The sequence below is a fragment of the Lissotriton vulgaris genome, chromosome 4_1 (assembly GCF_964263255.1).
Source record: "Lissotriton vulgaris chromosome 4_1, aLisVul1.2, whole genome shotgun sequence".
NCBI lineage: Eukaryota > Metazoa > Chordata > Amphibia > Caudata > Salamandridae > Lissotriton > Lissotriton vulgaris.
Window position 1 is genome coordinate 1,997,607,367 of NC_141691.1, and position 144,179 is coordinate 1,997,751,545.

General features: G+C 47.3%; 1 protein-coding gene and 3 pseudogenes across 1 annotated transcript; 1 reads left to right on the forward strand and 3 right to left on the reverse strand.

Annotated features, from left to right (window-relative positions):
* The first annotated feature begins 5,141 nt into the window (after positions 1-5,141).
* On the forward strand, positions 5,142-111,331 carry LOC147724819 (uncharacterized). Its single transcript, XM_086966321.1, has 2 exons — positions 5,142-5,212; positions 108,775-111,331. The coding sequence occupies exon 2, from the start codon at positions 108,848-108,850 to the stop codon at positions 110,159-110,161; it is 1,314 nt and encodes a 437-aa protein (XP_086822447.1). The 5' UTR covers positions 5,142-5,212; positions 108,775-108,847; the 3' UTR covers positions 110,162-111,331.
* LOC147724820 (uncharacterized) lies at positions 102,044-104,025 on the reverse strand (annotated as a pseudogene).
* Positions 104,196-105,686, reverse strand: LOC147724821 (uncharacterized; annotated as a pseudogene).
* Positions 111,332-138,220: 26,889 nt separating the features above from the next.
* Positions 138,221-140,475, reverse strand: LOC147724822 (uncharacterized; annotated as a pseudogene).
* Positions 140,476-144,179: the final 3,704 nt, after the last annotated feature.

Here is a 144,179-nt window from a genome sequence, read left to right on the forward strand (position 1 = left end):
CGTCATCGGACTTAACAATGATATCCCATGGCTTGCCCTGACCTGAGATCCGTGACCTGTGCTTCTTCGGCCAGCCATATGCTGCCCTTGGCTGTTTCATCAACTAGGGGCCTATCTTCCATCAGTCGGTCACATCCCTAGTGAGTAAGTGTTTGAATATTGTGTCACCCGGGAGATGGATTGACATCTCTCACGGATGATCAGTCAGTCAGTCAGTCATAGACATTTATAGAGCGCTCTACTTACCCGGAGGGTCTCAAGGCGCTAGGGGGGGGGGGAGTGCTGATACTGCTCGAACAGCCAGGTCTTGAGCTTCTTCCTGAAAGCGAGGTGGTCTTGGGTCAGGCGCAGGTCGGTCGGGAGGGAGTTCCAGGTCTTTGCGGCCAGGTAGGAGAAGGACCTTCCTTCTGTCGTCGCTCTTCGGATGCGGGGGACGGCGGCGAGGGCGTGACTGGCTGATCGGAGGTGACGTTTGGGAGCGTAGAAGTTGATGCGGTTGTTGAGGTAGCTCGGGCCTTGATCGTGCAGGGCTTTGTGTGCGTGGGTGAGGAGACGGAAGGTGATTCTCTTGTTGACCGGGAGCCAGTGCAGGTCTCTCAGGTGTCCGGAGATGTGGCTGTGTCGTGGTACGTCGAGGATGAGTCTGGCTGAGGCGTTCTGGATCCGTTGGAGTCTCTTCTGGAGCTTAGTGGTGGTTCCGGCGTAGAGGGCGTTACCGTAGTCCAGTCGGCTGGTGACTAGGGCCTGGGTGACCGTCTTCCTGGTCTCGGTGGGGATCCACCGGAAGATCTTACGTAGCATGCGCAGGATGTTGAAGCATGACGAGGAGCCGGCGTTCACTTGTTTGGTCATGGAGAGGGAGGAGTCCAGGATGAAGCCCAGGTTGCGTGCGTGTTCTGTCGGTTTGGGTGCGGTGCCCAGGGCGCGGGGCCACCAGGAGTCGTCCCAGGCGGAGGGCGAGGTTCCCAGGATGAGGACTTCCGTCTTGTCCGAGTTCAGCTTCAGGCGGTTGGTCGACATCCACTCGGCTACCTCTTTCCTCCCTTCGTGAAGGTTGGCTCTGGCGGCGGCGGGGTCGTTGGTCAGGGAGAGGATCAGCTGGGTGTCGTCGGCGTAGGAGATGATGTTCAGGTTGTGTTGGCGTGCGATGGCCGCGAGGGGGCTCATGTAGACGTTGAAGAGGGTTGGGCTCAGCGAGGATCCTTGGGGTACTCCGCAGATGACTTCGGTGGCCTCTGACTTGTACGGTGATAGGCGGACTCTGTGTCCTTCCGTCGAGGAAGGAGATGATCCATTCCAGTGCCTTCTCCTGGATTCCGACGATGTTGAGGCGCTGCGCTAGGGTGCGGTGGCATACGGTGTCGAAGGCCGCGGAGAGGTCTAGGAGGATGAGGGCCGCTGTTTCTCCGTTGTCCATCAGGGCTCGAATGTCATCGGTGGCAGCGATGAGGGCGGCCTCGGTGCTGTGGTTGGCCCGGAAGCCAGACTGTGAGGGGTCGAGGGATCCATTCGTCTCGAGGAAGGCGGCTAGCTGCTTGTTGACGGTCTTCTCGATGACTTTGGCCGGAAACAGGAGCAGCGAGATGGGGCGGTAGTTCTTGAGTTCGGTGGGGTCCGCTGTTGGTTTCTTGAGTAGAGCGCTGAGTTCGGCGTGCTTCCAGCTCTCAGGGAAGGTGGCGGTGGTGAAGGAGGTGTTGATGATGTTCCGCAGGTGGGGTGCGATGACAGCGTCGGCCTAGTTGAAGATGTGGTGAGGGCAGGGGTCGGTCGGAGATCCGGAGTGGATGGAGTTCATCATGCGGACGGTGTCTTCGGTGCTGATCGGGGTCCAGGCGCGGAGGGTGGTGGTGGGGGGCGTTGGTTCGGTCGTGACGGTCGTGGCGTTCGTCGGTTGGGTGCTGAAGCTGTTGTGTATGTCCGCGATCTTGTTGTGGAAGTAGGAGGCGAGGGAGTTGCAGAGTTCTTGCGATGGGGTGATGTCATTGTTTCCGGCGTTGGGGTTGGAGAGCTCTTTCACGATGTTGAAGAGTTCCTTGCTGTTGTGTGCGTTGTTGTCCAGCCGGTCCTTGAATGCAGTCTTCTTGGTGGCGCGGATCAGTTGGTGGTGTTTCCGGGTGGCGAGCTTGAGGGTGGTCATGTTGTCTGGTGTTGGTTCCCTTCTCCAGGCTTTCTCGAGGGCTCGGCAGTTCTTCTTAGAGCTCTTGAGTTCGTCGGTGAACCATGGGGCCTTCTTGCTGCCGGGTCTGCTGGGTGGGGTCCTCAGTGGGGCGAGTTCGTCCGCGCAGTTGCTGATCCACTTCGTGAGGTTGTCGGCGGCCTGGCTGGGGTTCGCTGAGCTGGCGGGAGGGTGCTGGCTCAGGGAAGCGGCGAGCTGGTCGGCTGTGATCTTGTTCCAGCTTCTACGGGCAACCTGTTACTGGTGGTGGTGGATCGTCTTTCTTTTGAAGGTGAAGTGTACGCAGCTGTGGTCCGTCCAGTGGAGTCCGGTGGAGCGGGTGAAGGCGATGTCTTTGCTGGATGAGAAGACGGCGTCGAGTGTGTGTCCGGCGAGGTGGGTGGGGGTGGACACCATCTGCTTGAGTCCGAGGTTGGCGAGGTTGTCGAGCAGGGTGGAGGTGTTGCGGTTGTTGTTGTTCTCCAGGTGGAAGTTGAGGTCCCCCAGGAGGATGTAGTCAGCGGAGCGGAGGGCATGCGGGCTGACGAAGTCGGCGATGTCCTCGGTAGATCAGGGTGCCTCTGAGGGTGGTCTTCGGGTCGGTGTGGATCTGGAAGTGCAAGTGTTCGGCGGTGGTCAGGATGTCGTCGGTGTTGGTCGTGATGCGGATGGTGTCCCTGTGGATGATGGCGATGCCTCCTCCCATCTGGTTGGCGGTGCGGTCCCTCCGGGTGATCTTGTAGCCCTCTGGGATAGCGATGGCGATGTCGGGCGCTGAAGAGGCGTTCATCCAGGTCTCCGTGAGGAAGGCAACGTCAGGAGCTGTGGTGTCGATGAGGTTCCAGAGTTGAACGGCGTGTCTGTGGACGGAGCGGGTGTTGAGCAGGATGCACTTGAGGATGTTGCTGCTGGTGTTCGTCTTGGCTGGTGCTGGTGCGAGGCAGGTCCGGATGCAGGTGAACTTGCAGGTGGTGCAGCAGAAGGGTCCGTGGGTGCGTCTCGGGGTGGCTCTGTAGCATCCTGGGATTCGGCCATCGTTGAGTGCGTTGAGGGAGGCGGCGTCGTAAGTACGGCGGGTGGGCTGGGATCTGCGGGGGCCAGGGGTCCTGGTGCTGGGCGCGGTCCGGTCGCGGACGGGCGCAGACGGGCTTACCTTTGGCGCGCCTTCGGCGCGCAATCGGCGCTCCCGCTGCGCGTGACCGCTGCGCGTGACCGCTGCGCGTTCCCACGGCCGCCATATATGGCGAAGTGCTAGGGAGGGCGGAGCAGCTGGGAGGCGGGAGCGGGGAGGGCACACAAAGAAAGGGGGCGTGGTCAGCGGCGAAAGCGGGGAGCGGGAGGGAGGACACCGGGACTAACACGAGAGCAGGGGACAGACCAAAAGTACACCAAGAAAACCCACAATAATACCAAACTGGCAGTGGAAAAACAATACTAATAATCACAAGAGCAGCACAGCGCTAGGCCGTAGGGGACCACGCCACTCGGTGGCAGGGGGCGTGGTCTCGCGGCGGCGTCAGCAAGGGCAGCAGGCAGGCTGGAGGGAAGCACATGCAGCAGCTGGTGGCCGTGCGGCGCGGGGGTGTCCTAACTAGGTCACACTCACCTGCGTCGCACGGCCGCCATATATGGCGAAGTGCTAGGGAGGGCGGAGCAGCTGGGAGGCGGGAGCGGGGAGGGCACACAAAGAAAGGGGGCGTGGTCAGCGGCGAAGGCGGGAAGCGGGGAGCGGGGAGGGAGGACACCGGGGGTAACACGAGAGCAGGGGACAGGCCAAAAGTACACCAAGAAAACCCACAATACATGATGCTCTCCACTCCTACGAGCTTTGTCTCAGCTCCACATTAGGATGGTTACTATCTATTTTCCAGCTTTTTTCGTGTCTTTGACTTTGTATTTTCCCTAGCTGGACACTCTGGTCTCTCTGTTTTACAGCTTCACGCAGTAATAAATGCATTTTTAGCACTTGCTTCTTTCTTGTGTTGGCCAGTACCTGTCTACATTAATATTGTACCTAGTCTGCCCCTTTATTTAGTTAGCCCCGATTGGGACTCCATTTCCCATGCTTCGCGCTTTTCAAATGGCGCCTGATACGCATGACGCGAGGCAGTCCCTCGCTGGGACTCTATTTCCCATGCTCCGCGAGTTTCCTGCCGCGCTTGCCACGCATGACGCCAGGCTGAATCCCATTGGACTTCATTTCCCATGTTGCCGCCCATCCCCACGTGACACGGAATGCCGTCAAATATGGCAAACTTCCAGATGTCCTGTTTCCCTTCCGGAAGGACAGACGCCGGAATAACCCGACACCTGAATACAGGTATGGCCTTTTGGTGTGCGGAGCCTGTATTTGCTTCCTAGTTCAGCGCACTTGTTCCGCTCCTAGCCCTCCTTCTAGCTTTTTTTCCCGCTGAGGACGGAGCAGACTTTAACGATTGCTGTCATTCGGCGGGGCCATACGCGCCAAGCTTACCGTCCACTTATATTGCAGTATGCAAGATCATTGCGGTGTATTGTCCATAGTGTTTTGCATCTGCACGCCACTTGCTGATTATACGGCGCTTTCGCCTCACACTCCCTGCTCATGACAGGTGAGGCTTTCTACCGCTTCGAGCCTCGAGCTGTCCAGCTTCCCCACGCATGGTAGTGCATTAGTGTTAAGATCTGACAGTCGGAGATAGCTAATCCAGTCCTGTCTGGCCGCCTTCATAACCAGGGATAAGTCTTGGTGGGATTTTGTCATGAGGCTGATAACGGAGGTTTACAGCTTCTTGGGTGTTTGATATGTTCTTTCAAACTACATACCTAATTATTAGGCATACTCGAGTCAGCACATAATACAAAAAACACAGATAACTGCTGATTCTCTTTTGTCAAAGACTGTACATGTCAGTCTCTTCCCATAACTTGCTCAAGTGCATGTCTTTTCTGTGTGTTCCTTGTTTATCTCTACTTTCCTACTGACCACCCCCTTTCTCCTTTCTAGGTGGGGATAGCGTTTGTACCTTTGGCAAAATTAGCACTGGACAGATGCGGTAACTTTTGAGACGACATTTAGTAAGTGCCGCTCTGCTATTGCCTCGAACACAGTTGCAATAGTTGCTACACTTGACACTACTTGTGTTCAAATTGATTTTACTTGGCATGTGACACCCCATTAATATTGATACTAGTTTTATTTGTCTCTTCTCTTCCCATTGCAGGTTGTAGCGGAGTTCTTCACTGAACACACTAATGTGTGGTTCAGTATATTTGTTGTTATTGTTTTTATACTTTTTGCAGTAGCTGTTATTACCCTGTGGATCCTGACGAAGGCCAAGACACTGTCATAGGTCGCAGATGGCCGAAACATGTTGATCCTCCGGATGCACCTGTTTTTAATTTCGATAGCTGCATCATTCAGCCTATTGTTGTTTTCAATCCTGTCATTGGATAGCTAAAATAAAGTTTTCATCAGCTATCTCTATAGGCAGTTTTAACTCATATTCACCAGCACTGCACTTTACACTCATCCACACACCACACTCACATAGGGTTTTTAGGACAACCCATCTGCTCAAATTAAAAAACATCTCTGAGCTCCTCCCTCGTAGAGAGGGGGTTGTAGCCCGCGTTAGGACTAAGTTCCTAACACGAGGAGGCACCCCTATGATGAAGCATGACACCTTTGGTGTGTGAGGGGAGTCGTCCTTAAAAGGGATACCTTTCCCTGTCAGGTCGATTCTTTTTTGGTGTCAATTTCTTTGAGTGTCGTACCCTTGTACCATCACAAATCTGGACCCGCGGGCTCTTGTGTGTTTTAAAAAGTGAGAGGGGAACCTCGGGCGCATGGCTTACCTGGTGGGCATCACGTGAGTGAACATCTAGAAGGCCGCGGTGGTAGAACAACAGTCCATTGATCCCGGGCCCTTCTGTTTTTTAAATTATTATTTTTATGCGGGGCGCAGAGGGCTTGTGAAATGCTAAAATGAAAGGAAACACTCTATATACATTTCCAACAAAAAAACTATCAAAAGCTAAAATTCAATAGATTTCAGAATTACATCATATTAAAAAAAAACATTTACAATGCAATCAGTCTCGCATTTACACAAGTTTGAGCTATTGCCATTGTAAATGACAATTACTTTAATTTATGTTTTGGTTTTTAAAATGTAAATAAAAGGACTTGTCATGTGCGAGACTTTGCATTGCTCTTCTCCTCCTAAAGCTATGCTTTAAAGTACTACACAGCTAACAATTACAATTCTAACAACATAAAGCCATAACATATCCCATACATATACTCAATAAGACATAGCTAAAATACAATACCATTAACAAAGCAAATAGCTTTAACTTAAACAAAGGTGAGACCTATTGCATTTCCAATGCTTGTTATATCTGGTGCCTCCTATGAAGTTATCCAAAGTTTCTAGAGGTTTCTTTTTGTGCAAAGGCAGGGCACAGCCTTTTCAATTGCAAGCAGGGCTGTGCCCAGCTCCGCTCGTCCCTATTGGCACATTGAGGCATACCAAATCCCTCTATTGTGTGACTGGGAGGAATTCACACAGTCTGTCTGTTACACCCAGTCATGTGACCCAGTGGAAGCTGCAAGCATCAATTGGATAAGGTTAGGAAAAGGCCAACTTTCTAATAGACGCAAAAACAACAGTTGATGGACAGAATGCAGAACAATGTCATACATTCACCCTAGTACAGAGATCTGGGCCTAAATCCATAGTTTTTTGCTCACCACACCACCCCAGTTCAGACATGGCCATATGCAAATCAGCCTTGACCCTGTGCCTCATGGGAACAGTCCAGTCCGAACTGCCAAGCCATGTCTTACCTGGGCCGGATTCAAGCATCCTTTTGTACCGCTTTGTTCGCCATAAGTTGGCAGGGTATGCTCAGACGTGAGTCCCTTGCTCACTTTGCCACTGGATTCAAGCAAGCCGGGCTGAAGACGGCTGAAATGCCAGAAACCGGTCCTCGGAAGCTTGTTTCCGGTCCAGGGAAGGCATTGCTTGGCAGTTCGGGATGGACTGTTCCCATGAGGCACAGGGTCAGACTGATTTGCATATGGCCATGTCTGAACTGGGGTGGCAGAGTGGGCTAAAGAACGGTGATGGATTAAACCCAGATCTGTTGACTGGGTGTGAGTGTTTGATTGGTACAGAGGCTCCGTCCATCACCACCCCCTTTTGTACAACTTTCTAATAGAGGCATTTTCGAAATTGTAATTTTAAATCCAACTTTGCCATTAAAGAGGATTTCTTAAAAAAAAATCTTTTTATTATATTCATTATATTCAAGGCACAAATCACTCAGATAGTATACATATACATTGCGTTCCAGCGTTAAACATTCCTATAACATTTTGCTTATTGGTAATTATCACAGTACTGTAATTGACAATACCCCTTGTAGTGTAGTTCCTATTTTCCCAATAGGCTCTGCGCATTGGAATAACATAAACAGCAGTGTAGACGTAGGACTGAGGTCATCTAGGTCTCTACTGACTATGTTAAACTTAATTTAGGTTTGCGCCAGCTAGCTCAGAGGTCACTGGAAACTTTCTTGAATGAATAGGGAGGGACAAGCTCCCCTGGCTCAGACAAGAAGGGATTCAGTTTCCGACAACTGCATAAACATGACAACTTTGCTCCCTCAGAATAAGAGTATATCTCTAGAGTCGTATGAAAACAATAGACAGCTATTTCACTCAGTCAGCAGTGCATACTTAGTTTCACCAGAATGCAGAGAAATAGAGAAACGGGCGTTTTCAATAAAAGGTGTTATTTATTGAGCAGTCTGCTTTATCATGCAAGAGAAATGAATTGCCACAATTGCAATACTTAAAGTAAAGTAAAGTGCATACAGTAAAAGTAGTATTATCAAATAATACTGTAAAAGCATTGATATGGTTTCTTAGCCATATGATACTTTAAAATGGATAAAATATATATATACATAAATACATTGACTAACGTACTCAACTGGTGCTTCTAACTAAGCCTACCCCGGTGTACCTGACCTAAGCCTAATACGTGGGATGGGATGAGTAAGTAGCAGTTTTAAGTTAAGTTGGTTAAGATAATTTTGCCAAGAATCTGCATCAAGAATTCTCTTAAGGGTTTAGTCAGCTCCGTACCTTGGTAATAGAATGTGGGAGGTCTGGTATCTCTTTCCTCAGGACCCGATATCCCAGCAACCCGCAAGGGTAGGCTGGAAACACCGGAGCTGGATTTTCTCGGCTGGAGAAAAAGACAGCGTCTCTCTCAGTGCGTTAAACAGGAGGGGCAGCTTTCGTGGGCACTCACATCAGCCGGGCTCTCGGGCAAGTAGATGGCCTCTCTGCTCCAAACCACTGTGTGTTTGCTTCAGGCAACTGTTGGTATTTTATACCTGGAAGGTGCCGAGTTTGACGTAAGGTTGGACATAAGACGTCACTAAGAACTAACAGTTCTTTCTGGACTTCAGGAGTTCTTGTTCAAATCAAAACAAAAGCAGGGGAGTTTTCCCGGGCTGCTGGAGGCTTGGTTTGTTTAAAGAACGCGTTGTGCTTTCTAGGAGTCGATGGGAGTAGCCATGCTGTGCTTTGGATTGCATGGGCTATTACTGAATATGAATCTGATTCTTACGCCTTCATCAGGATATTATTGATTATAACCTCACAAGGTCATAAATTGGGCATATAGAATTAGGGTCCTAGATATGAACACGACACCCACTCCACGGATTGATGTCCATCATTACTAAAAACTAAGCAATAGTAAACATTCAATGATGCGTGTGTTTTTTCCGACCCACCCCAAAATACATATTTCGCATTTGAAATGGTATAAGGTAAATACACGAAAAATGAGTGTTTGTACTATACGCTTTTCAAGCAGTGTCATCATTCAGATAAATGCATATATATATCAGCTGAATGAATAGCGAAAATTACACATGAAATGGCTCTAAAAACAGAAAAGAAGGTCGAGACCATTTCATCACATATTTATACAAATTGCTGTATATGGGCTAGAGGCTGAGGTAAAATATTGTCTCTAGTATCCTAAAATAGAAGCTCTGTTCTCTAAGAATAGTTCTACTTTAAGCAGAGTACCATGTGCCAAAAAAAAGGTAAATATTTTGAAAAATGGGCAAAAATAATTTCGCTTTCAGGGGAAAATGAGTTCCAAATATTTTCTGTAGCTTTGTTTATCAAAAAACTGAAGGCCGAATTCAGAGTTCAGGGAACTCTGTGTGCTCATTGTTTTTATTAAGAGTTATTCTCGTTGATTGGAGAGAACATTATTTCAGACAGACCCGCAAAAAATTGGTCTACCACATCAGGTGAAAGTTCGACCAAGTTCGAAAATACTGCAACTGTGCAGTTCTCTGCGTGATTGCTATCATCGATGGTTGGATCAGCAATGCTCACAGAAGGCTGTACCTGTTCGGTGCTGCTTTCCGCTCGTACCTCACCGCCACCTACTCGTAGTCTCAACGAATGCTGTCATCAGAATCGGTAGCTGCTGGGGACAACACGATGCATGAGTCTTTACCGGACCTAGCAAAGTATCGATTTCCATTGGTACTGCTGATTGTAGTGTAAGACAGACGTCCAACACGCATTCTTCTCCGCATAGCAGACATCGAAGCACAGGTATGATGCAATCTTGCCAGATCGGTCTGAATGAAAGAAACCAGGTTGTACTTAGATCTCTTAGCCGGGCCAATCCGAGGACCTTAGTGATACGGTCTTGGTATCGTTTTGCTAGGATCATTTCTTCCATCGTTGCTAGAGTCTTGCCTGTGGATTGGCTTGCCATATCGGGGCAGAAGGAGCAAAAATAAAACTCCTTCCACGAGTCCTAAGATTAAGTGTAGGCCGCCGAAGACCAAATGGACAAAATTCGGGAAGATACCCAGAACTGTTTCAAAGGGTGCTAACAGTCCCGAAAAAATTGTCTTAAATACATCTGCGATGCAACTGGTATCAGACATGTTTAAGATTTGGCTTAACACTTCTACGAAATGTACGGGGCAATTTGTTGATAAAAGGGTATGTATCTCTGCTGCTGTCCTTGCAACTTGCAGATCATATGTTTCTTTTGATGACGTTAAAGGCACAGTTGTTTGTAAAAGAATAGACTTCATTCTGCTTAAAGCATCAATTCGAATAGAAGAGATATTCAACCGAGGCCATAACACAGCCCCCATATCTGGATTGCTGTGTGGATACAATACTTGCATACAGCAAATGGCCCTGGAAGTTACAGTTGTCAGACACTTATTAAAATGTAACTACCGTTAGAAAGGGGTCTAAAAAATTGCTCTATCTGTTTTGCAGGCGTGCCATGCAGGTGACATGAAAGATTGTTTGAAGACCCTTCACAGGCTCCATGCAAATTAATTCCTTGACACAGAAGTGTACCGCTTAGTGATTTTTTACAATTTTTGCCACTAAGAACTACCTCCTTGTTTCCTTCACTATAACATCTGTGTGTATAAGGTAAATGCCAGGTTGATTTGATGTATTCTTTACCCAACCTTTCATACTGGCCTGCTGGTATATACTCTTGACAGTACTTAAACTGGAAAGTTGTTATCGGAATTGTAATCGTTCCATGTATTATCCATTCGATGATAGGTCTCTCTGACTTTGTCAATGGTAATCTCTCGAGTTTTTCAATGCTCAGAATCGTATAGTCTGCTCTTTTTTGTGCCAAACTGATTTGTTTATCAGTAAGGTTAAAAATACCGAACAATGACGTTGTGTTGATTAAACGCCATGGTACGTAGCCTGAACGCAGATTTTGCAACGTCCATCCAAGCTGTACAATAGAACGTAATTGAGACTGACCATGTTGTAACATTATTAAGTCCTGTTCTATTATATCAAAGGCAGATGATACAATGCTGTCCAGTGAATATATAACCCATTGTCCACAACAGGAAGTGATTTTTCCTAATTTATACGATCAATTTCTCGTATTTTTTCTGCTGTCTCAATTTGCATTACTTTCCATGCTTCGTTGTATGCAGCGTATATACCGGCCGCTATAAAACGTTTTTGACGCTGTTTGCGTGGTCCCATTATGAAATCACGCAAGTCAGCACTGTCTTTAAGTAGAGTCAAGTGTTGCTTCATTTCAGCCAGTGTGGATTTCTGTAGCCACTCAAGGCATAGTTTCCCTACACTGTATGTTGTAACTATCCCTGGATGTTGTCTCTGGGAATATCTAGGGTCTGGTCTGGTCATTTTGAACCCCTGTGTTTTGTTCAGGAATCTATCTTGACAGTTATTCCTGTCTGTTGGCCAGATCAACCACTTTTTCCAATCAGTATGTGTTCTGTTTTGGTGTAAAATATTAGAAACGTCTATCTCCACATCAGTAGAGCTGTCACTATCAGGTATGGGTTTCGGAATAGACGGTGTATTCAAGTCTTTTATCTTAGCTAGGCCAAGACAAGTAGTTTGTTGAATTGTGTCATTCAAGAATATCATTTGTTCTGGGATCATGCAGGCCCTAAACAGTGCTTCTGGGCCTTGTACTTGCCAATCTTTGGAACCCCAGATTGTTTTTGTTTCAATGGTGTTTTTCCAAAATTCGAAACCTTTATTTTATTATTATTATTTTTATTTATTTAAGCTTTTATCGCGCACAGCTACCCACAATGGGTTTCCCGGCGCCAGGGATAGACTGAAGAAGAAAGGAGGGTGCATCACCTGACTTGAGGCCACAACCAACTATTGGCAACGCTTAGTGAAAAGTAGAGTCTTCAGAGCCCTACGGAAGCGAAGTAGGTTGGTCTCTGATTTTAGTGCCAGTGGGAGGGAGTTCCAATATTTAGGGCCCAAAATAGAGAAGGAGCGGCCTCCCATTTTTGTCAGCTTCCATCTTGGCACTGTGAAATTGCCAGTGTCCGATGACCTTAGTGAGCGCAAGGGTCTGTAGGGTTTTACCAGCCCTTGAATATAGGCTGGAGCGCTGCCCTGCTTGGCCTTGAACATGTAACAGAGTGCCTTGAATGTAACACGTTCAGGGACGCTCAGCCAGTGAAGATCACGCAAGGCGGCAGCGGCTGAAGTGCGTCTAGGAACGTTCTTTAGCAGGCGCGCAGGCGCATTTTGCACAACCTGAAGCACATGTATGGTGGCTTTATCTGCGCCCAGGTAGAGAATGTTGCCATAGTCCAGGCGTGATGTTACAAGTGCCTGGACTACGGTTCTGCGGGAGGAGAGGGGGAGCATCCACAGAATCTTATAAAGCCACCGCAGCGTTGAGAAGCAAATGGCTGCAACCTTAGTGGCCTGTTGCCTCATAGTTAGCCTGTCGTCAATAATGACGCCCAGGTTACTAACTGCAGTGGATGGTGTTGGCGCATTTCCCAGTTCGATGGGCCAATGGCGGGGACCCCAGAGATGTTTGTTCCGACCTAGAATGACCACCTCGGTCTTCTCCCCATTCAGCTTGAGACAGTTTCTCCGCATCCAGTCGGCCACAAGAATGAGGCCAGACTTGAGTGCGGAGATATTGTTCTCGTCTCTCCCTGATAGGGAGAAGACAATCTGGGTGTCATCTGCGTAGGAGAACAGGGTTAGCCCAGCCTGTTCAACTATGGTCGCCAAGGGTTTAACATAAATATTAAATAATAAAGGGCTAAGGATTGAACCTTGGGGAACGCCGCGGGTAGATGGACAGATGGTGGAAGCTGCTTTAGAAGAAAACACTTGAAAGGTTCGGTCGTTAAGGAACGACACCACCCAGGGCAGGGCCTGGCCTGCCACACCTAGAGATTTCAGAGAGTCAATGAGGATGGAATGCGACACGGTGTCGAAGGCTGCGCTCAAATCCAGCAGGATGAGCGCCATGGTGTTTCCCTGATCGACACCGTGCCTAAGACTCTCTGTTACTCCCAGGAGGGCTGTCTCAGTTGAGTGCCTAGGCCGAAAGCCCGACTGAGAAGGATGGAGAAAAGCAGTGTTTTCGACTAGTTTAGAAAGCTGGGAATTTATATGTCTCTCCAGTATCTCCGAAAAGATAGGCAACAAAGATATAGGGCGAAAATTGGCGGAGTTGGAAGGATCTGCACCCGATTTTTTCAGTAGAGGTACAACCATGGCGTGTTTCCAAGGTTGGGAAACCTAATGTAGACATTTTGTCATAAAATTTTTCTGAATAAATCAATTTAGTATTTGTCAACATTGTTTTCATTCCTGTTCTATTCATTTTAAAATAAAACGTTCTTGGATCACTGTTATTAAACCCTGAGAAGTATTGGAATTTCTCAAAAAATGTTTTCGAACTGCCTTTTGGTGGAGTTGGACAGTGTTCCCACTGGTTAAAAGATAAAACATTTCTAGGCTGAGCAGTTTTATGCAAATAGTGATCACCATACTGGTTGTAGCAGTATAGATCTTCATAATTGGATGAACCCTGATAGTAATCATGTTCTGTAAATTTGGCTGACATTCATAAATCTGACATCATATTATTAATGTTTTCAAAGTCCCAGTCATCAGAGAAGGTACTAGGTGTCACAAAATCACTTAATGAAATCTTGAGCTGGTGAGGATACTTCAAGAGCTCGACCGGGCCAAAAATGTCATAATCAGTTCTGTCCCATGCTACCCCACCGGGTATTGGAATGGATGTGATGTTCACTGATGACAGTTCTCTTTTCTCGATGTGAGAGGATGTGTGTGGCTTTAGGACCAAGTTGATGTTCTGACTTGCTGTGTCCATTGTACTATATTTCCCTTAAATGAATTTTCCCAAACATAGAGCCATGATGAGCCAAAGCAGGAGGAAAAGTACACCTAACACAATCCAAAATTCAATCCATGGTGAAATTAGATATGTCCCTTTCAGTTGGTGAAAAAGTTCAATTACTTTGTTTTAAAAACTTTTTGTTGGAGGCGTTTCTTCATGCTCGCTTGGATCTTCAGAGAAATTTGTCGAAATTGATGAAGTAGCCTTATGCAGTTCTGTCAATTGTTGGAATTGTTTCCCGATTTTCATTTGTTTTTGCATTTTTATTTGTTTCATTTGCATATTCCGAGGCTACGTCGTTGTAGACAGGTGTTTCTTGACGAACTGGTGATGTTTGTGTTTCAAGAGGCACAAGTTCCATGGCTTTGTTGCATAGTCCTTTTTTATGCACTCTAGGTTTATCAAATGTGATTAGTCTCTCAGTTTGAACCTCTTGGATAGTTGCAAATTTTGGTATTCTGCTATTTCTTGGGAGTCCACTGGGCCTACTACTTATTATCGGCCACGTGATTGGGGTTTTACCAGGTCGATGGATACAACTCGGTTCTCCTTTTTACCAGCAAGTGGCGGTAGTACTACTGATCTTGTTCCGTTGATAGCTAAGGCAGGCACTGCTTTTCTGTACGAAGGCCCAAATTCCTTCTTTACCGCGATCTTTTCTCTTACCAGATCCCCAATCTTTGGAATCCAGACAGGTCTTGCTGGGACAGGTGGTTTTTCTTCAGTGGCCGTCGACTGTTGTTTCAACTTTATGTTACTCAGGTTTTTTCTTTTTTCATTTAAATCCTATAAAACAGTCAAACGATCTTTGATATCAAAGGTTTTTTCTTCTACCACTGAAGTGTGACTATCAAGGTCCTGAATATGCATTCTAGTTCCGAACAATAGTTTGTATGGAGTGAGACCTTTTAGAGAGTTTCTTGGCAGATTGTTAAGACTACGTTGGACACTTGTTAAATGTTTGACCCTCCCATCACCCGAACTTAATACCCTCGCCGTTATAGATTGCTTTATGTCCTGGTTTTTTCTTTCCACAACCGCATTTCCCTCAGGATGGAAGGGAGAAGAGTACCGCAATGCGATGCCCATACTGTTCATGGCCTCTTTGTAAGCTCGAGAGCTAAACGCAGGACCATGATCAGAATGTAGCATGCCAATTGCGTATGTGCCGATAAAGACTCGCAAATCTTTTATAACAGTTCTGGCGTCAGCTGAGTGCAGTGGTCTACATTTTTAAGTGAATTCAGTCTTAATTAATATGGGGACACATTTCTCCGACTGGATTTCTGCGTTATAGATAGCCTGATGCTATCTAATAGTGGTATCTGGGCTACAGGCTGGACCGGTACACAACTGCAATCTCTGTTGCAGTCCTTGCAATTTTTTGCAAAATAATAGATATCTACGCTCATTCCCGGCCACCAGTGCTCCGATTGTAGTTCCATCAGAGATTTCAGGATCTCTTGGTGCCTCAGACCCAACCCCATATGTGCTTCTTGTAGTAAGAAGATTCTCTGGTTCGTGTTTGGAATTACCCTATCCCCCACTCCAGGGATTCGAGCAAACGGAACGGAGTTTGCATCAATTATGTATTTATTACTGAGTGGATAGTTGAGAGGTAATGCTGCATAATCGCCTTTTAATGAGGCTTTTACCGCTAGCATGGTTTCCCCATCCATGTGTTTTTCTGAACGCTTTTCAGTGGCTACGGAAGCCGGTTGAACCGCTTCCGCTGTGGCTGTGTTAGCCAATGAATTCCCTGCAACGTGAACGCCATCACATCGATGACTCAATGCGTGTATCACGTGAGTCTTTCGGAGTTCTTTCTGCAAAAGAACTACCTGTTCCCAAAGCCTTTTATGCTTTATTGTAGCACCTGTGTCATCTTTGTAACCGTTTTTGATCCATTTCTGCATGTCACTGTTTTAGGATTTGACGCAGAAATACGAATCGCACACTCTAAGTGTGGGGAATTCGCGATCAGCATTTTCAAGCGCCATCTTTAAAGTTCTTATTTCAGCTCGCTGAGCTGAACATTTCCTGAGTGATTCCGTTTCGGTAATCCTTGGTTGGAATTTACCAGAGCGCCAGCGACCTTTAACAATCGCGCACGCTGCATCATAGGATTTATTTTCTACATCATAGTGTTGTGCGAATCTGTCCATATAGATTACGCAGGTATATTTTTTTGGAGGCAGAATTTCAGCTGGCAGAGGATATTCGCGTTCATACACTAGATCATCTAGTTTTTTCAGTTTTGGGTCAAAATAGTATTTCACGTCTTCTGTAGCAAAATAATTTTCCCATCTCTGTCCATTTTGGATCTAATACCCCTTTAACCAGGTTACGAGGACTTGTTAACGCCTCAAGGGCTGATTCTGCTGAAAAAACAGATATTCTTCTGCCTTGGGCTAGGGCTCTTTCTTTAGCTACAGCAGTTCTAACCGCAGTTCGAATTTTTTCTGTGGAGCTGAACTTCATTTCAGCTTGAGTGTACAAATGTGATTTGTAAGCTATAAATACAGTTTCTCCCTCATTAGAGGTCAGGTATGTGAATCCGCATCTTCCTGGGATGACTCGGATTACAAGATTGCTTGTGTTTTCACGGGTTTGCAATTTTGTTTTAGTTAACATGTCTGTTTGTAGTGATCTCAAAATTTCTGTGTGTTTCTGAGTCCAATTGGTTTGTTTGAAATCTGGTCTTATTTATTCATAGAAAGGTTTAACCCTCTCAGCATAATTTAGAATGTATGTTCTTCCGAAATTCAGGAAACCTAGTAGTGATTGTAAATTCTTCAGCGTTTTTGGTGCTTGAAGCACAGCACATTTCTCTAAGAAATTGTCTGCCAGGATTTTGCCTTCACTTGATAATTCATATCCTAAAAATATGACAGTTAGATGGGCAATTCGTGATTTTTTAAAGTTGAATTTGTAACCCTCTGAAGTGAGTCCAAGTATTATGGTTTTCACTCTTTTTAAGTGAGTCTCCAGGTCATCATCTGTGAGATAGTTGTCATCGACATATGATAATGCTTCATCATCATATATTTGTAGTAACTCTGTTACCCTTGCTGAGAATAATCCTGGGCTGTTCTTGAATCCCTGTGGGAGTCGGCAAAATTGTTTTTGCGATCCAAATATTGAGAAAGCGGTCAAATACCTGCTTTCAGGTGCAATGTTTTGACAGAAGAATCCATTAGAGATGTCTAATGTCGTTTTATATTTTTTGCGCACAATGTTATTCATTAGTGCTGCACTATGTGAGTTTTGTACTGCAAATGTTTTACAACAGGAGTTAAGGTGTCTGTGTCCAAGACTAGACTATATGAATTGTCTGGCTTGGAGACAGGAAACAAAGGATTGTTCATTTGAGAGGTGCATGTTTCGATCACCCCTTGGTATTCAAGTTGATCTAAGATACTGCCTTTGTGCTGTGGGCCGATTTTTTAACTGGATCTTGTGGTGAGGTGAGTCCTCATCCCATCCTACATGATTTTTGTACAAAGCAGGAGCGTGGGCTACTGCCCATTTTCTTGCCAATGTGTATTTTTTATGAATCTGGATGTGATTTGAGAAGGCAGGCATAATCATTTCTCCGCCATGAGGGCACTCCTTGACAAACTCTGGTGGCCAGTCTTTCTCAGCTAACAGAATGTCATAGCCTTTTGAAAGTTTTTCCCAAAAGAGACCTTTTATTTTCCTAGTTTTATCTCCCTCTACACGTAATGTCATTTCATATAGTTTATGGGGCACACTAACTCGTGTGTCTGCAGTTTCCACCTGAATGTACTCATTCATGTCCACTGTCTCCGGAAGATTCATCAGGATCTTGCGAGCTATGCTCACTTCTGCTGCGCTGTCTAGCATTGTCTGTTCCCACTCTCCGTTTTTCAGCTGTGTCCTCAGAATTCTCGGCATGTTTAATCTTAATACTTGCTACCTTATTTCTGGGATATTTAATTTTTTTATTCTGATGAGCAGGTTCCTTGTCTTTGGACTTGACGTGCTCTTCTCTGTGTTCTGACCGTCCTCTTCTTTCCGATTTCTGTGAGGAAGATCGAGAAAGATTCAGTGAGAAGGATCGAGAGGGACGTGTATCAACATCTTGATATCTGTCTGGTTTTCTTATTTTATCCCTATCTCTAAGGTTGTATCTTTTTTCAGAGGGTTCCCTTTGGGGAGACTTGTCTTCTCGGCCTGGAGATCTCTCTCTACGCTGAGGAGGCCTTCCTCTGGACCGGAAACGTTTTTCCCTGGGAATGGAACTCTTTTTTGGAGTTTTTAAATTATTTTTAATTAAAAAAAATTTCAGGATTTTCAGTTAGTTGGGGTTTTACCGGTTTCCCACCCAAACTATCTCTTCCTAGCTCTTCATAGGATTTTTCTATGATTCTGGCGAGTTCAAATAGTTGTTCTGCTATATCTGTTTCCTTCAATTTCTGGCGGATCGTTATATCATCTCTTGCCACTTGAACTAATTCTCTATATGCCTTTGTTACTTCTTTTAGTTTAACTAGGAGTTGTTCACTTGACATTATTTCGTAGTCTGGGTGTGTTGCAAAGTTGCATAGGACCAGCCCCGTTTCTTCTGGTCTACCTAGTGGACCGAGCCTGGTGATGTGATCATTATGTTTTAGGGCGCCTTTAAACCAGAGCAGGTACTCTTGGTATTTTAGTGGAATTTCACTCTCCTCGAAAGGAGTGTATTCATCCGGAGGTTCCTCTATTTTGTAATAGTGGAAGTCTTTTGTCGTAGCGTGTGCTGCTGAAAATGTATCCATGAATAGAATACCTCTGTCTGCCGATATTCATGTGCCTCTATCATGAATATGACTGTACCACCTCGTGCTGTCAGTCCATTTTCTATAAGTTTTGAGTTGTAGTTCTTCTTACATTGACCGGAATGATTATAGCATCCGGGTCGGTTTCATGGAGACTTGTGTCTTCCTCTAAAAGTCGAGCGGCTATTCTTGCTCGCTCCCTTTCTTCGTCACTTTCTGCCATTTAACTGACTGAAAGTTTTCTGTTGCAGATCGAGTTTCAAGGAAACAAAGATTAGGTGCACAATATTTTGGAACACTGCATCCTTCAACGTTGATCAAACCAAAAACTAATACATAGGATTCTCATCCTACTAAGTTCCGGTGGATATTAACCTTTCACCCACTCCAGACGTCTATTGGAGTTTTTACGGGGAAATGGTTCTGTGTGAAAAAGCACGACTGAGATACTCTAGTGTCTTGCGTTAGATTATCGCCTTACCAAACGTTGGGCGCCATGTAGTGTAGTTCCTATTTTCCCAATAGGCTCTGCGCATTGGAATTACATAAACTGCAGTGTAGACGTAGGACTGAGGTCATCTAGGTCTCTACTGACTATGTTAAACTTAATTTAGGTTTGCGCCAGCTAGCTCAGAGGTCACTGGAAACTTTCTTGAATGAATAGGGAGGGACAAGATCCCCTGGCTCAGACAAGAAGGGATTCAGTTTCCGACAACCGCATAAACATGACAACTTTGCTCCCTCAGAATAAGAGTATATCTCTAGAGTTGTGTGAAAACAATAGACAGCTATTTCACTCAGTCAGCAGTGCATACTTAGTTTCACCAGAATGCAGAGAAATAGAGAGACGGGCGTTTTCAAAAAAAAGTTTTTATTTATTGAGCAGTCTTCTTTCTCATGCAAGAGAAATGAATTGCCACAATTGCAATACTTAAAGTAAAGTAAAGTGTGTACAGTAAAAGTAGTATTATGAAATAATACTGTAAAAGCATTGATATGGTTTCTTAGCCATTTGATACTTTAAAATGGATAAAATATATACATACATAAATACATTGACTAACTTAAGTACTCAACTGGTGCTTCTAACTAAGCCTACCCCGGTGTACCTGACCTAAGCCTAATACGTGAGATGGGATGAGTAAGTAGCAGTTTTAAGTTAAGTTGGTTAAGATAATTTTGCCAAGAATCTGCATCAAGAATTCTCTTAAGGGTTTAGTCAGCTCCGTACCGTGGTAATAGAATGTGGGAGGTCTGGTATCTCTTTCCTCAGGACTCGATATCCCAGCAACCCGCAAGGGTAGGCTGGAAACACCAGAGCTGGATTTTCTCGGCTGGAGAAAAAGACAGCGTTTCTCTCAGTGCGTCAAACAGGAGGGGCGGCTTCCGTGGGCACTCGCATCATCTGGGCTCTCGGGCAAGTAGATGGCCGCTCTGTTCCAAACCACCGTGTGTTTGCTTAAGGCAACTGTTGGTATTTTATACCTGGAAGGTGCAGAGTTTGACGTAAGGTTGGACATAAGACGTCACTAAGAACTAACAGTTCTTTCTGGACTTCAGGAGTTCTTGTTCAAATCAAAACAAAAGCAGGGGAGGTTTCCCGGGCTGCTGGAGCGCGTTGTGCTTTCTAGGAGTCGATGGGAGTAGCCGTGCTGTGCTTTGGATTGCATGGGCTATTACTGAATATGAATCTGATTCTTATGCCTTTATCAGGATATTATTGATTATAACCTCACAAGGGCATAAATCGGGAATATAGAATTAGGGTCCTAGATATGAACACAACACCCTTATTTTAATCCAGTTTCTCCTCCCATTTTCTTCATCAGTGCCCTCTTCCGCCTGCACCCTTGGTGGCTCACAGATGTATCCCCTGAATTTATTGCAGGCCCCCCAAATCCTGTTCCACTTCCGAGGACAACCGCAACGGATGAACACTGTCCTCTCGGCCACCATAGCTGTGTCCATGTCTTTGCACCATGCGACGTGTGTCGGTGATTCTACTGAGTCCCATTTTTGTGCGATATTGCGTTTTGCAACCATTATCCCCAGCGTGGCCCAATCCTGTGTTGGACAAGTAAGGTCATTCAGTTCCCAAACATTTAGTAAACATCTCTTGGGTTCTGGCACTAATGATACTTCCTCTGCTTGCGATATTGTTCTCATCACCTTTACCCAATACTCCATGATCTTCGGGCATTGCCACATGGTATGTGTTAGAAATGGGATCTCTGGTTGGCTAAGGCTTGCGCCAAAACCAGGCAGAGACCACCTCTCTACGTCAGGGCAAGGGAGTTACACGCCAAGATAACCCCTGCTCACCCCCTTGGTAACGTGACACGAGCAGTAAGGCTGATCCCGGAGGCTTTGTAAGTTAAGCATTTGCGCACGCACCCAGCAACAACACCCAAGGCCCACCACAAAGGAAACTCCACACAAGGTTATATATAAAAATAGCCTTTGTATTATACCAAACACATTAGATAATAAACGCACACTTTACAATGTGCCACTGGCAAGGGCAGAATTTACAGGTGATTATATACACGGGACAGGGCCACATGGACCACTGTCAGGAATAAGCACTTTTAGAACTAGCACTTGGTAGAATTAGCACTTTGTAGGAATAACACTTAGAACATAGCACATATAATAACTGTAGCACCAAATAGCAAATGTAGCACACAACCAGTAATCACTGGTAAAAGGTAAGTACCACCTACGCAATCCTAAACACCTTAGGCAAATATCACGCAGGGAACCATGAACTCACTAGCATCACTCTACTAGGGCAAACAACCTCCTAAGCATATAAAATACTTATAGAGGGATAGGCATAAAGGTATTGCATAAATCACATTAGGCAGGTAATCACATTGGCGCCTAAAAGTACACAGAACTGACCCTAGGCCTACCTGGCCTCTCAGGGGCTTACAGGCCCAGTGTCTAGAATGTCTGGGCTGGCTGCGCAGGCAGCCAAAGAAGATGCGCAAGGGGCCTAAACGTAGCAGCTGCCCACTAAGTGCTGGGCAGCTGGGGATCTCCTCTGCACTGGGGGAGCAGCCTGCTGTCAACCGGGGGTGCTCTACCCTTGGAAATGCCCCAATGCACGTGGAGCCTCGTGGGCTCTAAACAACACAATGCCCCCGTCGTTGGAGCCTCGTGGGCTCTGAAGAAATATTCGGCCAAATGTGGGAGCCTCTTGGGCTCTAGCCAACAATGGGCCCGCAAATCAACGTTGGAGCCACGGGGCTCGGAGTCGCCAGCAAATGCGCCAAATGCTGTGAAATGCCCCCGCACCGGTGGAGCCTCTCAGGCTCTAGACACCGCACCGGCAGGAGGGGATGGGCGGGCACCGGCAATGTGCCCCGATGCCCCTCTCCGCAACACTGAATACTGGGGCACCACTCACCGGCTGCTCAGGGGCGCTCCTCGTCTTGGCTCTCCTGTCGGGGCTGCTCCGGGACTCCTCCGTCCTCGAACACTTGTAGCGCGGGGCTCTCCTTCAACACCGGACCCCCGCCTACACTTTCAGCCGCTCTCCTCTCGCTGCTGGGCCCCACGGCAGTCAGGGGCTCTCCCACGCTCCCCACAGCACTCTGGGGCTCTCCCTCGCTACCGGGAGCCCGGGGGGAAGAGCTTGCTACCTCTTTCCGGTGCAGGAGCATGGGGTAGGCTCCCATCTGGTTCCTGCTGGGGCAGCAGCCAATGACAGCGCGGGTCGCCCGGCGAGCCTCCCGCAGCCTTAAGCAATGGCAGCGCGGCTCCCCAGGTGACATCAGCTGCTGCTTCCTCGGCTTGCTCTCGGCCCCGGCAACCTCAAACTCAGTGAAAATGAGGGGCTCGGCTCCCTCAAGAGGCACACAGCTGCGGGGTAGGCACCCGCGCCGAAAAGGAAGGCAAGGGGGGGATCCCCACGCCGGCTAATCCCTCGAGGCAAGGGCTTGCAGCTCCGGGCTGCAGAGGAAATCAACAGCGCTCCTGGACAAGAGGAACAAAGCGCCCCAAAGAAATAAAAGTAAAGCGCTCCCTGGCGCTAGGGGAAACAAAATCACCAGTCCATGCAAAGTCCTTAGGAAGGCAGGGGAGGGGCAAAGGCTGGGCCCAGGGGCCAGCTCACAGGGCCCTCCAGGCAGGGAGGCAGTCCCCAGTGGCGGTCCTCCTGGCGCCCAGCAGCAGCAGCAGGCCCCCCTCAAGCTAGGATCAGCAAGAACATTTTTCAATGGGTCACAGCCCCTTTTTATACAGTTACATTCTTTGTCTGGGTCTGCAGGGTGGGGGGAAAACCAGACACAGCTGGTTCTGGAGCACTCTGTTGTGCCCAGCCCCTCTTCCCATTCACTGGCCAGACTAGGGACATCAGACTCACCACAGGGGGCGGAGCCAGCATTGTGTAGGAAAAGCCCAGCCTTATTCAGGTGCACTCCTCCCACCCATCTGGCTGTCAATCTCCCTATTCACACCGGGGCAGACCCATCTGACTCCTGGAGCCAAGCTCAACAGCCAGCTCCAGCCAATCACAAGCCAGACAGTCGCTGCACCTTTATTACACAGACATGCCAAATTCTAGAAGTGACACTTCCACTCCAGACACATTAACGCCACACACATCCTCGCGTAGCATTCAATCTCACGAGTCTGCACATACCAAACTCGAGACCGCACTCCCCACGCATCAGGAACTAGTATGGACACATACATTCCCCATGCATTCCTATGGGAGGGCAGGCCAACCTCAGCACACGCACGCACTTTACACTGGGACACAGTGGTAAAGTGTGCAGAAGCCAAAAATCACTAGCACCAGGTCACATTTAAAAGCAAAAAGTTTAGGGGTGAACCTGCCAGAAGGGCCAAGTCCAACAGTATGATAAAATGTACCCTCCTCCCCACACCGACTTAGGCAATGCGGGTGTGATTTTGTACCTATCCTGTAAAGGGTGAGCCTAGTGTAGTAGGTTCGATGTAATATTTTGAGCTGCACCAACCTGAGTTTTGAAGGTATTCCCACCTCCCGTGGGGAAGCGAGTGCCTCCTGCCAGTCAGTGTTGTAAAGATCCCCCACATCACGGGGCCACTTCTACCTGAGTGCCACCGTAGGATCAGGTAAGTTGTTAACTAATTGCGGTAGGTGAGAGAGGTAGCCTGTTTATGCATGCAGTCTCTCAGTAGTCTATCTTCTAGGGGTGTGGCCTCCGGGACCTCGGTACCAGGTGCTAAGGCAGCTTGCAGTGCGTGTTTTACCTGCATATGTCGAAAGATTTCGGAGGGTGCCAGTTCATACTGTTGTTTGAATGTAATTACTTCCCCTTTGCTCCACATGTCGGCCACCGAGAATATGTCGATTGCGTCCTATTGAGCGGACCCCTTACAATTCCTAAGTCTTCCCAATCGCTGTGTATCACAAAGAGGGGTAAGTTGGGTTATAGCCCAGCCTAATTTAGTGCGTGCTGTGTGCCATATGGTGACTGTATGTTTTGTGTCCCCTAGTGATGAGGGAGCTTGCTTTTTGTTATAAAAGGGCAGACAGCATACCTTCTGCTCCTAATCCGAATCTGTCTGCTTTGAGTGCAGGGTCCGTTTGTGGGGCATGTATCCATTGATTAATGACTTTCAACTGAGCTGCCCAATAGTATAATTGTATGTTTGGGAATGATACTCCTTCGTCATACCACCCTTTAACCAACTTGTCCTGCATTATGGGTGCTGGTTTGTTCCCCCACTGCAGACTAGAAACCTGAGCTGCTATCGTTTTGAAGAAGCTTGGTGGCACTGGGAAAGGTGTCTTTTCCAGTGTGTACAGGAATCGAGGGAGCGCTATCATTTTAAAAAGCGCTGCCTTTCCCAGCAGTGGTACAAAAGGGAGTGGTGATGGACGGAGCATCTAAATCAATCAAACACTCAAACCCAGTCGAAAGATCTGGGTTTAATCCATCACCATTCTTTAGCCCACTCTGCCACCCCAGTTCAGACATGGCTATATGCAAATCAGTCTGACCCTGTGCCTCATGGGAACAGTTCAGCCCGAACTGCCAAGCCATGTCTTCCCTGGACCGGAAACAAGCTTCCGAGGACCGGTTTCTGGCATTCCTGCCGTCTTCAGCCCGGCTTGCTTGAATCCAGTGGCAAAGTGAGCAAGGGACTCACGTCTGAGCATACCCTGCCACACTTATGGCGGCCAAAAGCGGTACAAAAGGGGGTGGTGATGGACGGAACATCTGAATCAATCAAACACTCAAACCCAGTCAAAAGATTTGGGTTTAATCCATCACCATTCTTTAGCTCACTCAGCCACCCCAGTTCAGACATGGCTATATGCAAATCAGTCGGACCCTGTGCCTCATGGGAACAGTCCAGCCTGAACTGCCAAGCCATGTCTTCCCTGGACCGGAAACAAGCTTCTGAGGACCGGTTTCTGGCATTCCAGCCGTCTTCAGCCCGGCTTGCTTGAATCCAGTGGCAAAGTGAGCAAGGGACTCACGTCTGAGCATACCCTGCCACACTTATGGCGGCCAAAAGCAGTACAAAAGGGGGTGGTGATGGACGGAGTATCTGAATCAATCAAACACTCAAACCTAGTCAAAAGATCTGGGTTTAATCCATCACCATTCTTTAGCCCACTCTGCCACCCCAGTTCAGACATGGATATATGCAAATCAGTCTGACCCTGTGCCTCATGGGAACAGTCCAGCCCGAATTGCCCAGCAGTGTCAGTGGTAATGCGCCCCAATGTACCGCATCCCTTTTTAAACGTTCCAATGGAGGCATGAGATTTCTTTTAAGATTTTATCTGGGTTAGCTGTTATATATATATACCTAGATATTGAAATGCGTCTTCCATGATCAGCAGTGGACAATCTGTTGGGAGTTGAGGTGGTGGGCCATGAAGTACAAACAAGATCGATTTGGACCAGTTTATCATGGAACCAGATGCCCGACCAAACAGTTCACATGTATTCAAGAGTACCAGTATGGAGCGCCTAGTGGAGGCCATATATAATAATACAGTTTTAAAGAAACAAGGGAACCCTTTAGGTAATCAAGGTACTGGGGTCTAGTATATAGCAAGCAACAATGGTCCTTAATATAAACAATTTAAGAAAAAGATGCAATTATATACAACAATCTGTACTATAGGTAAGCATGTGTCCAGCCGGACACTGATTTAATCAATGTTTAAGGTTTAAGACAAAATATAAGGCGAACAGTTACAAAGTGGGATACAGTCCTGTATCCAGTATATAAAACATAAATGACAAAACAAGAGAAAGGTTTTGCAGGCAATTCAAGAAAGGAGGCGCTAGTAATAGAATAAAGAGTTCAACTTGCTGGCCTCATGTAGTTTTACATATTTCAATGACAATTTATGCGTTACTACATTAACAGTCGACGGCGTTTCGATCCTATGTACAATAAAGGATCATCATCAGGACTCAATTAGATTGCCTGATTATGCAAAGCCTGTGGAAAGGGAAGCAAGGGGAAAAAGGGACAGGTTTTAGCCCTTTGGCAAACACAGTATTGCACTGCTGCTATCCATGCCATACTTAACGTGAAACCAGCAATTCGTGCGTGAATTTTGTACGTGTCACGCATTCCGTGAACCAGTTTGTGATTTGTGACTTAGGGAGTAAGTGGAAGTGCTGGTGAGGCGTGGGGCCGTGGATTTAGAACGGTTAATTTAGGCTGGGGTCGGGTGGAACAATCGGGGGATCGCACCTCCTGGGGGCTCAGCTCATGGGATCGGCAGAGATGCGGGGTGATGGGTCCAATGCAAGGAGTATTGGATGCCTGTGGGAGATGCAGTAGGATTTAGTCAGAGGGCATGATCGGTATCGTGAGTTAATTGTTGATCAGGGGGGAATATAGCCTGTTACCTGTTGAAGAGTCAATGTGCTCAGACATTAGGAAGGCGCATTAGTTGTACGTGGCATCAGCGGTTGCAAGCGGCAATCAGGGTGGGTTGCGGTATAAAAAGCTGCAACCAAGTGAAGTACAGCCTATGGAGGGAGTAATGGGGGGAAAAATACGGGGTTAAGGTGCCTGTTTATGGGAGGGGCGGGCGGGGGGCCAAAGGAAGGAGCCTTACCGGGAATTTGAATTCTGTTGCGATGAGCAAATTGCTCAGAAATAATTTGGATCCCCTCTAGTGCGGGAATTCCGGTGAAGGTAGGCGATAACAACCAGTATTTCGGCAGGTAGCCTGATTCTGGAAAATTCAATAAAGGCTAAATGAGGTAGCTAGCACGGACGATTCCAACGTTCGGACAACAATTAGATTATCTAGGGGAGCCTAAGCGAAGCCTTACCTTAATGTCCTAGATGGGAAATCCTGGCGTCCTTCCGGCTCAATGGCGCTGTGAGGGAACCAAGTGGGAGTAAACCCGGTATTATTAATCTCGCACCAGGATAGGCGCCATCTTGTGAGTGGCCGAGGTAGAGTTTACACGTGGTGTGTAAGGCAGGTGCAGCGGCCATCTTAGTGGTGGCAAGGGACCTTGGGCTTCAGAAGCCGTAATGTCGGCGGGCAATAGGAACGGTTAGCTCTAGCAATCTCGGGACAGTGAATGAATACAAGAGAGAGCCTGCGTGTATTAAGGAAACAATCCAGACATAATTAACCTTATAATCATTCCAGTACCTTAGAAACAATGGGTCCTGAGTTTCAGCAGATACAACGGGGCAGGCAATTGGCGGCTATATTGGGACGGTGAATAAGGTGCGACTGAATCCGAGTCGGGAAGGGGATGATTAAGGGCCCAGCACCATAGGACGTTTGTTTGTAAGGAACAATTAAAGACATATATTTACAAAGAACCAATCATTATGTACAAAAATTATGTACATATATTTACAAAAAACAATCATTATGTACAAAAAACATCAAAAAAACGGAATAGGAACAAGGTTCGAAAGTGGGCACCCATATTTCATACAACAGTGACATTGTTTATATTTTTCAGAGCAGGGAGGTCCAATCTTCATTTCGGTTGAGACCGTTCTTAATACTGTCCAATAATATGAACATTTTAAGTTCCTCTTTGTTGAGTAGCAACAACATGTCGCCTCCGCTGGGAGGTAACTTCAAAGCTTTCAGAACTGTCCATTTAAAATCATTTTCCGAATGGCCTTTTTGTTGGTAGTGGTCAACCAGAGGAGCATTGGGTGTTTTGCAGCGTACCCGGCTCCGGTGTTGTCCAATCCTGGTCTTTATTTTTTGCTTGGTCTGGCCAACATAAATACATGGACATAAGCATTGGATCAGATAAATAACATCGCTGGTATTACAATTGCTGAAAGACTGAGAGGTAATCTTTACATTGTTAAATATGAAGGATTTACCTTCCATTGTGTAATCGCAGACATTACATGAGCCACATTTAGCATGTCCCTCAAGGGTTGTCTGATTCCAATGTGCGTCTAATGTTAGGCGCTGTGGGGGGCTTGGGAGTGCTGCCCTCACCAGGTGATTCTTGAGATTGGAGCTTTTTCGAAATGCAAAAATGTGACGTTCAATTTTAAGGTTTCCAGCATTAAGTAAGGGCCAGTGTTTCAGAATGGACTTTCTCAAAGAGTTCGATACTGGAGAGAATGTTGTTACGCAAGCAGTCTTGGTACCAGGGTATTTTTGTTTGAGGCTGAGAAGGACCTCCCTTGGGCAGTACCAAGCTCTTTTGGCTGTCCTACGGACTATCTTATTAGGATACCCTCTGTCTTTGAGTTTATTGGATAGTACAGAAGCTTCCCTAAAGTAGTCCTCTTTGGCAAAACAATTCCTCCTAACTCTCAAGAATTGAGAGTATGGTAGTGAATCCCTTAAAGCTCTTGGGTGGTTGCTGGAGTAACTAAGGAGAATCTTGCGTTCAGTGGGCTTGTGATAGAGTTTGGTATGCAGGCAGCCGTCAAGGTGATAGATAGTTAAGTCAAGGAAGGAACTGGAGGAACGATCGACTGTGCTGGTAAATGTAAAACCTTAACAGTTGTTATTGAGCCAGTGAATAAATTGCTGGAGAATGTTATTGTCTTGATCCCAAATGAGAAAAATGTCATCTATATACCGTCTCCAAATGGAGACGGCAGATGAAAATGGGTTGGTAGTGGAGAGTATGGTATGCTTCTCGATGTCGTCCATAAACAATATGGTCAAATTTGGAGCAAAAATAGCGCCCATGGACGTGCCCTTTGTTGCTGGTAGAATTGTTGGTCAAACATAAAAAAGTTTCTAGTAAGACACAATTCGAGGAGTTGCAAGATAAAAAGTGTGGGTACTCTGTGGGGTCTGGGTCTAGAGTCTAAAGTGCTTTGTATCACTAGCATGGCCTCAACCTGAGGAATATTCGTGTACAATAATTCGACGTCAAGAGTACGCAACCTTTGATTACCTTCAGAAAACGGGAGTTCTTCAATGAGGTTGACCATCGCCATGCTATCTCTCACATAGCATTGGGTAATGGGAAAAAAATCTTTAATGAAGAAATTAACAAAGTATCCTAAGGGTTCCAAAATGGAGCCACAACCAGATACTATGAGTCTTCCAGGGGGATTAGTAACACTTTTGTGGACCTTAGGGAGGGTATATATGATAGGTGTTCTGGCAGATTTAACATTTAGAAAGGAGAATTCCTTTTGGCTAATGAAACCAGATTCCATATATTTTGTCTTAAACCTTAAACATTGATTAAATCAGTGTCCGGCTGGACACGTGCTTACCTATAGTACAGATTGTTGGATATAATTGCATCTTTTTCTTAAATTGTTTATATTAAGGACCATTGTTGCTTGCTATATATATAATAATACGTCATCCGCTTATAGTGAGATGCGGTCTTCACACCCTTCCGCTCATCTAATTCCTCGGATCATTGGTACCCACCTAATCCATGCTGACAGCGGCTCCAGTACAAGGGCAAAGAGCAACGGTGACAGGGTAGCCTTGGCGTGTGCCACGTGTTATTGGAAAGTCTTTGGAAATGTGACCATTGGCCGTAACATGTGCCATCGGTTTAGTATATAGCAGACGTATCCATGCGTAGAATTTAGGGCCAAAGCCCAAGTGATTAGGCACAGTGAATAGGAAGGGCCATTCAACCATATCGAACGCCATTCGAGCGTCCAAGGAAAGTATGACCGCTGGTTCCTGAATATATGGGATACGGGCCATCACAACGTGCAGGCGTCTCAGGTTCAGAGCCGTGTTCCTGCCCAGCATGAAACCGGACTGGTCCGGATGTATCAGGGTCACAGGGTGTGGCGTTAGCCTGATCGCGAGTAGTTTCGCAAGGATTTTAGCCTCTGCATTGATTAAAGATATTGGGCGATGCGAGGTGCATTCTTCAGGGGGCTTTCCAGGTTTTGGGATCGCCACTATGGTGGCTAATCGTTGATCTGGTGGGAGTTCACCTGTCTGCAGACTATCGCAATACATATGTAACAGGTGTGAGTTCAATGGGTATACCATTAGGTCCCACTGCCTTCCCAGATTGCAGTGAACCGATCGCCACCTGTAGCTCTTCGACCGTAAGATCGGCCTCAAGCGTAAGGGCTGCCTCCGGTGTGAGTTTGGGCATAGCAATATCTTTTATGTAAGTCAGCGCTTCTTCCATAGTCATAGTTTATAGTGACGTGTAAACCTGCTGAAAGTGTTGTGCTAGTGTATGCACTATTGTCTGCGGGTCAGTCGTCACCAGATCGTCCCTCGCCCAGATTCGTGCTATCCATTTTTTCCCTTGCTCCCTTTTATCGAGCAGCGCCAGGAGTTTTCCTGCCTTGTAGCCGGTTTCGTATATCTTATGCTGGTTGGCCATCAGTCGCAAGTTAGTCGCTTCCCTAAGATATTCCCTGTGCTGTTGTTGTTTAAGATGCAAAAACTGGGATGTAGTCGGTTGGGTTATCGGTGTGTTGGCCATCAGTGTTATGTAGTTCTAAATTTATAGCATTTAGTTCCTGCTGCTTTTCCCGCTTATGACCTACAATAGAAGCAATGGACTGCCCTCTGAGAACAGTTTTGTAGGCCTCCCACAGGGTAGTCGGGGAGCAGGTCGACAGGACATTTACTTGAAAATAGTGTTGTGTTGCAGTGGTGATACCCTTCTTGATCTTGGGGACCTGCAGGTAACCAGGGCGTATGGGATAGACACGCTGCCGCACCTTGTGGTGATATGTGAATGTTAAAAGCACTGGGGAATGGTCAGAGATGCCTCTCTGGACCTAATCTCAATATTTTCAACATTTCTCAAACTATCTGCTGATGCGAGAAAGTAATCTATTCTAGACAGACTACTGGGAACCCCAGATTGGAAAGTGAATTGTCCTGCTGTGGGGTGGGAACACCTCCATATGTCAGTGAGCCCTAACGTGTCTATAAAGCTCCCAAGGCGAGAGACGCCAGTTGCGTGTACCCTCGCGGGGTATCGGTCTAGGGTCCCATCTATAGTCGCATTAAAGTCTCCTCCAATCAGCAGTTCCCATTCCGGAAGATCAAGTGAAAAGTCACTGAGTGCTTGGAGCGTTACAGCATGAAGGGCTGGGGAATGTAGACTGATACTATATTGATAGATCGCCCCTCCCATTGACCAGCAATGGCCGCAAAGCAGCCGCAGTCGTCTGTCTTTGTTTTATGTATTATCAGCGGTGACTGTTTTCTGACTAAGATACCTACATCCCTTGAGCCAGAAGAGAACTCCGAATGTGCAATCATTTTAAACCCCCAACTGTCTAACGCCTTACAAGTGGCACCAGTGAGATGCGTCTCTTGTAGCAGTATCACCGTCTGGGAGCAGCGTTTTAAACATTGTAAAACTAAACCTCTCTTTATTTTGACCCCCAGGCCATGCACATTCCACGTAATCAAGGACAGGGGAGCTACTTGGGACATGGGAAACACCCTCGGATCAGGGTCTGGTGGGTCCCGGCTTGTCATAACTGGCATGATGTACAAGTAGTGCTACGGAATCATGTGTGCAATGTACTTGTCGACCACTGTCTGAGAATGTTTCATATATGAGTGCCTTACTTGAAACTATAATAAGGAAAAAACATAACCATAATAACAATCCCACTCCATCGACCCCCCACCCTGCCTCCCTGCTAGACGGAATCGAAACTACCCGCCACCCCAACTTTGCAGAGTGCTCAATACCCAATCCCAAGAACAGTACTTACGTGTAGGGGGTGAGAAGTCCACGGGATGCCGTAGTCTATCCCCACCCCAAAGGCAATCTTTCAACAAAGTTCTGCTGCATCTTTTCGGTAATTCTGCTGCTGAGGCCTTTCTTTCACCCCCAAGCAGGGGGATGGGGGGGTGTAATCAGGTTCGCCAATTCCCTTTTGTCACAAAGTCCTCTCCAAATGCATGCTCAAGCCGTGTAATCTTCACTTGGTTTTGGTGAGTCCCAATTGTGCATTATCACTTGTCATCATTCCTCGGCCTCTGACCATTGCGTACTGTCTTCCTCCTGTTCTTTTCTGCGATCCCTGGAGTCATCTTCCTCCCTCCGCTGCTGGTTGCATCTCTCCAACCGTCTGGACCCCTCGACTCGTCGCCATACTTCGAGCCAGTCGTGGGCTTCCTCCGGTGTGTCAAAAAACCATGGTTTTCCATCCGCTACTACCCGCAGCTTCTCCGGAAATAGAATGGAACAAGGTAGCTCCCTTCGTCTAAGTAATTTCTTTATCTCAAGGTAGCTCCTGCGACGTTTAGTAACTGCCGTTGTGTAATCTGGGAAAAAGGAAACCACAGAGTTGTGAATGCGCTGCGGCGGAGCCACTCTTGCTGTTCGCAGTATAGCATCCCTATTGCGGAAGTAAAAAATGCGGGCCAGTACTGGTCTGGGGCGCCCCAGGCTTGGGCCTTCCCCCCGGCACCCTGTGTGCTATATCCACGGAGATAAAGGTTGAGAGTCCTCTGGGCTGAAGTCTAGTCTTTATGAAATCCTCAATATAAAGGTCCATGGCTGGACTCCCTTCTCTTTCGGGAATGCCAGTGATTCTGACTTATTGCGGCAGGAGCGCCCTTCCTGGTCATCCAGGTTTGCCGCCATGAGTCTATTATCTGCTTCCAAGTGGCTGACCTTTTTGAGCAGTGTGGCAGAGTCTTTAGACAGGGATTTAGTCACTTGCTTCACCTCCGTGACCCTGGCGGTCATCTTTTGAAAGTAGGCCCTCAGAAAAGAGACATCGGTGGAAATGGAACCCACCGTCGATTGTACATTGGTGAGAGCAGTCATGATGTCTTCCAGCGTCACTATACTCACTCCTTCCCCATCCGGGCCTTGTCCGTTACGTCTTTGTGTTCCGGCAGAGCAGGAAATTCTCTTGCATATGCGTATTTATCTAGCTTTACCTGAGAGGTTCTGCGTGGACCTCTGCCCCCCATCCTTGGCCGATTAATATAGCGTTGGCCGGTAGTCGCCGCCGCCTGCCACGGAACCTCACTCGACGAGCTGCCTCTCTGTTTTTCCGCCGCACCAGAAACGTGTGGGCAGTGGGGCACTGGTCCAAGAATGTCCGCACAACAAAGGTGAACTCATTGATCAGGGGCACACTGGCAGCCTGTGTGTTTTCTGCTTGGTTCACAGGGTCTTCGATCAGTTGATCAGTGTTCATGTACAGCGTCGGCCCGGGGGGTGCCGCCCAAGGAAGCACTATCGTTACTTGCGCCGGGAGCCGAGTATTTACGGTTTCCCTGGAGCAACAGTCATGCCCTCCTTCGCCTGTGCGTCATTGCCCAGTGTTTTTGGTTCACTTCCCAGGCTCCCTACTGAAAGCGCAGCGTTAAAATTCTCTGCGGCCACGAAGTGGAGACAATATGCATTTCAAACTCCTGGCTTCTTGTCGCCTCAGGCGGGCCTCGGTACCAATTGAGGCCCCGGCTTCGCCCGGGTGTCCAGGCCACTTTCTCCATTAGGGCGTACAGAGTAGTTTTAACTTTCTTTTATGGGGCTTTTCTGTGCTTATATATTTGCTCTTGGCCCGAGATCCGGCCACGTACGTCTCGAGGCGGCCACCAGTGCCTTCGGGTCTCGGCTAAAGAGGATTTCTAATTGCAATTTTATTGATCAAACATGAAATATTTTTCTGCCTTTCAATTCAAATATCAGCACATACTAAATGTAATAAGACAACCCAATATTATCCCATGGGACAGGTAGGCCTCACAGTAGTGAAAAATGGATTCATAGGTTTTCACTACTAGGACATGTAGAACTTAAAAGTATATGTACAACCTGTTAATTACCTTGCCCTATTGGGTACCTAGAGTTTACCTAAGGGGTGAAATATATGCAATAAAAGGAGAGTTTAAGGTTTGGCAAGGGGGCTATATTTCCAAGTCGAATTGCCATTTTAAACCTGCATTCAGGCTGCAATGGCAAACCTTGAGTATGTTTTAAGGGCCTACCTAAGTGGGTGGCACAATATGTGCTGCAGGCCCTCTAGTAGCATTTAATCTATGAACCCTGGGTATATTGTAGACCTCTCTACAAGAGACTGATAAGTATACTAAATATGCCAGTCAGGTGTACACCAATTTAACCATGTTTTGAGGAGTGAGCACAAGCACTATAGCACTGGTTAGTAGCGGTAAAATGCACAGAGTCCTAAGGCCAACTAAAAACTAATTTCAGCAGCAAAATGGAGGTAAGTAGTTAAATGATTGGGGGAAGACCACCCTAAAGCTGACAAGTCTAACAGATTGGATATACATTTGTCTGGAAAGCAAGGCTATTTACTGGCTAGAGAGAACTATACCAGTGCAGGGAAGATGAAAAGGGACATATTCCAAAGGTTGTTACTTCCTGTTATCAAGAAGGCTGGAACAATGCATTATTACACTAGCAGATTACATGGTATGGGAAGAGCTACTCTAAAAATGTAGGATACCTATTGGTAAGTGTATTATAGTTAACTTTAAAGTGAGAGATGGGACCACTGGGGTGGTACCATCAGTTACATCATTCCCCTTCCACAAAATTAAAATAATACATTGACACCTCATTTGGGCAATCCCATTGAAAATTGACTTTGCAGAGCTCACACTACAATTTCATGGCTGTAAAGATATGTGACACACAGTTGAAGGTGAATAATAAAGTGATACTGACTTGAAGACGTGCAATGTAAAATGACCCAAGATGAAAATGTAAAGTACAGACCGATGCTTAATGACTGGAAGTGAACTCAGAAGCAAAAGTATTAATCGTGTGGGCTTTGTGTGTTGAGGCGAAGGTGATTGATGTTCTTGCCGCCTCCCATTGACTCACTGCTTCTAAAAAGAATGTGATTTTAATACTGCTCTGTGCACATTTATCTTAGTACTGCTGACTGCAAGGGAAAGTTGATTACGAACTTCCTCGCATTTTTTTAGATTGTTTGCCCAGCCTCTGCATTTTATCGTATACTGCTATGTTTTGCACACTGTACCCTGAGGGCTAAACGCGATCCCCGGTCCGTCACGGTTCCTTAGTGCCGGTTGTACGGAGGGACGCGACTCCTCCCACCTATTTCTTCACTTCCGGGTGGACGGGGTAAAAGCAGATGGGGGCCCGGCCGTGCAGCGGACACGCGCAGCGGGCGCGCCAAAGGCACGCCCGTCTGTGCCCGTCCGCGACCCGAACGTGGCCAGCGCCAGCCATGCTGCCAGTGGGTTGAGGGGAGGGGAGAGGAGGATCTGTTGGACTGGCGCAGAGTTGACAGCCTGCAATACTGCTAATCATTGCACATTTCATCAGATAGATCTGGTAAATATGAACCTGCCACCCAACTGCTCGCTATGCGGACAGGGTTTAGATGCATCAATTGATAAAGTAACTCCAACTGATCAATCTTTTGACATACTAAAAGGAATTCAAGCCTGTCACCCAGACCCTGGCAAGCCGTTTAGGGCTGGTCTTGTGAATTGTCGATCTCTCCCGAGACATGCCGACGACATCTGGCTGACCCTGATGGAATCATCTTGGGACGCCATGTTCCTAACTGAAACCTGGTTAAACGCAGATACCATGGCATCTATCACCCTAGCCATTCCATCTGGCCTTAAAATGTGCTTTGCAAACAGGGAGGGAGGAAAAAGGAGGGGGGGGCGGATTGGCTATTATTTTTAAAAAATCATGGAATCTGACTGCCTCGTGCTCCCTCGACCTCCCAGGTATTGAAGGGCTCCATTTTTGTTTTCAGATAAATGCTAGGGTAGCATTAGCAGGTCTGCTTATTTACAGACCTCCGGACTGCGCAGCAAACACCACCTATGATCTCTGCAACTATATTGTGCAAAAATCATTAGCCCACACAAATTTCATGGCACTCGGGGATTTCAATTTCCATGTTGATAACCCCAACAGCCTTCAAGCTACCCAATTTAGCTCACTTCTAGCAGCAGCTAACTTAGTACAATTTATCTCAGGCCCCACACACAGGGCGGCCATACCCTAGACTTAGTTTTCTCTAATTTCCAGGCTTCAGTAGAGACTCCCCAACGCCTGCTCTGGTCAGACCACTACCTGATTTCTTTTAAAATAAATATGAGCAATCCAGGCCAGGCTAAAGGAAAACGACCCACCATAAAGAGGAAGTGGAAAAACTTTACAGCTGAAACCCTGGGTCCCATTTTGGATTCAGACCCGCCTACACTTACCTCTGATCCAAACAGGGATGCTGTGGCAATGCATTACTGGATTGCTACGGCGGTAGAGGCCGTTGCACCTGCAAAACTTTCACTATCACGTAGACAGTCGCCATCGGCCCCGTGGTTCTCAGAAACACTTAAAGCAGTAAAAAGCAGATGCAAGAGATTAGAACGTCAATGGATACTAAATTACAGTGATGCGGACAAGGCATGCTACAGAAAGGCCTTGAATATGCTACACAAATTTCATTGCGTCCAGTATTCAGAAAGCGGACCACTCGGGCAAAGAAGTCTTTAAGGTAGTCCAATCCTTCTTTAAGCCAAGAGCTATCGAGACGGAGGTGTCTTCAACTCCAGCTATGTGTGAAGACATCTCCAACTTTTTTGACAATACAATTCAAAAGGTATATGACACTTTCTCTGCCCCGACTGCGACAGAGAGGTCATATTCTACTCTAGCTAGTGTGCCCCATCCATCGTTCTTATCTTTTGCTTCAATTTTGCATCAGGAGGCGCTAGCAGAGATTGGAAAATGCAAATCAGGGGCCCCTGACGATCCCTGCCGCCCAAAACTCTGGAAGATGTTTTCACATTCCCTAGTCACTACACTCACTCAAGTCTAGAACTCATCCCTCACGTCCGGAATTTTCCCCGACTGCTGGAAGCATGCTACGCTGCTTCCCTTGAAAAAAAAAAACCTCCGGAGCATCTGGGTATTTCAGCAATCTTAGGCCTATTTCATTACTTCCTCCGCCCAGGAAAATGCTGGAGAAACTGATCCAGCGCCAACTGAACAATTTCATTGAAGGAAATAATGTACTACATGAAAGTCAGTCAGGCTTTCGGTCGGGCTTCAGCACCGAGACGGCCCTCATAGAGGTAGCTGAGTCGGTCAGATGGTTATTAGATTCAGGAGCATCAGCAATGCTGGTGCTCCTGGATCTATCTGCGGCTTTCTACACGGTCGATCATGCTAGGCTGATCGAGAGACTGGAGTGTATCGGCCTGGGTGGGGAGGTGCTGGCCTGGCTCCAATCCTACCTGAGTGCCCGTTCTCAGAAAGTCGCCCTTCACCCTTTTTCATCCTCACCTAAACCTATACGATGTGGTGTTCCCCAGGGGTCAGCCCTAAGCCCCTTACTTTTTAATGTGTATCTGGCCCCTCTCTTCACCTTAATCGCCAACTGGGGCGTCAAAGCATTTTCATACGCTGACGATACTCAGTTGGTGCTCCCTTACCAAGATCAGATGGAGGAGGCCTTTAGCAATTTCAAGGGATGTCTCTGTGATGTCGCCATCTGGATGAACACGAACAAACTAAAATTAAATGCAGGGAAAACGGAGGTGATCTTTTTTGGGAAAGGCCCTGTGCCCTCACCAGATCTTTGGTGGCCTACTGAAATGGGGACTCCTCCTTCTCCTAGTTCGAGTGCAAAAAATCTAGGGGTGAGGTGGGATGACAATCTCTCTTTCTCCGCCCACATTCAACAAGTAGCGGCTGGTTGCATTAATAAACGTAGAAATTTACGAAAATTTCTGGACTTACTACCCGAAGACTGCCGCAAACATGTAGTCAATGCCACAGTAACTTCTAGGCTGGACTATGCCAATGGCCTTTACTTGGGCTTACCGAAGTAGGCTATCCAGCGATTGCAACTGGTGCAAAATGCGGCGGCAAGGCTGATCAAACACATACAGTTCAAACAACATATCTCGCCACATCTGCGGGCGCTGCACTGGCTACCAGTGGCAAGTAGAATTGAGTTTTGCAGGGCAAGTGCCCACACTATCTCAAACTAAGGCTCCCCCGCTACAAACAGGCACTCCCCCTGCGCTCAAATGCGCAAAATTCGCTCCTAGTTCCACGTGTCTCTAGAGCTTGGCTTGGAGGCAGGACGTTCTCAGCGGCTACAGCCAAATTGTGGAATGCCCTACAACTCGAACTGCGAAATGCGTGCTCAGAATTGTGTTTCAGGAAACTGTTAAAAACATGGCTTTTTAATCACTAAACATCTTTTTTAACACTTGTTACACCCCCCCCCCCCCCCCCCCCCCCCCACCATCTCCCCCTTGCTCACTAAGAGCCGGGACACCTCAGTGTGAGGTAGCTGTTGCGCTATATACACTTCAGTATTATTATTATTAAGCAGTGGTCCGGGGACCCCTGAGCGTCCGTAGCACCTACTTAGGGTGTCCCCGACTGCTGACAAAATAAATAATATTAACAGATTTATGAAGAGTATACAAGTAAAGAAGCAAAATGTAAAACTGAAATTTTTTTAATGTTCTGTTAAATAATAATCACAACCCTAGTAAGGTTGAACCCTCGAAGTCACTAAATTAACGTGAGCTCAACCTCCTGGTAGCTGTGTCAAAGATTAGGCTTAGTTTAGGGAAATGTGTAAAGTATTTATGCAGTACCAAAACAGCAATAAAGTCAAAAGGCTAAATTATAAAAATCCCAAATAAAATTAGAAAAATAGAATAAATGTTAATAAGCAAAATAACACCAAAATGACAAAAATGTAATAAGGAGAACCGGACATTTGGTTAAAAAAACATTTTAAAGTAAAAAAAAAAAGATTCTCAAAACCGACATAGTGCCAAAGATAGTCCATGGTTGCGGTAGACCGGGAGCTAGAAGTAATTAAAGGCGTACAGCGATAGAGCGCATGTCGTATACACCAACTAGGTTCGTCCTGGTCAAAGATTTTACCTTCTGACATAGCCTTTTAAGTCACAGTCAATCACAGGAGTACAGTTCTAAGGCCTCCAGGACCTCAGGTGAGGCACTTAGAAACTCGCAGGGTGTCAGTGGGTGTCAGAGGTAGAGTGCCTATGGCACTCTACCTCTCTGACCAATAAAGTAAAGGTTCCTACACACCCTGATCTTCCTAGTAGTTCCTGTTTGCCTTAGTGAAAACAGGCCCAAAAAGTCATGTCCATCTAGTTTGAAGTCTGCACTGTACCCGCAACAAACCTAAAGAAAGAAGTCTGGCAGAACAAAAGCAGGGCCCTTCAGCAACCAGGCAGGGGACATGCAAATATTGTCTTGACATCCTGTTCTCTCCCTTTCAAGTGTGCCCCAAGTGTTACCTGTGACACAACAGACCTGTCAAGAAGGATTTGTCACTGTGCTGTCAAAAAGAGGGCTACAACCCCCACCCTCCTGTAATCAACCAAGAAGCTCGGGATCGGGGAAGGACAGAACAGAACACGAAAACAGAAGTCTTCACCTATGGGTGCTCTAAATATATGTTTATTGTCTTACAATAAAGAGGAAAGGTGGAAGGAAACCAAAGTAACTCCGCTACTTCGCGGTTGGTCCACAGTCTGAGGTATAATAAGACAAAAACAATGCATATAGTTAACGATACCCATTAGCAACCAGCTCCACACTATGTTATGGTCCAACCGTCCTCCGCATGAATACCGGTCCCGGTATTCCCCAACGGAGGGCACTGTGCTGAGTAACGGCCGAAAATGCAGTTCGAATGCTGTTGCTAATGTGGCACGTATGAGATTGCGCTCGGCAGTGGGGGTGCGCCCGGGAATGCCCAGCCGGGCACTCGACCGTGCTGATGGTACTGTGATCTAAGGGAGCAGCCGCTCGACCTCTGTGTCCCCCATGCTACCGTAGAACGCCAAGGAGCTCGAGAATGCCCAGCCAGGCACTCGACCGTGTGAAGGGGCTGATGATCAAGGGAGCAGCCGCACAACGTTTGTGTCCCCCACGCTACTACTGGCTAAGAGGCGGAGACGCGGCAAACACCTCCGTGGTGTTCGTCTCCGCTGCCAGCAGTGAGGGCAAACGCGACAAGCAGAGACGCGGCAAACACCTCCGTGGTGTGCGTCTCTGCTGAGAAACTCTCAAGGGGGAGGTGAAGAGAACCGCCGCTTCTCTCACCTCCGTACTGCCGATGATGCCAAAAACAGGCCGGCGTCCGATTCCAACAGGCTTGGGTCCAAAGGTAACTGGAACAAGGAGGCCGGCAAGGATCAAAATATCCGACGCCTTCCCTCGGTCGTTATCTCGTTATATGGGCGGTTCTTGCCTACGCACTATACGCGCTAGGCATGCTGGTGCCTGTAGTCTGTGTGTGCCGGTTGCGGTCTCCAGCGATAGAAGTGCGGTGGGGGGGGGTTCTTGACACCTCCATATTCTACTGAGCTCAGAGGTGTTGTCTCTGTCCACTTAGGTCAGCCTATTGTTTGCTCATGGGAGGCATTTCAAACCTTTTTTCACATCTATTCAAGGTTATTCACTGAATTGGAGGTGGCAGAGGCTTATGCTGATTAGCATTGTGACAGTTCAGAGAGGTAAAAAGTAACTTTCTAAAAGTGACTTTTCCTCAATATTTATTAAAACCCAACTTCACATTTGAATTGGATTTGAAAATTAAAATATTTGTTTCATTTTTTTTTCTAGCTGGCCGTTTTCCAGAGTTAAGGCTCGCCACAGTGAAAATAGATACTGTAGGGTAATGGTAACATTAATTTTCTACACAACCCACTTTTAAATACTATGCACCCTTCTGTGTTAACTACAAGATTTAAAAAAGGATGACTTACTAATATTCAAAAGGTAGGTTTTTACCTTTCAAATGGTTTTGCCAGGTCGAACTGTAGGATTAAAGCGATTCAAAAGGGGATGATGGAGGGAGCGTTTGAGCAAATCAAACAGTCAACCCCAGTCAACTGATCTGGGTTTAATCCATCACCATTCTTTAGCTCACTCAACCACCCCAGTTTAGACATGGCCATATGCAAATCAGTCTGACCCTGTGCCTCATGGAAACAGTCCAGCCCGAACTGCCAAGCCATGTCTTCCCTGGATCGGAAACAAGCATCCTGGGACCGGTTTCGGATTCATAATCCTCATCAGCCAGGCTATCTTGAATCCAGTGGCCAAGTGAGCAAGGGACTCACGTCTGAGCATACCCTGCCAACGTAGGGCGAACAAAGCGATACAAAAGGGGATGATGGACGGAGCGTTCGAGCAAATCAAACACTCACCCCCAGTCAACTGATCTGGGTTTAATCCATCACCAATCTTTAGCTCACTCAGCCACCCCAGTTCAGACATGGCCATATGCAAATCAGTCTGACCCTGTGCCTCATGGGAACAGTCCAGCCCGAACTGCCAAGCCATGTCTTCCCTGGACCGGAAACAAGCATCCTGGGACCGGTTTTGGATTCATAATCCTCATCAGTCAGGCTATCTTGAATCCAGTGGCCAAGTGAGCAAGGGACTCACGTCTGAGCATACCCTGCCAACGTAAGGCGAACAAAGCAATACAAAAGGGGATGATGGACGGAGCGTTTGAGCAAATCAAACACTCACCCCCAGTGAACTGATCTGGGTTTAATCCATCACCATTCTTTAGCTCACTCAGCCACCCCAGTTCAGACATAGCCACATGCAAATCAGTCTGACCCTGTGCCTCATGGGAACAGTCCAGCCCGAACTGCCAAGCCATGTCTTCCCTGGACCGGAAACAAGCATCCGGGGACCGGTTTCGGATTCATAATCCTCATCAGCCAGGCTATCTTGAATCCAGTGGCCAAGTGAGCAAGGGACTCACGTCTGAGCATACCCTGCCAACTTAGGGCGAATAAAGTGATACAAAAGGGGATGATGGACGGAACGTTTGAGCAAATCAACCACTCACCCCCAGTCAACTGATCTGGGTTTAATCCATCACCATTCTTTAGCTCATTCAGCCACCCCAGTTCAGACATGGCCATATGCAAATCAGTCTGACCCTGTGCCTCATGGGAACTGTAGGATTACCATGGCAGCAGTCAGGCTATGCAGGGTTAGTCTGAAGCTAGGTTTGCCTTGCCACTGTAGTGGAAAGCATGATAGGTGCGGCATTGTACTAATAACATTTAACTTACCTGCCCACTTTTCACTTTTTACACAATATACTAGGGACTTGCAAGTTAAATGTGCCAATTAGTAATTACCCAATTTAATAATGCTTAAAAGGCATATTTCCTAAAACTTCTCTTTCGGCAGACTCAAAAGAAGTCTATTGCCACAACAATGCTTACCTTGTCCCAACCATAGTGTTCAGAGGTGTTTTACCTCATATCAGTGATTTGCAATTAGAATCTTCAAAATATCTTTTTTTTTTGTTCAAATAAAGCACACAAGCTGTTAGCCTGTCATCTCTTTTGAATTTCATTCTGGTACCACGGATCTTGATTTTTTAAAAATCTGGCAAAATTCAACCGTTTTGGAACAAATTCCATGGAAAGGAATCTCAAAATCATAATCAGAGGGGAACTTTTGAGAGTTTATTCCAAGTAATTGATGAATAAATTAACGATTACAAGCACCATGATACAACCTTGTCTTTCTCTTTGAATGTGTTGTTTATTAGATCTTCCACCATTGTATCTCATCATTGTGGCAGTTGTGTCAAAATAGTACATTCTTTCAGCTTGAAACCTTACCTGAAAAATTACAAGCTGAAATCAGGCTCGTCATGCACATGCAGGAGGCTCAGTATTTAGAGGACATGGCCCACCTTTCTTGAAGAGTTTGAGATTCATTTACAGAAAACAACCAGACAAAAGTTTAGGCAAGCTATATTCCATGAATATACAAGGCATGTCTATTATCTATACTACTATTATCTAGAGAGAACTGTGTCCTTTGAGGCAGGTAAATTCAAAAAGTACACCACCAATCCAAACACTCAATACATCTTTGAAAACGTCAGGGCAAGCAGATGGACATAGGCTATATAAGAAAAAAATATATATGTTAGAAGGGAAAAGTAATTTTTAAGGAAAAGTAGTCCCTTCGAAGTAGCGCCAGCTAACGACGTGCGTGCTGACATCACGGGTCGGCGGCCAGGAGCGCGGAAGCCGGAAGCAACACCCTGCGAGGGCCGGAGCGCGGAAGTGACACCCTGCGAGGAGCGGACAGGAGCGCCGAAGCAACACTCTGCAAGGTTCGGAGCGCGGAAGACACACCCTGCGGGGAGCACCCAGGAGAAAGAAAGCGACATCCTGCGAGGTCCGGAGCACGTAGGAGCGGCCAGGAGCGCGGGGAGGACCGTCGACATCAACATGCCCAGGGGAGCGCAAAGTAAACGCGGACAGGAGCTTGGGCAGAAGCGGCCAGGAGCAAGAAAACGGGAGCAAGGAAACAACACTCTGCGCACGTGATGCTGGTGAGTACGCTGTGCTGTGAGTACACTCTGCTGTGAGTACGCTCTGCTGTGACTACCCTATGCTGCTCCCGCTGCTGGCCACTCTGCTGAGTGTCTCCTGCTGCGGTGCTGCCCCCAGCCCCCTTCTGCCCCGGACAACGTCGGGACGGGCTGCTAGTGACATATATAGTACAGTCATCCCCTAAAAAATGAGAAGTACATATTTAGTCTTCTCTGGAAGATCCTGAATGGACTTGGGCTTGTAGGATCACTGACATAATATCGACTACAAACTGCTACAGAAAATTATTTAATACAATTAACATAATTATCAATTAAGCAATTAATAAAAAAGAATTACCAATAAAACATTTATTAACAATTAATTCAAAATGAATATCAATAAATAAATACAAATATTTAATTAATTACAATTAAATTACTTCCCACCCTATTCCCCTATAAACCCACAACCCGCTACAGAACTAAAATACAAAATTAAATTAAAAATAATTAGTAATTTCCAAAAATGTATATTTAATTTAATATAAATAAATTACTTCCCACCCTATTCCCCTATAAACCCACAACCCGCTACAGAATTAAATTCCGCAAAAATTAAAGAACATAAAATTCATTACTTAAATTAATTACAAAAAATAATATACACGGGGCGTGGCTACCGGCCGAGGGAAATGGCCGCTTAGTCCAGGAGCTCCGAGGCCGTTGCAGCCCCAGTGTTGCAATCCGTTCATTAATCCGATTTATAGGAGTCCATTGAAAGACTCCCCCAGCATCGGAACCCAAGCGGCACATATCGGAAGCACTCCGATTCAAATCCGCCACCGTTATCAGTATTTATCACAGCTCGACTGCCTGCGGCCTAACGGGACCTTCGGGACCAGGAGCTTGCGTGATTGAGGATTCCGGCGGCGGAACTTTGGAGGCGCGGACCCCAACACCACAACGCGCCTGGGGCATACAAACGGTGATTCCACCCTCATCGCCCCCTCTTGTTGTGCCCGCCCCGGTCCTGGCAGTGGAGGCTTCGCGGCCTGAATTGGACCCCCCTGTGCGGTCGCTGACCTGACCGGCTCCAGTCTCCGGCTTCGGTGCACATCTGTCGACTCCAGGACAGCTAGATCCTGGTGGGTGACGGCGGCTCTTCGGAGTCTCCGGTGCTCTCGCTGATCCCTCCCCATACTGCGAGCAGCTGCGGACCGGCCCCTCAGGGACGCGTTCTTGAGACGCTGGACTGCACTGACCCTATATCCTGTGATGCACCGGTTCCACAGGTGGGATCTATAGCGTCTGCTTTCTCGCTGCTGTACAGGCCATGGGACGCACCCTGGGTTCTGATGGGCCCCGGGTTGGATTGGTGAGGACCCTGCACTGCGGGGTGCGCCTATTGCATGTGGTAGAAATGTCCGGACACACTTTTCCTCCGGGAAGGTGGGGCAGTCTGCTGGCCTGGAGTGTAGCGGCCTGCAGGTTCCTTGGTGTGGCGCCGGCTGCAAACGGGGTAATCACTCAGACATCTGACTGGTCTCGACTCCCCCCCCCTGCGCCCCCCTACTGCTCTGTGACTCTTGCCATTGCGGTCCTCTTGGCACCGAATCCAATACTTGGAGAGCCACAATTTAAATTGTGAGACACCTTCCTTTGCGTCTGCGTCGCTCCCAACAACCTCGATAACCTGGCGGGCAGAGGGCCTAGAAACCAGGCTTTACAGGCTAAGTTGGACAAATACGCCTACGAAAAAGGGTCACACACGACGCCACCTCATGGCAAAACGCAGGAGGGCGATGGAGGGAAGAAGGTCACTCTTGATGATATCATGAAGGCCCTAGTGAATGTACAGGCGACTGTTGGAACAATCTCCACGGACGTCACCCTGCTTAGGGAGGACCTCCACAAAATGGTGGATAGGGTGAAAGAAGTGGAGGTAGTGACAAAATCCTTGGTTCAGGACACGTCGGAACTCCAAATATCAATGGCCCGCATGGAAACGGAGAACAAGATGCTGGCCGAAAAGCTGGACGACCAAGAAGGACGCCACTCGGCGCAACAACATAAGGATTATAGGTATTCCGGAGACAGAGGGGACCCAGGCAATGGATCTGTATGTGGAGGAACTGATAAAAACCAGGCTACAGCCTAAGGGACTTTCGCATTTCTTTTCGGTAGAGCGCGCTCATCGAGTACCTGGAGGAAGGCCAAAGCCGGGGGCCCCACCGAGACTGGTCCTAGCCCGTCTTTTTAATTTTAGGGATAGAGATGCAATTTTGCAGGCGGCGAGAATTTCCCCTCCTATCCGGATGTTGAACTCAGTCATATCCTTCTTCCCGGTATACACAGCGGCTGTTTCGAGGAGCGCCGCAACTTCTTCGAAATCAAGAAATTACTCCGGGTTAAGGAGTTACAGTACTCCATGCTCTTCCCGGCGAGGCTACGGGTAGTGGCTGAAGGGCAGACTTGGTTCTTTGACTCACCAGAAGCGGCTCACGACTGGTTGGAGGGATGGCGCCCAGTGCCCAGAGCGGGCCGAAGACCGAGATCTCATCGCCGCAAGGAGGGGGAAAATATCCCAGAAGTGCTGGATTCTGGTAGCCAGGAGACCCACTGCGAATTGCCCCTTGAGCAGGAATGACATCAGCAGTGTTGTGGACAATTCTTTTTGACTGAGGCGGCAACTTGAACTTTTTTTATTTAAGCTGACTTGTGGTCTTGGACTAGGGCGATCCCGCGGGACTCCGAAAGACTGTGGCCTCGTAGGATCTTTCCCCTGACACGCAAGTATTGCAGCTATGGGAAGGAAGAAGCACTCTGCTGAGTTGGGATGGCGGGCAGTTGTAGGTTCGCTAAGCAGGGAGGCAGGGAGGGGGGGTGGGGCTTGGGTTGGGAAGGTAACTGATAAGCTTATTTCTGTTGATTCTATTGCATATGTGGTTTTCTTTGTTGGTTTTGTTGAACGCAAGCTGGACAGGACAGTAATTTGGCATGCTACCTTATTCTTTCGAGACAGATGTAATCCTAGATGTTTGACACCCCTCACCTTTGCTAATGGCTGACACTGCTTCGCAGGAGCTCCAGGTGTGAAATCTGACGAAATTGATGTACATAGACAGCATTCATTTCCCTTCTTCTCCCACTCCTCTCCCTGTGGGCACCATGGATACTGTAAATTATTGACCGTATCACCCTGCCAGTAAGAACCCGTACCCCTATGCATATGTACAGCCATTTTGGGCACCTTGGCCTTTCTACCCATTGGAATCCCCAGCTTCTCTCCTGCGCGTACCTTGCACCCCCTCTCTCATGTATAGACCGTGAAACCCTTTCCCTTTGCGCGATCCTGATATGAAAGGTAACCCTCCTGCTTGACCCAGGCCTTCCCCATTTCCCTCTCGAAGAAGCATCCTTCGCCTCAGCTGACATATCCCCCCCCCCCAGTTGTATCTGACTGCCCCTGTTCTCTCATGTACAGGTCATAAGGTCTCTCTCTCTCTCTCTTTGCGCGACTCTGGCCCTGCACGCACCCTGACCCCCTCCTTCTCCTCATATGAGCAAGTCATAAACCCTCTTCTTCCGCAAAGCTCTGTCCTTGAGAGTCACGGCCGCGCCTGACCAGCACCTCCTTCCCTTCTATGAATGCCCCTCTATTGACAAACCCTCCCTCCACGCTCGATTGTCCCCGCAGGCATGAATACCACTCCTTTGATGACCCCTTCCCCCGAGTTCGGCTGACCACACATGTCCGAGGCCATCGCCTAAGCCAGGAGATACCATTTACTGCCCTTATTGTATGCCTAGCCACCCCACCCCCTGGGCCATGATCAGGCGCACACATCCTACGAAACACTCAGCTGCATGATTGCCCTCCCCTCTTATCAGCAGGTCAAGGGTCCCCATTGTGAACGTATGAGGAGTAGGATCATCACGAGGATTATAGGGATGTCTTTCTTTGCGTCATACTGTCTTGATTGTGCCATCAAATGTTTTGCAAGGTATAAAAGCAAGAGTCTCAAGCTCACTTGTTAGAGCACCTCCCGAAAGACACTGTGTTTCGTGTCCGAAATGACTGGCTCTCCTCATGAGAAATAAACTCTGTTCTTGATTCCTGCTTCCAGCGCCCGTCTCTTTATTTTGGTAATTATTCGGAATGGGAACTAAGAGGCGGTTTGCGCCAGCAGCCTGGGCATCGATGGTAATGCGGGCTCATTTTCTACAATTGGCGTCCCAACGCGGGGTCCATCAGTGACATAGGGTTCGGTAAGAGAGATCCAGACGAAGAAGTGAACGTCTAAAATGATCGGAGTATACCTGCCTTGAGAGGGCCCTAGCCCGGCTGCCGATCGACAGAACTTCACCAATTCTAAAAGGACCTCTCTTGAGCGACCTATTGTCCTGACTGGAATCCCACAGGAATGCTACATGGAGTAAGAGAAAAATCAGGCGCTGGAGGAGGAAGACGAAGAACTGTCCGTATGGTCCGGTCCGGGTAAGATTAAGTAGGGTGTTTTTACGCCTGATTGGTAGGGTGGCTCTATCCACCTGATTGATTGATTGTTTGTATTGAAAGTCGGTATTTGTATACTGATATTGTTGGTATTGGTTCATTTAGCTTTGAAGGCTACTTGACATATTGGTTCTCTTTTGAGAACGAGACATTCTCTGTTTGCAAACAGCGGCGAATAGGAACGTCGTCCCTCTTTGCAGATAGAGAAGGGTAGGTAATGCAGACTTTTTGTCCCCCGTTGTAATTCGTCATGCCTACTTTTCTCCCCACTGAATTGTTTGAAGTCGATTAATAATCGATTGTTGTTCTTTGAGATCTTCCCTGTCCACAAACAGAGACGAATAGGAATATTCTGTTCCCTTTGTGGATAGCGAAGGGCAGGTAATGCAGACATTTGTCCCCGTTGTAATCCGTCATGCCTGTTTTTCTCCCCATTGGTTGGTTGGTTGCCTGGACGTTGTTGTCCCAGGAATTGTTTCGTTTGAGGTATTTTCTATTTGCAAACAACGAGAAATAGAAATATTCTGTTTAGTCTTTGCAAGTAGAAAAGGGTAGGTTATGCCCCTTTGTGAATTCGCCAGTCCTACCCACTCCCCACTGGTTGGTTATTGTGGGGTAGCTCGCATGGTCCGCCCAGGAGACTACCCTTATGGAGGACATATGCTCTCTACTCATGGGCCATTTAGTAGAAATAGACCGACTGGTCCGTCCAGGAGGCTACCCTAGTAAGTGGAAGTACATCGCTCGGTCTGTCCAGGATGATACCCTAATGAAGGAATATATGTTCCCCTTTTGATCGATAATCTCGTTCCACCCCGGACCATTTATTGGAGGGGACTCGTCTGGTCCGTCCAGATGTACCCCCCCCCCCTAGTGAAAAGGACACATAAAATTATGAAGTGATCACCGTTCCCTACTAACAGAAAGCTTTAGCTCGAAACACGCTAAGGAAGAGAAAGAAAAATAAAAAGAAATCAGGCTAAGTCAGTAACCCCCTGATGAGCTTTTGACTTCACCAAAAATAAGAAACATTAGAAATAGTTCGTAATAAGAAATGAAAAATGGCGAAAAGATTTGATAGCAGAACATAGCCGCGAGGTAGCTAGGCTTCACTGCCTGTTCCTGCTCCCAACATGTCTGCCTCATTGCCCGCCCCGCCCAAATAACGGTCACATGAAATAGAAACAACTCAATAGGTACCTACCCCCATTCCGGAAGCTCCCGAAGTGCAACAGGTCCGCGGTTACGCCCATCCGGAAGGCGAGGCCTCAAGGCACGAGGGACTCGCCTGGCCACGGTCAGGAGGAGATGATGTTGGGCAGGCGGTCCAAAGGATGACAAGGACCTCTCCATCTTTTCTCTTCTGCCGCCCGGCAGGCCGCGGGGAGAGAGGGGGCTGTCTTGCCTCGGCCACCGACCACCCCTCTCTCTCACCCGATCCGGCTTTTTGTCGAAGGCCGAAGCCAAGGCGAGAACGGCGGCAAATCAAGTAGTCCCGCCACATGCCAAATTCGCCGCATGCCGTCGCCTGCATAGGTACAGGCAGTCCTGCCACATTTCAAGCTCCCTGGGGAGTTGGAGGCAGTCCCGCCACATTTCAAGCTCCCTGGGGAGTTGGAGGTAGTCCTGCCACATGTCAAAAAGGGAGGGGGGGGGCTGTCTTGCCTCAGCCGCCGACCACCCCCCCCCCCCATCATCAATGGCTGGCACGGCCAATGTCGAGACGACGGAGCCAAGGAACGGCGCGGGGTCGCTGGAAGGGGGAGGTGGCGCGAACGACCCTCCCCCACCTCCCTCCAGGTGGAGGCTTCCAGCGACACCCCAACACTCTTTGCTTAAAGAGGGTCAACATCAAAAAGCGGTCTCCTGCCCAGGACGGGCACTCGCTCCATATCGCCTCTCCTCGACCTTGAAGATTCTATAAGAGCCGGGGGGCCCCCGACCCCCTGCATGGGTGCCCCCGCCCCCTTCGCTGGGAACCACGACATCGGTGCTACTCCTGCCGGCACCAGACTCGGATCGGAAATGGCTAAAATGCCGCCACGGCGCAGGCTTGTTCAGTTCCGGAGGAACACCAAAATGACCCGGTAGGAAAATTGTTGCCGCCCTTCCCATTCTTTGACTCGTGGTCCATATTGTTAGACTGTTAACCACATTGCACGAAACTTTCTGAACTGCCAATGGAAAGTTCTGGGCCAACCATGCGAGACTAGAGACACTCTGACTGTGCTGGAACTTGCCTGACCACACCCAAAATGGCGCCGACACAAAATGAGACGTTTTTAATGAACTTTGTTGCACCCTGATTGCGCAAGCTTTTTACCCCGAGATATATATATATAACGTTTTGGATAATGAAAGTAGATATGAAGGATATTGAGTATGTGCTTGGACAATGAATTGACTTAGGGTGGGTACCGATTATGAGTTGGAAAATGAATTGGTGTAATTTAAGGTAATGAATGAACATTGGATAATGTATTTATGAAATTATTAAAGATGAATTACTGACATGCATCATGCTTGCTCTGTAGGGGAGTCTAATACGATTTTATTGCACTGCCGCACTTTATGCAATGAACTGCCACCAGCTTCGTTCTTCCCATGTACAGTTCCAATCTGCTCCGTGGCTGGTCCACTGGGTTGTAGGCCTGTATTTATGCGTCAACACTTTTTATTAAAAGTATTTTAAAAAACGAAAGCATAGTTGTAGCGGTTGCATTAATGAGTTTTGAATGTATTTCTACTGTGAGCGACGAGAAAGTATGATGAAGGTTAAAGGTTAAAAATGACCCGATATCTAGCAACCACACTATGTTTCGCAGGCAGCCGGAAAAGTGCTTTAGAAGCCCTAAAACGACACCACAGAAATGCCACCTGACCGCCACCCTCGTACCCGATCAAAAGGGGTTACGACCAAGTAGCTCATGTTACACAGATCGTCAAGGATTATCTGTCTGACCTTTCTGGTCCATCTGGGCTTAAACGCCGTGATGGTAGGGAAGTGCACTACGTGGAGATAGGTCGAGTATGTGGTAGGTAAAACATTTCCGGATTACTGCATGCTGATGAGGTTTGAATATTGCCCCCCCCACCCCTTCTTTCTCCTCCCTTCTGCAGGTCACGTCGGAACTCTGGCTGATGTATGGATGGACGACGACCGAACCGCCGATGAGAAGGGGAAGAAGGGAATATGAGCATGGTCCTTATGACAAATAAAAGTTTTTAAAAAAGACGTAGACTTAAACATGACTGTTCCTCCTTAGAACATAGCAACGGGAGGATGGACTGACATAGAGACTGGACAAGTACTGAATGACAAAAAAAATTTTTTGACTAGAAACGACGCGTTAAATAATGTGACTGGACGGTTTGACTAGGTAGGGAAAGGACAAAGAAAAATATACGGGTAAGGGTTGCCACGGCACCACCCGCCTAGGAAGTTAGAAATGTTGCCGATGTTCAAAATGCACTGCCCCCTTTCTCACACTCTTACAGATATAGCCAAGCTGTCCGACTGTTTTCCCGATCAATATTTGCCGTTGCCTCAGCCTGGAGAACTTCCCACCACAGGAGAAAACAGAAAAATGGTTTAAGATCCAACCATGGGTAACTAGCGCAACCAGGTTAATTTCTGATCAACCAACCGAGGTGTGAGTATTGGTAATTGGGAACGCTCGCAGGCATGACAAGCGAGAAGGGAAAGGGGGGAAGGGCAGAAAGAGCTAAGCACGTAGATAAATAGGATAGTAAAGATATGTAGAAAATATAAAAACAGATCTTGTAGACTAACAATTGTTTCCCGTCTTGTCGTGAATGTCTTGTATATGCGTCACATATGTGCCGTCTTCCCTGTCTGAGTTTGTGTGTGTGTAACGTACGAATTTATGTCTCCCCTCTGTCTGTATCTACAGGTCACCTGACCTTTGCCGTTCTGTGTTGTGAGCGCACTAAATGACCTATTTTCGTACACGTCTCTCTCTCTCTCTCTCCACTCCTTTTTATCTCTCTCTCTCTCTCTCTCTCTCTCTCCTTACATGTCATACGTGTACCGAATGGCTCGTTTAGATTGCGGACGACTCTCACTCTCTATGAGAGTCTCCCTATTTTTCCCTCCCTCTTTTTGGTAAAATTGTGCCCCACCGGCACCAGTCTGATTTGATACATATTGAACACAAAGGTGTTCAGCGAAATTGACCAAAACTAAAATAACTATATCTCGCCATGTTACTGCCTCTCCTTTCTGCAAAATGAATGAACTTGAATTGGCTGAGAAGGAAAGGACAGGTAAGACGACTAAAGTCCCCCAAATCTGGCCATTTATAGGGGAACTGTATGTCAATGGCATCCTATGTCTGTTCTTCAGAGACGAGCGTCAACGTCTAGATTGACACCCAATACCCAGATTGCCCCACCCCTTTGCACCCAAGCGCAAGCGCCCGAAGCATCCCCGCCCCATTTTTGATAGAACCACTTCTGCTGTCCCGGGTATAAACATAATGACCATGAGTAGCTGTTGACCCTTGAGGAAATCTTGTTTTGCCCGACTCTCGACGATAACACCCCCGCCCTGTCTGAAAATGTTAGCCAGTCCTGAGGGGAAATGCTATGTAATATTGAATATGATGTAACGCACAGTTGATGGAAATGTCATTTATCCTCACGTGAGTTATAAATAAGACAATGAATGAACCTGCCATAAATTCAGTAGGAAAGTCTGACACATGCACTGCTTGGTAATTGACCTCTGACTATGACCGATGAGCATAAAATCTCAAATGCGTAAAATTGGGGGAGGAATTCATATGCGTAGATGTCTTCTTCTGCCATCTCTCTAAAACATTGTCTTGTACCTATTCAAAGATTCATGATCACCGGAGGAGATGGGTCAGATGTGAATGTTCAACCTGACTGCAGATCTTGGGACACGTATGACATCGACTAAAGGTGGAGCTGCAGAGCAACAAGGCACGGGATGAGACCGCAATTTCAACGTGGAAAATGAAAAATGACGGGCCGCCTTGAAGCCCTCCGACTGCTAACCCACGTGTGCCTGGAGTCTCCGGGCCCGATTCACAGAATGAACTTACTACTTTTGGCATTCACAGAATGCACTTACTACTTTTGGTATTCACAGAATGAACTTACTCATTTCGGTATTCACAGAAGTTAGGACTACTAACTTTAGGACTCCTAAATGCCTTCTGGGAATACCGAAAGTCTTAAAATTAGGATTTTTCTCAATTTAGTAGTAGTAAAGTTAGGACTACTAACTTTAAGACGCCTAAATGCCTTCTGTGAATACCGAAAGTCTTAAAATTAGGATTTTTCTCAATTTAGTAGTAGTAAAGTTAGGACTACTAACTTTAGGACGCCTAAATGCCTTCTGTGAATACCGAAAGTCTTAAAATTAGGATTTTTCTCAATTTAGTAGTAGTAAAGTTAGGACTACTAACTTTAGGACGCCTAAATGCCTTCTGTGAATGCTGAAAGTCTTAAAATTAGGATTTTTCTCAATTTAGTAGTAGTAAAGTTAGGACTACTAACTTTAGGACGCCTAAATGCCTTCTGTGAATACCGAAAGTCTTAAAATTAGGATTTTTCTCAATTTAGTAGTAGTAAAGTTAGGACTACTAACTTTAGGACGCCTAAATGCCTTCTGTGAATGCCGAAAGTCTTAAAATTACGATTTTTCTCAATTTAGTAGTAGTAAAGTTAGGAGTCCTAACTTTACTACTACTAAATTGAGAAAAATCCTAATTTTAAGACTTTCGATATTCACAGAAGGCATTTAGGAGTCCTAAAGTTAGGAGTCCTAACTTTACTACTACTAAATTGAGAAAAATCATAATTTTAAGACTTTCGGTATTCACAGAAGGCATTTAGGCGTCCTAAAGTTAGTAGTCCTAACTTTACTACTACTAAATTGAGAAAAATCCTAATTTTAAGACTTTCGGTATTCACAGAAGGCATTTAGGCGTCCTAAAGTTAGTAGTCCTAACTTTACTACTACTAAATTGAGATAAATCCTAATTTTAAGACTTTCGGTATTCACAGAAGGCATTTAGGAGTCCTAAAGTTAGTAGTCCTAACTTCTGTGAATACCGAAATGAGTAAGTTCATTCTGTGAATACCAAAAGTAGTAAGTGCATTCTGTGAATGCCAAAAGTAGTAAGTTCATTCTGTGAATCGGGCCCTACGTCTGCCTTCTTTGGGCCCGATTGATAGGCCTGCCTGCTTGTTATCTTTTGCTCCCTTGGTCCCTTTTGTGTGTCCCAGGAACTCTGGCCCAACTCCGCTCACTCTCTCTCCTATCGACTATTTGAACAACATTCACCCACCTTCCCACGTGACTTTTTGCCAAAGGAAAGAGCTGCAATTATATGGGAAGAGGGTGTTGCCACAGAACAATAGGTGCCGAGCATAAGGCGCCGCCAAACGGACTGTTTAGGGAACAGGACTGAGGTCTAACAGTGGAGGACTGACCGCACCCTGCAACACGTAAGGATAGAACCGAGCTGGACCTATAGCTCCACCGCCGGTGCTCAACAGCGCCAACGAAAGTACCCGGATTAGAGCCTACCAGTGATGGCTCGTTGATAAAAGGACACTGTGACGAAGAGATCTTATGTATTGAACTGAATTCCGCTCCCAACTACCTGGTCAAAAACTGTTCATTGGTCACAATTTTTAAGTCAGAAAGATTTATGCTATGTAGTGCTTTTAATTGCCAGGAACACAACGAAAAAGTAATTTCCTATGTACTGCATTCTCCCCATCACCTTAACTGTCTATGATTGTACGCCACATGTTAGTATCGACAAAGTGCTAATTCGTCAACGATGCTTGTCTACCTGTAATACCATCAGCTGCAAAAATGATTGCTGTCATGTAAAAAGGGGCGACTGTGAAATCTGACGAAATTGATGTACATAGACAGCATTCATTTCCCTTCTTCTCCCACTCCTCTCCCTGTGGGCACCATGGATACTGTAAATTATTGACCGTATCACCCTGCCAGTAAGAACCCGTACCCCTATGCATATGTACAGCCATTTTGGGCACCTTGGCCTTTCTACCCATTGGAATCCCCAGCTTCTCTCCTGCGCGTACCTTGCACCCCCTCTCTCATGTATAGACCGTGAAACCCTTTCCCTTTGCGCGATCCTGATATGAAAGGTAACCCTCCTGCTTGACCCAGGCCTTCCCCATTTCCCTCTCGAAGAAGCATCCTTCGCCTCAGCTGACATAGCCCCCCCCCCAGTTGTATCTGACTGCCCCTGTTCTCTCATGTACAGGTCATAAGGTCTCTCTCTCTCTCTCTTTGCGCGACTCTGGCCCTGCACGCACCCTGACCCCCTCCTTCTCCTCATATGAGCAAGTCATAAACCCTCTTCTTCCGCAAAGCTCTGTCCTTGAGAGTCACGGCCGCGCCTGACCAGCACCTCCTTCCCTTCTATGAATGCCCCTCTATTGACAAACCCTCCCTCCACGCTCGATTGTCCCCGCAGGCATGAATACCACTCCTTTGATGACCCCTTCCCCCGAGTTCGGCTGACCACACATGTCCGAGGCCATCGCCTAAACCAGGAGATACCATTTACTGCCCTTATTGTATGCCTAGCCACCCCACCCCCTGGGCCATGATCAGGCGCACACATCCTACGAAACACTCAGCTGCATGATTGCCCTCCCCTCTTATCAGCAGGTCAAGGGTCCCCATTGTGAACGTATGTGGAGTAGGATCATCACGAGGATTATAGGGATGTCTTTCTTTGCGTCATACTGTCTTGATTGTGCCATCAAATGTTTTGCAAGGTATAAAAGCAAGAGTCTCAAGCTCACTTGTTAGAGCACCTCCCGAAAGACACTGTGTTTCGTGTCCGAAATGACTGGCTCTCCTCATGAGAAATAAACTCTGTTCTTGATTCCTGCTTCCAGCGCCCGTCTCTTTATTTTGGTAATTATTCGGAATGGGAACTAAGAGGCGGTTTGCGCCAGCAGCCTGGGCATCGATGGTAATGCGGGCTCATTTTCTACACAGGCTCCACCGTCAACCTTCACTCTACTTACATGGAACGTCAGAGGGCAGGGGGACAAGGTGAAGAGAGGCCTGATATTGCAATATCTGAAACGGTGTGGCCCAGCAGTGGTTTTTCTGCAGGAGACACATCTGGTAGGATTCGCAGTTCGGGCTATAGATCGATGGGGATATAAGATGATAGCTCATGCAGAGTTCTCCTCTGGCTCCAGGGGCACGGGGATACTTATTAGGAAAAACTTTCCACTAGTGGTGCAGCAGACACGAGTCGATGATCAGGGCCGATTTGCAGCCCTGACCTGTCAATGGGACGGGCGGTTATTTAATCTTGTTTCTGTTTACATATCACCTGCGCTCCACACACAAGCCCATGTAGCCCTTACTGCATTCCTGTTGAAACTACCGGTAGCGACGTTAATGATAGGGGCCGACTTCAATGATATAATTGACGGTACGCAGGACAGACTACCTGTTTGATTGGACACACAGGGTGGGCCCCGGATGCTTGGTCTGGTGGACGCCGTGGGACTCACAGATAGCTGGAGATTTACACACCCGACTGAGAAACGCTACACTTATTACTCCGAAGTACACAACTGCCTCTCACGCATTGACTATTTTCTGGTATCCGCAGATGCTATACAGGGAGTAGAGGAGGTCACTGTACGTCCTAGGGGCATATCAGACCACTCCCCAATAATGTTGAAGTATACCCACCACCAACCTGTAGGAGACGCATGTTCCCGGTTTATGCAGGCTTCCTCCAGGTGGCACCTATCATGTTGACACTTACGCGTACCACTAACCGATTCTTCCAAGAAAATCAGGGTTCGGTGGACTCACCCAGTGTACTCAGGGAGGCATATAAAGTGGTCCTTAGGGGACAGGCAATGGCTTCCATCGCAGGTCACAAAAGGGAGCGGCGGGCGGCCTTGGACAGACTTGAGATTGAACTGTCAGCGGCCATTGCAGAACAAGAGACCCGCCCTTCGCTAGGAGCCGCTCGCGCGGTGCGTCTTAAACAAACTGAAGTTCTGACCCTCCAGAAAGAAGTGGCGCACACTCAGATCCAAGCCACTCGACACAGGGTATACGAACTGGGAGACAAGGTGGGGAAAATGCTGGCCTGGCTAGATAGAAAAGAAAGAGCAAATAAAGTCATAGCACAACTGGAATTGACGGGGGCTCAATGGTCTCTCACCCTGCTGATATAGTCGACGCTTTGGCTGATCACTTTGAACAAATCTACGCTCCCCGGGCATCCTATACGACTGCGGAGGCATATGACTATATTAAGGATCTCACAATACCTAAACTCTCCCCAGAAGCAGCACTTCTCTTGGAAGCGGACATTACCATTGACGAGATTTCCCTCATAAACGCGGAGCCTAAGATACTGGCCAAAATGCTGGCTTTGCGACTGACTCCGCATCTTGTGTACCTGGTCCACCCGGACCAGTCGGGATTTATGCCACATCGGAGCACGGCCCTTAACCTCCGTCGGCTCCCCGCGGTCCTGGCGCAAGCGCCACAAATCCGGGAACCTGCAGTTATCCTCTCATTGGACGCTACTATGGCGTTCGATACAGTAGAATGGCCTTACTTGTTCGCAGTACTCCAGCACATGGGGTTCGGCCCCAAATTTTGTGCCTAGATCCGTCTGTTATTTACTAAACCCCTGGTGCATGTCGCCGCCAACGGGCAAATTTCTCGAGACTTCCCTCTTGGCCGAGGTACGAGGCAGGGATGCCCATTGTCTTCATTGCTGTTTGCACTGATCTTGGAGCCACTCGTGATCTGGATCAGGTGGGAGCCCTCTATTAGAGGACTCCGCTGGACCGAGGTATGGGAGGACCGCATATCCCTATACGTGGATGATATCCTTTTATATCTCACCTCCCCCAAAACATCTATTCTCGAATTGCTCAACGTCTGTGAGAAGTTCGGTAGAGTGTCTGGCTACAGGATAAACTGGACTAAGTCCATCCTCTATGTTCTCGTGGCCCCCCCGCCTGTCTTGCCCCTGAGCTGCCCCCTGAAGACCGTAACATCGGCATTCAAATACCTGGGTATTCTCATTACGCCAAACCCCGACAAATTTTACGATTTAAATCTCCGCCCCCTACTGGAAAGGTTTAAACGCGACGGTAAAGTATGGCAGACTCTCCCTCTCACACTATTGGGTAAGGCGGCGCTGTACAAAATAATGGCGCTTCCGCGCTTCTTGTATGTGCTGGAAAACACCCCATCATTGGTCCCTGCAGCATATTTTAAAGCATAGCCGCAACGGTATCTCATCTGTTGTGGGGCGGGAAGCTACCCCGAATCGCGCAAGATAAATTAACTAGAAGCTGGTATGATGGGGGATAGCGCTTCCAAATGTCGAATTATACTACTGGGCGGCACACCTTAAGCTGATTAATTTCTGGCTACACGCCCTACAAACCGAACCGGCATACCTCGCTGATAGACACTCTCTGGAGGGCAAGGGACTCCTCTATAATCTCTACTGCCGCCGCCCCCCCCAGACTTGATAGGTCCTACACAGCACTCAGTGCAGTTGTGGTACAAGGCCAACAGACGACTTAACTGCTCGGGAACAATCACCCAAATGACACCATTGTGGGACTCCTACCAATTGGGCTTTCTTCAAAATAGTAAGGGGTTCCGAGCTTGGAACGCCATTGATATATCGGTGTTGGGGGATCTTTGGAAGAAAGGTAAAGTGGTTGACTTCGCCCACCTGCAGACACAGTACGAGATGTCGCAAACGGAGCAGTTTAGATACTTCCAAATCAAGCACGCACTACAGTCCACTATACCTGCAGGCACCGTCCTACAGGAGTCCTCTCCTCTTGAGGATAGACTCCTGACGGAACACATGCAGGAAAAGGCTACCTCCTTCACTTATTGGAAACTTATTAATAACCTCCCAGACGTGACGTCCACATTGCAACAAAACTGGTCTGCAGAGGTGGGCCCCTTTGAAGACTCTGAATGGCGGGAGGCCCTCTCCTCACCACGGGAAACTGCTATTCCCTCCAGGTTGAAGTTAATCCAATTTAAAATACTGCATCGTACATATTACACTAGGTCGACCTTATTCAAAATTGGGAGGGCTTCGCATCAATTCTGCCTACGTAACTGTGGGGAGGAGGGCACATTTTTCAACACCATTTGGGACTGTAGATATATGACATTGTACTGGACGGCAATGATGCGAACGATTTCCCAGGCACTAGACGTTTCCTTGCTGCCAGAACCACGTCGCTGCCTGTTGAATGTGTGGGAGCCCAATGACCTTAACCACCGGCAACAAGATTGGGTGACGCTGGGCATGTTGATAGCAAAGCGCAACATCGCTATGCTGTGGGGGTCGGCTGTTGCACCGACACTCAGTAAGTGGTGTAAAGACATGGATGAGGCGATGGTGGCGGAGAAAGCGGTATATGTTCACCGTGGTTGCCCAGGGAAATCGGATAAAATCTGGGGGGCCTAGAACAAGTTTCGGGGCAACATTTGTGCACCACTACGTGTTGTTGAGGTTGAGGAAGACTTAGATTAACAAAATTTGGTCATGATGAGGGTATGGGGTATTGTCATGTTAAGGTATCATGTTTCATGTTTATTGCTTAATGTACACAGCAAATGCGATGTGCCAGAGAAGGCGAGATTATGTGATTTAAAGGAATCTGTGCAAACTCTCCAAGTTGCTTTGTTGATATAAAAATAAAATAATAATAATAATATACACTTTTCACACATATACTAACATACAAAACACTTAAAACATTTTTGACTTTCTATATTTAAAAAATCGATATTACATTACTTACCTTCAATTCGATATTTTTCACCACTATATTCTGTCCATTCTGTATTTTGTCCATTCTATATTTTGACTTCGATATTTTGGTACTTCGATATTTTGAATTCGATATTTTGTCTAGTTACCGGGCTTGTAGTATCAGCAGGTCTTTCTTACAGCATTCGTTTTTGATTTGGTACACTACAAGAATATCCAAGGTTCGTATTTTTCCCATCCTCGTCAGATAAGTAGAACAACTCTTTGTACCTTTCTCAAATGTGCTAATACCCCATTGTATTTTATGCCTAAGTTGTTAAGCTCCTTTTCATTGCAACTTGCTGCTGAGGGTTTAAACCAGTGGTCCCCAAACTTTTTTCAGCGGGGGCCACATCAACGTTCCTTTCTGTGATGGGGGGCCGGGGTCAGTCTTATAACAGGAAATGATATGGACCAAAGTGACAACCAGTATTATTGTGGAAATTATAATGACATTTATTTTGCAGCTGCCCTTCGCTGGGCCTTGGCGCCACCTATTGGTTTGCAAAAAAAGTAATAGAAAGTCTTATGGTGTTTATTTGAAGTACCAACCAATACTCCTTTTATTTTATAGATATAGATTAGATTCGAAAATAAAAACACAAGCTGATGATAATTTGTTTGCCACACAGTGAAATAACATTAATACAGAATAATTGTAATAAACAGGCTGACTTTAGGGTGGTCCTGGAAGCATGCAGGCCCTTCAGGAGGAGGGCAGGATAACTCCCTTTGGCGACGACACATGTCCACTGGTTTTCTTGTGTTCTATTGAATAATAAAACAAGAATGAATACGTTGAATATTGAACATTAAGACTTTTTGAAACTTTTAAAGCTAACATTTGATTGACACCTTCTTAACGTGTGCCCGGGACTTACATTGCATTGACATTGTGTAGGGTTTGACCGTACATAAATTTAGGGTTTTTAGGTAATTATCCCCTTGCCTGGTAGCACAGAACACTCAGAATCAGTTAGATAATAATGTAATCATTGAGGTAAGGTCCTGCCTTTCCCCATCACTGTTCGTGTTTACCCCAGGTAGCTGTTCTGGCTTAAGTGGTGTACGGGAATAATAACCTTCCCCTATTGTGTTTCTTCTAACACATTGGGGAAACAGTTCCTGCACATGTGAGATGTACTTAACCACCCCTGGGATTTTGTTTGTGAGTATTATCATTTAATCTCACATGTCCTTACTTAATAGAAAATGTTTCTGCATATATTCAAGGCATGTGTGCTCTAGATACTCATGCTTTGCATACTCGTGCCATTTAGGGCTGGGACAGGATGGTGAATGTCTTTATATGCATATTTTTTATCATTGAATAATTGCGGATGCTTCGTATTGTCAACACTATATTATTCATGACAAAGGGGTGTTGTTCATATTTTCTTCGGGAAATAGGTTCTGAAGGTCCTGTTAGGTAACCAGTAGGACGTCTCTTTTTATGTTTCTTATTGTCAGAAGCAGCAGAGAGTATGTATCTTCTAGCAGGCATTTGACCCTTTAGGTCCTCCAGTCTTCTTTTACCTTTTTTGGGGTGTAAAGGGGTTATGTTTGTCTTCTGACAGAGGACTCTTAAAGCTTAAAGACGACTCTTGAAACCTTTTGAACTCTTTCCCTTCAAGGACTGATTCTCTCTGGCCTGTACAGTTGCTTTTATTTGTATGCTTCATGACAGAAGTCATAGGTTTCATTAAGAGCCAGCTCTTGTTTTTCAATCCTACGTGCTCTTGGTCAGTCTTTAGTTGACTGCCTAGTTCTCCTTGGGAACTTTTGTGGGATTAGTTTGCAGACCCTCCTCCATTGGGTATAGCTATGGTATTTAATTCAAAGGTAAGGAATCTGCGGCTAGATGTCTCTATCAGATCTAAAAATTACTTACCTTCTGTAACGCTATATCTGGTATAGCCTCAGATTCCTTAACACCATGACCATCCTCCCACTCTGCGAATGACCTCTGAGGTAAGGGTTATACCCCTTCAGTGATTCTTTTTTGTTCAAATCTTTTTATTAAGGTTTCTCATATCACGCCCCCTGAGGGGGGTAAGGCAGAAAGTGATTACACATTATTACACACATATGAGGGTTACATAGCAATGAATATGTATGTATGTATGTATAGGCGTTCTTGTATGTCGCTATCACTGTCACCCAACGGGCATCCTGGCGCTTAGACTGTCATGACATAGAAGTACATCTAGCGGTCTTCTTGTGACAAGTAGCCATAACCTCGCCTGACTTTGCTGCAATTAATGGGTCCGTCAGCGTGTAAAGTGGAGGTTTGAGTGTATTGTGCTAGGGCCCTCGCCTCCGTTTTCGTGAGATTGCGTGTCAGTAGAGGCGTATGTGAGTGTCGTCCCCGTGTGTGTCGTCATAATCCTGTAATCCCGTGATAGATACTGGTGAGGGAAATGTGCGCCGGTCTCGGAACCACCGGCCTGTAATATGAAGAAAAACATGGAACCGTGGGGGAAAGATTTCCTAGTGAAGCATGTGGTGCTCGACGTGTGAGGCACGCTAGTCGGGGTCAGCGGGCGCAGTGCATGGAGGGTGTAAAAACCGTCAGTTAAATGGTGAGTCGGTGGAAGGGGGGGCCTGCCGGTTGGGGGGGGTGCCCCCGGGGCGAGAGGGGGGGCATTCGCCGGGGTCAGCGCATCCTATCTGCGAGAGAGGTCTACAGTCTAGCCGCTCCGTTTTGTACGTAGGGGGGCTCAGGTGCCTGGTAATTGAGTGGGGTGTTGCGGGGAGGCCTGGGTGTGAGGGGGAGATGGATCTGGTATGACTTCTGGGGTCGTTTCGTGCTTAAATTGGATGAGCAACTGTGCCCATTCTAGAGAGATGGGGTTCTTTCGCATTCCCTTTACTTCCTCGTCTCGCAAAAGCTCCTCCTCTGGCGCCCCCCCATTTGTTCACTGCTCCTATCCAGGCTGCTTCTGGGGGCCCGAGGGGGCCCTCCAGTGCATGGCAATGGCTCTTTTTGCCAGTAGAAGGGCAAAGGAGGCGAACTTCCACTGCAGTTTCTCCGATTTCTGTCTGTTGTATGTTCCCAACGCGCAAACTTCCCAGGATTCTATATGTGGTAGGTTGACTAACGTGCGAAGGGTCTGGTGTATCGTTGTCCAGTATTGGCATAGGGAGGGGCAATCCCAGAATGTGTGTTTAAAGTGTGCTACAGGTAGGTTACAACGTGGGCAAAGAAATGGTGTGTCCGGGTAGTATCGTTGAAGTTTATCTGGCGTGAGGTAGGCCCGGTGGAGAATGTTGAATTGTACATTCTTAAATCTCGCATTTCTGGATACTTTTTTGGTATATTCCAGGGCGTGTTTCCATTCTGCGTCGTGAAACACCCTGCCAACGTCATCTTCCCAAGTCTGTCGTAGGGTGTCTAGGGAGACGTTTGTCAGTTCCTGGTGGCTTTAAAGTGCCACGTTACTAGATGTCTGCCTGATCCCATACGAAGTATTGTATGGAGCACTGGGTGTGCGGGTGGTTCCCCGTCTCTCAGGTCCCAGAACGGTCGAGTGTTCTCTTGGAGCTGTCTATGCGTAAGGAATTGGCCTTGTGGGAGGTCATATCATTCGACCATCTGTTCATAGGTGCACAGTTGTCCATCCTGGATCAACTCCACTATCTCCGTTACATCATGATCGGTCCAGGTTTGTAAACTCCTGGTGGTGAAGTGGTGTTCCCCTCGAGGGAGACCTACCAACGGTAATAGTGGGGAATAGAGCAGCTTATCCTTGGAAAGTCGGTGAATGCGCATCATATACTTGCGTGCTATGGATACCTGGAGCGGGTGGGTGCGGGACGGTTTGGTGTCCGGTAGGAGCATACGTCTGATGACCGGAAGAGGTATTTTACCGGTGTCTGTTGTAGTTTCCACTACATGGCGTTCCGCCGTCCAGTGGGACAGCCACTGAAGTTGCGCCGCCAGGAAATATGATTCGAAGGACGGGGCACCTAGGCCGCCCTCTGTGGTGGGCAACTGCTACCCCATATGAGCGTTGTGAGCAAGGTGTCCAGTTCCCAGAAAAAGGATCTGGGTGGGATCCCCAGGAGATTGGTAAAATGATAAAGTAGTCTCGGTACCATTATCATTTTCGCTAGGGTCACCCGGCCGATGGGTGCTAGGGGCAGAGTTTTCCAGAAGGACACCGCCGACCGTAAGCCAGCCAGCACTTTGCGGTGGTTGCCTTCGTACAAGTCTGCGGGGGATTGATACAGTCGCACTCCCAGATATCGGGGGCTGCTCCGTTCCAATGGAGCAATTGCGTGCCTAGCGTTTCCGTATGTGGCGCCAGATGGGGTTGAGCGGGTAGACGGTCGACTTCTCCCAGTTGACCTTGAGTCCTGAGATAGCTTCAAAGGCTTGCAGGGTGTCCCATATTGGGGTGAGATCCTCTGTCACGTAGCGGAAGTAGATCAACAGGTCGTCTGTGCATAAGGAGACACAGGGAGTTGTCTCCGCTAGCTTCACCCTCCCTACGTAGCCGTATGGCCAATGGTTCAACCGCTAGCGCGAACAGAAGGGGAGAGAGCGGGCACCCCTGCCTGGTGCCTCTTTCGATTGGGAAGGGATCAGAAATTAGTTTACCGATTCTCACCCTAGAGGTGAGTCCCTTGTACAGGAGCCGCATGTATGGTAGTAGGGTCTGGCCATAATTTAGGGACTGGAGGACCGCGAACAGATGTGACCACAACAGAGTGTCAAACGCCTTTTCTAGGTCGAATATCAGGCATGCTGCTCGGGGGCACCTGTCGCGTACACTGTCCTGGATGTGGAAGAGCCTCCTTAAATTGTGTGAGGTGTTGCGCCTGGGTACGAATCCGCACTGGTCGGGGTGGATTAATGTGGGTATGAGTGGACTGTAAAGGTCGGCTAATATTTTTCCCAGGATTTTACAATCCGCGTTGAGGAGTGTGATGGGTCTGTATGAGGAAGGGTGTATGGGGTTTTAAAAACTTCACCATAATGGATTCCCGGAACGATGCGGGTAGGATCCCTGTTCACAGGACCTCCTCATATATGAGTGCAAGATGGGGCACTAACTGGGCTTTGAATTTGCTATAATATTCTAGCGGGAGCCCATCCATTCCCAGTGATTTCTTTCGAGCGAGGGACCCTATGGCATGTTTAATCTCTGATGCTGTGATTTTGCTGTCTAAGTCTCTTTGGTCTTCTGAGGATATGGCGGGAAGTCTGTTTATGCCTAGGAATTGTTGTAGCGCGTCGTGTGGCGCTGGCTCTGGGTTGCGGTATATTCCTGTGTAGCATGTGCGAAATGTGCTTAGGATACCAGATTGAGAGTAGGGGAGCCGGCCTGTTTCGTCTATCAGCTCCGTGATGGGTTGCGAACTTGTGTCCTGTTTGGCCATCCATGCTCGGAGGGCGCCCGCCCTGTTGCCCTCCCTGTGTATGCGGTTTGCGTATTTACGGAAGTTATATTTCCGTAGGTCCTGGAGCGTTTCCGCGTAGGTCAGTTTCGCCGCTCCTATTCGTTTTGGGGAGACCCCGCCTTGGTTCGAGTCTCGGGATAATCCTGCCAGTGCCATCTCCGCGTCGCCTAATGCCCTTTCTAATGTTCTCCTCACCCCCACTATCTGTTGGATGCAGTGTCCGCGCGGTGACCTTAGACGCGTCCCATTCTAAGCCTCTAGTGGAAGCAGAGCCCGCGTTGCATTGGAAATGTGCACCGATGAAGTCCCCGTGTGTGTGGCAAAAGGCCTGATCGGTGAGGCACTCCTGGGGGAGTCGCCATGTGGGGACCGGGGGGGGGGGTGGGGCGGCCGCCAGCGCAAGGTCACCACACGTTGGTCGTGGTCAGACACTGTGTGTCCGAGGTAGTCGGTGTGTTGTGTGTTGTGTTGTATTGTTGGGTGGATTGTAGAGGAGCATAGGAATCTGTATAGGCGCACCCTAAGGTTGTGTGGGATAGAGTGGAAGGAGTATAATCTGGTCGTTGGGTGCCGCGATCTCCAGGCGTCTATTAGTGCCCAGCGCCCTACCCAATTACAGAAACTCTCAGTTTGTTTGTGCGCCGGGGAACTCCGTGGAGGGGGTGTGATCTGTTGAGGAGTAAGTCTAACACACAGTTGTAGTCCCCTCCTAATAGCCAAGGAATCGCAGTATAGCGGGCCAGGATTCCAGTCAGCTCACCCAAATATCGGTCCTGCTCTGTGCTCGGGGCATAGATGCTACCAAGCAGTATCGGCTGACCTTCTAATAGGCCACTAATAAAGGCATATCGACCGCCACTGTCTACCAGTCGGGTGTGTTCTTTGAATTGCACTCCAGGTCTGATCCACACCAACGCGCCTCTTGCGAAGGCAGAGTATTTCGTGGCACATATGAATCCCCGCCATTTTCGGTGAAGGCGGCCTACCTCTTGGTTTGTCAGGTGGGTCTCCTGTAGGAGGGCCACTTGCGCCTGTTGTCGTTTAATGTAGGCGTATATGGAATATCGTTTAGTGGCTGTGTGCATCCCCCTGACATATAATGTTATGACTTTAAGATCCGAGTGTGGTGTCGTGGGTGTCATGATACGGTTGCGTCATGTGAAGAGCTTGTGGGCCCCCCCCCGCTTCCATCCCCACCCCCGATCCTCCCCCGGTCCCCCTGCCTCTCGCCGACCCAAAGATTCTTGCTTCTTTGTCCGCTGGTTGCATTGTCACTAGGAAAGTAATAACATTCAGGGGGAATAAGTTGCAACTTCGGGAAACATTCCCAACTAGGGGGACCTATCGCGCGGGGCAATACGTCCAAACCGTAGAACATGTAAGTTCGTTAGTCCATTGCTGAGGGGTGGTGGCTAGGTTTCCTCTCCGGCGCCGCCGGCTCCACTATCAAAATGTGAGTGACTATGAAAGTGGCTCCACAGGTGTCTTGAGCGCTGCCAGGCATGTCCGGGGTAGTGCGATGTCGACCCGGTTGTGCCCTGGGTCCAGCCGTCAGACCCAACCTTACTTGTACTGTCCTGGGCCGCTCGGGCCTGAGGGGGCGGAGCAGCGCGGGCCGAGCCACTGTGGCGGGTGACCTCCGCATATTTGTCCTTTGTTACATAAGCAAGTCTGATGTCTGGGGTGTCACCCTCAGGGGTGTTTGAAACAACGTCATCACGGGGCAGTACAAAGCCGTCCCCTGGCATGGAGAGGTACTGCTGAAAAAGTTCCGGATCCAGACTGGCACTTGGAGAGAATTTAAAGTTAAGGAATCTGCGGCCAGACTGTGTCTCTACCAGATATAGCGTTACTCAATGTAAGTAACTTTTACAGTAAAATTCTTGAAAATCTATGTCCATTGTTTCTCTGTAAGTTCTTTGCATAACAGTGCATCTCATTCATCGCAATAGGTGTGATTTGACTCAAGTACAGCTCAATAATTAATTTGTATATAATGGAGCTATTTCCCTTTGTACATGGAGTTCTACATACAAACCCCTCCATAGGGGATGAATCTCTAGTGCCCGCTTCTTTATTAGGAGGTTGTAAAACCCAATGTCAAATTGGTGTATAATGGAATCCATCCTTCGACCCAACTTCAAAATCTTGTTTACAATCGTTGAAGGATTTAATATGGCCCTTGCAAATATATCACTCATCATGCGGCAATCGCCATCTCTACATGTACCAAAGGGGCCTGGTTGTAGTGCTGGGTTGAATGCAGGGTTATAATATAGAGAGTGTAAGGAGAGGGACCCCAGATGTTTATTTGCCCCATACTGTCAGTGTAGTTATTTTGGATGTGCTGAGGTAAAAATTGGGGGGTCTGTCTACTCGAGGTTTCCACACCAGATCCCACATTGAGGGATCTGCAATAGCTCTGTCCATATGTAGCCTGAGTTTTTCAGGCTCAAGTGAGCTTCTGTCTGCTAAGATTCTCAACTGTGCTGCCCTATATTAAGTTTGCATACCTCAGAGGGCTAGGCCTCCTCTCGCTCTCTGGAACGAGAGAGAAATCTGTAAGCTACCATGGGTCTCCTATCCCAGGATATATTTTTAAATCACTCTTAAAACTAGCAAAAAAGGTCAGGGGTACCAGTATTGGTAGGGTGTCGAACAAATAAAGCAGATGAGACAAAATATTTATCTTTATTTTATTTACTCTACCTATTCAGGAAATCAGCATGTCCACCTATTGTCGGAAATCCCCTTGTATATCTAGTAGGAATGTTATTAGAGGTTGACCTTATCCTAAGAGGTCTGAAACCATAGATGTTAGCTTTACTCCTAGGTACATAATCCATGTAGGTGCCCAGCAGAAGTTGGACTGCTCTTAAATTTCATTGATCATGCATTGTGGAAGAGTTAAGAATCTCTGATTAATGTAATTTTTATTTTTTTTATTTTTGGAAACCTTTATTGTGCAACAAAAGCTTACAGGTACGGGCCCACAACCATGCAGGCCGGCCGCGAAATCAAGTAATAGCACATAAGGCAAAATCAAAACAGCTCAGCAGTCCCTGAGACGAGGGCAGCAATTATACGATGCATTACATACTGGAGAAGGTGGGACCACTAAGTACAGGATAAGTGAGGTTAATTTTAAAGTTATAGGTAGGAAGGATCAGACGCAGTCACTTCATCGAGAACACATGGCGGGCAATGATCCCAGCGAGTCAGCAACAAACCAGGCAATAATTAGAGGAGCATCAGAAGAACTTGAGGATAAGGGCAAACAGTACAATACACACTGGTCAGTACCCGCCGCAGGTACGTGAAACATCTTGACTGACAGTAGTGGAGAGACCAACAGCCGTAACAATAAGCAACGCTACACCTAACCACCAAACTGACCCAAAGAAAAAAGGAAAAAGAGAGAAGAGTTAAGAGAGAAAGGAGAAAAATAAGGCCCATAGAACCAAGACGAAACAAAAGACCCACCCCCAAACCCCCCACCCAGCACGCATGCAGAGGCTACGGCCTACCCCCCCCCCCAGCAGTGTGCCTGTCGCCCAAAACCCAGTCCCGAAATATAGACTTAGAGTAGAGAAAAGGGAAAGGAAAAAGAAAGAAAGAGAAGGGAGAAAAAGAAACTAAAAACTAATGGGAGAGGAGACATGTAATCAAAACGATCTACTCCCACCACCCACCTCTGCACAATTTAAACCCACGAGAAGAGGAAGTCGCTACAAAGTCAAATACAGGAACTTGATGAGGAAGCGATCGAAAGTACGCCATTTATCCATGCACGAAGTAGTAGTCCGCCGATGTAAAGTGTCTCAACCCTGTCCCTGTCTGTCCAGGGCCAGAGACGCGGAGTGCACATTGAACCAGAAGCGGACGGGCCAGGAGAGAAAAGCAAGAACTCCAGGCCACAACACACGGCACCAGTCATGATGGCCTCGGATTGGGCCAGCAAGAAGAAGCAACAGCACCAGCAGGTTCCACGAGCAGCGCCCCGTCGACCAAGAAGGGGCACACGCTCCACTAGTACGAACATCAGGTCCCGGCTCAGCAGGGCAAGGCGAGCAATCACCGGGAATCACGGCAAAGCAGGCCCGGACGGACCCCGGTCGGAGTCCCTCTGTCATTTCCACTCCTTGGAAGCGCTCTTGACAAAGTAGAGCAACGGGCACCCAGACCTCCAGACAAGCGACGGCCGTAATCTCATCAACCTCCGGGAAGGTCCGTGCAGCACAGTCCAGCGGTTGGTCCGCACACGCGGGGAGCGGCTCAGCGAGCACGTCAAGAAAAACATCGTCCGGCCTGGCGGTGTTCAACATCATGGACTCACGCCAGGAACTCAAGGCAGCGAGGACGTCGCCGATCGTAGGATCACCCCTACAGTATTCAGCAAACGTGCCGTGCGACAGGCCAGTGTTCCCGTCGTCGACGGGTCTAGGATATAGGTCGCTGGCCGCCATCTTGTCAGCACGGCGGGGCCGCTGTACACTCCAGCCCCGATCCGGTTGCCAGCGGGTTCCAGCGAGAGCCAGCCGGGGACAGTCAACCGCACCAGCGATGCGGAGAGGCGGGCCACCAAGGCGTTGGAGGTAGTCGGCGCCTCTGGCCCATGGGCGCCGACCACCGAGTCCGGGCGGAGGGTTTCAAAATGGCCGGCTGAGAGACAAAGGGGAGACGCGTCTCCCATGCAGTCAACCCCCGTCCGTGGGATGCGGCACCCCGCCACCAGGTCCCACCAGGCCCCGGGACCATCCAGCCGGGCCCGGTCAGTCGTCACCGGTCCATCCGCACAGTGGCCTCTTCGGTCGACACCACTCCTCCACCAGGGGCCGGCGCAGGAACTTCGTTCCAGTCGGGGAGCCGCAGGCAAGTCCGGGCCCCTCCGGAGCAGATGGTAAGAATCAGCAATCTATCATGTTTCCATATAGCCACGAATACGTCTTCTCGGGGCAGGATACGGCACAGGATTAATAAAACAGGCTAGAAGGTCGACGGAGCCGAGCTACAACGCGGCCATCACGGTCGCGAGCTAGGCTCCTCCCCTGATTAATGTGTATTAATTTTAAAACCAGCCACTTTGTCAAAAAAAGCATAGATGTTTCTGTATTCTAGAAAGGGATATAGTTGGTTCGGTTAGTGTCAGGAGACATAATCAGTGAAGCACATACTTTTCAGTTCTTCCCGGCCAAAGTGCAAGCCCTGGATATCAACATCATTTTTTAGCTGAATGACTAAACGTTCAATATTAAGGTCAAACAAAAGAGATGATAATGGGCAGCCCTGGCATGTCTCCCTCTCCAATTGAAAAGGTCTGGGCATCCCCCTGCTCAGAATCACTTGAAATCTGGGTACTGGTACCCCACTATGGCCATCAATAAAAACGGGCTATCCCTTCAATCATTTTCCTTTGAAGTACCAGAGATAATAATAGAATGGTTTCTCTGTATCGAACGTCAGCATGAATGCCGGGATCTATTTCTTCTTCTTTGCTTTTATGATAAGTTGTATGACTTCACTAATATTATGGTATGCCTGCCGATTTCTTATGAGAAATCATTGGTCTGGGTCCCGCCCTCCCAGGGTATTTAAGGGCGTTACCCTCAATCCCCAGTATCTGCATGATGTTTTCCCTCTGAGGCGGAAGCCGGAGGTTTGCTTTGCTCACTCGTACTTTGTGGCACTAAAACGACTGAAACGATTGAATTGCTAATCTGTTTATTTTAGAATTTGTAAAATATTTTAATCAGGTGCTCTTTTACTTCTCCGCCCCCCACCTCAAGGCGAGATTAATTCGCTGAGGCCTTTTCACGTTCTCTTCCCACAGCGCCGCTGTACTCAGGCACTGGGAAGCTATCAGCATCACTTTGGGCGCCATCTTTAATTGGGAAGGCTGGCCGCTTTGCTCTGCGCCCCTCCCACCCTCCTCCCACCCCGCCCAACTATGTATATCAACAACCGATTCGCCCGTCCGCGCAGCGGGCGGGCGCAGCGGGCGCGACGGCGGCGCGCCAAAGGCAAGCCCGTCTGCGCCCGTCCGCGCCTGGCCCGGGCCTAGGGCCACCCCCCCTGGTTCTTTCCCTCTGCCCCCACGTATTCACTACTCTGCCGCCCAGCTCCAGCATCTTCGCCCAACGACTAGTCAGTCATGTCTCATATCCCACCCAAACTCCTTGTTCACAAGCCAAGTTACTCACTGCCCAGGTTGTCACGCCATGATACCGTCTGCCCGCAAATTACCCCCTGGTGGTAAGCACTACTCTACGGAAACCCACACCATTGCGCTCGCGAACGTTCGCTCGCTTGGCACACACAGCCAAGACATTCATGAGCTGATCCAGGATCATAAAATAGATCTCCTGTTCATGACAGAAACATGGATGGGCCAAGCGTCCGACCCAGATCTAGTCATAGCCGTTCCTGCGGGGTTTACCACCCACAGACTGGATAGGCAAACTAAGAAAAAAGGTGGTGGTATTGCCATCATTGCTCGTGACACTTACACTGTAAGGTTCACGATGATTCCACAGACTTCCTGTGAAGCCTTAGAATTTGCTATCAAACTGTCCCCTTCTTATACCTTTAAAGGGATTCTCCTTTATCGACCTCCGGGGCCCAGGAATGATTTCTTTGGGGCTCTTAGGTCCTTCCTGGAAACATCTGCGCTTGACAACTCCTTCACCATTCTAGGTGATTTTAATTTTCATTTTGACGCTCCTGACAACCCTGATACCGCTACGCTCTTAGCTGACATGTCCACCTTCGGCCTTCTTCCCCTGGTTCACTCCCCTACGCACGAAGGAGGTCACACGTTAGATGGCATTTTTTCAAATGCCACGGGCCTCCAAGTCACAGAAATACTCCCCTTAACTTGGTCTGATCACCATCTCATCCTGGTATCGCTTCAAGTACATGACCCTTTGGCCGACAAACCCAACCCCAAGCCCCGCCAACCCTATCTAGCATGGGATGATATAGATGAATGCAGGCTGGAAACCTTGCTCAAAGACACCTCCCCCACTCTATCTCCCGACCCTAACACCGCTACTTCCCAATTCCACAACTGGGTTAGCTCGGCAGCCAAAGACTTGGTCCAAGTCAAACAACGGTCACGCAACAGATCTACCCCGTCGGCCCCGTGGTACACGGAGGAATTACTCACACAAAAGCAACAGTGTTGAAACAGAGAGAGACACTGGCGGAAGGATTACACTCCCGAAGCCAAATCCCTGTACAAAGAGTCAGTAGCAAAATACAAAAATCTTATTTTTGAGGCAAAAAAAAGGTATTACTGCAACAAAATAGAAACTGCACAAAACTCGAACAAACCTCTATATGAGCCCACCAAACAATTAGCAGGTCTCTCTGTCGATCTCACACCTCCCCCGTCCCAAGCTCTCTGTGATGCTCTGTCCAAGTTTTTCTTCAGCAAAGTTGACAATATTTATCAGGTCTTCGCCAATAACGCAACCCCTTCCCACAGGCCTTCAACTCACCTTGACGGACCAATCTTTCCTCAGTTCAGAGAGGTGACCTGTCCTCAGGTGCTAAACATCGTTTCCTCCATTAAATCTGGCTCGGCTCTAGACCCCTGTCCCTTGAAGGTCCTGCGGCCAATCATGGATGCAGTTCTTCGGCCATGACTAATATCTGCAATTCCATGTTTAGCCCAGGTACTTACCCTGAGACACTAAAGAAAACCCTTATAAAACCGCTCCTCAAAAAATCTACCCTTGATAAGGAAGAACTTAAAAGTTACCGCCCGATCGCCAGTCTCCCACTACTAGCGAAAATAGTGGAAAAAATCATGAATGCCCAACTCTCTCTCTTTATCGAGGACAATAAATGTCTGGACGAATCGCAGTTTGGCTTCCGCCGTTTCCATGGAACTGAGACCGCCTTGGTCAAAGCGGCGGATGACATCAGATCCATTCGGGATGCAGGAGGCACAGCAGTCCTGATATTATTGGATCTATCGGCGGCCTTCGATACGGTCGACCATACCACCTTGGTCGACCATACCACCTTGGTCGACCGTGTCGAGAGCATAGGCTTCCGAGGCAACGCAAAAAATCTTCTTGCCTCCTTCCTGGCTAATAGGACCCAGGTCGTCACTGTAGGACCTTTTGAATCCTCCCCCCTGTCACTGCCATGTGGAGTTCCCCAAGGCTCATCCCTCAGTCCGACACTATTCAACATTTATGTGTCGGACCTTGCCAAAGTCATCAGGGCACATGGGATGAGCCTCACGTCCTACGCAGATGACACCCAATTGGTCCTCGCCGTCAAGAATGACGGGCCTCAGAAAGCCAACTTGTTCAACCAGGGCATGCTGGCAATTGGGAACTGGATGGCACACAACTGCCTGAAATTAAACTCCGATAAATCGGAAGTTGTAATTTTTGGCAATCTTTCCCCGGAGTGGTCCCCCCTTTGGTGGCCTTCACCAATGGGCCAGCCTCCAGACCCGGTTAACAAGGTGAGGAACCTGGGAGTCCTGTTCGACAATCGTCTGAACGTCTTACCACATGCTAACCAGATCTCCTCCTCTGCCTTTCATAAATTAAGGCTCATTAAGAAAATTCTGCCCTTTCTACCTGAAAATGCCGCCAAAACATTGGTGAGCTCCCTAGTACTCTCCACCCTAGACTACTGTAACGCTCTGTTTCTAGGTGCCCAGGAGAGAGTCTTATCAAAAATGCAGGCTATTCAGAACGCGGCAGCCAGACTCCTAGGGTGAATCCCCAAATACCAACCGGTGTCACCCACCATAAGACAACTTCACTGGCTACCGGTGAAGAAGAGGATTAAGTTCAAGTCCCTGTGCTTGGTATACAAGGCTTTACACAATGCTGGACCAGTGTTCTTCACTCAGAACCTAACCCCCTACTGCCCTTCCAGATCACTGCGCTCCTCCAGTTCCCTGGAACTGGTGGTCCCCCGAACCAAATCTGTCAACTGGGGTGACAGAAGATTTCTCGTAGCCGCACCGAAACTGTGGAACACACTGCCTCACTCAATCAAGACCAGTACTTCCCTCTGGTCTTTCCGCAAAAACCTCAAAACCTGGCTTTTTAATCAATGAGCTTCAGCTCCCCTTGCTGGCTAAACATTGCAGTTATTTAGCGCCGAGATGCCCGCGGGCCTTCGTTCGCGCTTTACAAATGCTGTTATAAATAAATAAATAAATAAATAAAATGAGTGTTAGAAGGACCATCTCCAATCTCAGGGCTAGAATTTTTGTGTAAATTTTAGTGTCAACATTCAGGAGGGCTATTAGCTTGTAAGAGGAGCACTGCTTTGGGCCTTTCTCTTTTTCATGGATTAGTGTAATAATGGCCTCAGCCATTTTGGGGGGTTACACTTGCTTTAGTCACGAATGATTTATGCAAGTGTGTTAAAGTAGGTGTTAGTTTATCCGAGAAAGCTTTATAAAAACTTCCGGAGAATCCGCCGGACCTGGGGTTTTATTAACCTTTAGGGTTTTACTGTTGCTTTGAACTCATCTTCTGAAATCAGGGCTTCAAGTTCTAAGGCTAGGGGGCTAGGGAGTCAGGCCGGGGTGAGTCGTTATATAGGTGTCATGCAATGACTCTAGAGAGTGCTCTGCCTTGGATAGTGAAGCATAATAGTCCTGGAAGACTTCCAGTTTCTCCTCCCCTTTAGTTAATTTATCTCTATTCTTTAGATAAGTTTCTTTCATTAAGCCCTGTTCTTGCTTGATGCAAAATTAGTTCCTATGAATCAGTCCTAGAGTATGTCTGATGGACATGAAATTAAAATGTGAAATCCCTCTGTGTGTCATGTCGTTCTTTCCAAACATCGCACAGCCCAAGGTTTCGTAGCTTAGCTTTAAGTATTTTGGAGAACCCCCCCTGGTGTGTAATTAGCCCTGTTGTATCTAAGGCAGGTTCCATACCATGTTAAAGTCTCTCATTAGAAGGATATCCCCTTCTTCTAATTTGCCTAGTACCCAGCACAAGCAGCTAACCTGTCCAGTATTTGTGGTGTATAGCTTAGCTATTGTAAGTTTTTTCCCCACCAATAGAACCCACAACAAAAATAGACCTCCTCTACTTGTCACACAAGTGTCTTCAACCTTAAAAAGTAGATGTCTATGGAGGAGAATTACCACCCCATTATGTTGTGAGTATGCCGAAGCATATAGTGCATATAGCACTTGAGGCTATAGTTTGTGTTTTAATCGGTTTTCCTGATTTTTTTCAAATGGGTTTCCTGAAGTCTATTTATGTTGTACCTCCCTCCTGTTGCCAACTTTTTATGCATTTGTGGAGCTAAGTCCCCTAACTTTATTTGTTTTATAAACAAACTTTATTGAATTTTCTCTGCCAAAGACATGCTCGAAGAGCAATTTTATGCATGTAAAACAGGACATGATATAGCATACATGTGAAAAATAACATTTTTGTACATTAATAACGGGAACTGGAAAGAAGAAGAAAAATAAAACCAAAGAAAGAAAAGAACAGGCTGCAGTAGTGATGGAGAAGAGGTAGAATCTTGAAAGTATGATCATGTCTAGTCCCCTAACTTTCAATGTGAGTACTTGTACCATTCCATTCCACCTTGCATGATGTTGTGTATTTAACATGAGCATGTGCAGGTTTTAGTGTCGGCATTAAATCAGCCCCTGTCAATTTACCATCTCCATCTGGCATCTCAACTTGTTTGTCCCAGACATAGTTATGGGACAAACTTGTTGGTGTCTAGCCAATGAGGCTGGAGCTAAATCCTGGAAAAAGGCACAGTCTTGGTCCTTAAATCTGATGTTCTCACATTTTTGCACCAACTTCAAGACCTTCTCTTTAGTTGGGAAATTCTGAAATTTCACCTCTATATCTTGAGGGCGGTTAGTGTCGGCTGGAGGTCTGAGACCCACTATGTTCCCTCTATTCAATAAAATATCTTCTGGTTCAGCTCCCAGCAAGAAAGCCGATAATCCCTCCACAAGAGATTCCACATTTGAGCCCTTTGTTTGTTCTTTGAGCATCTTCTACGAATATTTTCAAGCCTAGCATGGTTTTCACGGTCTTCTAGCTTGTGTGTAATCTCATCATTTTGAGTAGACCTAGCAGGTCAAAGGCCTTTCAGCGAATCAATTTGGCTTCTTGCAGAGATTTCCCTTTCAAGTTTTAATATGTGTAATAGATCAGTGTTCGTGATGGCCATATTGGTATTCGCTTGGACCACAGGTGGTGTGATAATGCGGCAAATAACTTTGTGACATTGCTTTGTGCTTGCTACCTGGGGGCATGGGTTTGCTTTATGGAATCCCCTTTGGCTTAGGGTCGCAATCTTCCTGCGTCATGTTACATGCCTCCAGAACCAACTATAAGAGACTTCTTCCATGCTCTCGATGTTCCGTCTCATCTCCCTAGAGGGAGTTCGGAAATCTTAGTTCCTTTTGTTCATCGATATTCTTGGTTCGCCTGTGCTGGTCTCCCAAACTGCTGTCAGGACATATGTTTTACTTCTTTTGTCAATTTCTGTTAAAATTGTAATTTCTTTCCAAACAGCGCCTTAGGCGGGCAGAAGTACTAGTGATCTCTTCATTCAAGGTAATGGCGTCTCAATGTTAGTTCGGTCCTCAGAGATTCCGGGATCACTCATATGCTGCCCTGGGTTTTCTGTAGCAGTTGCTCATCTCGGTCCATGTACACGCCACTAGCAACTTTTGATAGTTCTCCCTAGAGAATATTCCTGCAGTGATCTCTGAACCACTCAACCCCCCACCCCCCAAGGAGAAACCACGCGCAACTCAGTTGCAAACTCTACTGGCTCTCGGTGACTGGGGCCCATGGACAACCTCATACATCCACTCGTTTCCGACACTACTGGTCCTGTAGTCCTCACAAAAGCACAAACATAGGGAACCTTGGTTGGCATCAACGCCAAAGGAATGGGGCAAGAAATACGAGATCTCTCAAATACTCCCAAGCCAAAAAGTGTGGCTACTTTCCCCTTAACTCACTCCTGGAATCTGTCAACAAGCTATAAGTCTTGCTTTTGGCCGACAGTCTCCATCTCCTTTGTCAGTCTCATAAACACAGACAGACTTAAAAATTTGAAGTCAGCGAAAAAAGATGGGAACATCTTCCCAGCACCTCTCTACTCTCTTTCTGCTGCTCATGTTTGTAAACATAGTGTCAAGCTTACCCCGTTCATGTATCTATTGTTCATGTCAATTTACAGAGAATCTGGCTGAGACTTCCTTTCTTTAATTTCCTCTTGCATAGCCATGATGTTTACTGTGTAATCTCTCTGGATGGCATGGCTTGAGTTTATTCCTCTAGAACACCTTCCTGTATTCTTTTGTGGCCTCTCTGTCCACAAATTTGTTGACATTAGAAACCTACTACACTACCTTGTGTGGCCCACATCACTTATCACTTATCACTCTTGTACAAATGGGCTTCAGCATCAACACCTCCTGACGGCCTGGTACCAATCTACACCCCTTTCTGATTATACCACTCTTTCAGCAACTCTTTGCTAGTCTGAAGTTTTTTCTTTATTTGACATATGTATTGTCCGGAGGGCAATCATGTAATTCACAATATGCTCCTGAAGTGATTCAGAAGTTCTTTCCCACTCTTTGAACAAAGTGAAAGGGCAATAAACTATGTGCACAAACATAAGTTCAAAAGAAACAGTAACCAACTCCTGTCTGTGCAATCTCCATGTAAGCACACAAGAAACATAGCAGGAGAAGATTCTGCTTCCTCCTGAAGTTCTCTGGTAGAGTTCCCATCATGCTTTAAATGGTCTTGTCAAACCGCTCCACTAATCCATTGGCTTGTGGACTGTATGCCTCTGAGAAATGGTAAGCCACACTAGCTAGCTTCTGCATCTCTCTCAAATAAAAATAAATAATATTGGTTCCTCCGTCTGAAATCCAACTGTAGAAAATATTGAAAGGAGAACCTAGTCATTATGTTTACACTTGCACTCCTCAGATGCACCTCCTGGATACCTGGTGGCATGATTTACCGTAACCAAATGGACCAACAGTATCTATTCCCACTTGTTCAAATGGAACACCTTTAACGGGCAGAGGCATTAATGTTGCCTTGATCTTACGTCTTAACATACCACTCGGTTGGCAAGTGGGACTGTATCCTTAGAACCTCATTGTGTGTCTGAATATCCCAGTCCAGTAGAACAGAGGGTGCAACCTATTCTGGGTCTTGCTAATGGCACTTTGTAGACCGAAGACAACAGAAAGTTTGTGCGCACTAGTGGGACCACTTGTCTCTTGCTAGCTCCTGGCTTAGGAATAAGAGGTCCACTATAAAGCAGTTAATTCTCACAGCTAACATAATGCTTTTTCACCAACCCATCGCTAAGCTCTTCATGGTTTTCCTTCTGAAGACCCACAAGCGTAGGGCACTCAAATTGCTCTGCCAAATTCCTGGAATAAGTACTCCAGTAGCTAAGCTAACATCCCCTGAAACTGTCAGTGAACCAAACTCCAACATCTGGTCCGCATGGTGTATCTTATCCTTCTCTATGTCTGGAGTAGACAAATCTGGATTGGTCCCACTCTCCTACTGAGGTTTCAGCCTGTGCTCTGGTTAACACAGCTGAAGGGGTCCAAGCCATGTAGGCTTCAGGTCTTGTACAAAACCAAGGGCAACCGAAAAATTGCCTTTGCGTTATTCAGCACCATGCAGCTCCCCCACTTCCACCTCAAACATTCTGACTTGCCATTGATCTCTACCTCAACTTTGGCAATGGGTTATTCCATGTCATCTCCACTAGCTACCAAGCCTGTTCCTGGGTGACCAGGGAGAATCTCCTTGGGATTGAGATATTTCCTCTCAACCATAGTCCTATACGCTTCTGTATCTGTTGGGCCAGGAACTATCCTCATGTTAATACTAACTTCTAACACAAACCCAATCCCTCCCGGTTCTTTGCCGAGAAGGTGGTACCTGACTGTAGAGCCGTGCGGAGTGCCCCAGCAAAACTCTCCACTCATTTCTCATGAATTGTTGTAATTGGATTCTAGTTAATGACCTCTCTTTTCTAGCACCTTTCTAGTGGGCTTGAAAACCTAAACAACAGTACCTGCAGCCCTTTGTTTTTCATTCGGGCTGTGTACATCTTTCCCTTTAGTGGTACCCCCTTAGGAACTAAGCTGGAAGTAAAGAGACCGCTAATGGGAAAGAGGGGAAGGAACTGGCAAGTGGATCGAGAACTTTAGTAGTCTTACCAAATCTGAAATAAGTCTTAAAAAAGGGTCCCTAGGTAAATCTTTGAGGACATTACAGAGCTCCAAAGTGTGTAAACGTCCTACTGGTCTCCAAGCAGCAGCAATAAGGCCTATGGATAGGGCCCCTAAAAATTACACCATCCCTCAGAGCCATTTTTCAGGTTGTTGAGAAGGATATAATGCCAGAAATGAGGGAATTGGTGGAAAACTCCAGCCTACCTATACTCTGAGCAAAGTTAGGCGGGTCACATGCATACTTCTCGGGTGAAGTGGGGGAATGTGAGAAGGCCATTGAGTATATCGAGAGGGTCCAGAAGGCAGATAAAACAGGTACAGAGACAAATCAGGAGCGTGGATCAGATCAGCCTCATGAATAAGTTTTATATTTTAGCCACTATCAGCGAGAATGATAAAAATTATGTAATAAATAGATCTGGAGATGGGCAAGGAATAAAGGATGCCTCGAATGTTCACACTTAAGAAGAACCTGACCCAGCCTCTGACCCTTATTTCCCATAAGAAGTCATCTTTATCTACTATGCTATCCACTAATCTACCATCTCTTGAAGGAGTACGCACAATGCCAACAAAAGTAATGGCAGAAGTAAGGAGCAGGTTTAAATTTTTCGAGGGAAACTAAAAAGAGATTCATGAGTCATGTTCCTTATTGTAGAAAACAATTGATGAGATTGGGAGCAGAAACACTATATTGGGAAATGTACTGCAGCAAACAAAAAAGAAATTGAAAAGCAATATAAAAGAAACCTCACCGTTAAAGTGACAAGACAAATGTATATTGATAATTTTGAAAGGTTGGAGAACCACTCCTGGAGGAATAATCTGAGACTCATTGAGGTCTCGGAGGTATTAGAAGGAAATAACATTAAAAATGTTGTTATAAACCTCCTGAGGGAGAATATATCAAAGGATATTCTACAATTGATTTACAGCATGAGAATCCACAGGTTTACAGTGATTCCTTTAAGTTCAATCCTAGTAGGCAAAAGCCTAGAAAGAGTTTAGGAAAGGCACTGGGGGTTGGGTAAAAAGATGCAACGACTACAACGGTTAGGTGATAAGGTCCAGACACGGTTCACTGTACTATGGGTAATGTTGAAAAACAAGATGTTTTACCCCAGACCCATAGAAGATGTTAAGGCTGTCATTGTAGACTTAAAATACCATACATCAAAGGGGGTCCAATGCGTAAACATGCACATGCATGTAGTTATGAAAGAGGGCATTCTATATTACACAGTCATGGACCTTTAACTTCCTAATGCCAATTTTTAAACAACAGTATTCCAGTTGAAGGATCAATTGCTTGGGGTGTCTCAATGCACTACATCAGTGCTATTCATTGTAGGAACATGCAGTGGGCACAAGGGTGGGGCAGTGGTAGAGGAGTTAAAAAAAATCATAGTTCTCTTTCACAACAACATAGATCCAGCCCACGTTTCATACGTCTGTAGGAGAAAGTAGATGGAGCTGAATTGGTAACATGGAATGTGAACTGTCTGCGATTGACGGTGAGGCAAAATCAAGCTTTAGAATAGCAAAATAAGTCAATGGCCTAAGTAATTTTATTACAAGAGACTCACATAAGTAAACCAGAATGTTTGTTTTTCGAAAGGAAAAGATGGATCAAGTAGTGTGTAACCAGATCAAACTGGGTGTAACAAAGGGGTGGCTATCATTGTGAGACAGATTCCTGAGCTTGAAGTAGTGCAAGCTGATAGAATCCCTAGGTTGTTGGGTCATTGACTAGATAAACTATAATTAGGATTTGTTTGTTACAGCTAGTTACTGTGGTCCAGATATAAAAGACTATGGTTTGCTTCACATATTAGTGACACACCTTGTATGCTTCTCTCGGTTAATAATTATAGAGGGAGTCCCTAGATATATCTACATGGAGGTGAACCACTAATACCCCAAAAACTCAGATATGTGCACAATATCATGCATACTCTGGCAGTTTGGATACTTGGATGGAATGTGCAGGAACACAGAGAGAGTTCACAGTCCAGTCAAAAAAGTATGGTCACTTTTCAAAGTTAGATTTTATTGTAGTAGATACTCTTTTGGATAAAAATGTGACAGTAATGCATCAACCATTCCATATATCTGCTCATGCAGGTTTTGAGCTCAAGCTGAAGACTCATTCACATCTCACTAAGAGATGGACTATGAATTGTAAGTTGTTTAATTGAAAAGATCCTGATTAATGCCAAAGAGTAATTTGATTTTAAACTTAGTACAGTGGGTCTTGATGTAGTTTGAATGCTTATAAAGCAGTGTTGAGAGGGGTCATAACAAATGTCTCAAGTCGCAAGCCTAAGTTTGAGTGGGCAAACAAACAGCATTTTGAGGCAAAGATCCAGAAAATCCAAAGTCAAGTTCAGATATGTACAGATTCGTTAATCAAGACCCTTTGAATATAGATCTAGCAAGGGCACATCAGGATTTCAGGATTATGCTTGAAAATTATATTTGTAAAATTTGGGAGACTTGTAACACTAGCCACTATGAGTTTGGAGAGAAAATAGGAGCCATGTTGACCTGGAAGGCTAGAACAGATACTATTAGAAATCATATCAGGGAAGTAATGAACCTCCTGACAAAACAGGTAGTGTATAACCCATTAGAATGAGAGAAAATATTTTGAAACTACCACAAAACAGGTATAGGGAATATCTTATTACACACTTAATAATAACACAAGAATAGCTTAATAAAATTTCATTTATTTGGGTAACTCAAGAGCAATTAGATGAACTATATCTCCCAGTTTAGGAGAAGGAGAGAGCATCGGGTTATAGTAAACAAAAAAAGAGGTAAAGCTGCAGGTATACATGGGATTCAGGAAAGTGTATAAAGCTTTGACAGCGACAATACCTTTGGTTCTAAGGAGGATGTTTAACTTCATCTTTGTAGACCGGAAAAAAGTACTACATTCTTGGAACAAAGTCATAATAGTTCTTATCATGAACCCAAATAAAGACCCTAAGCGGTGTGAATCTTACAGACCCACCTTGTTGCTTAACAGTGATTATACGATCTTTACTGGCATTCTTGCTAGGAGATTTAAGCAGAGTTGCAGGACTGTTAATCCATGAAGATCTGTTGGCTTTTATTCCTGGTAGGCATATTCATGACACAAACATTGCTAGGATCTATTAATTTAACAGAACAGACCCAGGCCCTACTTGCCATTATCACACTAGAGGCATTTGATAGTGTAAATTGGGAATTATTATGGGCAGCTCTCAATCAATTTGGTATAAAGGGAGGCTTCACCAGTGCAATATAGATGCTACAGAAGAGCCATTTAACTAGGATTCTAGTAAAATGGCAAATTATCCTCAAATTTTCGAATAGAAAGGGGATCCCAGTATTAGTGCTGTTCTGTATTAATTGGATATTCCATTATTCTCCACTCTTATTCCTTTGTCTTTTCCCTTCCCCAGCACCCTCTTCTCTCATTGTCTTGGTATGTCCTCACTACAAATGCAAGGTTATGAGAGTTTGATTGGTGCCAGTTAGGGTTTTTGTTAAGATGACTACCTTTTGTACAGTAGCGGAATAAAGTCTCTGGTACCTTTCAACTTTTGGTGCAAGTTTTCTTCCTTCTAACAGTGGCGATGGAGACCGAGATCCTTCATCACCATTTCACTGCACTCGGACGCAAATTGGAGTTGTGCTCCCTACTGAAAGGTTGGAAAAGATGGGTGCAGATGATCCTGCCGCCAGCTCACTCTTGGTGGTGATTGCCCGTGTAATGTAATGTAATGTAAGGTTTTTTTTGTAAAGGGCGACTATCACTCCAAGGAGCATCTTGGCGCTGAGAAAAAACCAGACGGATGGAGGAGCTGGTTCACTTGCTCATCGTGGTGTACCCAACAAATCAGATTAGGCTTTTACACTGCGTATCGGGCAGGCTGTAGATCTAGGTCTTTAGTAGTTTCCTAAACACTGATTCAGAGCTGGTTTGACGAAAATTGCAAGGGGAGTTTATTCCAAGCATTCCAAGTGGAGAAGTGTGGCTCAGGGGTTAGAGGCGGCAGACCCGGAAGCTGAGATCGGCCCTGGACCACGGTTCAATTCCCCGCCCTGACGGGGGTTGGGCTCAATAATTCCACGGACTCGATAATTCTCGCTCCGGTGCCTACTCGACTCACGGGTTCACACTCTGCGACTCTGGGCAATAGCTTGCTTAATCTCCACAACGGCCCCTCGTGGCGGGATGCCTGGCTTTCACCTTGTGGATACCCTGCCGGGGTATCTCACAGGGGAATACCAGGACGGGTTCCCTAAGCAAGCGCATAGATGCCTGCGATGTGGGCGATTTGCGCTATATAAATACATGTACATTTACATTTACATTTGACCCTAGAACTGCCAGAGCTTTCCCTCCCCTGGTGGTCAGTCTAAAGGAAGAAATGGTCAGCAGGTTTGCGTTTGAGTTTGCGATGGGAAGTATCGTTTAAAACTCTTTTGAAGATATTTAGGCCCTTGTGAATGAAAAGCTCTAACTGTGATCAATAGGACTTTAAACAGTACTCGCTTGTGGATCAGCAGCCAGAGGAGGGCATCCATCGCTGCAGTGGCTGATGATTTCCTTGGCCATCTCAGCACCATTCTGGCCGCTGCATGCTGGACCATCTGCAGCTTGTGCGTGACCGCTTTGATGGTACCTGCATATAGACTGTTGCAGTAATCTAGCCGAGATGTTATGAGGGCCACTAGTACCATACGCCTGGCTGGGAGTGGTAAAAAATCGAAGAATTTCCTCAGCCCTTTGATAATGCTAAAACAAGAACCCGCCACGGCCAGGGCCTTGGCGGACAGGGCAACATCGAACTTGACTCCTAGGTTCCTGACTGCATTTATTGTATTAGGGGGCACGGTAGCGACTTTAGGCCACCACTGCTTGGGGCTGAAAAGATTATATGGGCCAAAAGGCAGGATTTCAGCTTTCCCTGAGTTACACCTCAGGTGATTATTGCTCATCCATTTAAAAGTGGCTAAGAGGCAGTTTTTTAAATTTTCTTCCGCTTCTGTTGAATCCTCATCCAGCACCAGGATGAGCTGCGTATCATCCGCATAAGAGATGGTGTTAATCCTAAAGGATGATATCAGTTCAATCAGGGGGGTCATATATACGTTAAACAGTGTCGGGTTCAGACAGGATCAGGACAGGACAGACTGTGGAGGGCGGTTCCCCATCTATGCTCCGACAGGGATGCGGGAGGCCAGTGCCAATATAGTATGCCTGTCCCCCCATCAGAAACCTGGGAAGGTTAGTCATCTCTGATGGCGTCTCATGCAGCTGATTCATGGCATTCCTAGCCTCGGTTTGAACACAATACCATCTTGAAAGGCATACAACCCTATGAAAATAAACTTCATTAACTTTCTTCCTCATATCACCCGGTAACCTCACTTAGTTAATGTGGGCATTCTTAGAGTTCATAATAGGGGTCCTCACTAGTCATACCTACAATTCCTAGTGGATAACTTGTGAAGAAATGTTTCCTTGCTGGTATCAATACTATTAAGTGTGCCAGTAGATTAGGGATTCTCAGAGTACAGCCCGAAGGCTGCATGCGGCCAATCTGACCTTTATATGTGGCCCCCTGATCAACAGTTGCACTAGGCTCCTGTTCACTCGACTCAGCGAGGACATTAAAAAAATGTTAAATCGACAGGCAAGCCTTCACTTAAAGGTTAATTGAATATAAGTAAAGAAAGTAACTAGGTTGTCCTGCACCATTAAACTGTAGGAACAACTTAATTTTCAAAACCATCTTGCAGCAAAGTGTCTAAATATGATTAGATTCAAAAAGTGTATTTCATTAACCTGTAGAACCATTCCACCTTAGTACATCAGAATAAATCAGTGCATTGAGAAGTATTTCTTTAAAGTTGGAGTTTTAAAATATGAATTTAGAAACAGTCATTATTCCCCTTACGCTGACAACAATGCCAATAGTGAACTAAGAGGCAAGTCAGTTGTTATGCACACTCCTAGGGTGCCCTAGGTACCTATTACACATGAACAACATTATAGTTTATTAAATCAAACCCAAGAGAAGGTTTTGTGCAGCGCACATCATGATGTAATGTATTTTTAGGTCCTTTTATATGTGATAATGGGGAAGAAGGATGGAAAATGAAATAAATAATTTGCCTAGGATAACACAATTTGGTAAAATGGTGAAGCTGGGAATAATTCTAAGTTTTCTTGTTTCACATTGTGCAATTCAGCCACTAGATGTATAAGCTTTGTTTCCCTTATACCCACCTTACCACCCCCTCCCCCACCGGACCACCACCCTGCTGGCATCAATGTGACCCTAGGTCACATCGCAGAACAAACTTTGTGGCCCATGGGAAAACGTTTGTGAGTACCCATGAACTAGAGCCACTTCAAAAAAAATCTACAAACAAAAGGTGAGCTACCAATACCCTGGAAACCGTGGATTATTAAATATCTTGTGGAAAATGATGGGAATGAAATGCCTGTAGATGGAAGAAAGTTTATTTTACTAAATTCCCTTGCTTCAGAGGGACAAGACATTTTCAGTTCACTCACTAAAATAGAAGCTCCAGAGGGGGAAGATTAGTATGATGAATTTGAGTGAGCAATGTTAAGGCTAGAGGAGAGGTTTAAAACACTACCTGGTCAACATTAGAGAGATATCATTTCCACACCAAAAGGTAGAGGGAGGGTGAAACATTCTGTGAGTTTCTAATGACTTTTAGAAGCCTTTCAAACACATGTCTTTTGAGGAATAATACTAACAAGATGATCCGTGGCCAACTCATGGTGAATACAGGTAACAAAAGAAAACAAGAAAGAGTTATGGAAGCTCCCACACTGGATGAGGTTAGGCTGTCACATCACCAAGGCAATAGAACAGTCCATGAGTTGGGTCAAAGAGGTAAATGAGACTCGTACAAGTAAGAAAGAAAACTAATTGTGTTATTTGACTAGTAGACAAAGTAAAACAGAAGTCATAAAGAGCCAGCGTACTGAAAAATAAAAACTAATGTTACATATGCAGAGATGCTTCACACTTGGCTTACTCAAAAAATTGCCCCACGGTATACAGGGAATGTATTGTATGCAAAAGAAAGGGCCATTTTGCAGGGTGTGGCGGGACACTAAGAAGCACATCAAATCTAGAGTGTCCAACTTAACAGCGGAACCTTCAGTTGTTGCAGAAAGGAGAAGCAATTAAGAGGATGATGAATAAGAACATGATTCTAATGGAACAAGTGGAAGAGAAAAACAATATGGAAGAAGTAGTGCATCTTCCTTTTTTTCTTTACAGGTGTGCAGTAAAAACCTATAGGGCATTGCCCATTCCATGTCATCTATGCACTATAATCTCTAAATCATATTTTGATACAAAATTGGGATCATGTATGAAACATTTGTTGCCATCTGATATTCAAGCTGTAACATTTGATGGTCGCAAAAGTGATTTATTGGACATTTTTTTGCCGATACAATCTTCAAGGGAATATCTGCGACAATCAAATATATGTGGCCCACAAGAAAACCAATGTGTTTGGGGGAACTACAGAAATGTTTTAAGATAACTTTGAAACCAGCTGCTTATGATCTGGTGTTAGCTGTATTTGAATTTTGAATTTTAAAATATTTATAGAGCGCTCTTATACCAGAATCGGTTTCATGGCGCTAGATGGCGGAGGACCAGTGGGTGCGGAGGAAAGGGCTATACAGCTACAGATCTGGAGAACAAGAAGGTCTTAAGATGTTTGCGAAATTCCAGATAGGAAGATGACGACCTAAGAGTAAATGGGAGTGAGTTCCAGAAGGAAGGAGCCAGCACTGCAAATCTGGCCCCACCGGACTTCTGTTTTCTAAAACGAGGGACTGACAGAAAGGCCAAATGAGTGGAGCGGAGTTCTCGGGGAGGAAGGTAGGGGGAAATGGCTTCACACAGGAAAGCGGGAGCGGTCCCTGATCTGGCCTGGTAGGTGATACATCCAAGCTTAAAAAGGGCCCTCTCCCTCACTGGGAGCCAATGGAGAGACTGCAACAGAGGGGTCGTATGGTTGAACCTGGGGAGTCCGTAGATCAGGCGAGCCGCCTGATTCTGAATCTGTTGGAGCCGGCGGAGCAGATAAGCCGGCGCACCATTGTAGATGACGTTCCCATAGTCAAGGCGCGAAAGCACCATGGCCATGAGGATGAGCTTGAGTGCAGCAGTTGAGAAGAAGCGGGCGACCCTTCGGATGATCCGCAGGGAAAAGAAACAAGCAGATACAACTGCATTGATCTGCGTATGAAGGGTAAGCATGGGATTGATGAAAATACCCAAGGTTTTAACCTTGGAAACAGGAAGAGGAGAAGGGCCAAGGGCGGAGGGCCAGAAGGAAGGGGACCAGGGACTGCAACCACCCCCCGTCAGGACCAATTCGGTCTTGTCCGGGTTCAGTTTGAGGTGGTTGCAGTTCATCCACCCTTGGATAAAAAGCATAACCTTCTGGAAATTAGAAGCCGAGGAAGGAGAAGAGGAAAGGTTGAAAACAAGTTGGAGGTCGTCGGCGTAATTAAACACTGAGACCTCCATCTGCTGTAAAGCAAAAATGAGGGGTGAAATGTATAAATTGAAAAGCAAGGGGGACAGGGAAGAGCCTTGGGGAACTCCACAAGTCACCCTCCTGAGAGGAGCGGTGAAGTTGGCAAGATGGACAGCCTGTTCCCTGTCCGTCAAAAAAGAACGGAGCCAAGCGTAGGCCGAGCCCCCAATGCCCGCCGCTTCGACACGGGTCAACAAGATGTCATGATCCACCGTGTCGAACGCGGCGGACAGGTCTAACAGGACTAGAGCCTGTGGCCGGCCAATATCAATACCCTCTCTTAATTGATCCATCACCGACACGACTACCTTCTCGGTAGAGTGCAGCGGGCGAAAGCCCGCTTGGCGGGCGGCCAGGCAGCCTGTGGATTCCACAAAGGAGCTCAGGGACCTGGTGATATGAGCCTCTGAGACCTTTGCGAGGTAAGGGAGGAGAGAGATCGGGCGGTAATTGGCGGGCGCAGAGGGATCGATGCCAGGCTTTTTCAAAATAGGGATGATGACTGCTGATTTGTGGGCAAGAGGGACAATGCCAGAGTTAAGGGAGTGATTGATGAAAGTAAGAGGTGGAGAATAGCAGTTAGAAAAGAGCTCTTTAAGGACAAAAGCAGGACCAATGTCCCGAGGGGAGCCTGATTTGATCCGGGCTAGAAGAGGAAGCAGAGAGTCTCGGGTGAGGGGAGGAAACTGAGTGAAGGAGGGGGGAGGGGGGGGGGGGGGGAACAACAGAAGGTACCGTGGGTGGGGGAGGAATGTTGGCCCTAATGAGGGCAATCTTCTCAAAGAAAAAAGAGTTAAGGGAGTTACAGAGAGTGTGGGACGGGGGGATTTTAGAGACCGCCCTGTCAGAGGCCGCCAACTCATGAATAGCTGTCAATTCAGTAAACTTACAGATCAAATCCTGGATGCCTTTCCCAAGGTTTTCTGTGATGAAATGAGTAAACAGAGATTTGAACACAAAATAAAACTGAAGAGTGGTGCCGAACCTTTCAGGCAAAGGATGAGGGGAGTCCTATTCATTTTCAGTAAGGACTTACAGAAACTCCTAAATCATCTAAAGCGGATTACATTACGATGAAACAGGATCCTCAGCTTGGATTTCAGCAGTAGTGCTGCTGAAAAAGAGTACTGGCGATCTGAGGCTTTGTGTGGACATGAAGGCCCATAATAGCAGTATTCTAGTGGATAAAGTACCTTTACCAATGATGAATGACTTGCTATCCTAGCTTGAAGGGGCAAATGCCTTTTACCCACTTGATTCACAAAGTGCATGTCACCAAATATAATTGTTTTTGTCTTTTAGACCACTAACAGCGTTCATTTGCACCTTTTGGGGTGACCATCCTCAATTTTCCAGAGGATAATTTTACGTTTATAGACATGGAAAATCAGATCAGGTGCTTCCAGGACGGAATATTGGTATTTACAATGGCTAAAAGTAATCATTTTAAGGTAGTAACAAAAGTGTGCAGCAGATTGCCTACAAGGAGATTGGCTCTATGTGCAGAAAAATGCAGATTATTTGCCTCCCAGTTGAATTATTTGGGACTCAAAATATCAGCCAGAGCTGTAGAGCCAAATGACAACTTGGTGGATGCTATAAAGAAAGCACAGCACCTAATTATAGATCAACTTTAGTTACTCATTAGACTGGGAATATAATGGTAAATTTGTATAAGATTTTGCTTCTGTGATGGAACCGTTAGAGATGCTTCTGCACTAGGATGTTGATTTTATCTGGGGTCAGGAATAGCAATAAGCTTTTGATTTCATCAATTCACAAATAATTCATGGTCCTGCTTCTCAGCCCTTTTCATATGGTAAATTGTACATAATCACAGAGAATGCAAGTGCCTATGGTCTAGGAGCGGTATTATCTCAAAGAGCAGGAAGTTCTAATTGGATTGTGGCATATGCTTCCAAAACCTTGAGTGAAGGCAGACACGGGTACTCTGTCTGTGAATGAGATCTCCCTACCTGTGTGTGGACAACAAACCATTTCAGACAATTTTGTGTGGGGAAGTAAATTTACACTACACACTGATCATAGGCCTCTAGTACATATATTGTGCCCTGGTGTTGGGGGGAACTCTACTGCCTGCATTGTAAGATTATGCAGGAGTACAATTTTGAAATTGTTTTCATTCCTGGACATAGGAACCAGACTGCTGCCTGCTTGTCTCGGTTGCGATGTGGGGGAGAAAGATGTTTTTGATAGTGATGAGGTTCCATGTGTGAGTGATAGTTGCACAATGCATGAAATAAAACTGGATTAGGACTTATTGATGTTTGAAAATCCTAAAGACATTAACATTAATTTGGTAAAGAAATATCTGCAGGAAAGATAGCCACACAGCAAGTATCTTAAAGGCACTCTGCACTCGTTTTCCAAGGTTCCAAATACAGTGTTGAAGGAGATTTTATTTTCTGAAATGATAAATGTGCGCCGTCGGCAGGCGTTCATTAACTTTTACTCAAAGCGTGTCACACTGATCACATGGGCCTGGCTGCACTTGAGAGTTTATTGCATAGTTGTTACTGGTGATCAGGCATGGATGCTAGGCATAGGGCATAGTTAATCAGTGCCAGATATGTGCTGTTGCTGATACAAATTGTAAAACTCAAACTCCACCTATGCAAAATGTTCAGTGCCCCACGTTTGCGGTGCAAAAAGTTGGATTGGTTATTGCAGGCCCTTTAAAAATGTTCAGTTCTGGTTGATTACCATGCCAGATAACCAGCAGTTTTGTTTTTCAGAGAGAGAGTGACTACGTCTTTTGTGCTGGAATTTCTGATGTAAATTTTCAGTAGAGAGGGATTTTCATACGTTCTGGTCATAGATAATGGGGTTCAATTTATGTCATCCGAAATGACGGTATCAAACATTTGGGTCAGCAATGTACGATCCCCGGTGCAATGTCCCAGTGAAGTGAAGCACATTACCCTGTACTTTAAGGAGAGTATCAATTTGTCCAAGGTTGGAGGGATCCCTTTCATCATAGCAGAGCTTAAACGGCTATCGACCTACCGAATCACTCCAAATTCTGTCTGTGGAGTGTCCTATAAGCTATAAGTCACATAGGGGTGACTGTTTACAGTTGTTACACCGTGTAGAAATGGAGCTAGTTTCTCCTTTTATCATGTCAATAATTAATTGTTTTTATGTATGTATTTGTGTCACTATTATGGTTTTGTAATTACAAACCGAATAAAGTTTATTGACTAATACATAGCAACCATAGCTTCATTGCCCTGGCACCAAAGTAATTAATTTTGTAATATGTCTCCATAACGGCAAATGATTATTAAAATATCAGCTTTCATTATATTTTGCAAATTCAATAATTTTTCTCAAAACGTCGACTTGAGAGTTCTGAAAATAAACCCTTTTATCTTAAATACTTGCTTTTAAATTTTGGTAAACAAATATGAATTAAACCAAGAAAAAGCTTCTAATTAAGTAAGCTGAGCTGCAGACAGGAGAGTTACTTGCTGGTATCTGAAGAGATATCTCTAGCTCACAAGCTACTCGTAGAGGCCTATTGTACGCAGCAGCTATAAATCTGTTGCTCATAGGGTCAAGAAGTATCCGAGGTCCAGGATGCCATCCAGGATGTTTTTATTTGATGATTAGTGCTCTGTTACAATCTTGAAGGCAGGGTGCCTGGTTTTACATGAGAGCGTGCCCCTGCATGAGCTGAGCACCCCTGCAGCCTTCGGAGACCATTCTTCGGGGTTGTCGGTGACGCAGACCAACATATAGGAAGAGGAGGATGATATGCTCGCTTAAAATGCTATCTCGAAAGTGACTGCAATAAACAATGGCGTGTTTGGTATCAAACACCTTGGAATCATATATCCACACCGGTAAACGGTGTGGGAGGTATGATTCCACTCCTTAGAAGCAATCTTTGTGGGTCCCTGGTCTTCCCAGTACCAGCCTTCTTGACCAGACAGCACAAAATGGATGCTGCCAAGCCTGATACGGTGAAAAGCTGTCGGGACACTGGACAGCAGTGACGACTTAACATGGTCCCTGGATTCTTAACCCGCTTACTTCGGGATTGATCTGAACATACAATCTATGATTGATGGTAATTAGATCTGTCACCACGCCTACCTTAATGAAATGGTTTTAACAAAGACAAGTATCTCATATAAAATGGACGGAATCAATTATATCAATTAAATAACGAACTATTGACAAGCCTTGAGGAAGCCCTTGCGGGGCGAAACGCGCGTCGGCTGCTGTGTGTATTTGGAATAAAAATTGATGACGACTTTTCAACGTGGATTTGGATAATTTTGTGGAGTTTCCTGTGTCATATAGCACACATAACATTGGACACAACAAAGGTGAACCATTGTGTATTTATAACGAATGAACTGTCTGAGGAACGTTTTCAGTGACTGTGCTTTGGTGTGCTACAGTGCTTGTGAGGTGGACGAGAGACACATGTCTCCCCTCCTGCTGCTGAGCCAAGCTCGAGCAGAGGAAGGCAGCACAATAGGCATCCTGTCACAGGGAGGTGTGACCACCTCCCAGACAGGATTTAGTGTATTGGAGCTGGGAGGGTGCAATTCCAAAGTGCCTGAAAGTCTGCACGAGGGGCACATTTGGTGTCCCTGTGCATAGTTTAATTCTGGGAGCCGTTGGCTCCTGCTCTGGCACGAAACTGGACAAGTGACATGGGTGTAACACCCCCCTGTCCTGACCCTCCCCTGGGAGTGTCCCCTCAATCTGTCCAATCTGGGTAAAAAAAGGGCTTACCTGGCTGTAGGACCCTTGGTTCGACGTTGACAAGATTCTGAACAAGAAACCACTGACCTTCGATCGTCTGGACACCCTGGACTTCACTGGACTACGACTGGGCCCAACTTCGTCACCCTCTCAGTCCAAAGCATTGTCTGTGCCCGTGCACCATACAGGCTCTGTGCAGGACCCGTGGAGCATCAGGGACAACTGAAGTATCTCCCTACGTTTGCAGGCACAGTAAAGCAACTGACCGGTCTGCTGATCCTGAGCTCCTGCAGACTCCGAAGGCTCCAGCACCACAGCAGGTGGGTTCCTACCTTCCTTGAGGTCGAGCTGCCCTCTCACCAAGTTTGAGGCCAGTATCCCTTGTGGGGAGTGCATTACCCGAACCCCTGTGCACCGCTTACTTTTGAAATTGCATATACTTGTTGATGTTCTCCAACTTCGTGCATTGGGCTGTCGATAGCCCTCACCCCTGCGCACATTTTGTACAAAGGGCTTCTGCCTCCTCGCACTCTGTGCCCTGCAAGCTGTTGCTCTGTGAAAGTGCTAGAGGTCCCCTCATGAATCCTGTGCCTTCGGCCTGTGGTTCTATTTGAGGGACAACACTGCTTTTCTTGGGCTCACCTGGTTGCTCCAGGCCTGCCCTGACTCCCCTTACTGTGGAGAGTCCTGTGGCCCCTGCTGGGCTAGACTGTAACCTTTTTTGACCTTCTTCGTGGGTTGCCGCTGCCAAGGCTTGCTGGTGCTCCCGACGGACATCGACCCCTCAGCACTCAACATCCTTCGTGGGACATCTAGTATCCGGCTCCTGGTTCTACATGACCTCTTCTGGTCCCCTCCGCTGAAAAGTCATGGTCTCCTTCTTCGCACCTGAAGCACCAGACATCGGTGGGCATTTGTCCCTGGTCAATACTAAGTGATCCAGACTTCGTCCCCTCTGCTTTCATCTTCCTTCCAACAAGAATCCACCTGCGGATTCACCGGACACTTTTCTTCTTTCCAGCAGCGGCATTTCTTTGAAGACTCCCATTCATTGAGAATGACAGCCGTTTCTGACGCCACTTCAGACCTGTGCACCTGGCTTCCCTGGGATAGATAACTCTTGTACTTCGGTATCCACGGGTGGGGTGGCCTTCCAACTTTCTATGTTCCAAAGGGTTTCCTCATAATCCTCTGGGAAGAGTCCTTAAACTTGGAAACTGCAATCACGACTCTCCCATTGAATTGCACGTAGCACGCAGTTGTGTTCTCAAACTGCACCCGTCCTCTGTGGGTCCCTACTTACTCACCTTAGGTGGTTCCTTGGGGTCCCAGCGACTCTACATCGTCTAGTCGTGGTTCTTATACCAGTATTTTAGTATATGGTTTGGTCTCCCCCTGGAGCCCTCTGTGTATTAGTGCTACTTACTATTGATTCTGTGCTAAACTATTGTGAGCTTTGTGTTTATGTGCGTGTAGCAGATACTGTGAGGTGTCTGTGGTGTGTTATAATAATAAATATGTATTCTTTTAACTACTGTGTGGTTCTCCTTTCATTTAACCAATACAATAAGGTTGCATTCTGGTAAAACAAGCTGCTTCACATTCCTTCAAGACTAAGCCTGAAGGCTGCTCTCCACTATACCACTTGGATAGCTTTCCTAGGTTATCTTTGACCTCTTAAATCACCATACATCATAAGGGTTGTTTGGACTGGTGCAATGTGCCCACTTTAATTAGTGGACATCATATACCAGGCCAACTTCTCACCTGGACGTTTCACTATTAAGATTATATTATTACATGGAGCTCTTTGGAGAAGGTTAGTGTGATTACAAAAATATTTGAAGAGGTTTGAGGATACAAGGTTAATAGCAGAAATCTATGAAATTAAATATGCTGTCTATAGCAGATGCCTATATCCACCAGGAACATCTAACCCCAATGTATCACTGTAGCTCAAGGAATCGGCGACATTCCAATGAAGATTTTGGAGAGAGTGGCAAAAGGTCAGAAAATGCATTATAATTGGAAGAACAATAGCAATTTGCTGGAAAGTGAACATGGTTAAAATGACAATCCTCACTAAATTAACCTATATTATTAATTGCCTACCCCTAAGCTTCGATAAAAGGGTAAACGACACATTACAAAGCAAAACATTTTTTTCATCTAGAGCTCTAAAGCTGTGAGGTTATCCTGGAAGAAGCTAAGAAAGAAACTTACTAAGTGGGGGATTAGCACTTCTGGATCAGCAGGTATATTGCTGGGCATTCCACCTTGAGATCTTTAGGCCCCTAATTAAATCTCCAGGGAATACAAAACTGGGGATATTATTGCAAGAAATGTTAAAGGGTTTATGGCAATCTAACTTCTTATACAAATTTGGTGCACCGATGTTTAAAAAAAACAAAAAAAATTAAGGATCTTATACAGCTGCATCTGTGTGGTATTAGATCCAGAAGATATCCAGTATTCCATATTAGTTACATGCGGCACTGATATGAGCCTCCCCTCAAAGACCGGGGTGAATGATAGATCATTTGAGACTCTCCCTTGAGAAAGGAGAGGTTGTAAGATGGAAACAACTGGTAGATCAGAAGGTACTTTCATGGGGCATACTACACGACAAAAAAGGGGGCCTTAACTAAATTTGATTACTTGCAATTAACATCATGGCGCTCCCTGCAAAAGTGGACTGAATGCTCTAGATCGGGCTTTGAGGAGGTTTTACAAAAGGCACCTCCAAGGAAGAAAGATTTGACATCCTTTTATGGGGATCAACTAGAGGGAGAATACAACAAAATACCAGCGCCATATATGATCTGGGAGGAAGAATTACCTATGACCGCTACTGAGAATATCTGACAAGTATCTTTATACTCACTTTATAAAACAGTTACAAAATTAACACCACACAAGGAACAATTTTTTCACCATTCCTAGAACCCACTGGAACTCAAAAACTCAAAAAAGATTACAAAGATGAAGTGACAAGTAGAAGTCAGATGTATGATTTGTAATCAGCCACAAGTTGATGACCTCTACGTGTTCTTTTGTTGTCCTATACTTGTTGAATATTGGAACAGCATAGGTAATATTAAAACAGCATAGGTAAGATCATGTCAGAAGTCTTCTGCCAAGATATCTAGGTAAACCCAACCTGAATTCTTTTTGGTACCATCAAGGAAAATGAGTATACACAACTGAGTAAGGCGGACGCAAGGTCTTGTTGCCAGAGTGGAGATTTGTAAAAACTGCATATTACCATTCCCCTTTCACTCTGCAGGTTTGGTTAACCAAGCTCTGTTATTATTCAGATATAGATAAGAAATGTAAAAGCAATCGAACGTTGAATATTTGGACAAAACTTAATCAGTGGAGAAAGCTGGTCCTATGACTATACCAGAAAGCAGTCTTAGACCATATTCTAGCTTTTCGCTATTGAGCTTAACCTCTGGTGACCAAAATAAAATATAATGTAAAAATCAATATTAATAAGGGCAAGGCAAGAGAACATTTTTTATGAGGCTCCTTTTGAATGGTGAATACGAAGAAAAAAATATATAACACAGACCCCATATTTGGGTGAGTCAGCTTCAAGGTATCTGGTTTCCCTATCCCAAACATTTATAACCACTAGGTTTTGTGCGACAGGGCCCTCTGTGGTTACCACAATTCCAAAAACTCACTATCATGGGTGCAACCTTTTTAGTTCGGAAGAACGTCAGTGAACTCCCTTGTGTTATTCCTGACTTGGACCACAATTCCCTTTCTGCTTGTTGTCCCCCTTGGAAATTTGGGAATTGCCCTGGCCCTTGTGCTTGGATTTGGAACCAGTCTGTTAAGAGAGTTTGTCTCTCCTCTGCCCTGCTGCTCCAACTCTTTCTTCAGCCTCTCAGCTAACTACTTGTCGGCCATCACTGCTCATTTTTCTGGACCCTTCCCCGTCAAATCTGACAGGTATTGCCTAAGAGAGGTAGAACACTTCTCCTTGAGTCTCTCTGTCACCACCAATTGGTAAAGGGTATGAAAATTCTTGGCCTCCATCCCTCTCGTTCAACTCATTCCTATAACACAACACACGACAAATCCAAGTCTGAAATGGACCACCATCTGTTCTCTTGCTTCCTTTAAACCCCTGAAGGTATTGCGCTGGCTGGAGCCTAACCCATCTGATTATATATTCCTTCATTCACTCATAGTTCATTTGCTTAGATTCGGGCATTCTTCCAATGACTGCTGTACCTTCTGTAAGCAAGTGATTTATTAAGCTGGCTGCCTCAAACACATTATTTGAAGTGTGAGCTCTACAAGCAAGCTCAAAAGCCAATCAGTATATCTTATTCCTCCACTTACATGCACATACGGACTTCTAGAACCTTGTCAGGTACTACAATAAAGTGGGAAGTAGAAACGCTTGGCCCCGATGTAGATGTGTTTGTTGCCGTCCTGAGCTTCTCTTTTTCTAAAGCTATCCAGTTTCTCTTAATGGCACTAATGTAACTCATAAGGACATACCTGCCCTTGTTTCCTTGAGCCCTCCATCCTGTTTTCAAAAGCATCCCTCAACTGGTCTGAGGACGGGGAGTTAAAAGAATTCCAGATCTAGGCGTAAGGGCCAGGGCGATTCCCAAGTTTCCAAGGTGTGCCACAAGGAGAAAGGGAATACAAAATCCACCAAGACTAGCCTTGCGTTTATCATTTTGCTGTGCAGGTTATAAGATGTATAAGCTGCATTTTTTGCTCTGCTGTTAAAAGTTGAAACTGGCTTTTGCAGTATATCACTCCACTTACTGCTAGTTTTCAGTTCCTGTTTGGGTGGACAAGAGACAAGCAGGGACTCCTGTTGTCTTATGGTCCACCCTCCTGTGGATTTGTGAATTGGGACAAGTACACCCCTTTCAACTCTTGGCTCTCAGTGGTAGCAAAGGTGAGTAGTCCTAGCCTTCTCAGAGAGGTAGAGACGGGTGCTTGAGGTCAGAACTCAACAGTTACCCAAGCAGCACAATGTCTGATTGTTCAACCCTGTGCTTTCAGTAATATCACTGTTGCAATATCTATCAACTACAGTTCAGTGTACAGGCACTGGGGCTATTGTGCCTTGGTATGACACTCACCCTTTTCCAGCCATTGAGTGACCCTCCTTCTTTGAGATAGACATGTCTCCCCTGTGGGGTAGAGTATCTCAGAAGGCACAAATAATGCCTTAGGTGCAGATTACCCCATCTAGATGGAGAAGCTTTCAGTTCAGTAAAGTTTGACTCTTACAGTTGGTAAAGTCTCTTGAGGCCAGTGGTGGACCGACAAAGCATGCAGTGTCTTTATCTCCCTCTTCTGGGAAATGGCATGCAATTCACGGAGCAGCAGCCTCTTTCAGTCATGGGGAGATTGTAGTGTATGACGGTAGCCAACTCCATTGCCTGATCCCTCTAGCAGGAAGTACGGGTTACAAAGTTGGAGTTGCCCCTCGGATCTGAGCAGATCATGATTGACTTCTTGCCCACTTCTGGGCACTACCAGCAGTAGTTGATGTGAGTGGGTCATGCCATCCTGAGGTCGCACCGGCATGGTGACCCACAGTGGTGAACCTTGCTTGTCGCTATGGCATTGGCTTCCGTGGGTTTGGTTAATTTGCTTAGAGCTGCATGGAGAGCTGTGGGTTCTCCTCTGTTGGTCACAGTAGGCACACTTTTCTTCATCACGGTAGCGAGGACAGCCCTGGGCATACTGCTTTGGTTGGAGAGGTGTTAGCAGGCAGATCTGTGGTTCAAACCAGAACTAGCATAAAGGAGCGTCCGATGCCAACCAATACTTGGGGTCCGCAGATAACACTCCTCTGTCAGACCCCACCACCACAAGGGTCTTGCTGCTCCTAGCTTATCCTGGGCAAGTGCACCATCTGTAGGGTTGGTAGGCTTCTTCCCTCACTTGATAGACAAGTTGGCTTTTGCGCACTTTCATTTCATATTGGCTACTTCTTCGATCAAGGCAAGACTTCAGGTAATATCCCCTTACTCCTGAGATGGTGGCTTTCAGTGAGTCAACAGCTCTGGTTGCACAACGGTCCTGTTAGTACGATGTACAGCACTCACTTCTTCAGGGACCTAGAACTTAGGACTGGACCAATGAGAACATCCATAGCTCTCACATCTATGCAGTAAAACCAGACAAGCTGTGGATTCAGAACCAGTTCAGGGTGGTTTTCCTTTCAAATGTCCTTTCCAGGCTGCTTTTTGGACACAGCCTTTGTGTAGAGTAGTGCTCCTCAGCGCAGGGTTGTCTCATGCCTGTAGCACCCACAACGGAGGCATAAAGAGGTGTGAGCTTTCCCTGGCTGTCATCAACCACACTGCTGAGTTATCAGGGGGGAGCCAAAATGCAGGCCTCACCTAGGGTCTTCCTTTCACCTTGAACTACGGAGGCTGCAGTTCCATCCTTCACTCCAATCATTTCCCATATGGCATTGCTGCAGGAAGATATTAGCAGTGCCTCTTCACGAAAGACCTAATTGAATTACTGAACAAGCCTTGCCTTCTCTTTCCCCATTTCAGTGTCTAGGTCTCCTTCCTCTAGCTTCAGGAATGTCAGTACTACATTGGCTTGGAAGGCAATCTCACCTCCATCTTGTGTACAAGGCCAAGCCAGAAGCATCCAAAATGGAGCCCGCAGGCCTCCATTACTCTATCTCACTCATGCACACAAATCTTTCATAGAGGCCTTAGAATGTTAGTGTTAGGATTTTGCTTACTGCATAGAGGCTGAACTGTACACAAGTTGGCCGGTAGGCCTCAATCCAGTGACACAGATAAAGCGGTCTGATCAACTGTGAATTCATAAAAGATGATATGCTGCCACCATCGCTTTACATGCAAAACCATAACAGGGAAACTTCCTCAATGCCCGGCAAGGCTTACATGAGGAAGTTCCTCATGTGATGTGCGGAGCTTACACCACGGCCGGAGACCGACCTGCCAGGCCGCGCAGCGGCGGGTAGGTCTCCGGCTGTGGTGCGAGCTACGCACATCACATGAGGAAGTTCCTCATGTAAGATTTGCCGGGCGTTGATGATGTTTTTTAATAAATCGAATAGGGTAGATCCTGCATTATCAGGTAGATCCAGCACTACCAGGTATTCTACACAATTGGTAGTTAGGGTAGCTAGTAGTGTGATTTTTTTGACCACATCATTACCCTAGGTGAGTTTTTTAGGTCCTGACGAATCGCCCCTAGATTTAGGATTAGGCGAGAAACATGTTGACCTCTCACATGAAAGCGCGCCCCAACTGAGACAGAAGTCCCAGCCTTGCGCCTTTTGTTTTGTTTTTACTCAGGGTAGGAGACACACTTATTAAAATCGTCATAGCTGGTACTTCCAACCCTGCTTTAATTCACCCATTTAACACATTACTGACATCTTCACTTACAAGGCCCCTCATCCCTACGGCACCAAACAGCTATTGGAAAAAAGACCTCCGCCAAAGTGCCCCGCATCGGGTGCTCGTCGGGTATTGCAGCACCGACCCGACGGGGAGCAGCGTCATGATGAAGCATGACACCCATCTGGGTGTGTGAGGGCCCTAAATTCCAATAAAACAGATTCCTACTTCTGATTCATTCATGGTCGAGCACTTCTAGATCCCTTTAACTCACTCAGTTTTTAAACTATTAGGAACACCAATTTACTTGTTTTTCTCATGATTCTGGGCGCATATGCTGGACATTGCCAAAAGCCCTTCGTCCCTCTTTTGTATATCTGTATTGTAACAAAGCAAAGGAAAGCATCACAGACATATATTGAAGGGATGTCTCACACATTCATTCGTTGGAATAACTGCTCACAGAAGTATGTCACCAACAGGAATCTGATATAAGGAGAGTAAAAAAATCAGAGTGGTTTTATGTTATAACCCCGAACACTTGCACGTAACTGGAGCCATCTAATCTGAATATAATAAAATGCTCTCTGATAGTGAGTCAGCGACCACCAAGTACAGAGGAATGGTCTTCCAAGAAGCCAGTAGCTAAGGTCACATGTATGTGCATTATCTAAAACATTGAGGGCCTGAATGAAAAATCTCCTAGCTAACGTACAGGAAAGTTTCAATTCTATTAAGGAGGCGGAGGCGAAGATTAGGCTGACACTTTCTCGTTTATTCTACTCCAGCAGCCATTAAAAGGTATCTCAACATTATTAAACAAAACCACATTTCCCATGAGTATCGGGAAAATGGAAACAGAAAATGTCCCGTTCGCTGACCAATCCCAGGCCAGGGTTCCCGATATCTTCCTCTCCTGGTGCTCTATCCTCCTCTTTCTTCCTGCGACACTGCCACAATCCTTCGTCCGTTATTCTTGCTTGCCCGCTTCTGAACCTAAGGTACAAGCAGACTAAGTAAGGCACCGGGAAGAGAACTTCTCACCACATAAGTCACATCATTGTGAAAGTCAGTTAACGTAAGAAAACATAGCATCAAAGAGCAAGTCAATTTACACAGCATTTATGTGAAGCCGAATCATAAAGATTTTACTTACCGACCCAACGTAGCAATTCTGGGAGGGTTCGAATGAAGACAGGGTGGGCTAATCCTCGCCTCCGCCTCCTTAATAGAATTGAAACTTTCCTGTACGTTAGCTAGGAAATTTTTCATTCTATGTCAGGAGCGGAGGCTTCTGATTAGGCTAGTTCAAAGCTTGTCTACCACCAAGGAGGCCAGCGACACGACTGGCTTAAAGTAAAATCTTTTGAAGGTGGAGTCGGAAGACCAGTCTGCTGCTTTCAGAATGTCTTCCAGGCGAGCCCCCAGGGAAAAAGCCTTAGACGCCATTGCCCCCTCACTGAATGGGCTCCAAACTGGGAAATATCTATGCCGGCTTCTTGCATAACCCAGCGCACCCATCGCGCGATAGTAGGTGATGAAACCGCCCCGTGTGGTTTAGTAAGAGCAATGAAGAGCTGTTTGACACCCTGTGGGCGTATATCAATCGTTGCCACTTCATAGGCCTTTAGCGCCCTCACCACACATAACTTTGGGACATCTGGGAATGCAGGATACGAGATAGATCGAGAATCACTCTTGCTAGAAATATGGAAGGTTACTCCATCCGAGGACAAAATGCGACCTGTAAGGTCCAAGGCTCTCACATCCGAGACCCTGCGACACTAAATCAGACATAGCAACATTGCCAACTTAGCCGAAATCTGCTTTCTCGACAGGTACTTATTGGACGGCCAACTCCGAAATAGGTTAAGAACTTTATTGACATCCCACAAAACTGTGTAGCGAGGTTCCGGAGGAACGGATAACCTAATCCCCCGCAGCAATTTGCAAACCAGAGGATGTTCCCTAATCGGGTGATTGTCCAGCGAGACATGACCTGCTGAGATGGCCGATCTAAAGGTATTGATTGACCTGTATGCCAGGGGTTCCTTCGCTAGGGAGGCTAAGAAGTTAAGGATGTGGACAATGTCCGCCCCCATTGGATCAATCTGTAATCGCAGACACCAACCACTCCACCTAGACCATGCGGATCGATATCTCTTGTTGGTGCTATCTGCCCAGGATTTGGCCAACAATGCGGCAGCGTCCTCCGAAAGTCCCGGGACTTGCCAGCGTTGCCTGTAACTCGCCAAGCCATCAAGCACATGCTGCCTGTAGAGAGGAGGTGGTGAGGATCCCCTTGGGGATTCTTGAGGAGATCTGGAACGCGGGGTAGAGGGATTGGAAAATCCCAGGAAAGTTCCATCAGAGCTGCAAACCAGGCTTGCGATTTCCAGATCGGGGTGATCACCACCAAATCCGCCTGCTGTCTCCTCATCTGGGTTGACACTCTCATGATCATTGCAAAGGGGGGAAACGCATAACCCCTCTCTTTGCTCCAGTCCTGCAGAAACGCATCTGTCGCTGCTGCCTCCGGATCCGGACGCCAACAGAAGTAGCGTTCCAGCTGGGTGTCTAGTCGTGAGGCAAAAAGGTCCACTGAAAACGGACCCCACCTGTCCCTGACCGCCTCGAACACGTCTGGGCGAAGTTGCCACAGGCTGGTGTCCCTCCAGTGACGAGACCACCAATCCGCCACTCGGTTGTCAGAGCCGGGAAGGTGTTCCGCCAACAGGGAGATCTCGTAGGACAGGCAGTACTCCTATAGGGTCCGGGCCAGGTCGACAAAGCCCTGGACCTGGTACGTCCCAGATGATTGATGTAGCGCACTGCCGCCACATTGTCCATCTTCAAGAGGACACAGCACTAAATCTTGTCTTTCGTCCAACACCTCACCGCAAAAGAACCTGCCATCTACTCCAGGCAGTTGATATGAAGGCCTTTTTCTGCAGACGACCAGACTCCGCCTGTAGAAACATCGCCGCAGCGAGCTCCCCATCCCAAGCCGCTGGCATCGGATTCTATCACCTAATCCGGTTTTGAACCGAAGATGGCCCGCCCGTTCCAAGCGTCCATGTGTTCGATCCACCATTGAATCTCCGTCCTCGCTTCTTCGGTGAGGGGAACGACCTGGGAGTAGGTTAGACCCTTGCGGAGGTGCAGGGCCTTGAGGCGTTGAAGGGCCCGGTAATGAAGGGGCCCCGGAAAGATCACCTGAATGGAAGACGATAAGAGACCGACCACCCCGGCTAGGTGTCGTAACTGGATCGTCGGACGCGCCAGAGTACGTCTCAACACGTGCCTGATCTTGGACAATTTCCGCGAAGGCAGGGACAAGGTGGCTTCCACTGAGTCTATCAGAAAACCCAGGAACTGCATTCATCGTGCCGGGATGAGATCCGACTTGACCTGGTTGACTATGAACCCCAAAGACTCCAAAAGGCTGACCGCTCTTTGAAGGCGAGCCAACAACATTCGGGGACACTGATTCAGGAGGAGCATATCGTCCAGATATTATAAGACGAATGCCCTCCGTGCGCAGCCGCTCCACTACCGGTTTGAGCACCTTGGTAAAGCACCACGGAGCGGACGATAGTCCAAAAGGGAGGGAGACAAACTCGTAAATCCGCTGACCTCACTGAAACTGAAGAAAACGCCTGTGGGGAGCGAAGATGGGAATCGTGAGGTAGGCGTCTTTCAGGTCCAAACGGACCATCCAGTCCCCCTCCTGAAGGAGATCTCTCAGAAGATGGATCCCTTCCATCTTGAAATGGCGGTAAATGAGCCAGCCGTTGAACTCCTTGAGATTTATCACTGGACGATAGCCCCCGTCCTGTTTCTCTACAAGAAAAAGGTTGCTGATGAAACCCCTCGGGTGCAACTCCGTTTGTACAATGGCTCCTTTCTGAAGAAGGTCCGCGACCTCCTTGTCTATCAGACAAACTTGGTCCGGCGTAAAGCCGATGGGCCTGGGACGAACGGACTGTTTGGGGAGTCCTGAGTATTCTATGTGAAACCCTCCGACGGTCTGTAAGACCCAAGCGTCTGAGGTAATTGAAGACCATGCCTGAAGAAAAAATCTGAGTCTGCCCCCCACTTTCAGACCCCTCACATTCTGGAGTCTCACCTCTGTGATTGTTGTAGCCGCCGTCACCTCTTCCTCTTCCACCACGGTTGCGGGGGTAGCCTCTGGTTTGGTAGAAGTTTCCGAACTTGTCGGGATCTTGGTATTGGCCCCTGTGGGAATCACCTTGTTTGTAGGAGCCTCTATTATAGGGTCTGCCAGACGAGCGGGCCCTTCCCCGGCTGGCTTCCCCAAAAACACGAGGGGTGAAGATCCGTTTCACAGACGTCTGTGCCTTGTCGAGGGAGTTAAATGTATTTACGAATTTACCCAGTTCCTTGACGAACGGGTCTCCGAAGAGGTTCCCCTCCGCCATTGGACCTGCCTCAGATGTAGCCAGTTCCCCCAACTTCGGGTCTATTTTGATGAGGATAGATCTTCTCCTTTCTGTAGAAATGGCCACATTCGCATTCCCCAGAAAAATGATCGCTCTTTGCGCCCAACCGGAAAGGGTCTCCGGGGAAATCAGGGATCCCGAGGCTTTGGCGTCCTCAGCCATGTCTAAAATTTTTGCCAACGGCCCCGCCGTGTCCAAGAGTTTATCTGGGCAGGCCCTCCAAGATCGGTCTATGCCCTTTCACAAATTTGGTGAGGAAAGTGGACATCTTGGGGTCAATTTCCGGGGTAACCGTAACTTTACCCTCCAAGGAGGGGTGCGGGCACTCAGCCCGAAGACAGCTACGCACTTCCTGGTCCAGGGGCTTAAGCAGCCTGGCCGCCATGTAAGCTGCCACCTTGGGAGCGGGAACCCAGTGTGAAGAGCGTGGGTGGAGCAGCTCGTCCAGGTTGAGCATGTCCGAACTGGGGTCGGAACTCGACGATTGGGTGGGTTGGGAGGGGGGCCACGAATGGTCTGGATCCCCATCTCCATCCGAGGTTTGGGGAGACTTGTCCGGGTCGATTGTGGCCGCATCATCTTGATCTCCCCCCAAATCTGCAGTCGGAACCTCCTTTGAGGTCGAAGGGGCATCAGTGGTCTTAGCTTCTAGAAAGGCCTTTTTTAAACACGAAAATGCGTCAGAGTCCACCCCCGCGTCCGAAGAACGCTTCCTCTTGGGGTCTGTGGTATTCGGCGATACTTGGCTCGAAGGAATAGGGTCCTTTTGCCCCGAAAGGTCTGGTCCTTGCCCAAGGGGTTGGCACTGTGCTTGCAGTTGGTCAATTTTCTTTTCTAGGGGTGCCACCACCCGTGTCACTGCTTTCAACAGGGAGGAGTCCATAACCTGGCAGAAGTGGTCATCCACAGGTAAATATATGACCTGCTGCTCTTTCTCCTCCTCATAATATTCGTCATATTCCATTATGCCTCTGTGCAACAGCAAGGCGTCTAGCTACTTAGGGGTTAATTATGGGACAAGGCCCAGAGATATGTGTCTTCCCACCGCAGCGGGGTCAGGTCAATGTGAGACTGGGACCAAGCAGCCTCTGTTATGAGGCACGAAGAAAGCCTGCCTGGGCCGGTTCCAAACTACACCAAATACCGTACCCGCAGCGCGGGTGTTCAGGCTCCAGTCAGCGGCTCTGAGTATTGTATTTATAGCCTTGGCGCTGCCAATTATACCAAAACAATCCCGCCGGTCTTCCCCGTGGTGCGCGAGACCATTGAGCCACTTCTCCGACGCAATCTACGAAGCGCACTCAACGACTCGCGCCAGACGGGGGGTTAAGCTCCTCAGAGCGGTATCACCGTAAGCGCGGTCCCCTAGCGGCGGGAGGCCGCCCGCCCACAGAGCCCAAAGAAAACACTACCGCGTGAGGGACGGATACCGCCCCCGCGGCAAACACACGCAGTCACTTCAAACAAGACCGTAATGCGATAGACTGCGCATTCTAACCAATAACATAACGCTACAAAATTCTGTCAGAACATATAGAAAACAAAGGCACTCATCTGTCTGCTGCTGGAGCACCGAAGAAAGAGGAGGATAGAGCGCCAGGAGAGGAAGATATCGGGAACCCAGGCCTGGGATCGGTCAGCGAACGGGACATTTTCTGTTTTCATTTTCCCTGATACTCATGGGAAATGTGGTTTTGTTTAATAATGTTGAGATACCTTTTAATGACTGCTGGAGTAGAATAAACGAGAAAGTGTCAGCCTAATCAGAAGCCTCGGCTCCTGACATAGAATAGTAAATATGTTAGATAATGAGAGAAAAGTAATAGTGGATCCTCATCGGATAGTTCATTTTTTGGCAGTTGAACCAAAATGTTTACTCCACACAGTGGCTGTCAAACAGTTCCTTTTTTGCATATATACACATTCTTTTTTTTAGTTGAAGCATTTTTATTAGTTAAAAATGAAAAAGGTGCTAAAATTCAGATATACATGCGATGCAAGCAAAATACAAGCAACACAAGATACACATGTAAATACAATTGATTACATAGAGCAAATTGGTACAGCAGAGTCACAGAAGTTAGACAGATGAGTGAGGACTCAGCAGAGGGATGCGTCCGCAATATTATGAATCAGAACAAATGTGATCAAGAGCACGAAAATAGCTGTACTACAAGTAAGACTAGGTATGGTGTAGAGCAGTACCAGGTAAATTGACAATATTTGTGTCGCTTATGGTACATAGAAAAAACCAGGTGGGAGGGGGGGGTTGAGGAATAGGTTGGGAGGTCTGTCACATGACTCCAGCATGATCCCTAAGAGCCAATAGTGAAATGGTCAGTTTGCCTTGAGAGCTTAGTTCCATGTAATTATCAAGGGATGCCAAACCCTACTAGAGATTAGTGGTACAGAATGTTTCCCTTAGAATGACGCATGAGCCCCACGGAGATATCAAACCCAAGCCCAGCAGGTGTGGTACAATAGATTTTGAAAGGACTTCCTTTCTGTAAGTATGACTTCAACTGCAACTGTTAAGAGCTAGTCACAGATAAAGAAATGCTGGTTAAACATAACAATGTTTCCTTACCGGGTCCAGTTTGCAAAATATATGCAAATATCTTAGCAGGTCCGTTATCCATAACCAGTTTAATTGTATTAGGTGCAGAAACAGTGTCAATGGACAATTGTGAAGTGACAAGATACGATTGTTCTCCCACCTAATTGAAAGTGTGAGGAAGTGTCCCAAACCGATTGTAGTTTTAGCGCTGTATGCCCAAAAAGCATTTAATAGAGCATCAATGGGTTTCCTCTGCACTATTAGCTTTACAAAAATGCTCATTCACTTGAAAATAACTGTATATGGCACCTTTAGCTGTGGAGGCATTAAGTAATATCAGCATCCATGTATTTGTACTTTTATAAGGTAAACGACGGTTGTGCCTTTTATAATACTTTCTTAATAACTTGTTATAATAGTTCAGAGACTTACAATTATGGAATAGCAAAAAAAATGTACATATATTCTTTTACGCCTCATGCATTTACTCTCAAATCCCAAGGTGTTCGTTCAAAGACTACTGAAAATAATATTGTCTTGTATTTCTGGATATGTTGTAAACAACACCAAATTGGAGATAAGGACCAGAAATTATCATAGTTTTCAGACAAAGCTGAAAGTCTGAAACTGCAAAATGTTCTATAACAATATTATGGGTTCTTGTCTCCATGCTTAAATAAATACATATATAAGGATGTATTTGCTCTTCATACTTTCAAATTCTGGATGGGATAATTGTGAGTGTTAATATTGTAGTGCAATTTAATTTGTAAGTATGTGTGAAGAAACAACACCATTACCCTTTCCGTGTTCTTCAGGATAAAATATTTGTTGTGAAAGGCAGAGCAAGGTCTTGTGAAGAAATAGCAGAACAGTTTGTCAAATTTGCAGCAGGATGCCCGTTAGACTAAGCGGATCTCCTGAACAAAAATGAGTGTATTATGTTCTTGAATTATGTTGGACAAATCTCAGATGGACTCTGAAGATTACTTGGACCATGCACACTTTGTAGGTCTCTCAATGTTGTATTTAAAATTAGAATTAGCTGAATCAAAGGATGGTTCAAGTAATTTCCAAGACCCTTCTGTGTGGGCTCTTTTCATATTTCTGCTGAAGTTTCCTTTGAACTTAGGCTTTTCCACAGTTGCAATTAAGCAATTTCTGTGAATTGCAAGTTATATATGAACAGCCCTTATATCCTGTTGGAGGAATATGATTAGATAGATATATTCTGTAATTTTATCTGGAAAATGTGAAGGATGAGTATTTATTTTTTCATAGTTTCATGTGACCTGATTGAGGTATCCGTAACTTTTATCAGTTGCCAGAGTGACTCACACATTACATTTTATTGGCTTATTTTCTTTTACATTTCATAAGCATGTTTTATTAACTACCAGTTTTAATTGTATCCTTATAATATTCATTTTTTTATAGCGTTTATATTTTGAAATACAAACTGTTGTTCAATAAATTAAATGTTATTTTCTTACAGATGTGTGACCATTTGAAATTATAAAATCAAGTACAGTGAGAGCAGATTAATTAATTCAAATAAATTGAAAGAAATGGCCGAAAATAATCCTGAGTTGAAGGAGGGTTCTGATGAGATATTCCCTGTGGAAAGTACGTCTACAGCTGAGGATGCATGTGGAGTTGATCTGATGGAAGCCCAGAAAGAAATGGCTTTAGCAACCATCCCAATATTAAGTGAGAAGGAGAAGTACCATGTTTTCATCAGCTTTAGTAGCCTGGATACTTCTTGGGTCATTGACCTGGTTGGGAAACTGGAGTCCGCCGGTCTTAAAGTGTGTTACCACGGTCGGGACTTTGTCCCAGGGAAATTAATCACTGAGAATATGGTGGAGTCTATTGAGTGTAGCCAAAAAACACTGATGGTCTTGAGCCCTGACTTTGTACGGAGTGGCTGGTGCTTGTTTGAAGCCAATCTTTCTCTCCTCAAGGACTGCATGGAACGAAAGCCCATTGTTCCTGTCATGCTGAAACCCTGCCCCATTCCTCTTCACCTGAACCACCTGACCTATATTGAGGCCAACGACTCCCAATTTTTCAGGAAACTGCTACAGGTACTGTGCACATCGAATCATCAGCTGAGACACTCCACCATGGTCCCTTACCAACCCAGTGCCCTGTATAATGGAAAGACCCTGCTAACGTTAAGTGCTATAAAAGAAGATATCCCAAACTGGCAAACAGGGACTTTCAGCACTGCCCCTATTCCTGATCCGTTGAGAATGCTCATAGAAGACCCAATGATTTACCAAGCAGCAATTCAGGCAATCAATACCACTCCTGTCATAGGGTCGTGCATTCAAAACATATTCTGCAGGGTTTTTCTCTGTGTGTTATTGGTAATTTTAGCTCTCCTTTTTACTTTCTTATATATACCTTTTAATGTCTTGAAGCCCTTTTCTGACATGCATTTATTTATCCCAACAATGCCTTTCTTGTTAATTGGTTGTATACTTTTACCTGTTACATGTGTAAGTGTTTGTTGTTGGGGAAAAAGGACTGAGAAGCGTAAGCATCTTGAGATGGCTCAAAGAACTGGACATGCCAACGATCTCCTGATGGGTACCATGGTTTTGATAGGCTGTGAATCTCGGGTGAAGCTTTATTTTGTCTACATCTGCCTTGAAGAATGCAAACAGACCTTTAGGGATACCTTCAGAAATGGACTTACATCAGCCGATGAGATGTTCAGACGAGCCATTGTATACTTCTCCTCAAATTATGCCGTCTGTGTGGCCAAAAAACATTTTCCATTTTGTGAGGAGGTGCCAATACCGGGGCACCTAGACTATGGCATGTGCTTCTGTCAATATGTGTCACTGAGACTAAAGCAGGGGTTCTGGCATTAGATGGCAGGCAGGGGCAACAGTGGGAAATGTGTGAAGCACCCTCTGCCCTTTCACAAGCTATTCTGTGAGGTCAAAGAATTAAGGGCATTTTGGCTATGGCAAGGCACACTTGTTCAATAGTGGACACATAAGTAGAGTTCTAACCGTTGGAGCTGAATGATTGGATCAGGCCAGTGTTATGGTTATTCTTTATTTGATATGTCAAGCAGTGTATTGAGCCAGTTGACTGATGGAGACAGAAGGCAGACTTAAGGAGCTAATTGACTGGAACCTGTGTTCTCTCTAGGGTATGGAATGTGGTAGCCGTTTTGACTGTAGGCAGTTCAAGCATTTTAGCCACATGCAAAACATGAGTAACCACAATCTAATAATATTATTTAATTCACTTGACAACATTATAGGATCATCAGCGATAAGTTATAATTCTGTATCACTCTTTTCCCTTACCTCTCAAATTTGTATGAGCTTAGAAATTAGCCCAATGCTAATTGTATGCATATTTTTTTAACTATTTTTGTAATTGTCCTCTACGTTAACCTCGGCATTCATCTTCAACATTGAGCAGTGCTGAATTTAGGTCATAAACACATGACATGATGTAGTGGGGAGTAGAGTGCTGGCAAAGGATGTAATTACATATGTGAGAATGATTCAAAACAAACTACTCCACAGTTTACAGTTTTGTTATGAAAGGCACACTGTAAAAATGCATCAGGTTTCCAAAGCACATGAAATAGAATGACCCTTTAATGAAAAACCTAATTGGCTATGCAGAAAGGGAGGGTTGTTTTGACTATAATCCTCAACTACTACATTTGAGAAGAGAGCTATCAACTGCTCAAAGGAAGTGGTCTCAAATTGGCAATGGTGCCCTTGCCCATGCTCAACGCCAACGCTCCTATCACCCTCTACAACGATGGTATTATCCTAATCCAAGCCCCCAATATCAACCTAGTTAAGATAGGCAATATCTTCCCTTTACTCAAAAACATGGCCTCAGCGAAACCCAGTGACCTCTACACACTCCCTACCACTACTCTGGTTCTATCCAGCCCTCCCCCACCACAGTGGGGCTGGCCTCACTCTATTTAAATTATGCTTCGCCTTCAATTGACCGTAGAGAGGCTTTGTCCCCTGGTGTCTTGTCCCAACCATCTAGAACCCCAACCCAGAAGGCGAGGTTCGCTCTGCATACAGCTCTAAAATTCGACTCCAACTGTTCCTGTGGTTTTCTGAGCAATGTTTTTTTATTAAAAAAAACCCTTTGTATACTGAAATGCTCTCTCATTTTTTTGAGAGTACTTATGGTGACGGTATTGTTCATACATTTTAGGTCCCCTGGATAAGTTGACTGTACCGCTTGTAAGAGGTCCTGAGGAAGGTGGCCTTGAGCCGCCGAAATGCGCGGGTTCTCATCCTTGAGACCGATTAGTTGGCATGACTATCCGCCCAATTAATTTCAGTTCTTCTTTTTCCAGACGTTATGGCTGTGAATCGAGTATGTGTATGATAGTGGGAGTTTGAGAGTCTGTGAGTGATTGAGTGTTTGTTTCCAGGGGTTTGTTTATTTATGTAAGGTATTTTGTGTTATTTTTTCTGTATTTTTCACTTTTGTGAATAATGTATGCCTTTATAAATTTGTATTTGTGATGCAATGTCTTTTATAAAATTAAAGTATAAAGAAAAGTATCAATAAATTGAAAATTATAATAAAATAAACTTCTTGGTTTTGAAGAAAATTTACAAAAAAAATATTGTGTATCTGTCACCTTTTTTAAAATTTAAGGAGGGAATATATACCAGTGTTAAAAGATTATGGCCTTGTTGGAACATTCCCTTTCAGCACATAGAGAACTTCCAACTCTTAGACCAGCATCAATCTGGCTTTCGGAAGGGGGATAGCACTGAATCGGCTCTTATTCACGTCTTGGATGACATCTTAAAAATGCTCAACCAAAATGAATCCTGCCTCTTATACCTCCTTGACCTTTCCTCCGCTGTCAACAGGGCCAATCACAATAATATAATATCCATTCTGAAGAACAGGATGGGCTTCTCCGGTCAGGTGCTACAATGGTTCTCGTCTTTCCTCCACCACAGATCACAACGAGTCAAGGTAAACCACACTCTCTCCCAGCCCTCTCCAGTACTCATGGGGGTCCCTCATGGATCCGCCCTATCTCCTATACTATTCAACCTGTTCTTGGAACCTTTAGCTAATGCACTAAATTCCGCAAACTTTCTCTTCCACATGTATGCAGAGGATACACAATTATATTTGAAACTCTCTTCCCCGGACAACATCATCTCACTCAACTCTTTCCTAACGTCTACTCAAAACTGGTTAACCGAGAACCACCTGCTCAACACCTCCATAACTGAATTCCTTCTCATCTCTCCTCCGAACCACACCCCCAAGCCACACCTTTGATTGAATCACCTTACTGCCTTCAACTGCTCTTCCCTCATTATAGACTCAGACAAATCTCTTGGAATCACCCTGGACAAGCATCTGAACATGAAGACTCATATCAGCAATGTGTGTAAGGGAGCTAATCACTTGATAAGGACACTCTGAAATATAAAGCCCTTCCTTCCACAATCTGATTTCAAGCAGGTGGTCCAAGCGCTTGTGTTGCAGAGATTTGATTATGGCAGCGCTACGCTCTGTGGAATCCCCAAATATACATTGCCTCCTCTAAGGGATTCTCGGAATGCTGCGACTAGGCTGATTACAGGTACCAAAAGAAACGCACACATATCCCCAGTCCTAAAATCTCTTTAATGGTTGCCTTACGAAGCTCGAATTCAGCTAAACATAGCTTGTCTGGTATACAAAGCCCTACATTTTAAAAACCCCCAGTTACCTAGCACAATAACTTGAACTATCGGGGGGTGGTAAACCCTCAAGGGGTGTAAACTCTTTCCTCCTGAAACCACAAATCTGTAGCAAAAGGAAAACCTGCCAACGAGCCTTCTCGGGTGCTGCCCCAAAGATCTGGAACTCTCTTCCACCGGAAGTACGCAGAATCTCCTCCACGGCTGCTTTCAAACTGGAAGCCAAAAGATTCCTAATGAACAAGTTCTTACCTTAAATGGGTTATGATCATCCACTTGAAGTCTCTGATCCTACAACCATTAGACCTTCATTTGATGCCATTCTTCTTTACCTCATCGTTTTCCCCCTTCTTAGCCCAATATGTATTAGTTGTTGTATTATTTCTCCTTTGACCCCTTTGTACTGTAATTATTCATGTTTATTATGCTTTTTTGATGTCAATATTGCATTTAGTATCTTCCTTCCATCCTTTTGTAAAGCGCTCTGATATCCTTCGGGATCTTGTTCACGCTATATAAAACTTTATAAATATATAAATAAAGTGGAACCAGAATGTTGTTGTCAGAATGTTTTCTATCATAACTGTGACATCCTAAATATCATGTACAGATATATTGCCCTATTGTAGTAAATAATAAAAATGTATACTCAGCGCAATAGGGTTCCTGGAAACCTTTTTAAGTAGCAATATATTTGTGTCAGAGGATATTTCTGACATGCAGCCTTGCACTGAGACATGAAAGATAGCTCAATCTTTGCTTTCTCCTGGCAACAAGCAACACATCTGTTGAACTAATAAGAGGATAAGAGGTCACTCATTTTGCCATTTTACATTTTTATTGCATGTGCATTCCCTAAATCATGTTAGTTGAATAGAGATTGTAGGAAATCAGCATTTTCTGTTTGGTTATCCTGATTTTTTACCTTTTGCTGGACCCTATAGTTCTTGTTAGCTTTGAAATCTGTGCACTTTACCTCTGCTAATCAGTAGTAAAGTGTCATATTCCTTATTGTTATAGTTAACTTACCTATATGTCCCTAGTATATGGTACAAAGTATACACGGGGCCTGAAAGTACTCACTAGTGGACCGCAGCACCAAGTGTGCCATCCACTACTGTGGCAGTGCAACAGCAGCTTCAGGCTACCATTTTTACCTATATGTAGCGTTGTTAAAATTGCAATTCGACCTGTCAAAAAATAACCTTTTGACAGGTCAAAACCTCCCTGAGAAATATATTTTAATATACTTTGAGTGGGAGAGGTTCTCAGGTCCCTTGAGGGTGGTTGAGAGCCCTTCCATGCCTGTAGATTGTCTGCTAGGTAACAACCTGGAGCAGTTTTTATGGAAGGATGTTGAACTCAGGTCTCACTTGGAGATGCTTGGGTTACCAGAGTGGGCATGCATGTCCCCTCAGTCAATGGCGGCCAGAGAGGGTGATCAAGAGGACTTGGAGCCTAAAACAGTGGCCCAAGTCCCTGCCAAGAGAAAGGGCCAGGGGCATGGGAAACCAGCCCCGAAGTTCCCACGGACCAGGAGGAGGCGGACCTTGAGGGGGATGCCCCGGTGCCTACAGGGGAGAAGGTAGCTGAACTGGGGGATATCTCTGAGCTGACCCGTTGGCAGTAAGAAGGGGGTCCCACCAGGGAGGAATTCTGCAAGGAGCAGAAGGAGTGCCCTTCTCTGGAGGGTCTGCGGCGGCAGGCTGCATACCAGGCAGCTGGTGATTAGTCCGGATCACATTGGATCTACTGGGAGAATGATCTCCTGTACAGTGAGCCTAAGGTCACTGAGCCTGGATCAGCCTGTGTGCTGGTGGTACCCCGGTGCTTCAGGACCTTCATATTGGGTCTGGCTCATGACGTGCCTTTGGCAGGACATTTGGGGCAGGACAAGACCTCTGACAGGCTTGTCACCCACTTCTTCTGGCCCCAAATGTGAAGGCAGTCAGATGTACATTGCAGGTCTTGCCAAACTTGCCAGGCAAGTAGTAAGATTGGGAGGAAGGTCAAAGCTCCTCCAACCTTTTCTAGTGGTTGCAACGCCCTTTGAAAGGGTAGGGATGGACATTGTGGGGCCACTGGATCCCAAGACAGCCATGGGCAACAGGTACATCCTGGTCTTGGTGCACCATGCCACCCGGTACCTGGAGGCAATCCCTCTCAGGATTACAACGGCACCAGTGGTAGGCCGGGCATTAATGGGGATCTTTTCCCGAGTGGATTTCCTTAGAGAGGTGGTTTTTGACAGGGGGACCAATTTCATATCCAAGTATATGACATCCCTGTGGAAGGAGTGTGGTGTAACCTACAAGTTCACCACCCCTTACCACCCACAAGGTAATGGTCTGGTGGAGAGATTCAATCAGACACTGATGGGAATAATTAAGGGTCTAACAGAACCCATGAGGCGTAAGTGGTACGTCCTCTTGCTGTGCCTTCTCTTTGCATACTGGGAGGTACCACAGAAGTCTCGGGTTCAGTCCCTTTGAGCTTCTGTATGGTCACCCTGTGAGAGGACCCCTGAGTTTGGTGAAGGAAGGATGGGAGGCAACTCCCAGGAAAGCTCCCCAGGGAGTGTTTAGTTACATAAGGCCTTCAGAAACCAAACTGCCCGCTTCAGGAAACTCGCGCAGGCGAACATAGAAGCAAGCCAGGAAGAAATGAAGAAGTGGTAAGACCAGAATGCCACTCTGGTCGAAATTCAACATGGGCAAAAAGTGTGGGTCATGGCCCCAGTGGAACCTTGTGCCTTGCAGGACAAGTGGACTGGGCCATTTGAGGTGGTGGAGTGCAAAAGTGATGCCACCTACCTGGTGGATTTGCAGGCTCCAAGTAATCCTTTGAGGGTCCTCCACGTGAACCGCCTCAAGCCCCACTTCGAGAGGTCCGAAGTGAGCATGCTCTTGGCGACAAATGATGGGGTGGAAGAAGAGGGTGAAAATCTCCCTGACCTCCTGTCTACCAAGGAGCGCAATGAGTCAGTGGAAGGTGTGATCCTCTCCCCTACACTGACTCCAGATCAGCAGAGCGACTGTCATCAGTTGTTGGGACAGTTTGCCCCACTGTTCTCCCTGACCCCATCCCCAGAGCTGATGAGCTCATTGATCGGTTGGGAGCAGCCAAGTTCCTCAGCATGTTTGATTTGACGTCTTGGTACTGGCAGATTGCCTTAACCGATGGGGCCAAGGAGAGGTCAGCATTTTCAACCCCAGGAGGACATTACTAGTTCCGGGTGATGCCCTTTGGGTTGAAGAATGCCTCTGCCACCTTTCAGAGGTTGGTCAACCAGGTGTTGGCTGGGCTGGAGGATTTCAGTGCCGCCTACCTCGATGACATTGCAGTGTTCAGTTCCAGCTGGAAAGTGTTGAAGGTGCTCAGAGGGCAGGCCTCATGATCAAAGCAAGTAAGTGCCAGATCGGGCTGGGTTTGGTGTTGTTCTTGGGACACCAGTTAGGAAGCAGCCAGGTGGCGCCCCTACAACCCACGATTGACACCATTGTGGCTTGGGAGCCCCCAAGACCCAGATAGAGGTGAGGGTCTTCTTAGGACTAACCGGGTACTACAGGAGGTTTGCTAAGGTGTATGGCACCATTGTTGCCCCTTTAACAGAGCTGACTTCCAAGAAGCAGCCCAAGAAGGTGATCTGGACTGAGTCCTGCCAGAAGGCGTTTGATGCCCTGAAGGCTGCCATGTGCAAGGCACCCGTGCTCAAGGCACGGTGGAACACCGTCCTGGCACAGAGCACGCCAATGCAGATGGTCTGCCCAGGTTCTCCCGCCTTAGTGAAGCAAACTCCCAGGAGGGTGAGTAGTTCTCCCTACTTTCAGCTGGAGGGGACATGTGTTAGACTTGGCATCTTTTGGCGTGTTACCCCTGAGTTTTTGCTTTCTGACCTCCCGGTTTTTAATCTGTTTTTGCTGGCAGATTGTTTCTGCACACTTTTCTCACTGCTGATCAGTAAAGTGCAAGCGCTCCTGCAGTAAATTGTGTTATGGATTGGTTTTTCCATGATTGGATATTTGATTTGCGTATTAGTCCCTAGTAAAGTGCACTGAGTGTGTCAGGGCCTGTGAATCAAATGCTACCAGTGCAGCACTGATTGTACCACCCACGTGAGAAGCCCTGAAAAGGTAACTCAGACCCACCATTGCATAGTCTGCGCGCAGTTTGTAACTGCCATGTTGACTTGGCCAGTGCACACACTTGCTAGTCCCTCACCTTCCCTTTTCTTACATGTCAGTCACCCCTAAGGTACGCCCAAGGTTCCCCTCTGGGCCGGGTGCATTGTATGTGAAAGGTAGGACATGCCCTGGTGTGTGTGGTATGTCCGGATAGCGAATTACGGCCAATTTAGTTTTTTGCTATTGCAAGGCTACCTGTTCACCATAGGACAGAATAGGGAGTTTGTTTATAACATCTTATAAACATAACTGGCCCGGGTATTTAGGTAGGAAAATAAGTTTAGTATGCCTGAACTCAGTCATCCCGTGTGCCTCTGCTGGAATGTGGATTGCCTGTGTGGGTTTTGGATGACAGAAGGGTGGGGAGCAGGAGTGGCTCCAGATAGTCTAGGTGGGTCAGGAAAGGGCTGAATAGACCTGGGCTGCAATTGGGAAAGAGGGAGGAGATTTCCTTGCACCTCAAAGGGCCTGGTCTGCCTCTGACCAGGCCGTCTCCACCTCCCGCCAGGAGTCACACCAGAGAAGGAAGAACTAGTTCTGGTTGGGCACAGACACTCTCTGTCTAAGAGATCAAGGGATTTTGGTATAGAAATACTGGGGCCCAGACCCCTGAACTTTAGAACTCGTTTGGACCAAGAAGACTGCCAAGAAGAAGAGCTGGAGAAGCTGTGAGGAGGAACTACCACTTTGCTGTGTGCTTTGCTGTGTTGGACCGCAGTGGCTGCTTCTGTCTTGGGCAGTGAAAGGACTGGACTGAACTTTCTGCAATCTACTTTTGTGAGTTTCTCCAAGGGCTTGAGGTAGAGCTTGGCCCCTGTTCACGAAGACTCAGTAATAACAAAGACTTCAAACTCTTCTGCCCTCAGCACTGGGGACTGTGTGTTTTGTGCTGCAACAGAAGTAAAGCAACCCAACAACGTCTATAATACCACTGCTGACTCTGTGTCCTGAAGGCACAGCAGAGGACACAGCCACAACGCCGCACCACAACCCTGGTCTCATCGACGTTGCCTGCTGATGCTGCCACCGAGCCGCTGCTCGCACCGCGACCTGTGGGCACAGCACTCCTCACCGCCTCGCTTCATGATGACTCCTTGGTATCCCAGATGACGATGCTCCATGCCGAAATTGACGCCGCTGCTTGCACTGTGGTTGAAGGGCACTGCTCGTAAAGTTACAAGACGCACCGCTCTCATCCCGCACCGCAGCCTTGGCCTACTGATGCCGGCGCCATTGGTTCCAGCTCGTCAGCCGACGACAGCGCTTCAGCAACGACGACGACGCTGCTTGCACCGTGACCTGCCAGCACGGCGACGAGCACCGCATTCACTACGCACCGCAAACCTGATGTCACCGACGACGCCATCTGACGCTGCCACCGAGCCGCTGCTCGCACTGCGACCTGAGGGCACTGCACGCCGCACCATTGCACTTTGCACCACAGCACCCAACGCCTGCCGATGCCAGCGCTCCTGACTTCAACAGAGAGGAGTTCAGTCTGCAACGCGTGTGACTCCGTGGGCCTGACAACTCCTGCACCGACCTCTAGAACTGACGCCTGCGGACGCCGTACTTTCGGAAGCTCAACTAGAGGTCGCCGACGCCCTGCATTTCTAAAATGTACTGTTTGCGGGTCTTCCCGACACCGTAGCTGGCCCGCGACACCGCGGTCAGCAAGAACTGTTTGAATTGGTTTGCTCACGACGCAATGATAGCCCTGGCGTGAGTTATCGACATCAAGGAAGTGTTTTTCAAGCATATTTTGATAACCGAAGATTTTTTAAGGACTGTATTGAGGATTTTTATCGTTTTTGGTCTTGTCTTACTTATATAAAAATATTGTATATTTTTCTAAACTGGTGTGGTGTCCTTTTGTAGTGCTTGCACTGTATTACTGTTGGTTATGTGCAAATGCTTTAAACCCTGCCTTGTGTTCCCTCTAGATAAGCATGACTGCTCGTGTCAAGCTACCAAGGGGTTGAGCAGGGGTTATTTTAGGAGTGTAACTCCCTTATCCTGCCTAGAGTGGTGGTTTCTGCCTGGCTTTGGGCAAACCCTACCATACCAAAAATTCCATTTCTGACACCCCCCCTCCTTGCAAAACCAGGTCATTTTGTGATAGGTAATTGTGATGTCTTCACAATATTTTTTGGTCCCTTCCCTGCCGCAGGCACTTGGCCCACCCACATGAGTGAGATACCATTTTTATCGGAAGACTTTGGGGAATGCGGGATGGGTGGAATTATGTGGACCCACGCAAATTCCAGAACTTTGCCTCACTGAAATGTGAGGAAAATGTGTTTTTTTTTACAAAGTTTGAGGTTTGCAGGGGATTCTGGGTAACAGACCCTGGTGAGAGCCAGACAAGTCACCCCATCCTGGATTCCCCAGGGTGTCTAGTTTTAAAAAATGTTTAGGTTTGCTAGGTTTCCCTAGGTCCCGGCAGAGCTAAGGTTCAAAATGAACCGCTAGGCACTTTGAAAAAAAGGGTCAGTTTTCACAATAAAAATGTGGTGTGTCCACGTTGCGTTTTGGGCTGTTTCCTGTTGTGGGCAGTAGGCAGACCAACACAAGTGAGGTACAATTTTTATTGGAGGACTTTAGGGAATGCAGGGTGGGTGGACTTTTGTGAATACACAGATTCCAGAACTTTCCATCACAGAAATGTGAGGAACATGTGTTTTTTGTTTTTGTTTTACAAAGTTTCAGGTTTGCAAAGGATTCTGAGTTACAGAACCTGGTGAGAGCCAGACAAGTCACCCCATCCTGGATTCCCCTGCGTGGCTAGTTATTCCAAATGTTATGTTATGTTACCTGTTTGTAGAGCGCAAACAGCTGCCCCTGCGACGGGGCGTCCCGGCGCTAGAACCGTAACACAATCAGCTGGCAACGAAAGAGAGACCTACGGGGAGGGAAAGAGATGGGTTTTGATCGATCTGCGGAAAGCTAGCAGATTATCCATGCAACGGATGTGGAGAGGGAGGGAGTTCCACAACTTGGACCCCAGTAGTTTGAATGAGCGCCCTCCGATGCGACAGAACTTCGTATGGGGTATCAAAGCTCGGTGTTGCCCCATAGACCGGAGATTCCGTTTGGGATTATAGGAGGTCAGCAATGAATGGAGGAGCTCTGGACCTTCGTTCTTCAAGATTTTAAAGGCAAATATGAGGGCCTTGAACTGGATTCGGGCTTCCATGGGCAGCCAATGTAGTCTGTAAATAGTCGCTCTCACTGAGCACCTTCTTGGAAGACCTACTATAGCTCTTGCCGCCGAATTCTGGATTCGTTGGAATCTTTTTATCTCAGCTTTGTTTGCTCCTAGCAACAGGACACTCGCGTAGTCCAGTCTGGACAAGATGGTAGACTGTACGATGAGTTGTGGTGTCTTGGAGTCGAAGTAGCCTAAGATGGGGTATAGACTTCTCAGTAGGCCAATGCAAGTTGCGGCAACTTTTTTGGTGTGCGACTGGAAGCTAAGGGTCGAGTCCAGCCATACTCCTAGATTTTTTACTAAATTTTTTGGAGGGGGTGCTGGGCCCAGCGATTGGGGCCACCAGAGATCGTTCCAGTTGTTGCTGTTTTTCCCCATTATCAGCACCTCGGTTTTGCCACCGTTAAGTTGGAGGCAGTTTGCTGTCATCCATTTGGCGACAGCAGTCAGTCCATCCCTGAAGTTGGTGGCATCTGGAGAGGGGGCCTCACTAAGGCTGATGACCAACTGAGTGTCGTCAGCGTACGACACCATTGTGAGGCCCCATGTCTTAGCAACCTCCGCCAAGGGTTGCATATATAGGTTAAACAGGGAGGGACTGAGAGCCGAGCCCTGTGGGACTCCTTGTCTTATATCTTGGGGTTGAGAGATAAATGGAGGGGCAGATACCCTAAATGATCTGTTGGTTAAAAATGAACGAAACCATTGAAGCGCCGAGTCTACGACTCCTATATTTTCCAGGCGTTTTAGTAGAATGGCATGGGAGACTGTATCAAAGGCCGCGCTGAGATCGAGCAGTATCAGCGCGGCACTTTTGCCGGTGTCCATAATTTCCCGTAAGCTTTCCGTGGAGGTGAGGAGCGCGGATTCCGTACTATGGCTCGGCCTGAACCCGTGCTGAGAGGGGTCCAGGATGTTATTTTTCGCCATATACTCACTGAGTATTTTATTTGCGTGCGCTTCCGCTAGTTTAGCGACCCATGGTAACAGTGAGACAGGCCGGTAATTCTCTGGTTTAGAGGGGTCTAGGGAGGGTTTTTTTATAATCGGAGTTACCCAGGCCTGTTTCCAGCAGGTGGGTACCGTGGCCGTAGCAAATGAGAGATTAAGGATTACAGTTAAGGATGGAAGGAAAAATTCCAAGGCTCCTAGAAAGTGAATGGGTCTCATCGGGTCTGTGGGTGCACCCGACTTCACCTTCCTACAGAGTTTGGTTAGGTTTGCTAGGTTTTCCTAGGTGCCGGCAGAGCTTGGGTTCAAAATCTACAGCTAGCCACTTTGCAAAAAAGGGGTCAGTTTTCACTGTAAAAATTAAGCATGGGCGGAAAATCCGTTTCGCTCGCGGATTTTGCGGATTTTCGGTAAATTCGCAATCCGCGAGATTCGCGAATCTCCCGCAAAATCCGCAAATCCGCGAGCAGCGGATTTTGCTCGCACTGCTCGCACTGTTCGCGTGAGTTCGCTGCTTCCCAGTACAACTTCGCGCCCCGCGAATAAGTGCAAAATTGCAGAAATACGATCTTAGCAAAACTGAAACTACTTACCAGGTTCAAAAGTTCAGGCTCATCATTATTAGCCAGTTCCTGTAGTGCTTCCTGAGGGGCCCCTCCAGAGTTCAGTTGCCAGTTGCAACTATTATGTGACCCTGCTCTGAACCTCAGAATAGTTACACATATGCCACAAAGGTCCTGAATTACAGCTAAGGGAGACAAGCAGGAGCCAGGCTGGAGGTTCAAATCCATTAATCAGCCCCTAATTCATTATTGTCAGTTGGGGCAGGGCAGGTGTTGTAACTAATTTTGCAACAATGAAAGCACTTAGCAAGTGCAAAAGATCACTAATCAGGAAGCACTAAGGAAGCAGGTGCCAGCTAAAAAAATATTCTGTGACACATTAATCAGCCCCAAATTAATTCAGGTCACTTGAGGCAGGGAAGGTGTGCTTGCGTTGCCACAATAATGTACACTGACTGGACAACCAGAGGGTGCTGTGATGAAACAGAGGGTGGCATGGGTGGGCCAGAGGGTGGCATGAGTAGTCAGAGAGTGGCAGTGGTGACAGAGAGTGGCAGTGATGAAGAAGAGTGTCCAAAACAGGCTGGACACGTAGAAACAACAAGTTCGCGAAACTTGCGACCCGACAGGTAAGTTCGCAATTTGCGACATTGTACAAAACCCTCGCGAACTGGCAGAAACCCGCACAAACACAAAAAAAAAAATCCGCAAATTCGCGAGAATTCGCGGATTTTGCGGATTGCGAGTTCGCAAATCCGCAAAATTCGCGAACGCGAGATTCGCAAAATTCGCCCATGCTTAGTAAAAATGTGGTTGCGTTCTGGGCCGTTTTCTGTTGCGGGCACTAGATCGACCCACACAAGTGAGGTACCATTTTTATTGGAAGACTTTTAAGAATGCGGGGTGGGTGGAATTGTGTGGATCCACGCATATTCCAGAACTTACCATCACAGAAATGTGAGGAAAATGTGTATTTTTTCTGTACAAAGTTTGAGATTTGCAAGGGATTCTGCGTAACAGAACCTGGTGAGAGCCAGGATTTCCCTGGGTGTCTAGTTTAAAAAAATGTGGGGCGCTAGAGGGCGCACTAGCAGAATGGCCGCACTTCTGTGAGGCTCCTGCAGCCTGGAGTTATAATCCGTAATTTATCCTGATTTTCCATCGCCTGCTCTTCCTTTGACCCTGTATCCTTGTGGGGGCCGACGAGTTGCGTCTTCGGTCTCAATTGTACAGGATTTCGCTGCTCCTGGCCGTAGTTATGCCCGTTTGAAGTTCTCCCCGAGAGGTGCCCTGGAGGAGACTAGCGCTGCTGGCCGGCTCTCCACACTACCGGAGCCCGCGGCGCACCACGAGGTGGGAAGGCCCTGGTAAACGCCTCCCGGCGGGCTCTCCCGGTGCGGCGCTACCCTGCAGGACTCACCGCCGGAGTGGGGGAACGGAGGATCAGTGCTCGCTCTGGACATTCGAAACCCCGCTGAGATCACTGCTGTGGCTGCGGGCTGAGGAGGTACGTCGCTGTGCTTGGGCCGTGTCGGGCCGAGGCCATTGTGTGGCGGGGTTCATTACCTGCTCGTTCCCCTATCGGATTGAGATCCTTCCCCTCCCCGGCTATGTGCCGATAGATCTACGGCGACCGGAGCTGCACTGGGGTGATTCTCTGCGTACCCCCTCCGGGTGTACTGCTGGCGTGGATCTGCCTGGATTTTGGCGCCAGTGACATTACGGATTGCGTGGCTCGGGGAGGCTCACCTGGGAGGGAGCCATACCGTGCTGTAAATGCCGACGCTGGAGGGGTGATACAGTTGTGAAGCGAGAGTCCTTACATTCAGCGCTGTTTTTATATATTCTGCCTCTCGCCTCGTGTGGGCGTGTTGTGTCTCTACTACGAAGCACTGCTTTGGCTGCTGGGCTCACTGTGAGGGGTGCTGGTGAATGGGTGACACCGCTACTGGCGCTGTGGTGCTCCTTGCTACCGCCTGTGGGACGGACTGTGGAGATGGCTTAATTTACTTCTTGAATACATGCGGGGCCACAGTGCTGGTAGGCCTCCTCTACTGCTGGGAAAGTGCGAGCAAGAGAGTCTCCTGCTGCTGCCTGGGATCTTTATTCTTTTTACTACTGCCGAAGTACGCTGCGATCTATAGGCCACGTCTGCGAGGTGTTAGAGCCTGCGAGCTACGGCCGGCCCTGGATCTCCTCTGAACAGTGTGTACTGGACAACGTACGGAGGGGCCCTTTTAAATTGCGCTGCGTAGTGATTGCTGGTCGGTTCATACCTTTCGCCTCGCCTGGGGGTGTTGTGTCTCTACTACGGGGCACTGCCTTGACTGTTGAGCCTGCTGTGAGAGGCGCTAGTGACTGGGTGACACTGCTACTGGCGCTGTGGTGATCCTCTACACCGCCTGTGGAACGGGCTATGGATATGGATTAACATACTTCCGGATTACATGCGGGTCCACAGTGCCGGTAGGCCTCCTCTACGGCTGGGAGTGTGCGGGCACGAGGGTATCCTGCTGTTATCTGGGATCTTTCTGCTGTTGTTGCTGCCGGAGTGCGCTGCGGCCTATGGGCCACATCTGCGGGGTGCTAGAGCCTGCGAGCTACGGTCTGCTCTGAATCCCCTGTGAACTGGTTGTACCGGGTGACGGACGGAGGGGTTCCCTTTGGATTGCGTTGCGGTGTAATTACTAGTTAGTTCGTACATCCTTGTTACCCCCAGTGGGTGCTGTGAACGGACACGGGCACATTGCCATGGGTAAACCGGACAACAAGCAGCCGAAGCTGTCCTTTGATTCGATGGCGGCCAAGAGGGGAACGCGCCTTGCGCAGGATTCCGGGAGCTCCAGATCCTCCCCGCCTGTCACTGATGCTGCTCCGCAACCTGTTACCCCGGACTTTCAGCAGATGCTACAAGAAATGAGACAGGGGTTTGCTACTATTGTGGACAAGGTGGATAAATTGTCCTCACGGATGGACGCGGTGGTGCAAAAACTAGACGTACATGAGGAGCGCATCACGGAGGCGGAACAGCGTATTTCTGACCATGACGATACTGCGGCTACCCACACGACGCAGCTGGCGAGAATGGACAATGTACTACGGGTGATAGCTGCAAAGAATGAGGAGTTGGAGGCCAGAAGTCGGCGCAACAATATACGCGTGGTAGGTGTGCCGGAGACGACAAATGTGGGGAAGATGGAGACGTATGTGGAGAAGATTCTGATTGGCGCGATTGGTGCGGAGGCCTTCTCTAAACAATTTATTGTGGAACGGGCGCACTGATCCCTTGGGCCACGGCCGGCCACGGGTACCCTGCCGCGCCCAATCATCGCGCGCCTCCTGAACTATCGGGACCGGGATGCGGCTCTTCGTGCAGCCCGCACTGCCCGTACACTCTCCTATGACGGGGTCAACTTCTCCATTTACCCGGACTTCACGCCAGTGGTGCAGGAGCAGCGGCGCAAGTTCCTTGATGTTAAGAAAAAGCTCAGGGAGATGCAGGTGGACTATGCTCTGCTGTGTGATCCTTACCACCGCCTGGGCTACTGGTGTACCTTGTACTTTAAGGGTCTGGACCGCAATAACCGTTTTAATTGACTTTTTGTCGTCTTTGTACTGTTGGTCATTGGAGGAGTAATGGACTACGATGGTAATGTACTCCAGGCACCCCCCCCCCCCAATGCCTGGGCCGTGCATACTTAGAACGTGAAGGCCAATGGCGAGGTATGGGGGGGCGGCCATGTGCGCCTCTAGATTACACCCCGAAGGGTATTCCCCATTGAACTGGAAGTTTATTATGCAAATGTCTTGTTGGGTGGATGTTGATGTCGGAGGGGGGGGCTTGTAGTCCTGACAGGTTGGGATTGGTCAGGTGGGTGGAGGGGGGCTCCTCTGATACTGAAGCACGATGGGCACATGGGACTGTGGTTTGTTATCATGCGGTTTGCTGCTTTGCTTTAAATATGCATGCCTTTTTGGACCAGGGATTTGACGTTCTTGAGGCCGTACTGGGCCTCGCATGTGCTGATATGCTGTGGAACTGTCTTATGCCTGCTGCTCGACCCCGGCCTTGCCACGAGGGGGGAGAGGGGCGATGTTGGGGGTCTTTTGGCGGGATTGCTGTAACTGTTAGCCGGATGATCTATATTGGGCTTGCACTGTTGCTGGTTCTGACCGTGTGCTCAGTACATGTTAACTACTGGTTGGCGTTGGGCGGGGTTTGTCAAGTTCAGGGGGAGGGGGATGACGGGGATGATCGTGGTGTGGATTTGGTACCGATGAGAATGCATACTGATATTCTGCGACACTGTTCTTCGCCTGAGAGGCGACGTTGTCATATGGTGCTGTCTGTGATGAGGGTCTCTTTGCACGGATGATGGCTGATGGTGCGCTAGATAAGATATCGATTATGTCCTGGAATGTGCGAGGGCTTAATGATGCCAGAAAGTGTAGGAATGTGCTGCAGTATTTAGATAGACATCTAGCACAGATACGGATTGCTTTCCTGCAGGAGACGCATTTGCGCCCAACGGCTGATCCTAAATTTGGTAAACAGTGGGCCACAGTTAGGAAATTTTCTTCATACTCGTCATATGCGCGTGGGACTGTTGTACTAATTAAGAAAACACTTCCTTTTCAGGAGTTGGGGGTGAGAATGGATCCTGATGGGCGATATGTGATTCTGTGGGGGAGACTTGGATTGGACACTGTGGTATTTGTGAACTGCTATGCGCCAAATGTGGATACACCTGCCTTTTTTCTTACACTCTGGGGTCATGTCATAGCTGTGGATGCCACGCATGTTGTGTGGGGCGGGGATTTTAACTTGGCACTGAGAGCTGTGGAGGATAGATCTGACGGGAGCCATCAATACAACGCTCAAGCTAGGGATGTGTTACGGGGCGTTCTGGAGGAAGCAGACTGGTAGATAGCTGGAGGTACGCTCATCCGGACGGTAGAGAGGGCACACACTTCACAGCACATGCTCGCACATGGGCGCGGTTGGATTATGTATTTTTGTCACGGAGGCTTGTCGTGGGGATACACAGGGTGGAACATCTTCCCAGAATATACTCAGATCACTGCCCGGTTCGAATTAAACTATCGATTCCGGGGCTTCATAGGCCGCGACCCCCCTGGAGACTATTTCCTTCAGCACTGTTGGATCCCATATTTAAGGCAGAGCTTGGGGAGGAAATAGAGGCGTTTTTTCCCAGGAATAAGGGGTCGGTGAACAGTGTGGAAACGATCTGGGAAGCGTTTAAAGTGACGATTCGGGGAGTTACGATCTCCAAGAGCTGTGGGGTGCTCAAGACCATTGTTCAAACCATCAAGACACTGGAGGCTGATTTAAAAGACCTAGAAAATAAAATGCTTACCAGCACTGACCCAGAACTCAGACATCAGTTTCGGGACAAACTTTCGGACTTTGAGGAGGAGGCGGCCAGGGAGATGAAACACAGGGGGAAGTACTGAACCGCGAGGAAATATTGTGAGGGTGAGAGACCGGGGAAGGTACTTGCTGCACTCACAAGACACCCACGATTTAGTACCGGGGTGTTGGAACTGGTCCTGAGGGACGACACCCGGTGTCAGAATGCGAAGGAGATTCAGGAGGCCTTTATGCACCACTACACACAGCTATACACTACACAACAGGTGGGGGAGGTCAGATATGGGGGGTTCCTTGACGATCTTGCTTTATGCTGGCTGTCGGATGACCACAGGGCATTTCTTGGTAGGCCCCTTGAGGTGGAGGAAATCAGAGACGCCATTATGTCTCTGAATAATGGCAAGGTGACAGGGTTGGAAGGACTCCCTGCCGAGTTTTACAAATGCTATGTTGACATTATGGCTCCGGTACTCAGGGAGGTCTTTGAGGAGTCCCTGGAGATAGGGATTCTGCCGGGATCCATGAGGGAGGTGGCGATTACCTCTCTACTTAAGCCTGGCAAGGATCCCCTAGACACAGATTCCTACCGACCTCTATCGCTGCTTAATTGCGATGCAAAAATACTGGCGAAGGTTCTGGCAACACGCCTCTCCTTGCTTATGCCCACTATAGTATTGCCGGATCAGTCCGGTTTTGTACCGGGACGCGCGACCTCTCATAATCTTCGCACTCTATTTTCTCTGATCCCGACGATAGCGCCGGACCTACCTGTTGCTGCAGTGTTCTTGGATGCTACGAAAGCGTTCGACTCTATGGAGTGGAATTATCTTATTGACATTCTATGTCGAATGGGCTTTCCTAGGATATTTATTTCGTGGGTGAAACTGCTGTACACCCAACCTGTAGCCAGAGTGATTGTGAATGGTGTGCTCTCCCCTCAACTGCCAATAACGAGAGGGACTAGACAGGGCTGTCCTCTTTAACCACTTTTATTTGCTATCGCCATAGAGCCGCTGGCTTGTTGAATCCGGCAATTGCATAAACACAGTGCGTTTAACTGTTTTCCGCGCCAAATCAGGATCTCACTGTATGCGGCTGATGTCACAATATATGTGAAGAATCCGCAGGTGAATCTCAACTCGATACTGCGAGAGCTCGTTGCTTTTGGAGGTATTTCTGGCATACATATCAATTGGAAAAAGTCTCAATTCTTCCCGCTCACTGCGGCAGTTGGGAGGTTTCCGCTGGACTACCCCCTAGAGTGGTGTGACACGGACCTTCGCTATTTGGGCATTGTGGTGTCACTTGATAGGGAGGAAACGATTAGGCTTAATTATGGTTTCGCTATTACCAAACTGGCGGACAATGTTACGAGGTGGATGTCCTTGCCACTGTCTATGGCAGGTAGAGCCTCTTTAGTGAAAATGGTGATACTTCCGCGCTTCCTATATCTGTTCCAAAATATTCCCTATCACCCTGGCGCGTATTTTTTTAAACATCTTCGGACGGAACTGCTTAGACTGTTTTGCGGGGGCAAACAACCGCGGTTAGCATGGTCTACGTTAATATTGCCTTATGACAAAGGAGGGTTTGATATCCCGGATTTCGAGGTATATTATGTGAGTGCTCAAGCGCAATATGCCTATCATTGGATGCGTCCCACGCCGTTTATGCCTCAGATAGCAGCTGAGGAATGGATTGCACATCCCCTCCCGCTGGATGGTATGGTACTGGGGAGAGTCGGTGATGTGGATACACAACCTACCACGGTGACTTGCACGGTGGATGCCTGGACGCGGGTTACAAAGACATTGGGCCTAACATTACTTTACTCGCTGGCGCTGCCTCTTGTTTATCACCCTGCACTGTCACTGCTACAGGAAACGGGGTTTCGGAATATGTGTAAACGAAATAAGATACTAGAGGAGAGGGTCCCTGCTTGTCACAAGTACTTATCTGTGCCAACCAGAGACCCCCAAATCTAACATTGGTGGTCAGCGGTGAGGATTCTGAATTTGCATTTGTGATTCATGTACAGTGATTGGTGAACACCACGTAGTGAGTTCAGACCATAACGCAGCCACATACTTTTTTGATTTTTGTTTTGCTGAGAATCTCCATTTTTGAACAGTCATGCCTGGCCCAAACAGCATAGAAAGGGCAGCATCTGAAGCCTCTGCAATTGAAGAAATAGATTGGGAAGAGGAGAGGCTAGACAACTACACCAAGGTCCAGCTGAGGGGCTTCTGCCTAAAGTTTAAAGTTCCCATAGCTGGATCTCAAAACAAGCCAGAATACCACAGGGCACTGAAGGCCTGGATTGAGTCAAGGGCACCTGAGAATATGGTGGAAGGTGAACCAGCAGGAAGCGTCATTGATTTTGGCTGAGTTTTGTCGCCAGAGGAGTTGGCAGTCAGGAAGGAAACCCGAGCAAATGAAATGGAGATGGCAAAACTTAAGTTGAATGGGCAACTGGAGCTGGAAAGCAAAAATCTGGCTCTGGAGGAGAGAAGAATTCAAATGGAGCATGAAATGAAATTGAGGGAGATGGATCTAAAAGCTCAAAGTATGCAGCGCCCTCCCTCTGGTGGCAGTGCATCACCAGTGCAGGTAGAATCAAGGGTGTACATACCAAAGGAAGTGGTGAAAGAATTTTTTAAGAATGATGACATAGGGCAGTGGTTCAAGGCCTATGAGGTAGCCATGTCTTCTCACCGGGTCCCTGAGAGAGATTGGGGAGCGGGGTTGTGGGGGCGGTTCCTCAGTAAGGGGTGGGACACACTGCTAGATTTACCCTCAGAAGTTCATAATTCTTACCCACACATGAAGGATGCTTTGATGACCAGGTATGGGTTAACTCCTGAATTGTACAGACAGAGGTTCAGGGGGTGTGCAAAGATTCCTAATAGTATGTATGTTGAATATGTAACTTTTTTCTGCAGAGCACTGGATGGTTGAGGTGAAGGGTAGAAAAGTTACTGATTTTCAAGGTCTCTTTGATTTGATTGCATGGGAGCACTTGTCTAGTAACTGTTTTCCTGAGCTACGCCAGCACCTGATTGATAGCAAGCTGACTAACCCTAGGAAGCTTGCTGAGGAGGCGGACCGCTGAGTCCGCTTCAGGGTCCACAAGGGTCACGTGGGAGACTCCGCCAAGGGTGGGCAGCGTCCCCAGCAGAAGAGTGTGGGGACAAGGGTAAACAGAGGGAGTTCCAAAGAGGGCCCCAAAGTAATCCCCAAGGGAACCAAGGGAAAGGTTCTCAGCCTCCCCCACCCCAGAAACCGACTGGGGCCCCGACAGGTACCCCTGTTCAAAGAGGGCCCCTGAAGTGTTGTAAGTGTGGTGAACCTGGTCATTTTGCCAAAGAGCAAGACCACTGACTCATTGTCGGTGAAATTGCTCTCCCACCCTCGCAGCTCCACCATTAAGTGAGGTGCCCCTGCCCCTGCACTCTTGAGTGTTAGTGATCGAGGCCCTCCACCCGCAGGTTACCCTGCGCCTCATCCCTGGTGGTCCAGTGGACCTCTGTCTCCTTTCTCTCACTCTGCTCCTTCACTCGTTTTTCTACCCTTTCTATCTTTCATCTTTCTGCACCTCTCTGCATCTCTGCTCTTTTGTGCCTTATTTCTGCCCATTTTCCCTTTCTCTCCCTCTGCTCCTTCACTCGTTTTCACTCGTTTTTCTACCCTTTCTATCTTTCACCTTTCTGCACCTCTGCTCTTTTGTGCCTTATTTCTACCCATTTTCCCTTTCTCTCCCTCTGCTCCTTCACTCGTTTTCACTCGTTTTTCTACCCTTTCCATCTTTCACCTTTCTGCCCTTTTCTGCATCTCTGCTCTTTTGTGCCTTATTTCTGCTTATTTTCCCTTTTTTCTTTATCCCTTCTTTCCTCCGTTTACCTTTGCCCGCCGCTGCTGCCCCCGCGGCCCCTCCCCCCCCCCAGCGTGACCAGCCCAATCCAGCTCCTCTCCCCGCTCCCGTCTCCCAGCTGTCCAGCCCTCCCCGACCCCCTACTTAATGGCGGCCACTGCGGGGACAGGCGAGCAAGACCACTGACTCATTGTCAGTGAAATTGCTCTCCCACCCTCGCAGCTCCACCATTAAGTGAGGTGCCCCTGCCCCTGCACTCTTGAGTGTTAGTGATCGAGGCCCTCCTCCACCCGCAGGTTTCCCTGCGCCTTATCCCTGTTGGTCCAGTGGACCTCTGTCTCCTTTCTCTCACTCTGCTCCTTCACTCGTTTTTCTACCCTTTCTATCTTTCACCTTTCTGCACCTTTATGCATCTCTGCTCTTTTGTGCCTTATTTCTGCCCATTTTCCCTTTCTCTCCCTCTGCTCCTTCATTCGTTTTCACTCGTTTTTCTACCCTTTCTATCTTTCACCTTTCTGCACCTCTGCTCTTTTGTGCCTTATTTCTGCCCATTTTCACTTTCTCTCCCTCTGCTCCTTCACTCGTTTTTCGACCCTTTCCATCTTTCACCTTTATGCCCTTTTCTGTATCTCTGCTCTTTTGTGCCTTATTTCTGCTTATTTACCCTTTTTTCTTTATCCCTTCTTTCCTCCCTTTACCTTTCCCCGCCGCTGCTGCCCCCGCAGCCCTTCCCCCCCCAGCGCGACCGGCCCAATCCAGCTCCTCTCCCCGCTCCTGCCTCCCAGCTGTCCAGCCCTCCCCGACCCCCTACTTAATGGCGGCCACTGCGGGGACAGGCGAGCAAGACCACTGACTCATTGTCAGTGAAATTGCTCTCCCACCCTCGCAGCTCCACCATTAAGTGAGGTGCCCCTGCCCCTGCACTCTTGAGTGTTAGTGATCGAGGCCCTCCTCCACCCGCAGGTTTCCCTGCGCCTCATCCCTGGTGGTCCAGTGGACCTCTCTCTCCTTTCTCTCACTCTGCTCCTTCACTCGTTTTTCTACCCTTTCTATCTTTCACCTTTCTGCACCTTTCTGCATCTCTGCTCTTTTGTGCCTTATTTCTGCCCATTTTCCCTTTCTCTCCCTCTGCTCCTTCACTCGTTTTTCTACCCTTTCTATCTTTCACCTTTCTGCACCTCTGCTCTTTTGTGCCTTATTTCTGCCCATTTTCCCTTTCTCTCCCTCTGCTCCTTCACTCGTTTTCACTCGTTTTTCTACCCTTTCCATCTTTCACCTTTCTGCCCTTTTCTGCATCTCTGCGCTTTTGTGCCTTATTTCTGCTTATTTTCCAGTTTTTCTTTATCCCTTCTTTCCTCCCTTTACCTTTCCCCGCCGCTGCTGCCCCTGTGGCCCCTCCCCCCTAGCGCGACCAGCCCAATCCAGCTCCTCTCCCCGTTCCCGCCTCCCAGCTGTCCAGCCCTCCCCGACCCCTACTTAATGGCGGCCACGGGCTGCGGGCGTTTCGCTGGTGCACCGAAGACGCGTCAAAGGCAAGCACGTCTGCACCCGTCCGCGACCCGTCCACAACCAGCACCAGGAACCCTGGACCTCCACCCCACCAACGCTATGACCCAGCAGCACTCCACGCACTCAACCTAGGCTGCAACAACAACTGCAAGCTAGCATCACCAGCCGACACCCATGGACCCTTCAGCAGTCACCGCTGCCGGCACACCTGCAGCACCGCCAAGAACACGGATCCAGCACAACCCGCCCACAAGAACACAACCGAACCGAAGACCCTGCAATGCATCCTCCTCAACGTCCGATCCCTCCACAAACACGGCACAGAAATCTGGGACCTCCTCGACAGCACCACCCCGGACGTAGCATTCTTCACCGAAACCTGGACCAACGCCACCTCAGGACCAGACATTGCCATCGCCATCCCCCAAGGATACAAGATCTACAGGAAGGACCGCCCCACCCACCCAGGAGGAGGAATCGCCATCGTCCACAAATCCAGCCTCCGCCTGAGCATACTCCCTGATGAGTCCACAGAACTGATGGAACACCTTCACTTCAAGATACTGGCCAGAGCCACTGCAGCCCTCCGAGGAACCCGCATCTACCGACCCCCTGGACCCTGCGGACCCTTCGCCAACTCCATCACGGACATTATCTCCCCGCAGGCCATCGCATCCACCAACTACACCCTGCTGGGAGACCTCCACTTCCACCTCGACAGTCAACTGGACCCCAACACCACATGCCTCCTGGACAACCTCCACAACATTGGACTCTGCCAGATCGTGACCGAGCCCACGCACTCAGCAGGACACACCCTCGACCCCCACTTCACTACAGGAAACTCCATCACCTTCAGCCACACCACCGAACTCCCATGGACCGACCATCGTTGCGTCCACTTCACCTTCAGAACACCCACCATCCACAGACACCGGCACCTGCTTCCACAAAGAAACTGGACCAAAATCACCGACGACCAGCTCATCTCCTCACTCAACAACTCCACCCCAACCATCGCGGAAAACGACGACCCCAACACCGCAGCCCGAACCCTGCATAGATGGATCTCGGACAGCACCAACACTATAGCCCCCCTCAAGAAAAACAACAATACCCGTGCCAAGAAAGCCAGATGGTTTACCACCGAACTTCGAGAGTCCATGCGCACATGCCGCCGCCTCGAGAAAGCCTGGAGAAACACCAAATCCACAGAAGCCCACAACAACTTCAGAGCCGCCATCAACGCTCACCATCAACTCATCAGAGAAACAAGGAAAAAAGCGATTGAAGACAGAATCTCCACCCACACACACAACAGCAAGGAACTCTTCAGCATCAAGGAGTTCGCCCAACCCACCAGCGAGTCTACCGACATCCCTCCCTCACAAGACCTCTGCGACAAACTCAGCACCTTTTTCCACCACAGAATCAAGAGCATCTACGACAACTTCGACGAAGACAACCAACACACTGAACCCTCACCAACCACCCCGACACCCGGAAACCAGCGATTGATGACTGGACAGCCCTCACCACCAAAGACACACTGAAGACAATGAAGTCAATCCACTCAGGGGCCCCCACGGACCCCTGCCCCCACCACATCTTCAACAGAGCCGCTGACACCTTCGCACCCATGCTCTACCACACCATCAACCGCTCCCTGGCGACCGCCTCGTTCCCCGACGACTGGAAACACGCCAAGGTCAACACCCTCCTGAAGAAACCCTCAGCGGACCCCACCGACCTCAAAAACTACAGACCCATCTCCCTACTCCCTTTCCCAGCGAAAGTCATAGAGAAAGCCATCAACAGCCAACTCGCCACATTCATTGAAGAACACAACATCCTCGACTCCTCCCAATCCGGCTTCAGAAAAAACCACAGTACGGAAACCGCCCTCCTCGCCGCAACAGACGACATCCGCACCCTACTGGACAAAGGAGAAACAGTAGCCCTCATCCTCCTAGACCTATTAGCGGCGTTTGACACAGTCTCCCACCGCACCCTAATACGCAGACTCTACGACGCAGGAATCCAGGACAAGGCCCTCGACTGGATCTGCTCCTTCCTCTCCGGCAGGACGCAACGGGTCAGACTCCCCCCTTTCCTCTCAGACCCCACACCTCCTCCCTCAGCCCGACGCTCTTCAACGTCTACATGGCTCCACTTGCCCCCATCGTCAGAACCTACGGACTCAACATCGTGTCATACGCAGACGACACCCAGCTCATCCTCTCCCTATCCAACGAGCCCAACACCGCCAGACGCAACTTTCGAGAAGGCATGGAAGCCCTTGCCAAATGGATGAAAAACAGATGCCTACAACTAAACACCAACAAAACAGAAGTACTCATCATGGGCCCAAACCCCGACGCCTGGAGCGACACCTGGTGGCCCACCGCCCTTGAAAACCCGCCAACCCCCACAGACCACGCACGCAACCTAGGACTCATCCTGGACTCCGAGCTCAAAATGGACCGCCAGATCAACTCTGTCTCATCTTCCTGCTTCCACACCCTCTGCCTCCTTCGTAAGACCTTCAAATGGATCCCCCTCGAACACCGAAAGACAGTCACTCACGCCCTGGTCACCAGCAGACTCGACTATGGCAATGCACTCTACACCAGAATAAACAAAAACCTCGTCCGCAAGCTACAGAACATCCAGAACGCCGCCGCAAGACTGGTCCTCAACCTGCCAAAACACTGCCACATCTCCCAGCACCTGCGCACACTCCACTGGCTCCCCGTCGAGGCGAGAATCACCTTTAAGATGCTCACCCACGCACACAAGGCCTTCCACTGCACTGGACCAGCATACCTGAACAGCCGGCTCAAATTCCACGCACCCCAAAGGACCCTACGATCAGCCCAGCTCTCCTACGCCGAGGTCCCCCGCACCAGAAAGACCAGATCGGGAGGCCGCTCCTTCTCCTTCCTCGCGGCCAAAGCATGGAACGCCCTTCCGCTCCACCTCAGACAGACAACATCGCTCCCCATCTTCGCAAGAAACCTCAAAACCTGGCTCTTCGATAGACCCCCTCCTTGATGAAATGGAACCTGCACCCCCCCCCCACCCCCACCCCTAGCGCCTTGAGAACCTTACGGGTGAGTAGTTGCGCTTTAACAAACTCCTGATTGATTGATTGATTGATTGAATGATCCTAAGTGTCGCCTGTTTGGTAAACCAGCACCCACTGGTGCTCCGCCCCGGCAGATAGCTAGTGTGCCTTTGGGAAGGAGGTAGAGGTCCAAGGTGGGTGGGATCCCGTTCAGATGACCCTGGTCTCTTTAGGAGACAGTGAGATGGTCCATGAGACCCAACTGGCCTCTAACACTAATGAACCAAAGGGTGGAGGCTCTTAGAGATACAGGAGCCAGTGTGACTGCTGTGAAGCATCACCTGGTATCTCAAGAGCAGGTTGTCCCCCATGCATACTGCTGTGTTGTCAACGCTGACAACACAGAGTCGTTGTCCAATGGCTCAGGTTCCCTTTGAGTGGGGGGGTCTCTGGTACTCTACAAGTAGCTGTGAGAGCCGCCATGCCTGTAGACTGTTTATTAGGGAACGACTTGGAGAGCTCCCCTTGGGAAAAGGTGGAGAAGAAGGCTCACCTGCGGATGGTGGGCCTGCCTGACTGGGCGTGCGTGACCACCCGGTCAATAGCAGCCAGTAGGGGTGCTCAAGAGTTCCTGGGGACTGAGGGAGAGGCCCAGGGACCGGCCTTAGAGAGAAGCCACAGGATGCATGGGAAACCGGCCCCTGAAGTTCCCACGGCCCAGGAGGCAGCAGACCTTGAGGGGGATGCCCTGGAGCCTACCGGGGAACAGATTGCTGAACTGGGGGACCTGCCTGAGCTGACCCATTGGCAGCAGGAAGGAGGCCCCTCCAGGGAGGAATTCTGCAGGGCACAGAAAGAATGTCCTTCTCTCGTGGGTCTGCGGCAGCAGGCTGCAGACCAGGCTAACGGTGTTTGAGGGAGATTTATTACGGGCAAAAGGACAATGGGCTCAGCGCAGGACTCTGAGAGCTTGCAGGGAATGAGCGAGGGAGTGAGTTAGGTACAATAGGGGCACCTTAATTTGTACCGTGGTGTCCAGGAACGTGTGCTCTAAAAATAGAGAAAACAGATATGTGAGCCGTGGAAACTGAGGCTGAAAGTTTAACAGATTTATTAGGAAGATGCAACTTCAAGAAACTTCAATATAAAGGCATAAAAATCATAACGTTCTGAATCCAGTGCTCCGCATTCTCAGATAGCAACGTGGATCAGATTGTTTTTCCTGAATCACAGTTTTCTAATAGTCAGAGAGAGTCTATACCTTAAAAACAAATTTATGATTTGAGGTAGAAGATTGTATTCAAAAAGCAAATTACATATAATCTAAGATACTCACATCTGCCTATAAGTGAGAAATCCTGCAATTACAATTTATTTGAACGCTTAAAATGTGATAAAGGTTAAGACAAGTTACAGAGAGCATAGCAGATATAACATTTCATATGGCAGAACAAAAAAGAACAATACAGTTAGTATACATATATATATTTTAAGTAAATCAATTGGTCAAGAGCTCTTGGAGACAACTCGCTTGCCCGATACCTACAAACAGATGAGGAGTTGTCCAAAGATATTTCTGTGGACCTCCTTTTTATATTCTTTAAGGCGGTGAGAAGTCTATTGTAGCATCATCTCACGCCACCCCATGCCACTTCTCCTACCTGCGTCACGTACGGCCCAGTCCGCACTTTTCCCTCCATACATTCAAGTGCAGCGCTTCCTGTAACTGTGGCACGTAAGCTAGGCTAAAGGTCATACCTCTTAGACTGGAAGTCTGTCATAAATTTGCTTCGGGCAGCAGAATAAGGGGCTATTGTAGGAGATATAAGTACATGTATATATATAAATCTGTACGCCCTATTTCGCCACATCCATCACTTCCAGCTTGACGTGGCTGTGGTGGGTAAGTTCCCCTTTTCTCATGGAGTCTCAGGATGTGGCCCATTGTATGTTGAAAGAACAGGGGGGATGTTGAACTTTAACGTTCGTGAACTTAGCACACGAGTATGGTGGGGGCTCGATCTAGAGTGAGAAGCCTCACAGTCAGTGGAGCTGAATAAAATCTTGATCAGACTTTCCCACTGCTTGTTCGACAGAGAAATGGCAGTACTCAGGCCAATCTAACCAAAGGCCTACATTTTAAACAGAAGGGCCTACGCAGGGGTTCATGCTGGCTAAGTGATAAGAATGTCCCAGGATACTATGTGGAAAAATCGGTCCCTCTCTCATTTCCCCCTTTTTGTTCATTATTGAACACCATTCGTACTGCATATTTAGCTGGCGGCGGGGGGAGTGGCCAGGGTGAGTCATGAAGAAGCAGCTCTTCGGGGCTTTTGTTCAGGGCAGCTCCTAAGTCCTCATGTGGTCCCCTGATTTGTCACACATTGTCTCATAAGGATGTACCAAGTCTCTCCCCAAAGGAAGTGGTGGGCTACCATGCACCTGGGCCTGGTAGTGACTATCAAGAGGAACCTGTAATGTGTGAGAGTCAGGGATGGTAAGCTCTACCATGTTTAACATTGCTACTTCTTCCCCGTCCACTTGTCCCCTGCGTATTCCAGTGTATACTCCTGAGTATGCATAATTCATCCCAACTACCTTAGAGCTAAATCTCTTACAGCAACAACACACAAAAGATAGGCATTATACATTTTAGTACTGCAGACAGCCATGAAGGCATCCAGTCCAAATTGAACCAATTAGGTAAAACGTCAGCTTGAGCACCTCCCTCCTCATGCATCTGTCTTCCCAGATTGTCCAAGTCCTCAATGGCCTTTGTAAGTGTTCCGTTGTCCGCATCATTGGCCAATATGAAAGTACAGCATGACCTCCCCACCTTGGCGCATACACCACCATTCATCGCAGTTAACTGATCTAGAACATATCTGTGCTCCAGAACCATAAGTCGCAACGGTCGTAGTTCTTCTTTCACATCGTTGAATCCATCACGGGTGTTGTTGAGGAGCTGCATCAGTTCATATCTTGTGACTTGAAGCCAGCGGGCATTGGCTTTGGTCTGGAACAGGGGGATAACGCCCCAGAAGAAAAGTTCAGCATCGTTGAAAAGACTGAATTCTTGTGGAATCTCCTGAAATGGGCCATCGGAAAAATATTTCTTGACTCCCCTTTTTCGGTGGTGAAGCAGGGTGACATCACCTGTCATCGGGTGGGTATGGATGTGGGAAATGTTCGCTGCTGGAACAACCAGATGCAGTTCATGCATCGTGACGATAGAACAGAGTCCTTACCAGTGGGGAGGCAGCTGCAGGTAGATGTGCTCTCCGCAGGCCCAATAGATGTCCACGAGGCTGGAGGTGCCGTACTGAAGGTCTGAATTAAAAAGTGTGTTGCTGCAATTAGTGTTCCGACCCACAGGAACTGTTCCGTTACCTAGGAAGCAAAGGAGAGGAGACTTTAGCTTATATGCTCTTTTTGGTTTGTATGTTGTACCCTCATTGAAAGTGTATCTTCTAGTTTCCTGTGCCCATATCTCAGCACACTCCCTCCCAACCTCCGCATTGATATGGTGTTTGTGCTCTTGTCCCGCAATTGGGCTACCTAAGGAGGCTGCCTTACATATCAAGTGATTTGGGCCATTCCACTTGCTGTTGAAATAGATATTGGCCTTTAGGCGCAGAATTGGCCTCCACTGACAAGGGCATGTGTCATGGGTATGGTTGGCTCGTTGATGTTTGGGTGAGTGGCATTTCGATGGGGGCGTTGGGATGGTGAAATACACTAGTTTCTTAAAGTTGTATTCCCAAACCTTCATTATGTTGGCGGGTACTTTCATATCACGGTAAACCTCCATTCTCCTTCCAAAATCCTATGGGTCAGTAACAACCGTAAATGTAACATACTTGTCATCCCACTCTGTGGCGTTTACAAATGCCTCATTTATTTTGGCTGACTAGAGCTGTATCTGACATGTATGCGACAAAGAAACAGGTGTAGGAGACATTCTGCGGTGGAAGGTGGGACTTCTTTGGGAAAGATCAATTTATCTGCGCCTACAGCGTGAGGAATGTGTGAACACACAAAGCAGGACTCATTTGTGACCTTTCTTCCAACCTCCCTCATGACCCTGTACCACATGTTGTCTAATAGTGCATTGTGAACCCCATTGTCCTCTGCCGGCTTACTAGGGCGCTGGGACTGGAAATCAGGCATAGAATGCTGGTCGAAGGTGTAAACAACTGTGTTTTGGAGATTACTGACCCAGTCTGAAATTTGCGCAGCCTGTTCTTTATTATGTAGGGTACGCGATGTATATCTGACTGGCACTTTCTCGTGACCCATTTTACACCTGACACTTCGTTTATTTTGGCGGGTACGTTTAGGGGTACTTGGCACAGGGGGATTCAAGGTGATATTAAGTAGCATGTCACATTCTGTGGGGTCGGTATGGGGTATGGAAGGCGTCGATGTGGGCGATACATGGGTGTCATAACTACTGCTGGTGCTTATCCCAATTTGCTTGCTATCAGAAAGTGTCTTGGACATGGGGCGCCCTGTGGTGGTAGGTCTAATATTGTAAGTTGCATCTCTCTCTCTCTCTGAACGTACTGCAAACCAGTGGAATACAGCTACTGAAGCAACAAACATAACAAAGAAAATAATGGCGACTACATATCTTTTTCAGTGAAAACTTGGTGTGAGGGGTGGGTTTGTTACGGAGTCTCAGTCCATAGACCACCATACAATCTCCATGCTCATGTTCTTGGATAGTCAGCGGAAATATGATGCCCTCCTCTCGGTCAATGTTCAGATCTCGGATGGTGCCGGGTGGATCCTCACGTGGCTCCGATGAATCCATGCCTTGCGTTCAGCTACTCGAACAGTAGTGGGTGAAGAGGCAGTGACTTGGAACGGTCCCTCGTATTTGGGGTCTCTCCACATCCGGACTTGTTTCTTTATGAAGATCCGTGTCCCAGGGCTGATAGGCAGAAGTTCATCAGAGATGGGGCCCTTGTTCTTTGTCTTTGATATCTGAACAGAAAGGAACTTAGCAGCATGAGTTAGGGCACACAAATAGTCAAATAGTTCAGCTTTCACAATCTCAGAAGACGTTTCAGTGTCTACTTTAGGTTTAGTGGAGGGAACAACCACATTTATTGATCCGCCAGTGACAAGCTGGTGGGGTGTGAGGTGATGATCAGAGCTAGGAGTGTTTCTAAGTGTAAACAGAGCGATGGGAAGGCAATAGAACTATTTCTTTCCAATTGTGGCACTTATCTTACTGATCTTGGCTTTGAGCAGACCGTTGAGGCGCTCACAAACACCATTGCTTTGGGGGTGATAGGCTGAGGTCAACTTATGTTTTACTCCTAACATTGTGGCAATTGTGTCAAAAATGGCGTTTTAAAAATGGCTGCCATTGTCACTTCGAATGGCATCCGGTAATCCCCAGCGACATATGACCTCATGAAGCAGGAAGGTAGCTGCAGCCTTTGCGTCACAATGGACACATAGTCCAGCTTCAATCCACCGTGAGAAAGGGCACACCACTACAATGAGGTATTGGTACTTCTGGCACCTGTCAATCATGTCTACATAGTCAATGTGGAGCTCTCTAAAAGGACCCTTGGGCCTTGGTATTGTTGAGGCAACTGTTTTCATAGCTGGATTAGGGGAATACTGTTGACAAATGAGGCATTGATGAACGAAGAGTTGTATATGCTCATATGCGTTGGGGATAAACCACTCTGTCTGCAAAGTTGTAGACATGACATCACGAGGGACATGAGTAGAAAGGTGTAACTGAGTGAGTGCTATTTGCAAAAGAGTCTTTGGCATGACAGGCTTCCCTGTCATTGTCTGTCTGTAAATACAATCTGAAACATCCTGCTGTACTCCCCTCTTCTTCCACAACTCTTTTTCTTCAGGTGGGGCACTTTCCTGTATCTCTCGGAGGTGCAGTTGTGCAATGAGATCATATTGCTGTGTATCATCAATAGTGTATGGAAGTGTTTGGTCAGGGGTATCTGAGAGTGGCGACTCACTTCTGTCATCAACTGTATTTTGTGTACCTTCCTGCACAGCTGAGGGTGCATCTTGGGCAAGCAGAATAGGAGCACAGTCATTTTGTGCTGGGGATAGAGATTGTACAGGTCGGGCCCTCTGGCTGCTGCTTTTGCAGCCCAATCTGCCATGGCATTTCCTCTGGACACGAAATCTTGGCCATTTGTGTGTGCAGCACATTTTACTACAGCTACTTCTGTAGGCAATGTCAATGAGTCTATTAGTTCTTCAAGTAACTGTTTGTGCATCACAGGCGTGCCATCTGTTTTGAGAAATCCACGCCTTTTCCATCTCAAGATGCTGGAATGTGTTGTTGTGGTGACATAAGCAGAATCGGAGTATACAGTAATTCTTTCTTCAGCTCCATGTTTGAGGGCTGCAATCAGTGCCACTAACTCTGCTGCTTGTGCTGAGTAATTGAGTAATGGGATGGCAATGCTATATGCTGTACAATGTCTAGAGAGTCAGAGGAGTTATTCTGCTGTGCTCTGACTACTGCAGCTCCTGTGTATCTGATCCCCGTTTCTTGATCAATGGTAGAGGAACCATCAACAAATTAGACTGTACGGTCTGGTAATGGGTCCTCTTTTGCTGGTCCTGACTCATCTGGACAGAATGTGGCACAATCATGAGTGTCATCATCAATGGTGGCAATGGGATGGGCAAAGAACGTGGCTGGATTTACAGTGTGACATTTAACAACCTTCAAGGATGGCAATGACAGTATGACTTCGTATCCTGACACACTCTGTGTGGTAAGGGTCGTTTTAGCCTTTTGTATTATTACAAAGACAGCATGCTCAGTATACAGTGTCAGAGGGGAGCCCATAACTATGGGGGTGCTTTTCTCAACAGCGAATGCTGCCGTTGATAAAGCCTGTTCACAGGGATAATGGCCCCTTATCACTGAGTCTGACATGCCACTGAAGTATGCAATTGGTTTGTGGCCCATGGCGTACTTTTGGGGGATGGACTGCTGTCATGACCTGTCCATTACAGTGAGTGAACAAATAGAATTATTTTGTATAGTCTAGAGAGCTTAACACTGGGGCATTTGTAATTTCATCTTTCAATTTTACAAAGGCTGATGTCATTTCAGGTGTCCAGTCAATCTTGTGATGCCTGTCTTTAGCCATTTTGCCAGCTTTCAGGAGTGGTGCAGTGACAGTAGAATAATCAAAGACCCACTGTCTGAAGTAGTTCACGAATCCCAGGAACTTTTGCATGTCTTTGACTGTCTGAGGTTCTGGAGTGTTCCTTATTACCTCTACTCTTCCTGGGGTAACTCTTCTCCCTGATGCTGAAATCATCTGACCTAGATACTGCACTTCCTCCTGACAGTATTGTAATTTCTGTTTGTCTACTTTGTATCCTCTTTGTGCTAGTGTTGTAAGCAGTGCAATTGTATCTTGTCGGCACTCTTGCTCTGTGGTACTACAGAGGAGTATGTCATCGACATATTGTAGCAGAGTGCTGTCACATTGGAAATTTGACAAATCATCTTTGACAACTCTGTTGAACAAACTGGGGGACTCACAGTAGCCCTGGGGTAACCTTTGATATGTGAACTGCCTATTTCTGAAGGAAAATGCAAATAAAAACTGGCTGTCAGTATGCAATGGGACACTGAAAAAGGCATTTTTTAGGTCAATGACGGAGAAGTACTTGGTATTGGGCGGGATGTTAGTAAGGATCACTGAAGGGTCAGGGACAATGGGAAATTCTGGGACCACTATACTGTTAATCGAGCGAAGATCATGAACTAGCCTCCATTGGTTTGTTTTCTGTTTGCATACAGGAAAAAGACACGTGTTGCAAAGGGAGATACAGGGGTATATCACGCCTTGATCTAGTAATGCTTGTATGGTAGGTGCAATTCCTTCCTCTGCTTCTTTAGACAAGGGGTACTGGCGCACTCTGGGGAGAATGGCGCCTTGTTTCAGTGTCACTCTGAATGGTGTAGCTGATTGAATGAGCCCCACATTATTGGGGCCTGTGGTCCAAAGGATGCTGGGTACCTGAGCTAAGTCTGAGTCACGTGTAGCATCAAATACTGTGGGTGAAGTTGGTGTTCTAATTTCAACTGTCACCAATAGGGGGACTGGATTTTGATACATAATTTCTGCTTTCAAATGTTCCTCAGGATCACCGAATAGTTTGTTATTTGAAATGTTCCTCACCAGATATCCAGGCTCAATGAAAATGACGCAGGCCCATGTGTGGGCGAAGTCATCTATGGCTAGAAAAGCTCCATATGTGGGTGTTATTTCAAGACAGTGTCTTCCTAGGATCATATTTTTGTCAGGTACTGGGATGTTCTGTGATTGGGGCAGAAGAGAAATTCTTTGGGAAGCTGGACAGTGCGCCCATTAATCTCTGGTGTGTTGGCAATGACAATGTGTACCGCTGTG

Coding starts and splice junctions, on each gene's coding strand:
- LOC147724819 (XM_086966321.1), top strand. CDS start 108,848: ATGGCCGAAAATAATCCTGAGTTGAAGGAGGGTTCTGATGAGATATTC.